This window comes from Hypanus sabinus, chromosome 14 (assembly GCF_030144855.1).
Source record: "Hypanus sabinus isolate sHypSab1 chromosome 14, sHypSab1.hap1, whole genome shotgun sequence".
Classification (NCBI taxonomy): Eukaryota; Metazoa; Chordata; class Chondrichthyes; order Myliobatiformes; family Dasyatidae; genus Hypanus; species Hypanus sabinus.
Genome location: NC_082719.1, coordinates 25,299,901 through 25,444,079, shown reverse-complemented (window position 1 = coordinate 25,444,079; position 144,179 = coordinate 25,299,901). Strand labels below are relative to the sequence as shown.

The 144,179-nt window shown below is 40.2% G+C and overlaps 2 protein-coding genes across 6 annotated transcripts; one reads left to right on the top strand and one right to left on the bottom strand.

Moving 5' to 3' along the window:
* Positions 1 to 28,785: 28,785 nt before the first annotated feature.
* bod1l1 (biorientation of chromosomes in cell division 1-like 1) lies at positions 28,786 to 73,927 on the top strand. Of its 5 annotated transcripts, none has more exons than XM_059988890.1 (15): positions 28,786 to 28,977; positions 38,760 to 38,884; positions 43,782 to 43,969; positions 45,012 to 45,536; positions 47,250 to 47,414; positions 50,301 to 50,455; positions 51,411 to 51,555; positions 52,594 to 52,744; positions 53,760 to 53,853; positions 54,293 to 57,488; positions 58,053 to 58,138; positions 70,184 to 70,298; positions 70,443 to 70,557; positions 72,147 to 72,326; positions 73,358 to 73,927. In XM_059988890.1, the coding sequence occupies exons 1-15, from the start codon at positions 28,861 to 28,863 to the stop codon at positions 73,470 to 73,472; spliced, it is 5,472 nt and encodes a 1,823-aa protein (XP_059844873.1). In that variant the 5' UTR covers positions 28,786 to 28,860; the 3' UTR covers positions 73,473 to 73,927. The 5 variants fall into 5 exon arrangements, with proteins under 5 accessions (XP_059844873.1, XP_059844874.1, XP_059844872.1 ...); XM_059988891.1 differs by having other exon boundaries at positions 54,281 to 57,479; positions 58,065 to 58,138; XM_059988889.1 differs by having other exon boundaries at positions 54,281 to 57,488.
* Positions 73,928 to 88,050: 14,123 nt separating this feature from the next.
* LOC132405086 (V-set and immunoglobulin domain-containing protein 4-like) lies at positions 88,051 to 108,837 on the bottom strand. Its single transcript, XM_059989818.1, has 6 exons — positions 108,765 to 108,837; positions 99,138 to 99,476; positions 98,310 to 98,588; positions 98,068 to 98,226; positions 88,884 to 88,954; positions 88,051 to 88,224 (listed from the first exon to the last, which is right to left on the bottom strand). Exons 1-6 carry the CDS (start codon positions 108,835 to 108,837, stop codon positions 88,051 to 88,053), a joined length of 1,095 nt encoding a protein of 364 aa, XP_059845801.1.
* Between the last annotated feature and the right edge of the window lie 35,342 nt (positions 108,838 to 144,179).

The following is a 144,179-nucleotide window of genomic DNA, read 5'->3' as shown; positions in this document are numbered from 1 at the left end:
GTAATAAAATAACAGATTCAAAAGAATAATAGTATTGAGCAGAGTAAATACAAATATATGAAGAGAAAAATCACCTTTGACTATTCCACAATAATCCTTTTGAGCATGTGGCTACTAGAGTAGATAAGGGGGAACCATTTGGTGGAATTTTTGAGCCTTTGGAAAGTTTTCAATAAGGTCCCACAAGAGGTTTATTAACAGAGTTAGAGCACATGAAATTGGTGGCAATGTATGCACTTGGATTGAGAATTGGCAAATCAGACAGAAAGCAAAGAATGGGAGTGAACAGATACTTGTCAAGTTGCCAGATAGCATACCATAAACATTAATATTTGGCCCCAATTGTTCACAGTCTATGTTAGCAATTTGCATTGGTGGATAAAATGCCATGTTTCCAAACTTGCAGATGATCGATAAGATTGAGAGTATGGATGACTTGTCCAGGAGATAAGGACAAGCTGAAATTATGGGCAAGAACGCAGCAACTAAAAAAAAATTAAATGTGAAGAAACCCATTTTGGTGCACACAACGGAATTGCAGAGTATTTGTTGAATGGCATTAGTGTTTAAAGGGTCCTGGGTGTACTTTTACACAAACCATTAGGGTCCAACCAGAGGAATAACAAACAATTAGGAACAAAATGGTATTGGAAGCACAAGATTGTAAAATTGTAAGCTGGAGCAAACACAAACTCCTAGAGGAACTTAACAGTTCTGGCAATATCAAGAAGGCAATGGAACAGTTGATGTTTAGGATTAAGAACTTGGATCAGGACAGGAGAGATGGCTTGAGTGAGAAAATAAGGGGTGAAGAGCAAGGAAGGAGCTGGCAAACAATAGGTGGATCTTAGTGAGGTTAGGCAGCTGGAGCCAGGTGGGTGGGGGAAGGAGTAAAGATAGCAACAAAGGCTGGGAGATGATTGGTCAGAACAACAAAGAGTTGCAGAATATGGAATCTGAAAGGAAACGAGATGATGCGTGAAACCAGATTAGAGGGGAATACTGGGTAGGTGAAAAGAATGGGGTAAGGATAGGATTGAGAAGGCATAGAGTGTGAGACTTACACAGATGAAAACAGAATGGGGAGGAAGGGAAAGGAAATGGGTAACAAGTACACGTACAAAAGTGTTGGGTAACAAGGAACTGGGAGGGTACTGGAAAGAAGAGTGAATAAGAGGACCTGGGTGGATCAGAAAGGAAAAGAAAGTAACAGAGATGGCATAGGCTACCTAAAGTAGGAGAATTCAGTGGGCATGCCATTGAAATGTCGACCAGCTAGGTGGGATATGAAGTTCCAGGTCCTTTCATCTCCATTTGGCTTCAAGCTTGCAGTGGAGGAGCTCAGGGTTGGCATGGAAACAGGCAGGGGAATTGAACTCAGTTGCAACTGGAAGCTCAATATTGCAACTGGAATTAAGGTAATAAAATGACTTGAATGCTGAATTAAGTAAGAGAGATTGCAATTGTATATTGCCATGCTTCAATCCATCTGGTACAGGTTTGTTCTCCTTACTTAGTAGGTATGCATTTACCATGGAAGATGGGCAGCAGAATTTACTGGTCTAGTTCCCGCTATAGTAAGTTTGCCATTTGGGAGTTTGTGTAGATGGTAACTGTATTTGGTAGAGTTGAGAAGAATGAAGGAGATCTCATTAAAACTAAATTCTTAATGAATTAGATGGATAGGCTGTATCCCCTGGCTGGCAAATATACGAAGGATTAAGGTGCACTATTTTGAATAAAGGTTGGGCCAGTTAGGACTGAGATAAGGAAAAAAATTCTCAAAAAGAATCCTCAAAATTCTCTTCTCTTCAGGGATCAAGAGGCTCAGTTATTGTGTTCATTGTGAACACAATGAAATCAAGGAAAATGGCCTTGACATGATCTTGATGAAAGTTGAATATGTTTGAAAGGGTTGGATGGGCAAGTTCTCTTTCTATTTCCCATGTCATTATAATTGCAAGCTTTTCATTAACATTCTACTTTTGCTTCATTAAAATTTCTATTCCTTTAATCAGCCAAAGAGCTCTAGCTTTAGAGGTCAAAGTTTATAATTAATCAGATGTGATATACACTTAAGTAATATCTTTCTTGAAGGCTTTGGATTATGTGTTTTCTCTTTTACATAGTAATCTTTAGTTCCAATTCTTTAAGGATTGTTCACTGAAATTAGCTCTCCTTGGATAATCTAGAAACTATTTTTATTATTATAGATCATTTCTTTTTCTTTTCCATAATTAGTTAAATATAGTTCTTGGGAAGGAAGAGGAATGAAGAGAATTGTATTTCACTGAGAGTGTGTTTGGTGAACAATGTTCATAAAATCAGGAGGTATGGAATAGAACTGCAGAAACTCTCTGACTTTACTCCATGCATATTGATATTATAAAGCACAAGAGGCCAGATCCCCAGCTCCTGCTCTTATTTATTAAGTTCTTATATTTTTGAATCTGTATCTAACTGGCAAATTAACCAAATGAAATAACTTCTTCCAACCCGGTCTAGTGCTTTCAATGTTCACAAAGTGGTCTTCACTACACTGGGGAATCAAAAACACAGGGTGGATACCCCTGACCTCCCTTTTGCATTGCACATTAATTCTCAATTCCACTCCCATTCTGGCCTGTCTTTCTGTGTTGACTTCTACTGGCAATGAGGCTCAAATATAAAGTGGAAGAACACTTAGCAACCTCTGGTATGAATATTGAATTCTCCCCCCAGAGAGGCTGCTCTCTCATTGCTTCCCATTATCACACTTATGCTCCTTTCCCTTTCTTGCTGACAGTCAATACTCAAAAATTCTAAGCAAATTTATTATCACGATACATATAGAGAGTGGTAGCTGTGTGGAATGAGCTTCCAGTAGAAGTGGTAGAGGCAGGTTCAGTATTGTCATTTAAAGTAAAATTGGATAGGTATATGGACAGGAAAGGAATGAAGGGTTATGGGCTGAGTGCGGGTCAGTGGGACTAGGTGAGAGTAAGCGTTCGGCATGGACTAGAAAGGCTGAGATGGACTGTTTCTGTGCTGTAATTGTTATATGGTTATATGTATGTCTCCATATACAACCCTGAGATTCATGTTCTTTCTGAGACTCATATTTCTTATTTCCTGATTATCTTGACCATCTCAATATGGTCCTGTCATACACCTCACTCTTTCCCCTGCTCTGCTTTGAAAACTGTAGACTTCCACTTTTGATACTGGTATTGATATTTATTTATTATTGCCACATGTACTAAGACACAGAAAACAGCTTTTCTTTCCATGTCATCCAAACATATCATATCATAGGTGGAGGTTGACCTTGGACATTGCATCCTAGCTGTCTATGTGTTTTGCCAGCTCATACACAAGCAAGGGCAGTGTGACATGGAGAGCAAGCCATTGCCCTTGTAGCAGTCTTTGCCACTCCATGCAGCTGTTGAACACAAAGGAGCGGCAGAGACTGATACTGTTTGGCACCAGCGCATTGCAGGACTTGCCAAGTGTTGAACGCAATGCACAACTGTCTTAGGGACTCCTGCTCTGGATTTTTCCTTAGGGTTTACTCCTGAAGCCTCTGCTATGAGTGGATAAAGCTGCAAGGAAACAGGGGTTTGAGATCAGAGATTTCCCTCTCCTAGATGGAATGGCAAACACAGCTGACAAGTCCCATCTGCCCAAAGCAACTGGTTTTAAGACGCTAGTAACCCACCTTTACCCCTTTCCTGTCAGTAGAAACAGTTCCACCAGATTTAGTAACTGAGACACACGTGAAGGCCAGGAGCTGGACTTGACTGTCAGAGGCTATTTAGGACACATGCCATTGGGAGCATCTAATAGGAATTGGGAGCTTATCCTCTTTACCATCCTTGGCTGTAATGACATTAATGAACCATTTCATACAGAATTACATCAGAAACAGAATCAGAGGATAGTTTAACAGTTCCAGAGAAAGTGCAGTGCAGATAGACAAATAAAGTGTAAGGGTCACACTGAGGTGGTTTGAAAAGTCAAGAGTTCATCAAGTTCAGCCTCTCCATTAGCTTAGAAGAAGAACTGATGACCCAAAATGTTGCTTGGTTACTCCAACGTTTCTGCGTTTGTTTCAGATTCCATGTTCTGCAGTTTTTGTTTCCCAATCAATAACTCTGTTTTTCTTTGTTATGCATTGTTACAACTGCTAAACGTACTGATTTTACTACAATTTTATAACTCTGTAATTTCATATTTATACTTATCTGGATTTTGCTCATTTTAGTTATTTAGCTGTACAAACTAGTGTTATCAACTGTTAAGTAGCCACCCATTTAGATATTTGTCTCTCCACATGCATTGTGTTTGGAATCAGTCAGAATCTTGGCTGATCAGTATTTCAACGTGACATTTATCTATCGTTGACGCTAAGCTGTTTATATGAAGGTTGTAACATCATTCACTTCATTCCAATGGCATTTAAATTACATTAACGACAAATGAATTTCACTCCCAAAAACGGTCTTCTGTAATTTGTTTAGCTAAGAATAGATGAAAATCTCAGTAAAACATCATTTCTTTGAAGCTGCAGAAATGTATGTTTAATTGGAAACAATTCCTTCTTTGACAGAAAATTCTGCTGTCCTTATCATATTTAAATTGGACAAATGTCAATTTGATTTAGCACTGTACACAGATGATTTAACTACTACCTAATGCACATTTGTTTAAATTCCCTCTAGTTGACAAAAATCACTCAAATTCAAATTATTAAAGTAGGATATTGCATGTGTTGTGTAGAAAGATAAGCCAGAATAAAGTCCGTGTTATTTTATCGAGCTGGTCCACATTACTTTTAAGAGTTAAAACAGAATTTCTTCCAGCACCTGCAATTATTCAGTGTGACATTGCTTTTGTATCTATTTTATTTAATACCAGCCATACTTCAATGGTTTCCTTGAGTGAAAAAGTACATAAATTAATAAAATTTGCTTTAAAGCAATGGCCTAGAAATTACCTTGTTCCACTAGGCATGTGCTGTTTCATTACAGCACAGTTTGCCAAAGACTATTTTCATAATGGTCTTGCCGCTGCAAAATTTAACCCAAGCAACGGAATCAGTGTTGCACTAAAACAAGGCAGAAGGAATTAATAATCTGCAGTTGGGACCTGATGGTTCTGCAATCCCTATGATTATGGGGATTAGGACGCTGAATACTCTGGATCAGGAAAGTTGTGAGATTGGAACAAGGAAAGTCTTTTTTGGGGAGAGGGGTGGGCTATTGGGGAAGCATCATGAAGACTGAGAGTGGAAAGCTTTGAAATTAATGATTATTCTAGGAGTTAAAAAGAATAGCATATAGTCCATCTTGCTCTGCAACATTCCAGTGAATCATTGGACCATCCAAAGCTGATGTCTCACAAGCAAGAATGTGATTTACCCTGGAAAGGTTCTGGTTAAATTCCCAGAGTGACATGAAACAACCAGAAATGTTCATAATCATATTTCAATCAGCGTAGAATGCTTTTTCAATTGCATATTGCTGAAATAAACACTACATAATTGAATTTCTAGCTCAATAAGTTTAATATATATTCTGTTATTAGTATGAAAAAAATAACCCAGCAATGTGGCAAGGAGGAATTGCAAATGGCTAAAGTTTGCTGACAATCTGCACTGATGCAAAAAACCCATAATGATGCATAACCCATGCAAAAGACTGATGCTGTCTTAACATTGTAAAATGCAAAAGATGTTGTATTTGAGTCAGAAATAATAATTAAATGTTGCAGAATGCTTGAGGACAATATATCTAATGTGGAGTGACACTTTTATGGCAATATTTATGTTCTATCAATCTTTCAAGTCCAAAAACATTAAAACTTTGGTATTATTTTCTAGTAGTAATAAATAAGTGTTAGAGAATTCTGACTGACTTTTACCGTTCTTATTTCTTCCCTTCTCGGAAACCAATTGCTCATTTCTTCCCATTATCATTCTTTAGCAGTATATCAAATTCCTTCTCTGTTCTTGTTTTTTTCCTTACCAAGTCCCCTAATTCCATTGGTTATGCAGACATTTGGATCAAACTTCTTCTACTACGCCCTGGACAATTTATTTTAGTTAAATGAAGAACTCCAACTCGTATGAATGTTTGAACTTATTTGATCGAGTGACCCATCTTGCGAATTGATTGTACAGATTACCAGTGGAGTGCAGCCTCTGCAATGCAGCCTATCATTCCACTGATTAAACACTGGAGGGCAGCCCCCAAACGAGAACAGGCCATCTCCAGGATGGCAGCAGCACGCATCCCCACAGCTTGAGGTCTAGTCATTACAACCGAGGCCCCACAGTTCCCACGCCACCTATCACACCACCAAACAAGGGGAATAGGCCTGCGGCATCTTTCATTATCCATGTCCAACAGGGTCGTGTGGTCACGAGAAATGTCCAAGACAATCACCCACAGTTTCATTGCATGCCACCTTCGCACACTGACTTCAAAGCCTTCGAGTAGCAGGCAGCAACATGGTCCGCACCCAGGCCAGCTCCTCTGAACCAAGTCTGGCTCCTTTGATATGCCAGCTGGCTCCAGTCCTGACAGGCCAGCTGGCTCCACCAACCGCACTCTGGACACCTTGGCCCGCTGCACCGATTAATGAGCAGCTCACTGATGAGGTAGACACACAGCACCCAAAGCTCTTGGAGTCCAGCACATCTTGCAACTGTATAAAAACAAATTTAACAAAGAGAAAAGCACCTTTGGTTGGCCTCAGAGAGGCAGCTGCGTCCGAACACACCACCACCTTACCAGAGATGCGCAATTCTTAACTTTTTTCAGGATTATCCCTCTGAGTTCTCTAACCACCCATCATTTTTAAATTCAAGTATCTGTATAGCTGAATGACTGACTTATGAATATGATGTAGAGAAGTAAAGCTCTCATGAACTGCTATTTGAGCTCTCATGGCCTCAGAAGTGCTTGAAAATCAGTTTTAAAACTTCAAAACATAAAATAATTGAAAATCAGGAGAATCAGAGATGCACATACTTAGTTTCATTTTTACTTTAGCAAGAGGCACATATGATACGATGGCGTAATGATGTATGCCATTTGTGTACTTTTACATTTAACCCACAATGAATTACTTAAACAAAGAGTGCTTAATCAGGTAATATATTTACAATATTACTGAAATATTAAGTGCATAATAAGCTGGAGTTTATATTTTCATGGAGGATCACTAATGAGGCTGACTATGACCGTTAAAGCCACTGAATTTGCCTTGTGCTCCTATGAGAAGCTTTTCTTGTAATACTGAAGATGAGCAATAGATCTCAGCATCTCAAACATTAGCTGCTGCAAATTTTGGGAAAAGGTCTTCAGAGTTTACATGCTCATTTGAGATCTCCTCTTGATCCTCATGCAGTATTTGAACGAAGTGTTTTTGTAGGCAATGTCCATGGCAAAATAGAGCCAAAAGCCTTCAATTCCTCTTAGAGGTTGTTGGGAAAAAAATGCTCACTTGGATCTCTCCAATAGTCCCGTGACTCAGCCTTCACAGACCCTGCTGGGGAGCTGGCACATCATTACACAACGTTCTAGCTCTCTGTATTTGGTGAATCACGAGTCACAATCCCTTGTCAACAGTTTCTGCCGCTGAGAATATCTGCATTGCTTCATTTTGCTCCCAGTACAATGTTAGGAAGAAATTGCCAGGTAATTCTGGTGGGATCATTCCGTGCTAATTGGAATGTTTATTAGAAATGTGTGCTGACATTTTTTCTGCTGCATGATAGAACATTAAAGCTTTGCAATCATTGCTGCAGAATAAAACAAGCTGTCCCATTTTGTGTGTGGGATGATATTGAGCAGTGTGCCTTGATCTCAAAGCAGCACTCAGAGGATATCTGTCAGAAGAGATGTGGACCTTTTCTGTATGTTTATACACAATACAATATATTCTGCATGAATATGTCAAGTCATATTGATGGGTTTACCTCATACATTTAAAGCTGTTGTCATTAATGTTTAGCTGTGTGACTTCCTATAGATGATCAGCAAACATACCACATATTGCAATAAGCATTTAAATTTTTGTGCTTGCATGTTTCCAGTTACTTTTAGTTTTAATTATGGCCTTGTATCCAAATGGGCATAAAATTGCCTGCTTCCTCGACAGTCCCTGGGAAGAATCAAAATGATTTTGCTCCATTCTGCTGTGACCATTTCTGACAAGGGCTGCTCTGTTCAACTGCTGCGTGAGAATCAGGAAGCAGATTTTAAAGCAATGGCAATTTGTTCCAGGCATCACTTTAAAATTGGTTGAGAAGTATTTAAGGTGTCAGCACTCAGCTTGTTATGGGCAACATGGAATAAAAGACTTCTTCAGTTCTCTAATGCATGTTGTCTGGTCATTATTTTGACCTCTGCCAAGTATTTAGCTGGTAAATGCCGTCCTTTCTGAGAATCTGCTTGAGAGCCAATCTCCCACTGATGAACATCGCATTTCTGCCTCCACTTAGAGCAAAGCTCCCATCTGAGCTTCACCTTTGTAATGCTGCTTTAGTTTCTCTGATGCCCAGCAGGAAAAACTGGCAAGCAATACCTGAATGCAAAAGACGGTGTTTGTTTTATCAAGGTCAAATAGCTTTTATCACACCTTCTAAAACTAGGCATATAGGAGTAGGATTTTCTCTGTGCCATAGGGAGTGATATAGTCTATGTGTACTACCTGAAAATGATTACCTTTGTATTCCACATAACACAGAGGAAAATCTTCCATGTAGTGTGTACTGTTCAACATGCCAAAAACTGAGAAAGAAACAATTATATTTAAATTCACGTTGTATTCCTATTCCATCCTGAGGAAGATTCTAATTTGCAGCCATGACTAGAGTAGAATGGCTACTTTCTGTTTCAATTCCCCTGAGCAAAAGCTGAAATGAAATCTTCACATAGCATGAACCACATTGATTAAACAGCCATATGATGGCAACGTTTTTCAGGTGCAAGCCAAAATGGAATTCTATAAAACCTATCCTCATTTTCTTAGTTAATATAGCAACCTTGGTTCCTTAATCAGTCCTTAGCCAGTCCTGATGAAGGGTTTCAGCCCAAAATGTTGACTGTTTAATCTTTTCCATCGATGCTACCTGGCCTGCTGGGTTCCTCCGGCATTTTGTGTGTGTTGCTTTGGGTTTCCAACATCTGCAGATTTTTTTGTGTTAATGAAGTAACTAGATTGGTGGGAAAATGTAGCCTATATATAATAAATGGTTTAAACATATACTCAAATTTTCACATCTTTCCATTTCGCCATTTATATTGAAGGTGTCACAAAACACCGGAACTTCATTGATGGTCCAAAAGATTTCTAGAGTTTTAAGATCTTTGACTTTGGCACATGAATAACACCCACCTCCACCTTTCTACCATTCTCTTACCTCAAGGTTGTCAGTCAATTTATCCAGACTGCAAGTCACAATGCATAAGCAAAAGGTCTGTACAATTATCTTCGATCAGCTCAGAAGTTATGGAAATTTATTAATCTACCCTTTTCCTCTGGCGCTGACTCTGGATAAAATCAGATTGTTTCCATCTTTAGCCCTAAACTGAGTATCCCACAACATAATCCCTCCATTATGAAGATCAATTTATTCAATTGCAGTTTTACACCTCTGCTCAAAACAGATTTTCTGTTAGGTCCTCACCTGAGCATCAAGACCCTCTGGATATGACTGCACTAATCATCTCCTGAGAGTCATCCATTTCCTGTAAATGTCAGCTCCCAATATTCCCCTTTCCATGCTCATTCAGCTGTCTATCTTTGCAGGACTCATTTATCTCCTGGATTCCAAATGCTACCAGTTGTGAATTCGCATCCCCAACCTCATTTTGTTTAAATTTATTCATGGCCTTCTCTTCCATATTTCTGCAACATTTGATTTTAAGAACTAGATGGAACAGATTTCAGTAGAACATGCTGACTCGTGTATTGGGTGATGATTTATTGCTATAATTCCAAAAGATTGCATTGCTGATGGATGCAAGGACTGTGCAGATAAAATTATAGAAATTTATAGCATTGAAGGAAGCTATTCAAAGAAAGCAAATACAAACTGTCAAATCATTCCTAAAAGCTGAAACTTTAACTTCCTGATAACATCTCTGGAAATATCCCCTGTACCTTCTTGGTTCGGTCATATCCTTCATTATTGAGACCTGACTATGCACTAAAATGCAGCTCTGGCTCATTACTGTCTAGTACATCCTCCCTGCTCTTATTCTCTGTAAGTATGGTAGCTGCAAAATGATGGCATGTCTCAGATGGGGGAAATCTTTGATGATGGATGTGGCCTTCTGAGGCAATGTCTCCTGTGGATATTCCCCATGGTGGGGAAGAATGATGAATTGGGCACAGTCCACCACAGAAGCAGTCCCACATACACCCCTGTGGAACACCACTAGCCACCAGCAGCCAACCAGAAAAGGCTCCTTTTGTTCTTTGCCACCTGCCAATCAGCCAATGTTCTGTCCACGCTAGGTTCTTTTCTGTAAAACCATGGGCTTGTAACTTATTAAGCAGCCTCATGTGCAATCCCTTGATAAAGGCCTTCTGAAAATCCAAATATACCACATCTACCAATTCTCCTTTGTCTACCCTGCTTGTAATTTCTTCAAACAATTCCAACAGATTTGTCAGGCAAGATTTTCCCTAAAGACTACTCTGACATCGGCCTATTTTAACATGTGTCTCCAAGTACCCAAAAACTACAAGCTTAAAAATTGGCTCCAACAGCTTCCCAACCATTGAGCTTGGGCTAACTGGCCTATAATTTCCTTTCTTCTGCCTCCCTTCTTGAAGTGATATTTGCAATTTTCCAGTTCTCCTGAACTATGCCAGAATCTATAGATTCTTGAACAATCATTCCTAATGCTTCCACAATCTTTTCAGCCCCCTTTTTCAGAACCCTATGGTGTAGACCACCCTTGTTTGAAATTTATCTACCTTCAGATCTTTTAGTTTCCCAGACACCTTCTGCCTAGTAATCACAACTTCACTAATTTCAGCCCCTTGACACTCCTGAACTTCCAGCATACTGTTGGTAACTTCCACAGTTAAGACCCATGAAAAATACTTATTCAGTTTGCCTAGTATTTGATTGTCCACCATTACTATCTCTCCAGTGTCGTTTTCAGTGGTCCAATATCTATTTTTGCCTCTCTTTTACTCGCTATATGTCTTAAGAAACTTTTGGTATCCACTTTGATATTATTGGCTAGCTTACCTTTGTATTCCATCTTTTCTTTCTTTATGACTTTTTTAGTTGCTTTCCATTGGTTTTAAATACTTTCCAATCTTCTAACTTCTCATTAATTTTTGCTCTATTATATGCCCTCTCTTTGGCTTTCATGTTGGCTTTTGACATCCCTTGCCAGCCATAGTTGTGTCGTCTTGCCTTCAGAATACTTCTTTGGAATGTATCTATCCTGCATCTTCCAAATTGCTCGCAGAAATTCTAGCCATTGCTGCTTTGCCACGGTAGTGTCCCCTTCCAATCAACTTTGGCCAGCTCCTCTTTCATGCTCAGTAATTTCCTTTACTCCACTGTAATACTGACACATCTGATTTTAGCTTCTTCCTCTCAAATCTGCGGGGTTAACTCTATTATACTATGATTACTGTTTCCTAAGGTTTCTTTACCATGAGCTCTCTAATCAGTTCCAGTTCATTGCACTACACCCAATCCAGAATCACTGATCCCCTAGTGGGCTCAACCGTAAGCTGCACTAAAAAACCATCTTGTAGGTATTCTACAATTCCCCCTCTTGGGATCCAGCACCAATCTAATTGTCCCAATCCACCTGCATATTAAAATCCCTTGTGACTTTTGTAACATTATCCTCTTACATACCTTTTCCATTTCCCATTGTATTTGTACACCACATTCTGGCTACTGCTCAGAGGTCTGCATGCAACTCCCATCAGGGTCTTTTTGCTCTTTGCACTTCCTTAGCTCTATCCACAAGGATTCTATACCTGTTGATCCTATGTCACCTCTTTCCCAGAGATAATTTCCTCTCAGCCATGACTCAGTGATGTCCACAACATCATACCTGCCAATACCCAACTGTGCTACAAGTTCATCTTCTTTATTCCATATACTGCATGTTTCAAATACAACACCTGCAGTCCTGTGTTCATCAGCCTTTTTGATTTTGTCCAATTTTTACATTGCAACTTATCCCGCTGACGGTAACATCACCAGTCTGTACTTGTTATCAGTCTGACTGCGCATTGTTTCTGTTTGTGAACCAACTGCCACATCCTTACCCCTATCACTTCAGTTCCCATCCCTCTGCCAAATTAGCTTAAACTCTCCCAAACAGCTCTATCAAACCTACCCATAAGGATATTGGTCTCACTCAGGTCCCTTTTGTACAGGTCATACTTTCCCTAGAAGGGATTCCAATGATCCAAAAATCTGAACCCCTGCCCTCTGCACCAGTTCCTCAGCCATGCATTATGTGTCATAGAGTCATAGAAAAAGCATAGCACAGAAATGGGCCATTTGGCCCATCTAGTATGTGCCAAGACATTTAAACTGTCTACTTTTATTAATCCATTCTTCTCTTAAGTGTGAAACTGAGCTCTCAAGCACTTGCGCTGGCAGATCATTCCACACTCTCACGACCCTCCGAGTAAAGATGTTTCCCCTCATGTTCCCCTTAAACTTTTCACCTTTCACCCATAACCCATCATATTCTGTTGAAGCTTCACCCAACCTCAGTGGAAAAAGCCTGCTTGCATTTACCCTATCTATACCCTCATAATTTTGTATACTCTATTAAATCTTCTCTCAATTTTCTTCATTCCAAGCAATAAAGTCCTAACCTATTCAATATTCCATATAACTCAGGTCTTCCAAACCCAGCAACATCCTTATCAATTTTTTCTGTGCCCTTTCCACCTCATTGAAAGAATATCTTTCCTGTAGGTAGGTCAATAAAACTGCACACAATACTCCAAATTTGGCCTCACCAATGTTGTATACAACTTCAACATGATGTTCCATCTCCTGTATTTAATACTTTGATTTACAAAGCCAATGTGCCAAAGGTTTTTTACGACCCTATCAACCTTTGACGCCACTTTCACTGAATTATGGACCTGTATTCCCAAATCCATTTGTTCTGCTGCACTCCTTAGTGACTTACCATCAACTGAGTAAGACCTACCCTGGTTGGTGCTACCAAAGTAAAACACTTTGCACTTGCCTGCATTGAATTCCTTCTGCCATCTTTCAGCTAATTTTTCCAACTGGTCCAGATCCTGCTGCAAGTTCTGATAGCCTTCCTCATTGTCCACTAAACACCCAATCTTGGTGTCATCTGCAAATTTGCTGATCCAGTTAACCACATTATTATTCAGATCTTTGACATAGATGACAAACAACAATGGACCCAGCACTGATCCCTGAGGCACTCCACTAGATACAGGCCCCCAGTCAGCAAGGAAATCATCTACTACCAATCTCAGGCTTCTTCCACAAAGCCAATATCTGATCCAACTTACAACCACATCTTGAATGCTGAGCAGCTGAATATTCTTGACCAACCTCCCATGCAGGACCTTATCAATTGCCATGTAGACAACATCCACGACTATTCTTATCCACACTGGTGTATGTCACAGACAACAATCCAGAGATTACCCCACTGGCAGTCCTGCTTTTCAGCTTTCCACCTAGGTCCCTAAATTCTTTCATCAGGACCTCTTTGCCTTTCGAACATATGCTATTGGTGCCAATATGTACCAAGAGTCCTGGCTACTCCTTCTCCCCCTTTAGAATGCTTTGGAGCCAATTCAAGACATCCCTGACCCTGGCACCTGGGAGGCAACATACCATCCTGGTGTCTATTGTGTCCATAGAATCTCATCTCTATGGAATCAGCTATCACTACTGCAATCTTCTTCACCTCTCTTCTCTTCTGAGCTACAGCACTAGATTCAATGCCAGAGACCTGGTTATAGCGGCTCCCCCCGATAGGTTGTCCTCCTCAACAGTATCCACAATGGTATACTTATTATTGGGGGGGAATGGCCATAGTGGTACTCTGTAATGACTGCCCATTTTCTTTCCTTCTCCTGACAGCCACTACGTTATCTGCTTTTTGTACCCTAGGGTTGACTACCTCCCTGTATAGCTCCTATTTATCATTTCCTCAGTCTCCTGTATGAGCCGAATGTCGTTCAGCTCCAGTAAAGCTGTACTGGCATCAGAGGAGGTTCGTCAGAATGATTCCAGGAATGAAACGGTTAACATAAGAGGAGCATTCGATGGCTCTCGGCTTGTACTTACTGGAGTTTAGAATAGGAGGGATCTCATTGAAACCTGTTGAATATTGAAAGGCCTAGATAGAGTGTTTGTGGGGAGGATGCTTCCTACAGTGGTTAAGTCTAGGACCAGAGGGCGCAACTTCAGAATAGAGGGGCCATCTACTTAGATCAGAGATAAGGAGGAATTTATTTCGCGAGATGTTAGTGAATCTGTGGAATCCATTGCCACAGACTGCTTTGGAGGCTAAATCATTGTGTACATTTAAAGTAGAGGTTGATAGGTTTTTGATTAGTGAGGTCATCAAAGATTGCAAGGAGAAAGCAGGAGACAGGGTTGAGAGGGCTAATAAATCAGCTATGATTGAATTGCAGAACAAACTTAATGGACTGAATGATTTAATATGTATGCAGGTTTTGCAACTCTTAATGTCAGTATATAGATTCTTGCAAATACCTGAATATTAAACTCAATTGAACATGGTTGTAGAGTGCAGAGTGCTTGTGTTAAATATATACTTACATACCAATTTTAATTCTTCAAACCAATCTTTTGGTTAAAGCAACATACAAGATACTGAAGGAACGCAGCAGGTCAGGCAGCGTCTATGAAGAGAAATGGAGAATCAATGTATTGGGTTGAGACCAATCCTTTGGACTGATTCAGGGATTCATATGAAGGATATCAAACCAAGACATTTTGACAGTCCATTTCCCTTCATAGATGTTGCCTGGCCTGTTGAGTACCCCCAGCATTTTCAGATCCCAGCACCTCCAAAAAGAATAGTCTGATTCCCAGTCAACCATGAAATGGTAAGTTAATATTTTGGCCATTATGGAAAAACTAATGTCTCATCAGAATATGACTTCAATTTTAATATGCTTTTTGTTAATGGTACTTTGTTGGATGTTTGCTTACAGTTGGCTGAGCAACCAAGCAATCGACATGTATATTAACCTACTGATCCGTCCTAATGAAGGGTTTCAGCCCAATAATGTCAACGCTTTACTCCTTTCTATAGATGCTGCCTGACCTGCTGAGTTCCTCCGGCATTTTGTACGTGTAAATGTACTGATCATTGTCCCTCACTTTGATTTTAAAACCTCTGCATTTTTCATGACAGAATTGTTGCTGGTGGCACATATGCTAATAAGTTTCACTCTCTGTAATGCTTCAATGTTGCATAATCCTCTCCACTGCAGCATTCAAATTAAAGCATTCACTTATACCAACAATCTACTTAGCCAACATCATTTTGGCTTCTCATCCTTGGTCAAGTTAATGATGGTTTGCTTATCCTTCGAATACATGTGGAGAATTTTGCAGATACAGCCTTGGTATTACCTCTCCAAATCTTTAAAGATAACTGCTGTTGATAATCCTCATCTACAAAGCATACAGAACAGCAGAGAACACAGTTGTCCATGGACCATAAACCGATTGAACTTTGAACTTCAAACGGTATTTTCCAAGGATGGTCATATGCACACTGCATATGATGATGACTATTATCATGGTTTCCTTAGCTGAGCGATGGCTCCCAAGATATGAAGTAGTCTCGATGTTTTACCATAAGAACCATTCTTGAGTACCCATTTTCTCCCAAAAGCCATTTCAAAATTACTTCTCAAAATGGAATTCTGCACAAAATTCTGCAGGATATAGGAAAAGAAGTACATTTCATAAAAAATAAGTTAAGGATGTTGCAAAACCCAACATTCACTGGACCATATCTTTGCAACTGGGGTTCAAAGCATTACTCTATTGCCACCTACTGAGAAACATTGGAATAAACTTTGAACTTGAACAAACAAAAATACCTAAAGTGCATGCCGTTCACCATATAGTTAACATGTCTGACAATGATTCTTAGTCAAATTTTGTTTGTGACAGAGTTTGAATTTTATAGCTAAATTTACAGCTAAAATAGAAGAATTATTGATATTAAACCACTGTAAAACTGGGTGTTGGACTTCCTAAACAACAGACTTCGGATAGCCAGGATGCACAACCACTCCTTCTCCATCATCCTAAGCACGAGTGTATTCAGGGCTGTGTGCTGAGCCAATTGCTGTACACTTTGGATACACTTGACTACACAGCCAAACACCTGAGTAATCACATTGTCAAGGTCACTGATGAGGTGACAGTGGTGGGACTCATCACCAAAATGCTGAGATGGCCTACAGAGAGGAAATGATAGAGCTCGAGGCCTGAGGCCAGGCAAATGACCTCTTCCTTAATGTCAACTAGACAAAGGAAATGTTTTCAACTTTAGGAGAACTTGTACAACTTATATCCCTCATTACATTGCCAGGACAGCAGTGGAAAGTGCGAGCAGTTTCAAACTCCTGGGTGTGTGTATATTGCGCAACCTCTCATGGTCCCAGAACACATTCTGCACAATCAGGAAAGCTCACCAATGTCTTTACTTTCTGAGGAGGCTGAAGAGATGTGGACTATGCTCACCTACACTCATGTCATTCTACAGATGGGCTGTAGAGTGCATCCTAACATGCTGCATCACTGCGTGGTATGGAAACTACAATGCGGCTAACAGGAAGGTTCTACAACGAGTAGTCAAAACTGCCCAATGCATCACTGGCACCACCCTACCACCATCATGAACATATATGCAGAAAGGTGCCAGGAAAGGGCCAGTAACATCAGGAAGTATCCCACCCACCCTGCTTATCAATTGTTTGTCCCACTCCCATCAGAGGCTATGTAACCTCCACGCCAGGGCTGTAATGCTTAGCATCACTTTATGGACATACAATCAATGTGCACAGTATAACCTATCTTATATATTTATATTTATTGTGTTTTTTCATTATTGTGTCCTTTATTTTGTTGGATTTTTTTTTGTTCTGTATTGGATCCAGAGTAACAATTGTTTCATTTTCCTTTACACTTGTATACTAGAAATTACATTAAACAATCTTGAATCTTGACAATAGATATAGCAGGACCCTCAATTTTACCTTTATATACTTGGCTATGGCATTAACATGTCTTTAGAATTAGGACAAGCACAAAAAACTAACTTTTCCATGGAAAGTTGAATCTTAGAATTAAGAATGATATGAGTCTTCTGGGGACCAATGATGGTCAGCACCTCTTTCATTAAGGATTCTATATATATATAGTAGATATTTCACTGAATGGTGCAGCTTTCTCATCAGTTCATTGGTGGTAGCACTGCTCAGCTTAAAATGACAACTCAAGTTTTGAGTTCTTAAAGTGAATACCTACTTTGTTTAGCTACTCATCTTGTTTTTTTTAACAAATTTGTTCCAATTTAAGTTGCATGCTGCACTGGCAAAATGAATTCCAAAATTCATATCTTGCAACATCATTCCTCTCAGCACTTCGATGTAAGAGAATGGACAATCCTTTGGATACACAGTTTTGACCACTCTCATCCAAAATACTATCATGGGAGGCTGTTCTAGGTAAAATGTAAGACAAGCATGATTGTTCTTGTGACATTTGTCAAATCAGTCAGTTTTCTGATAGTGACTGTAGCCTACTCCACCCCTACCCCCACCACTGTGGAAAGCATACAATTACTTGACTATGGGGTGATCACACATTTCCCCAGAATAGTGTTTAATATCCAGCAATCCCAAGAGTTTGAGGTGTACTAGGTGGTACCCATGATCCTCTACTTCATATCTGACATCGAGTTTAGTTTCCTGCCCTGAAACTCCCATCTCCATGGCAGCCTACTTGCACTTCATCAATAGCTGACAAATATTTAAAACAAGTTTTGAAGGATTTACTCTGCTGACCAATATTTGATTCTAACCAAAGCCTCTTGCCCTTAAATACATCTGTACCTCTAAAGTGAGATCCTGACTTGAATAAGTATTGACCATCAGGTCAACTACATGAGCCAAAAAATGCTGGGAGCTTTTTTTAAACTTATTCAAATGGACTGATCTTTGCAAAATTACACATACAATTATTTAATCGTGAGCTAGCACGGATGAGGCAAACAGCAACTCCAGATGACAATTATTGGGAAAGACTTGGACATGCAAGGTTATTGCATACACTGAGGAAGGGGAAAGAAGCAGGTAACCTTGGCAATGTGTAGGCGTCTATGCAAGAATTTGCTCTGTCTCCCATCATGAATATTTATTTCCATTTTCTAACATTGCTGAAACTTGACCTGGCCTCAGCTTTTCTACTGCTGAAACTCATCCTTGCCTTTGTTAATTGTACTATAGGCGACACTGAAAATAGATTAAAATAAAATTTAAAATAACTAATACAATCATAGTAGCAATTTGAAATTTTATTTAATGAATATAAATTAACTGAAAATATTAACTATTAAGAAAACTAAACATATAAAAGTACACAACTTCTCATACATTTCCATCCAGACTCCATTCAAATCAAAATAAGGGAGCACATAGAAAGTGTACCTGGACCCGCAGCTCTAGATACTTGTGATCAGACCATGAGCTAAATCTGGCAGCGGAGCAGGAGGCGTGCAGATATCTGACCAAAGGAACCAACTAAAGCCCTGAACTTTAATAAACCAACTTCCATAGAAAGGACCTCAACACCTTTTAGAAAATATAACTAAAGAATTTGAACAGTTAAGAGAAGTTTGAGCTTATTAGAAAAAAAAACATGGATTTGTAAAGGGTAGATAATTCATATTTCTTTTCAAGCAACAAAAATAATACACCTGCCCATTCACCTCCTCTCTCACCTCCATTCTAAACCCCAAACAGTCATTCCAGATGAGGCAACACTTCACCTGCAAATCTATTGAAGTCATCTACTGTATCTAGTATTTCCAATTCGGTTTCCTCAACATTGTACAGACCCGAGCTAAATTGGGGGACCACTTAGTCGAGCACCTCCACTCCATCTGCAAAAAGTGGGATTGCCCAATGTCAATGATTTGAATTCCTATCTTCATTCCCATTTTGACATATCAGTCTTCTGTCACGATGAGGCCACTCTCAGGGTGCAGGGGCAACACCTCACATTCCATCTAGCTAGCCTCCAATTTGATGGCATGGATATCGATTTCTCCTTCTAGTAATTTTGTTTGTTTTTACTGACCTCGCTCTATCTTTTACTATTCCCTCTCTGGACTCTTACCTCTTCTCCTCATCTGCTTATCACCTCCTCCTGGTGGTTCCCCTTCTCTTTCTCTCCTCCATTAGATTTCTTCCTTTCCAACCCTTTAACTTTCCCAATCATATGGCTTAATCTATCATCTTCTATATTGTCCTCCTTCTCCTCATTCTACCTTTTTATCCTGGTATCTTCTTCCCTTCCTTTTCAGTCCTGAAGAAGGGTCTCAGCCCAAACGTCGACGGTTTATTCATTTCCATACATGTTGCCTGACCTGCTGAGATCACCCAGAACCTTATCTGTGTTGCTCTGGATTTCCAGCATCTGCAGAATCTCTTCTGTCTATTAATTATAACATTGCTAACTAAATTTATGAGTATGTAACTAAAGAGATAAACAATCATAATTTACTTAAACTTCTGGAATACACTTTACATGAATTAACATAAGCAAGCTGGAAATGACGTCCAAGGAAGTGAAAGAAAATTACTGACCTCGTAATTGAGGTAGTAGAAAACAGATGGGATAATGATAATGGGTGTGTACTTTAACTAGAAATACATGTATTTGGTAAATGAATGGAAAACTGGCAGGCTATCAAACACAGAACTCGAAATGGGAGTAAGCCATTTGGCCTTTGCGCCTTCTTTAAGAGCCAACACCTACCCACAAGCAGGAAGGAAGTAAGAAAGAGTTGCAATAGTCAAGTACTTATTGGCAGATCTGATTGAATCAACATCCCCAATTGGCACCAATCACATTCACTGGTGAGTTTCAAGAAGCCCAGAAAATCAGTGGGTATTACATTGAAGTGTTTTGAAATATTGTTGTAATTGAGCAATTAACAGCCAGCCTCTGTCAAAGAGATTGCCAATGCATTGCCCAATTTGTTTGCATTGTGAAATTCCAAAAATGCTATATTTGAGCTAGTTTCTCAATTTCACTGGTTATTTTCCCCCTCCACCCAGAGCCATTCACTTCTATTGATAATGTAGATCAATATCCTTTTGAGATGCATCAACTGAGAAATTCAAAGCAAGTTTCTTCTTTAAGATGTAAAAATAAAATGAACACAACAGAAACTGTTAATAGTAGAAGAATATTAACAACAAATTCAAATCTTACCTTCCTCTTTCGAAAACCGCAATTGTTTAGGCATTTGGGTAACAGGTAAGGGAAGGTGCAGGTTGAGTGGGGATGTCTTTTATAAAGAAACTGCACCCAATTTAGAAACTGTAATACCACATAGATTACATCCCATAGAGAGAACAGGCTAAGGTTTCCCTCTGCTGGTTGCTTTGCTAATTTTTTTGCTTCATACAAGTTGTAATTACTGTTGATGTTTACAGCAATGTACACAAGGAAACCACAAGAAATTAATCAAATATAGACGATACAAGAAAGAACATAATTAGAAAAAAAGTGCATTGTAGTGCAAAGTGTTGAAGAAAAAATAGTTAGAACCATTACAACACAGAAACAGGCCTTTTGGCCCTTTTTGGCTGTGCCGACCATATTTCTGCCTCGTTCCACTGACCTGCACCTGGGCCATAATCCCTCCAAACCCCTCTCATCCATGTACCTGTCCAAGTTTTTCTTAAATGTCAGAAGTGAGCTTGCATTCAACACTTCATCTGGCAGCTCATTCCACACTCCCACCACTATCTGTGTGAAAAAGCCCACCCCCCAGTGTTCCCTTTAAACTTTCCCCCCTTCACCCTCAACCCATGTCCTCTGGGTTTTTTTTCTCCCCTAGCCTCAGTGGAAAAAGCCTGCTTGCATTCAATCTATCTATACCCATCATAATTTTATATACCTCTATCAAATCACCCCTCATTTTCCTATGCTCCAGGGAATAAAGTTCTAACCTATTCAACATTTCTCTGTAACTCAGTTTCTCAAGTCCCGGCAACATCCTTGTAAACCTTCTCTGCACTCTTTCAACCTTATTAATATCCTTCCTGTAATTAGGTGACCAAAACTGCACACAATACTCCAAATTTGGTCTCACCAATGTCTTGTACAACCTCACCATAACATTCCAACTCTTATACTCAATACTTTGATTTATAAAGGCCAATGTACCAAAAGCTCTCTTTACGACCCTATCTACTTGTGACGCCACTTTTAGGGAATTATGTATCTGTACTCCCAGATCCCTCTGTTCTACTGTACTCCTCAGTGTCCTAACATTTACCTTATATGTTCTACCTTGGTTTGACCTTCCGAAATGCAATACCTCACATAAACTCCATCTGCCATTTTTCAGCCCATTCCTCTAACTGGTCCAAATCTTTCTACAAGCTTTGAAAACCTTCCTCACTGTCCCCTACACCTCCAATCTTTGTATCATCAGCAAATTTGCTGATCCAATTTGCCACATTATCATCCAGATCATTGATATAGATGACAAATAACAATGGACCCAGCACTGATCCCTGTGGCATACCACTAGTCACAGGCCTCCACTCAGAGTAGCAATCCTCCACTACCACTCTCTGGCTTCTTCCATTGAACCAATGTCTAATCCAATTTACTACCTCTCTATGTATACCTAGCGACTGAATCTTCCTAACTAACCTCCCATGCAGGACCTTGTCAAAGGCCTTACTGAAGTCCATGTATACAACATCCACTGCCTTCCCTTCATCCACTTTCCTGGTAACTTCCTCAAAAAACTCTATTTTAATAGATTGGTTAAACATGACCTACCACGTACAAAGCCATGCTGACTTTTTCTAATAAGTCCCTGTCTATCCAAATACTTGTAGATCCTATCTCTTAGTATTCCTTCCAATAATTTACCTACTACCGATGTCAAATTTACCGGCCAATAATTTCCCGGCTTACTTTTTGAGCCTTTTTTTAAACAACGGAACTAAATGAGCTATCCTCCAATCCTCCGGCACCTGACCCATGGATATCAACATTTTAAATATTTCGGCTAGGGCCCCTGCAATTTCAACACTAGTCTCCTTCAAGGTCCGAGGGAATACCCTGTCAGGTCCTGGGGATTTATCTACTCTGATTTGCCTCAAGACAGCAAGCACCTCCTCCTCTTTAATCTGTATAAGTTCCATGACCACCCTACTTGTTTGCCTTGTTTCCATAGACTCCATTCCAGTTTCCTTAGAAAATACAGGTGCAAAATACCTCTCCCATTTCTTTTGGTTCCATACATAGCCGACCACTCTGATCTCCAAGAGGACCAATTTTATCCCTTACTATCCTTTTGCTCTTAACATACCTGTAGAAGCTCTTAGGATTATCCTTCACCCTGACTGCCAAAGCTACCTCATGTCTCCTTTTAGCCCTCCTGATTTCTTTCTTAAGTATTTTCTTACTCTTTTTATACTCCTCAAGCATCTTATTTGCTCCCTGTTGCCTATACACGTTATAAGTTGTTCTTAAACTTAGTGGTGTGGGTCTTCAGTCTTCTGTACATCCTGCCAGATAGCTGCAAGAATGTAGTATGGTCTGGATGATGGGGATCTTTGATGATGGACGTTGCCTTCTTGAAACAAGACCTTAATGTACGTACTACTGATAGTTCAGAGGGACGTGCCACTAACGTATTGTGTCAAGTTCACCACTTTCCATTGCATCTTATATTTCTGTGCAAATTACCATACCTGACCAGATGCCACTAGTTAATCAGTACATCTGTAACAGCCTGTTAAGAGTTTAATATGCCACACCATTGAATCTTCTAAGAAAGTAATCAAGCGATTAACAACCAAACCATATGTATGTTGTTCTTATAGTGCAAGAGTATTAGAATACAAGAGTTAAAACACTTGACAGAAATTGTAGACCTCTGATGAGACTACATTGGAATATGAAGTGCTTTGAGAAGTTAGTTATGGCTAGAATCAACTCCTGCCTCAGCAAGGACCTGGACCCACCGCAATTCACCTATCACCACAATAGATCTATGGCGAAAGAGTGGCAAAACATCTGTTCCCAATTTATGCTTCCAAGTTTCTTCCTGTTCCTAACTTCGACCCACAGACCAAGTAGACAATCCCTCCACGTCTTCTTCCTTTTCTACAGCTGTGACACTATTTCTGATCAGCAGTGCCACATTCCCACCTTTTTTGCCTCCCTCCCTATCCTTTCTGAAACATCTAAAGCCTGGCACTCGAAGTCACAATTCCTGCCCCTGAGCCATCCAAGTCTCTGTAATAGTTACAACATCATAGCTCTAACATACCTATCCAACTTGAGCCTGCAACCCACTCCCTGAACCTTCCACACTTTCACGTGACATTACTCTGCAAACATTAAACAGCTGTATTTAACAAATATCAGGCTGGACTGATTTACTTTGGCAGGACTTATTGGAGCATAGCCCTACCCTGCATTGAAGGATTCACCCAGCTAATCCAACAGGTCCTGCCTGAGGGTATACTTTTGAGAAGCAGTTGACCAGAAAATTCTTGCCACAGGGTCTCTCATGGTATTTTTATATTACGATGTCTAGGTTGAGAAAGTGATGATATTCTACACTGGTCTTACAAGGATGAGCCAATTGCTCAGTAAATGGGGGGGGAGGGGCCCATTTCAACAGACTATCAGCATCTCAACTTTTCTCCCCCTCATGTTTTCATTCAGACAGACTTTATCGAGCCTGAGGGAAATTGGGTTTCGTTATGGCCGCACCAACCAAGAACAGTGAAGAAATATAGCACTATAAAACCATAAATAATTAAATAAAAATAAGTAAATCATGGGAAATAAGTCCAGGACCAGCCTATTGACTCAGGGTGTCTGACACTCCGAGGGAGGAGTTGTAAAGTTTGATGGCCACAGGTAGGAATGACTTCCTATGATGCTCAGTGTTACATCTCAGTGGAATGAGTCTCTGGCTGAATGTACTCCTGTGCCTAACCAGTACATTGTGGGGTGGATGGGAGTCATTGTCCAAGATGACATACAACTTGGACAGCATCCTCTTTTTAGATGCCATTGTCAGAGAGTCCAGTTCCACCTCCACAACATCACTGGCCTTACGAATGAGGTTGTTGATTCTGTTGGTGTTTGTTACCCTCAGCCTGCTGCCCCAGCACACAACAGCAAACATGATAGCACTGGCCACCACAGCCTTGTAGAACATCCTCAGCATCGTCCGGCAGATGTTAAAGGACCTCAGTCTCCTCAGTAAGTAGAGATGGCTCTGACCCTTCTTGTAGACAGCCTCAGTGTTCTTTGACCAGTCCAGTTTATTGTCCATTCGTATCCCCAGGTATTTGTAATCCTCCACCATGTCCACACTGACTTTTTGGATGGAAACAGGGGTCACCGGTGCCTTAGCCCTCCTCAGGTCCACCACCAGCTCCTTAGTCTTTCTCACATTAAGCTGCAGATGATTCTGCTCGCACCATGTGACAAAGTTTCCCACCGTAGCCCTGTACTCAGCCTCATCTCCCTTACTGATGCATCTAACTATGGCAGAGTCATCAGAAAACTTCTGAAGATGGCAAGATTCTGTGTTGTAGTTGAAGTCCGAGGTGTAGATTGTGAAGAGAAAGGGAGACAGGACAGTCCCCTGTGGAGCGCCAGTGCTGCTGACCACTCTGTCTGATACACAGTGTTGCAAGCGCACGTACTGTGGTCTGCCGGTCAGGTAATCAATAATCATCCACCTGCATCACTGTCAGCTTCTCACCCAGCAGAGCAGGGCGGATGGTGTTGAACGCACTGGAGAAGTCAAAAAACATGACCCTCACAGTGCTCGCCGGCTTGTCCAGGTGGGTGTAGACACGGTCCAGCAGGTAGACGATGGCATCCTCAACTTCTAGTCAGGGCTGATAGGCGAACTGGAGGGGGTCTAAGTGTGGCCTAACCATAGGCCGGAGCTGCTCTAGAACAAGTCTCTCCAGCATCTTCATGATGTAGGAGGTCAATGCCACCGGTCTGTAGTCATTGGAGCCACTGGGGCGCGGCATCTTCGGTACAGGAACGAGGCAGGGTATCTTCCACAGCACAGGAACCCTCTGGAGACTCAGGCTCAGGTTGAAGACATGGTGAAGTACTCCACATAGCTGGGGAGCACAGGCTTTGAGCACCCTGGGGCTGACACCATCCGGGCCTGCAGCCTTGCTTGGGTGGAGACTTTTCAGCTGTCTTCTCACCTGTCCAGCTGTGAAGGGAGGGGAGTAGTCACGAGAGCAGGGTGGGGGTCTGTGAGGAGGGATAGGAGGGGAGAGTGGAGTATGTGTTGGTTGGGGGGCCAATAACAGATGAATCACGTGGGGGGATGGGCGAGGCCACAGTGTCAAATCTATTGAAGAACAGATTAAGTTCGTTGGCCCTGTCCATATGGCCTTCAGCTCCTCTGTTGCTAGTTTGTCGGAACCCAGTGATGGTCCTCATCCCACACCAGACCTCTCTCATGTTGTTCTGCTGGAGTTTCAACTCAAGCTTCCTCCTATACCTGTCTTTACCCTCCCAGATCCTGGCTTTCAGGTCCTTATTCCATCTTCCACCTCAGTCTTTTCCCTTGCTCCCCCCATTCATTATTGTTATTTTTGTGCCAATTCCACCTTCTCTCTCTCCCATTAACTTCCTAAATTCCCTCTCTTCTCTCCCCTACTCCTCCCAATTTTGGTTCAATCTTTCCCTCTACTTCTATTCTATCTCTTCTCCCTCTCCATTCCTTCTCCTTTAACATGCCTTCCCTATAACCTGATAGATTTTCACGACCTGACAGTCAATTCCTTTTTTTTGTTTGTATTTATACATTGTTCCCCTGGGGTCTCTATTGGTGATGGGAAGAAGAGGAGGTAAAGTGGTATAGGTTATAAAAAGTAACAGAAAAGATTCTGCAGATGCTGGAAATCTTGAGCAACGTGCACAAAATACTGAAGGAATTCAGCAGGTTAGGCAGCATCTACAGGGGAACTGCATAATCAACCTTCCTTCTTCTAGTAATGTTTAATTGGCAGATCAATGTCAGGTACATTACCACTGCCTACTGAACACCATTCCAGCACATCAAATACTTCTCTACCGGAAAGTCTTCCTCCACCAATCCTTTGTCACTACAACCTCACATAGTACTATGAGCATGAAAATCCCCTAACAATCAGCTAACAAGCTTCTTCCATTTCATTGTAGGGTTTAAAAAAAAATCAATGCTTCATTGACCATCGCTAACAAACTTCCAGCACTCCATTGTAAAAAAAAAGAAAATAAGGGGAAAAAAATAGTAAAAATAAACATTAATAACCCTTCTTTGAAGTCTGAATATTATTCACTCCTACTTGATGTCAATAAATGACCTGGATGAAACTGTAGATGGATGGATTAGTAACTTTGCAGATACAGTAATACCAAGATTGGTGGAGTTGTGTAGAAGACTGGCAAAGAATACACATGATATAGATCAGTTGCAGATATGTGGCAGATGGGAATTTAACCCAGATGAATGCGAGGTGTTGCAATTTGGTAGGGCAAATATAAGGAAACAGTACATTAAGGGCAAGGTCCTTAATGGTGTTACTGAGCAAAGGGATCTTGGGATCCAAGTTCGTTGCTCCTTGAAAGTAGCTACACAGGTTGATAGGGTGGCTCATGGAATGCTTGCTTTCATTAGGCATTGAGTTCAAAAGTCAAGAGGTTAGACCACATCTGCAGTATTGCATACAGTTCCGGTTACCCCATTGTATGAAGGATGTTGAGGCTTCTGAGTGGACACAGAAAACCTTTACCAAGATGCTGCCTGGTTTAGAGGGCATATGCTATATTAGAGGCTGGAAAAACTTGGGCTGTTTTCTCTGGAGTGCCGGAGGCTGAGGGAAATCTGAGAGAAGTTTATAAGATTATAAAAAGCATAGGTAAGAGTGGGCAGAGAGCATCTGTTCCCCAGGGTAGAAATGTCTAATACCAGAGGGCATGCATTGAAGGTGAGAGGGGGTAGGTTCAAAGGAAATGTGAGGGATAGTTTTTTTACTCAGTCATTGATGCCTGGAATGCAGAGCCTGGTGTGGTGGTAGTGGCAAATACATGAGAGGCTTTTAAGAGAAAGACATTTAGATAGGCAGATGAATGTACGGGAGATAGACATGGTGTAGGTTGGAGGAATTAGTTTTTGGGTGTTCTTGATTTAGTTTTGAGTTGATTCAGCACAATGTTGTGGGCCAGAAGGCCTGTGCTGTACTGCTCTATGTAAAGCACCACTAATGGCTTCTAGAGTTAACTCTTTTATCTCTAGATGTTTGCAGATTTTAATTTTATTTTTTCTGCCCTACCTTTAATATATGCTCTACAATTTTCCATATCTGCTATTAAATCAACAAATTTTAGATCAACAATCCTTTGATGGAAAATCATGTAATTTGCACACTAACTTTAATCTATCTATCTGTATTCTGGTTAGTAATTGGTCCTACTGAGACTATCCTCTGTATTTTGAAGAGTTTCTGCATATGATATGCAATTTTCTACCCACTCTGCACTCTCACAGCTTTCTTATATACAGGACACCCTGCATAAGCAGGGCTATGATTCCCCCCTGCAATTGCCTAATACCTTCTCCACAATCACCATAATCATGTTTTCCACCACATCTCAACACCAGTTTTTACCCCTTCATACAGCTACATGACCAAACTTACCTCAGCGGGGGCGGCACTGAATTGAACCACAAAACCTAAACTGGCAACTTTTCATCAAATTCAGTCAACACCAATAAGCTATCTGTTCTTTCGCCACCACAAACCCTTTCAGAAATTTAGTGTTAACAACTTTTCCCTTGACTATTTTTAACTGGCCCATGGATACACCTAGAGGTCACCTCTAATTACTGCCCAAGCCACTGCTGTTCAATATAGGACCTTAGCGTTACTTTCCTTCCTTCCACAGCTTTTAAGCCTAAAGCTTTCTCACGTTGCTGACTTTTCAAAATGCCAACAGCGCCCCATAGTTAAAGGTCTTATGCCCAAAAGATCTCCAAACGCTTTTTCCTCAAAAGTTTAGTTAATCTAATCGGACTGGTATCAGAAACTGGTCCACACTTAAAACTTAGCCATTCCTTAAACTCCTCCTTCTTTCTTTTATTTAAAGCCCATCTACTACCTTCATCACTGGACGATAAGCCAATCAATTATTTTCCGTTCCCCATAAACCTGCCATTCGCCTTCCTCCATACAACTTCTATCACGCTATACGATCGCCCGTTCGCTATTATCGGTCTTCTTCATCACGTTTTGGCATCTCCACCCCAAATTCCTTGCCTGAAACCCTCTATCGATCCGGGATTCAACTCGAAAGCAGCCCGACTTCAACTTCCTCCAACACTTGGCTCAATACTTGGCAGGAAGCCTGGTCACCTGACCGGAAGGCCCGCCCTGGAAGTGACGTCGGCCCTTCCATGAGCCTCGGCGCGGAGTTTGCAGCTGAGTGCGCGTCGTTCTTGGTTGCCGGGTGATCGGCCTCCGACCTCCCGCGCCATGGACGCCCTGGCCCCCGGAGACCCCAAGCTTGTGTCCATGATCGTCAATCACCTCAAGAATCAGGGCCTCTTTGACCAGTTCCGCCGCGACTGCCTGGCCGACGTGGACACTAAGGCAAGTGGAGGCAGCCAAGGCTTCGGGCCCTGGGTGGGTGGGCGGCTGCCAGCTCTCCGATGGGCTGAAAGCGATGGCGACGCTCTCCAGGCTTTGCGCTGGGCGGCTAGAGTGACAGCTGGAGTGGCGCATTGCCGAGAGAGCCTCGGGGGTTTCCTACTGGAGCCCGGTGCTTCCTTTGACCACCTGTGTGGGAGACCAGGGATACGCCGCTTGCTGGATCCGCTTGAGTTAAGGGGTTGGGTAGGTCAGTGTAGTTGAGTCACATTCGCGAATACAACACGGGTCCCTAAGTAAAAGTGTTAGTGCCCCGTCGGTGCGGTTCCTAGCCATGATAAGAATTGGACCAACAGTTTATTTTGCAAGTTGTGAAGCTAACTGAAAGGAAATCATTGTTGGTGCCGGACAAAGGAGTGTTAGAGATACGCAGTGTCTAATAGCACCTGTGAATAATGCTTCATGTCAAATTGAATGTCAAGAAATGTAATCTTACGGTTGCTAGATGTGGGACCTAGTCAAGTTTTATTGTAACTCTTCTATTGTTATGGTAGCTTTGCTCTGAGAGAAGCTGCAGAGCTTAAGGTGCAATGAAAGTTGAACTGCATGCAGTTTTCAATGAGTTATAATTGTTTGATATAAACTTCTAAAGGAAGCTGAATGTATCTCTGTCCAGAAGCAGAGAAATTAGTTAAGCCAAAGAGCCATTGAAATGCACAACAGTTTGTTGGCAGAATTTCAGATGGTGACAAGGAGGCATAAGAGTGAGACCGATTAACTTGTTGAGTGGTGCCACATCAAAAACCTTGCACTCAGTGTCAGTAAGATCAAGGAATTGATTGTAGACTTTTCAAAAAAATTTACTGAGATGCAATGTGGCCCCTCCAGACCTCCAAGCCACATTGCCCAACAATCCCACGATTTAATCCTAGCCTATTCACGGGACAATTTGCAATGACCAATTAACCTATCAGTCAGTATGTCTTTGGACTGTGGGAACAACTTCAGGAAGGGGAAGTCAAGGCACACACCAGTCCTCATCAAGGTATCGGCAGTGGAAAGGGTGAGCAGTTTCAAGCTCCTGGGTGTCAACATTCTCTGAAAATTTATCCTGGGTCCAACATACCGATGCAATTACAAAGAAGGTGCAGCAGTGGCTATATTTCATTAGAAGTTTGAGGAGACATGGCATGACATTAAAGACTCTTGCAAATTTGTTCAGATGCACCATGGAGAGCATTTGAACTGAGCATTCTAGGCTAGCAATACTGTTTGCTATGGAGGGACCACTAAAAAACATCAAAAAAAAGCTGCAGAAAGCTGCAAACTCAGCTCCATCATGGGCACTAGCCTCCCCAGCATTGAGGAAATCTTCAAAAGGCAATGCCTCAGGCATCATCCATCGTTCTGGACGCTCACACAGTGCATGCCCTCTTCTCATTGCTACTCCCAAGGAGGAGCTGCAGGAACCTGAAGACGCACTCAAAGTTTTAGGAGCAGCATCTTCCCCTGCGCCATTAGATTTCTGAGTAGATGATAAACCTATGTATACTACCTCACTGTTTTTTCTTGTTTGCTTTCTTTTTGAACTAATTTAATTTGTATGTGTAATATATATTGTAACTTGTAGTTTACTACTGTGTATTGCAATGTACTGCTGCTGTAAAACAACACAATTCACATCATATGCCAGTGATATTAAACCTGATTCTGATTGTCAAATTGCTGTTCATCTGCTGGTTTTATTTGTTTGTGTGATACACTACACAGAAATAGACCATTTGACCCATCTAGTCTGCTGTGCTAGACTTTTGCCTACTCCCATCTACTTGCACCAAAACCATTGCTATCTATACCTCTCATACACGTACATATCCAAATTTCTCATAAGTATTACAACGCTCATCTACTACTTCCCAGCAGCTTGTTCCACACTCTCACTTCTTCCTTGGAAAAGAGGATCCCCCCTCAGATCATCCTAAACCAATGACCTATAATCTAGTTCTAGTCTAACCCAATCTGTGGGTGGAAAAGCCAGCAAGCATTCACACGATCTATACTTATTTTGTTTACCTGTGGAGGATCAGAAGAATTGGAGGCATGAGAGAGGAGCTGGCTAAAGTTGATTGGAAGGGGACACTAGCAAGGGTGACGGCAGAACAGCAGAGGTTGCTGGGAGTAATTCAGAAGCCCTAAAGATAAAGAAGTATTCTAAGCGGAGGATGAGACAACTGTGGCTGACAAGTGAAGTCAAAGAGAGCATAAAAGCAAAAGAGAGGGCACATACTAGAGCAAAAATTAGTGGGAAGTTGGTGGATTGTGAAGCTTTTAAAACCAATAGGACGCAACTAAAACCATAAGGTGAATAAAGATGAAATATGATGTTAAGCTAGCCATTGATATAAAAGCAAAAATTATCTTCAGATATATAAAGAGTAAAACAGACAAGAGTTGATATCGGACTGCTGGAAAATTACATTGGAGAGGAAGTAATGGGGCAACAAATAATGGTGGATGAAGTTAAGTATTTGCATCAGTCATCACTGTGAAGACATTAGCAGCATGCAAGAATTTTGAGAGCGTCGGGGGACAGAAGTGAGTGCAGTTTCTATTACTAAGGAGGAGGTGCTTGGGAAGCTAAGAAGTGTGAAGGTAGATCACCTGAACTTGACAGACTACAGCCCAGGGCCCTGAAAGAGACTGTGGAGCCATTAGTAATGATCTTTCAAGAATCACTAGATTCTGGAATGGTTCTGGAGGACTGGAAAATTGCAAATGTCACTCTGCTCTTTAAGAAGGGAAGGATGCTATCCCTAATCAAGCCCTGTCTATCCAAATATATATGCTGTCCCTTAGAATACCTTACAATAATTTACCCACTGACCTTTAATTTCTTGCTTTATTTTTAGAGCCCTAAACTGGAACAACATTAGTTATCCTGCAGTCCACTGACACCTCACCAATGGTGAAGTACGATTTAAATTTGGTTAAAAACATTTACAGGGCACCTACTGCACTATTTCCCACAAGATCTAGTGGTACACCTAGTTAACCCTTGAGGATTTACCCATCTTAATTCACCTCACGACAGTATGCAGCTTCTTAAGCAAAATCTGGATATGGATCATGACCTCACTACTCTTTTGCCTCAATTCTATAGTCTCTGCCTATCCCTTGAGAAAATATAGACCCACAAAATTATTTAAGTTCTTCCCCCATCTCTTTCAGCTCCTTGCATTGATGACTGCTGATCTTCAAGAGGACGTGTTTTGTCCCTTGCTATCTTTTTGATCTTAATATGTCTATAAGGGCCCTTGGGATTCTCTTTAACCTTATCTGCCAAAGCAACCTCATATCCTTAGCTTGTAGCGGTGTGCTACACGCAGCGCTAAAATTACGACACGGAGTCAGTAACTGCAGTCGAAGGAAAAAACTTTATTCGAAAACTTCAGCCTCACTTTTAAGCCTCTGTCAACCGGCCCCCCATGGCGCAGAGGCTCCAAAGCTCTGTGCTCGCAAACCCCCGTAGGCTATCTAATTGTGAGTCGGTTCGGATACGCTAGGAAATGGGTCGCCACAAGCTGTCTTTATTTTCTCTTTATTTTTTTCTTACACTCTAACCTGTCTATGTCTTTGATAATCAATGCTCCCTAAACCTGTTAGCCTTGCCTTTTATTTGTAATAGGAACATACAGGTTCTTGTCTTCTCAATATTTTTGAAGGCCTCTGATTTACTAAGCATCATTGTAAGAAAACAACCCACTTAATCCAGATCTGGCAGATCCATTTTGATGCTGTCAAACCTGGCCTTTCTCTGATTTAGAATCTTAACCCTAGGACCTGTCCTATCTTTCTCCAAAATTATTTTGATACTAATGGAATTAATGATCACTAAGTCCAAAGCATTCCATTACACACACTTCTGCCACATGTCTTATCTCATTCCTATAGTGGAGATCCAGTATCGTGCTCTCTTCTTGGGGTCTCTACTATGTAATGAAGGAAACTTTCATGAACACATTTAACAAATACTCTCCCATTCAGTTCTTTTCACAGTATGGGAGTCCCAGACAATGTATAGAAAGTTTTAGAAAATCACTGTCACAACTTTATTTCCTGCAACTCTGTTACCGCTTTACAAATCTGCTTCCCCCTTGGGTGTAATGTCCTCACGGTTAGCATAATGATATTACGATGCCAACGACCTGGGTCAGTTCTGTCGCTCTCCATAAGGACTTGTGTGTTTTCCCTGTGACCTCATGGTTTTCCTCGGGGTGCTCCAGTTTCCTCCCATATTTTAAAACCTACGGGTTAGTAGGTTAATTGGTCACATAGGTGTAATTGGGCAGTGGAGGAAGAACCTATTATCATGTAATATAATCTATAAATCTCTTTTTTAAAAAATCTTAATTCTGCTGATTTAGGAAGGCTATAATATAGTTGCCCCTTTTTATCACAGATGCTAGAAGTCCAAAACAACACACAAAATGTTGGAGGAACTCAGCAGGCCAGGCAGCATCTATGGAAAAGAGTAAACAGTCGACGTTTTGCACTAAGTCCTGATGAAGGGTCTCAGCCTGAAACATCAACTGTTTACTCTTTTCCAATGGTTACTGCCTGCCTGCTGAGTTTCTCCAGCTTTTTGTGTATATTGCCACTTTTATTCCTCAGCTCTGTCCAAATTGCCTCAGCAGGTGAGCCCACCACTATTTGCTGTCTGAGTAAGTCCAGCTCTCCTCTTTTAGAACCTCCCCCTCTATCATGTCTAAACAAATGGAACATTCAGCTGCCAGTCCTGCCCTTCCTGCAACCAAATCTTACTGATGGCTACCACATCATAATTCCATGTGTGGATCCATGGTCTAATTCATCTGCCTTCTTTACCTTGCAATACTCCTTGCATTGAAATAGATGCAACTCAGAAAGTCTCATTGTGCTCAACCTTCTAGTTTCTACCTTTGCTTGTAGACTTAACATCTGCTTCCTGCACGGCCACTTCACTTGCTATCCTGCCACTCTGGTTCCCACTCTCCCACTGTAGTTCGAGTTTAAACGACCCAGAGCAACACTAGCAGACCTTCCCACAAGGATAATTTGTTACGTACAGTTGAGTAGTTTACAGTAAACAAACTCTCAGCTTGTCTGGGTTTTGGGAGGAAATGAAGTATCTGGTGGAAACCTACATTGGCAATAGAAGAACAAGAACACTCCAGACTGCTGGATCAAAATTGGCAACAGAATGTTCCAGGGTTCCTTTGTTCCAGGTTTAAAGGAGGAGAGGTGGAATTACTCATCAGGGAAAATGGCACAGAAGTGTTTGGAAAAAATACTGGAGACTTCGTCCCCTGAGGCAATTTGGATGGAATTGACGAATAATAAAAGAATGACCATGATAATAGATACCTTACTGATCCTAAAGGAAATTAAAATAGGACTATATTATAGACCTATGAACTACTAGATGGCAGTGCTATCTATTCTGCTACCCTAAATATTTCATTCTTCCAGCAGTTGTTTTTTGTTTCCCAAGTTTAGTTCCCAAATCGCAAAGCACAATTTGTGGGACTCAGTTCTTATAAGAGATTATTGGGGATGTGTTATAACCGCTGATGTAGAGAACAGATCAAATACAATGCAATTACAGAATTTATAGTAACAGACCAGGCTGAATGGTTTCATTGTAAATTTAAACTCCATTTGCATTCTCTGACTTCATCTTCTCTTGTAATCACTTTTTTTGTCTCTTATTTGGAAAAATAAACATCTTTTTTTTATGATTTGATTTTAAATAGAAGATGGGAGCAGTAACATCTTTGAACCTTTTCTGCCATGACTGACCGTCCAAATTCAGTGCCTTGTTACTGCTTTCCCTCTATATCACTAGTTAGATATTGTTTTAGAATCAAGTACTTTTCATGGTTTAGCTTCAAATGCTTTCACTTAGAAAGGGGGATCAATGCTGCACACAATGCTCTGTCGTTCCTCCATAATCATGCACAATTGTAGCAAAACAACATATGCTGCGCTTGAATCCTCTTGCTATGAAGGCCAGCCTGCTGCATCTGCATGCTTCAGTGAAGATACTCGGGTCTTGTTCCCAACCTATTGCCATTCATATAATCTGGCTACCTGTTATTTACACTAAAGTTCATGATCTCATGTTTATCCACATTGTAGTATCTATATACTACTAAAACTCATGCTCTCTCTGCCTATTTGAGACCTCCAATTAGCCTAAACGGTGCATTACAGTGGCACTTTTTTGGCTAAATCAACTTAAAATGCGCTAATTTACAGAATGCATGCAAAGTTCAGGATTATATATTCATATAAAATTGCTCACTCACAAAAATCAAATTCACCCGAGAGCTGATCAGCCATCATGGAAATCGGGACATGACACCATGCTGCGTGCACACGGCCTGCCTCAGCAGCGACACCAACCGGAGCAAAAGGGCAGGGCAGGGCAGCTCTATTTCAAGCGGTCACATATCACCATCAGCAGGTGCACGATTGGGACAGATCTAACTGCCACCCATCAATAAGAGATCATTAAATCTTATTGTGATGACGTACTTCTCTTTCAATATTTTTATTAGTTTCTGCATAAAGGAAGACAGTGTACAAGAAGATATGTAAGTCAATAAAAAGTACCAAATACATTGTATTAAAAATACAGTTATAATCACAAAACCTGTATTCATGAAAATTAAATTAAATCATAATATTGAAATATAAAAAATAATTGGTATACAGGAAAAAATCTAAACCCACTACCAAAGTCTGTTAGGAAAAGCAAGAAAAAAGGGGGAAAAAGCCGTTACCATGTAACCAAATATATTATTAGCCACCATCTGTACTTTTACAACAAATCAAAGGTTTTGAAAGCTCAAAAATCATCCCCACAATGTATAAAAGTCTTGACTAGATTCAAAAACAGAACATCAGATCTCTAAATTTAAGGATAACATCCCGTAACCTGTAATGATGTACTTTGAGACACCCATAAAACCCTTCGCTGCAGTCAAAGGACAGCGGTGACTATATCACGTCCATTTAGGAGAGCACCAACCACGTCATCAAGAATAATTAGCTTCCTTTGGTATTACTGCTTCGTATCTTCTATCTAGCATTAGGGTAAAAAAAAATGCGATCAGCCTAATTATGCTGCGTGGAAAGAGAGGGGGGTCGCCAAACGTCATCGGGAAGTGGTAAGGAGAGGGTGAAAACAAGAATCGGATGAGGCCAGGTTCCACATGACTCCAGGATCAAAGTCAGGACAAAAAAGATGAGAGAAGAAGAGACAGAGGAGGAGAGGCATGCACGTCTCCAGAATGACAACAACGGGTACAGGAGGAGGAGAGAGGAAGAGACAAAGGAGCTGAACACGTCTCTAAGATCAGAGATAAAGAACAAACAGCAGAAGAGATGAAGAGCCAGCGCATGAATGGACTACACGTCTCCAGAATGGCAATGAGAGGCCCTAGGGTGGCAGATCAACCAGAAATGTTGCCATCAGAAGTGTCCTTCGTTAAACGAGAAGGAGCTATATTTGCCTTGCTATGCGTCTTTCTTCTTTAATAACCTGATTTTTATACTTCGATTTCCAAAGCAGAGCAATACCAGTAGGATTAAGGAAATCTTAATGTTCATTCTGGTCACATCAGACTGTACTACCTTTCTCTCAAAGGGTGCCCCAACAGGCCACCCCATTGTCTAGTATCTACTCATTCCATCAATAGGAGCTTCGCTGCATCCGTTTTAAGGGTCACCGTCCCACCCAGCTATGTCATCTCCAAGCTTGGAAATATTGTGTTTAATTCTTTCATCAGCTTTCTTTGATAGCAAAGATACCATCACAGATTCCTGTGTACCCCATTGGTTATTGCCTGTACTCGGGGGGTGGGGAGGGGGGGAAATGTTATTCCATCTGCTTATTTCATGCCAGCCAATAGTACTCTGTTTATATTAGTACCTTACCTGTGTAATTTGCTCACGATTCTTTTAGGTAAGACCTTATTGAAAGCTTTCTGGAAATTCAAATGCAGCACATTCACTGGTTCTACCTCACCTGTTCTGTTTGTTACATTCTCAAATTCCATTAGATTCGTCAAGATCGATTTCCCTGGTGATGTATATGTCATAATAGTTTTAGATCATACTGTAGTCCTCATAATCTCCCATTGGGCTGCTGTTGCAGACTAGTTCATTTGTCACCTGTCCCAATGATACCTTTCTTCCTTGATTTCCTATTGGTGCTCCTCTTGCCCACCGCACTCTTTCACATGTATTTTTACAAATCTCTTCAACCATTTTACTCTGGCAATGGTTTACTGTCTATTTTAGCTCTTCACCTCTGAGAATCCTGAAGTCGAGTGCCTTTCTGATTTTATAGATCACAGCAGTTTTGTTTATCTTCCTTACCAGTTTTTATTCCAATTTTTTTGAGATTTTTCCACTCTACGCTTTGGCATTGGAAAGATTCCTGTTTCCTGATGACTTGGGCAATATTCTTGTTTCCTTTCAAGTTGTCACTTTAAACTAGGAGGTGCATGTTCTGGATTTCCTTTGCTCCTTCTTGTTTCATCCCTTTACTAAATGATGAACATTCACACTGTCCTGTTCCACGTGTACTTTATTGAGTGTATGATTATGCAGTGGAGTAAATTAGTCAGAACTCCTCTTCCTGCTTCTGTGTGTTTGTAGAACTCAGGTAATTTAGCTCTCTGTGGGCTTTAACTGACACATTTTCCAGGGTATTGGATATTACTTCTGATTAAATGGTTGCCTCCTTATCAAAGGAGTACTGATGCCTCCTCCTATTCTATGGGCAAGCAAGAAGTATGACAGTTAATGAAAAATTGAAGGACTGTAGTGGTTGGAAATCTGAAATATAAATAGTAAATGCTAGAAACACTCAACAGCTTATATTACATCTGTGGAAACATCAATATTTCAGTTCAAAGACCCTTGTGAAAACCAAGGAGGAGGGAAACGTTTTAACTTGCAGAATGTCTGGTGTAGGAAAGAAAAGTGCGATGCTGGAATAACAATGGGAGAAAGTTGTGGAAGTCATTTGAGTGTTAAATTAAAAAAGGCAGAGAGGGTGAGAGCAAATGAACAAAAACCATGTATAAAGGCAGTTTGAGGAAGAAAACTCACTTCACTCTCTGTTAGGATTGGCCATTTCTGCTGTCAAATCATCATCTGTAATATTGGTTGAGTTTTACCCTGTCCATTAGCACTACTGGATATGTCCCATAATCCTGGCCTCATTGTAACTGAGGTATTTCCCATTGTCCTTTTCCCTTGAGGAATGTAAAATGTGCATAACTTGCCATATTCTATGTGAAATATGTAAATCTTATTAACAAGTAGGGCATGATGATCATAAGATATAGGAGCAGAGTTAGGCCATTTGGACCATGGAGCCGGCTCCGCCATTTCATTATAGCTGAATATTTCCCTCTCAGCTCCAATCTCCTGCCGTCTCCCTATATCCCTTCTTGTCCTGACTAATGGAAGACTTATTATCCAATGGCTTGGCCTCCACAGCTGTCAATGGCAATTAATTTCACATATTCACTACTCTCTGGTTAAAGAAAAATATGATGGTAGTAAATGGTGGCTCTATATATGCCTGTATTGATCTAAATGTAAATTAAACAATGGATATTAAGACACCATCTGTGGTATAAGCTTGATCACTCAACATTTTGTCTTAAAAGCGTGAAAGTTTACACAAGACAAAGCAAAATAGTAAATTGTTTTTATTTTATTTTTAGCCTGCTTACCAGAACTTAAGACAGCGGGTGGATAATTTTGTGTCCAACCATCTTGCAAGTCATACATGGAGCCCTCATCTCAACAAGAATCAACTGAGAAACAGTCTTAGACAGATGGTGCTACAGTAAGTTCTAGTATTTTCTTTTGGCTTTTGAGGAAAACCGGATATGCCATCTTTCAATTGAGATATGCCATTGTAGATGATCTACTAGATCATGCGGGAGTGGTAGATTTCTCAAAGGAATATAGTAATTCACTACTTTTCTGTACAAAGCTCAGTATATACTGTATGGTTGTTTCTTGTGATAACTGGAACTGCAGAAATTGTCTTTCATATTTCCATGTTTATTGTAAACTACTTTATAGTATATAGTAAATGCAATAAGAAAACTTGGGGAAGGTTGCTAAATATGGATACATGTTCAAAGGTGAGAAATTCTGTCCCCTTAGAGACATACAGCCTGGAAACAGACTCTTAATCGTACATGTTGATCGATTTCCATCGCTTGAGAATTATTAAATTCAACTGCTTCACCAACTTGAGATACCAAAGTCCATCTTGATTTTTGTTCCAAACATCTCCAGCTTTTTACTTCTCTCATCTTTAGTAAGGAGCTCTTTAAACTCTAGCTATTAGTCAACTGATTTAATTGATCATCAGTGGCTCTGTCATATTTTGTTTGATTTTGCTGTGAGTCATCCTGGTACGTTTTACTACATCAGAGCTGCTCAAGGATAGATTTGAGAGGGTTAATCTTTTCCTTTCGAGAAGCAAGACCTGACAGAAGTATTTAACCTTCACCAACCCATCTGTTCCATTACTGAATTTGACAGTTTGCACTTCCTCAATTTAATGGAGGTAGGAGTCCATATATAGAAACATAGAAAACCTGCGACACAATACAGGCCCTTTGGCCCACAAAGTTGTGCCGAACGTGTCCCCACCTTAGAAGTGACTAGGCTTACCTATAGCCCTCTTTTACTAAGCTCCATGTATCTATCTAAAAGCCTCTTAAAACACCCTATCATATCCGCCTCCACCACCATTGCCGGCAGCCCATTCCATGCACTCACCGCTCTCTGAGTAAAAAACTTACCCCTAACATCTCCTCTGTACCTACTCCCCAGCACCTTAAACCTGTGTCCTCTTGTGGCAACCATTTAAGCCCTGGGAAAATGCCTCTGACTATTCACACGATCAATGCCTCTCATCATCTTGTACACCTCTATCAGGTCATCTCTCATCCTCCTTCACTCCAAGGAGAAAAGGCCAAGTTCACTCAACCTATTCTCATAAGGCATGCTTCCCAATCCAGGCAACATCCTTGTAAATCGCCTCTGCACCCTTGCAATGGCTTCCACATCCTTCCTGTAGTGAGGTGACCAGAGCTGAGCACAGTACTCTAAGTGGGGTCTGATCAGAGTCCTATATAGCTGCAACATTACCTCTTGGCTCCTAAATTCAATTCCACGATTGATGCAGGCCACACACCATACACCTTCTTAACCACAGAGTCAACCTGTGCAGCTTCTTTGAGCGTCCTATGGACTCAAAACCTATGAAAACCTGTGTCTGTGCTATCCTCCAAGAGGACCACAACGTCGTTGTAGGGTATGAATGCTTGCATACCACAATGACCCGGAGAGCTATGTTGGGTGAAGTCAGGGTGTTATGCTTTGGGCCTCAGTAGGGTCATTCCAAACAAGCCAAAGGGTAGAGGCCAGACTAAGAGTGGTCTGCCGGTCTTCCAGGTTCAGGGTTCAGCTTGGGTCTAACAACCTTAACTGGTAAAAAAAATTGTTACGGAAGCAGCAATGAAGAATCCTTCTAAATGTTTGTGCAGTGGTATTCCTGCGTCTCCACCCAGGACTTGTATGACTGACAGTCGTAAAAACCAAGAGGAAGCTACTGGCATGAAGGAAGCACTGAACGCCGTCAAGACTGAGACCGAAATTGTTTCTTGGAATGTATGAACCATGTACAACACTGGCAAGCTTGCACAAGTAACTGCTAAATGTGTCATTACAACCTATTGTACAATACTGGGCATCAGTGAAAGCAGGTGGATAGGCTCTGGCAGACTAACAGCAGCAACAGGTATAACAGTTGTATACATAAGAAAGGAAGATGGTCAGCATCATGATGGTGTACAGCAACATCTAGGGATCACTAGGCATTAACCTAGTACAACGTTCACACCAAGATGAAGCCGTACCAGAGCTGTGTCCTGGTATAGCCAGTTGTTATCATTTCACATTAGGAACCTTTGTTTTCTGGCCAAGAGGATCTCCAACCTCTCCCTATTCCTTCAGTGTAATCAAAAGGATATGGCCACAATTATGAGCAAATGTTGGAGATGGATTGGGCATGTGATGGGAAGAGAGGTCAATTCCATCAAGACAACACATTATTGGCCTCCTGAAAAGTGGACAAAATGTGGGAAGCTAAAACCAAATGATGCTGTACAATAGATGCCAAAAAACTGGCCACCTGAATCCTCTGCAGTACCACTGATGTCAGTTTCAGCCCAAGTTCTTGAATTTTATTCCTAAATATTTCTTTCTTTGCTCTGTCTCCCCACCCAATAAGAAGCTTCTTAAAGCATGTCATAGTTATCTGTTTATACTCCTGTTAAGTGCTGTAGGTTGTTCATATTATTTAAATGCACTGTATAAATGCTGGTTTATTTTTATGTCAGTCCAAGACTTGTACACCCTCCCTCACTCTACACCTTAACCTTATTTCCAGCATTTGCAATTCCTCTGTTTTTCCCATTCAGCTATCTACACACTCCTCTTGTGCCATACAAGGAGCCTCAATTTACATGAGGGTTCCATTCCTGAGAATTGTCCAAATACTTTTTTTTAGTTCTTCTCTCTTCCCCCCCCCCCACCATAAGTCAGAAACGTAATTTTCTATAGCTACCCATATCATATCTCTTTGCATACACTTCCTATAATTTAATTTCATCCAAAATTCACCCTAACAGTATCAGTAATTAAACTAATGGAATATCTGCTGCATGTAGTTGTTAATGAATAGCAGAAAAAATATTTCTATCTTGAAAAATTTATGGAAAATGTTAAGGGAGGCATTGTACTCACCCTAGGCCAGGGGTCAGCAACGTTTACCACTGAAAGAGCCACTTGGACCCGTTTCCCACAGAAAAGAAAACACTGGGAGCCGCAAAACCCGTTTGACATTTAAAATGAAATAACACTGCATACAACGTTTTGTTTTGCCTTTATGCTATGTATAAACAAACTATAATGTGTTGAATTTATGAAATTGATGAACTCCTGCAGAGAAAACGAAATTACATTTCTGCATGCAACAAAAACATTTTGAACTCCGAAAAAAAGACGTTGGGTTGAAGGTTACTTTGAAGTAAAATACTCAACGTCTATTTGAGTCCTTCTTGTATTTATGAAAAACGCCAAACTTAAATTTGCCGCCAGCAGCAAACCAAAAATAACGTCAGCCAGCTGTCAACCTGAAAAATAAAAGGACTATTTCACTGAACAATGAAAACATATGAATATACGTAAAATAATAGGCAATTAAAATATTTATCATACTTGTTCAGGTTGACTCACACCTGACAATGCAGTCATATTCAGTAGGGATGGATCGATGCTTAGGGGAGTGACCGGGAAGGATAATGTGTTTTTTTCCTCTCTGAACTCACAGAAGCGTTTCCCAAACGATGTTTGCATTGCGATGATTGCAGAATGTAAATACTCCGAATTTATCATGTCGTGACCTTGTTTGAACTCTCTCAAATTGGGGAAGTGAGACAATGTGCCTTTCTGTAAATCTCTGGCAAGCAACGTCAACTTGCGCTCGAATGCCAAAACATCCTCCAACATGTGCAGGGCTGTGCGTCCTTTCCCCTGAAGAGCTGTGTTCAGCGTGTTCAGATGCGCTGTCATGTCTACCATGAAGTGTAGCTTTTCCAGCCACTCTGGCTGTTCCAGCTCAGGGAAGTTGAGCCCTTTGCTGCCCAGGAAAGTTTTCACTTCTTCCAGACACGCGACAAAGCGTTTCAGCACCTCCCCTCTGGACAGCCAGCGATAAAAACACGTTGTAGCGGTTGCTACACGCAGTCAGTAAACTGCAGTCAAAGATAGCTTTATTCGAACTAAACAGCCTTGCTTTTAAGCCTCCCTCAACCCGCCCCCCATGGGCGCAGATGCTGCAAAAGACACGTACTCACAAACCCCCGTAGGCTATCTCCCTTAGCCTGAACGCTGGCTAATTGTGAGCCGGTTCGGATGTGTCAGGAAATGGGTCGCCACAACGTCTTATTTAGATTGTACAAGATCACCATAATCTTCAAATTTAGATTTACATTTCAAAAACTAACAAACTAACATAAAATACATTTTAATTAAATACTGACCATGTAGCGGTGTGCTACACGCAGCGCTAAAATTACGACACGGAGTCGGTAACTGCAGTCCAAGGAAAAAACTTTATTCGAAATCTTCAGCCTCACTTTTAAGCCTCCCTCAACCTGCCCCCCCCCCATGGCGCAGAGGCTCCAAAGCTCTGTGCTCGCAAACCCCCGTAGGCTATCTAATTGTGAGTCGGTTCGGATGTGCCAGGAAAAGGGTCGCCACAACCAATTATTTCCCAAAGCAACAGGGAGCCGCAGCACAGACGTAAAAGAGCCACATGTGGCTCCGGAGCCGCGGGTTGCCGACCCCCGCCCTAGGCCCTAGGACTGTTGATCCCCCAGTTTTAAATCCTGAACACTTTGTCCTCTCTCCCAATCTTCACTAGGTTATGTGCCCACCGAGGAGGGTTTGTTTTAAAATGAATTAAATACTTAAGATGATGTTAGGATAAATTTTGAACTGTTAGTTTTGTTTTTCCCTCCTGTGAGTTTTGATGTTTGTTTAATCATTAATAGACAAATGATGTGATGTAAAAATGTATATAAATGTATGTAAAAATATACTTTAATAAAATGTATATAACAAATTGTGTTGAATATTTATCTTTGACTTAATTGCAGATCGGGTATGCTGGAGGTAGGCGTAGACAGGATAATTTCTCAAGTTGTGGATCCAAAGATCAATCACATATTCCGGCCTCAGGTTGAAAAAGCTGTTCATGAGTTTTTAGCAACTGTGGATCAGAAAGAAGAGCCTGCTTCTATGAACGTTGCTCAAAATTCTGAGAAACAAGAGCCTGCTACTTCAGGTATCATCTTGGGTAGTTTTTGAGGAGATCCATTAAAGATTTTTGTGTATGTACTGTACAATACTTTTAAAGTCAAAAAGAAGTAAGTGTTGATTTCACTTATACCATAAATACTAAAAACAGGAATGGTGACAACATCTTGAATGAACAGGACATAAAAGGATATGCAGTTCATATATACAAATGGAATTATAGATAGGCATATTGGTTGGCATACATTTTATGTGCCAAAGACTGACTTCTGTGCAGTATAACTCTGATTTGTTATCCTCCAGCAGTCTTGTTATGTTGAGATACACTTAGCACCTTTGAGTAGTTGATCAACTTTCATTTGCAACCAGTGCATTTAATGTAAGATATACAAAATGGAGAAAAAATTCTAAAAAGAGCAACTGGTTTTCTAACCAATTCTTTAATAGCACAGAAGCTAACATGGAACATCTTTGGAAGATCATGTTCAAAGCCAATCCAAGTTCACTGATAGCATTTTGCAAAGATGGCATCGTCCATTTGGAGGAATTAAAGTCCTTCAGTAATCCTTTGTATGAGTATTACTATGATCTTGCTGTTGTTAATTCTATATTTAAGTGTGACTAAAAATAAGAGGAAATATCAATACACTATTATTATAAAGGAGGAAGTTTAACAGCACTTTCTAGCAGCAACAACACATTTAAATGTAGAAGTTGGTTAAGTTCAGGTCAAGCCAAGTTTATTGTCATTTAACTATATAAATATATACTGTCAAAATGAGTAATTTCTCCAGAATGACTCCAGCACGTGCGTGCACACACACACACACACACACACACACACACACACACACACAATATTTTAAATAAGTAAGAATTAAATACAATTGAGTGGCACATGGATAAACAAAGTAAAGTTTATAAGTTAAATATTGTAGGGTACAGTGCAAATTATCCAGTGAATGTGATACGGCAGGGAGTTCATTTTTAACAGTTGTTAAAATAATGTACAAGAAACTGTAGTATATTATTTTGATAGTTGCATCCTTACTTGTGTCTTCTATTTGCAGGCCCTTCTAGCTGTCCTAGCACAAGCAAAGCTAACGATGCTCTTTCTATTTTGGATACAATAACCTCCCTTAATCAGGAAGCCAGTGCTTCCAGGATTACAGCTGAGAATTCATTGGGTAAAATATGTGAAAAGATTTCCAAGAAGATCTCCTTGACAGAATTCAAGTCTCAAGCTTTTGATCTTGGAATGGAGAAAGATCATGCTACTGAAGAAACTGAAAAAATTGCATTGGAAACCACAATGGAGTTTGGAAAGCTTTATCCTAAGTCAGAGGGATCAATTAATGTTTTAACAACTTTGAAGGATTTTGACGATAAGCATGAAAAGGCTGGGCCTGTTGTGGAAAATTTGGAAGATGTGAATGAAAAAAACGATAAAATTGATAAGAGAGAAAAAGATGTAACAAAAGCTGAACAACTTGGGTTGTCAAAGAATGAGAGAAGAGGCAAACGGAAAGACTCTGAATCTGTCCGACGTGGATCTGGAACTCTTAAACAGACAGCCAAGGAAAACTTAAAGAAAGGTGCTGAGAATATTATTCAGGTCATTTAAGTTAATTTCATTAAGTGTTACATGTACGTAGAGCTGCAGAAGCTCATTAATAGAATATCAGTGAACTATTTGAACGAACACAGGCTGATAAATTGTAATGATTATTATTTTTCTAAAGTATGTGGAAAATTCTTGGTCTTTGGGTTAGTGCAACATTAACAAACAAGTATTCTGTGTTTATAGTCGTTAATTGGTCATGGGTTACCTTTCTATATCAATACTCTTCTAACACCTGCACTTATATAATATCTTAACTTTTTCCTTGTAGCATTAATGTGGTTTGTAAGTATCAGTGGCGAAGCTGCTAATTAATTTGTGATGTCAGTGGTGATATAATTTTGAAAATGTTAAATACTGGGGTAAAGGTGGGTTGTTATCAGGACCTCTGACAGTTTTTAAATACCTTCAGAAATATGTCTGGTGGTGAAAGTGCTAGGTTAATTGAGGACAATCAACGAGGTTTTCTGGAAAGCAAGTTGTCAAGTATTTAATACTTTTATAAAAGGTGCTTTTTGATTGAAGTTTAAAGCACACAGTATTAAAGGAGGTGTCATAATGGCTTGAATTGGAATAAACATTGGATTCTGCAGATGCTGGAAATCCAGAGTTAACGCACACAAAATGCTGGAGGAACTGAGCAGGGCAAGAAACATCTAAGAGGAAATAGTCGACATTTTGAGCTGTTCATCAACACTGGGAAGAAGCTGACGGAGGGGGAAGCTAGCAGGTGATAGGTGAAGGTAGGTGGGTGGGCAAGGGTGGATGAAGTACAGAGCTGGCAGGTGATGTGGAAAACGTAAAGGGCTGAAGAAGAAGGAATATTATAGGACAGTAGAATGGGCCATGAGAGAAAGGGCACTATAAAGAGTTGATAGGCAGGTGAGGAGAAGAGAAGGGTTTAGAGGATAGTCAGAATGGGGATGGAGAGGTGGGGAGAAAAATCTGTAAATTAAAAATCAACGTGTGTGCCATCAGGTTGGGGGCTACCCACAAGGAATGTAAGGTGTTGCTCTTGTAACCTGAGAGCGGACTTGTGGCAGTAAAAGAGGCCATGGATCGACATATGGGAATAGGGAGTGTAACTAAAATAGTTGTTTACTAGGAAATCCTATCTGTGCGGAGGAAGCAAAGGTGCTTGACAATCTACATTGGGTTTCATCGATGTAGAGGACACTGCACTGGGACCATTGAATGTAGTAGATGACCCAGGTGACTTGCTAACCCACCTGGAAGGAGTGTTTGAGGCTCTGATTGGAGGTGAGGGAAGAGGTGAATGGGAAGTGTACTTGTGTTACTTGCAGGGCTAAGTGCCACGACGGAAATCAGTGGGGAATGGACAAAGGAGTCATAGAGAGAATAGAAATGTTGCCTAAGGAGGAGAAACGGGCTACTCATGGCACATTTTCCATGAGTTGTAAAGGTGCCATAGTTCAGCTGCCATTATAGGAGCTGTCCTTGTGCATAAATTAGACTTTGATAGATGGACTACAGATCACTGTTTGGAACCATGTATGCAGAAGAGTACAGTGGATAGGAGAAGAATTGCAGGCAATATGCGCGCTTCGATCTGACTAGAGTGAAGGTAAATTACTGTTTGTTTCTGATAACAAAGTGAATGAGAGACAGCTAAACTCACGGCATTGATTCCCACTTTAGCATATTCCTATGTTGTATCAACCTGCAGAGTATTTCCTAGAAGATTCTGATTTTGAAGGTCTGAGTGACATTACTGTTAGTTCTGTCCATACGAGTGATCTTTCCTCCTTTGAGGAGGATGATGATGAAGAGGAGGAGGGTGAAGTTCCAGATTCTGACAGCACTGATGAAGTAGAAGAGCAAAGTTCTGAAGGTACTGCATTGATTTTTCAAATTTGTGCCAGTATACAATGTCAGTTTTAGGCAAAGTTTTAATCCTGTTTTAAGTTTCATGAGTACTTGAAGGGGAAAGCCTATTCGATTCAATATGTTCAGGTAAAAGCTTTTGTTTTAGTTCCATTTTGCAGCATGAATATTCTACTGCTCTCATCACTTCACATTTTCTCCCCAAGATTCTTTTAGGGTCACTTAAGTTGCAGGGTTTACTTAATGTCATTCAGCACTAATTGTGTAAAATGAAGTAAAATAAATGCTTGGTATATGCCATGTGTTGGAATTTACAGGTGCAGGTTAAACAACTGTTCTGCTTAGCCCAATGCTGTCCTGAGTATTCCCTCAGCATCATCCTGATGTTGACCTGAACACTTCCACTAGCTGTGCTTGTACTCTTGCTTAAATTTCAAATAAAATGCAGGGGTAAGACTGATGAACAGCATCCTGACGTAGGTGTTTGTGTTTACCAGGTGGTCTAAAGCCATGTGGAGAATCATTGAGATTGCGTCTGCCATTGACCTATTGTGGCAATAGGCAAATTGCAAAGGGTCCAGGTTCTTGCTGAGGCAGGAGTTCAGTAACGTTATGAGCAACCTCTCAAAGCATTTCATCACTGTCGATGTGAGTGCTACCAGGCGATAGTCATTAAGGCAGCCTACAGTATTCTTCTTGGGCACTCGTATAATTGTTGTTTTGAAGTAAATGGGAACTTCCACCTGTAGCAGTGAGAGGTTGAAAATGCCCTTGAATACTCCCACCAGTTGGTTGGCACAGATTTTCAGAGCCTTGCTAAGTACTCCATCGGGACCTTGCGCCTTGTGAGGGTTCACTCTCTTTAAGGACAGCCTAACATTGGCCTCTAAGATGGAGATCACAGGGTCATCAGGTGCAGCAGGGATCTTCACAGCTGTAGTTCTCCCTTTCAAGAATAGAAGTCATTGAGTTCATCTGGTAGTGAAGCACCGCTGTCATTCATGCTATTTGGTTTTGCTTTGCAGACCCTGCCAGAATTGCCCTGCATCCAATGTCACCTCCAACCTCATTTGAAATTGTCTCTTTACCCTTGAGATAGCCCTCCACAAATCATACCTGGTTTTCTGATACAGGCCAGGGCTGCCAGACTTGAATGCCACAGATCTAGCCTTCAGCAGATGACATACCTCCTGGTTCATCCACGGCTTTTGGTTTGGGAATGTACAGCAAGTCTTTGTGGGCACACGCTCATCCACACAGGTTTTAATGAAGTCAGTAACGACTGCAGCTTACTCATCCAGGTTCAAAGATGAATCCTCGAATACAGTCCAGTCCACCAATTCAAAGCAGTTTCTGTAGGCGCTCCTGTGTTTCCCTTGTCCATACCTTCTTGGTCCTCACTGCTTGTGCTACAGTCTTCAGTCTTTGCCTATACTCGGAGTAGAAGTGATCAGACTTCCCAAAGTGAGGGCGTGGAATAGTATGGTTGGCATTCTTGATGGTGGTGTAACAATGGTCCAGTGTGTTGTTTCCTCTGGTATTGCAAGTGGTAATTGCTTAGTGATTTTTTTTTCCGACTGGCCTTGTTAAAATCTTCCAAAACAATGGTGAAGGCGTTAGGGTGCACTGTTCCGTGCATGTTGATCCCATTACTCAGATCATCTAAAGCCTGCTTGACGTTAGCCTGAGGTGGTATGTAAACTGCTACCAAAGTGACCCCAGAGAACTCAAGTGGTAGGTAAAAAGGACTTCACTTAACTGCTAGATATTCCAGGTCTGGTGAGCAGAATTGGGACAACACTGATATATTTGTGCACCAAGAAGAGTTGATCATGAGGCATAGTCCTCCACCTCTGCTTTTGAGAGACTCTATAAATCTATCCTGACGATGTGCAGTAAACCCATCAACCTGAATCGCTGCATCTGGTATGGAAGGGGTTAACCAGGATTCTGTTAAACAAAGGGCACACACGGTCCTAATGTCTCTGTGATTCAGCACCTAGCTCTGAGATCATCAGTTTTATTCACCAGAGACTGCACATTTGACAGCAAGTTAGTTGGTATAGGGAGTTTAAAACCCTTTTCCTTAAGCGCACTTACAACCCCGCTCTATATCCGTGCTTCCTCCGAGGTGTCCTACGTGAGCACTTCCAACCACAATCGGTGTTGTTTCTGTCAGTTCTGAGCAGCGATAGTTCATTTAAATACATTAAGGCATCTTTGTTGACTGTACCGACCATGGAAGCAGTTGTACATTTTAGCTGTATCAGGCTGAGACGGGAATATTTAATCATATCCATTTAGAGTACTGCTGCTAGGCACCCCGGAACTGTGCATGTTTCAACCACTTCCATTAGCTTTCTAATCCATCAAAGTACTAAGATGACTTAATGGGTGGGTAAAGCATGTTCCAATGAGAGTATTTGAACCATGCAACAGGGTGTAGATAGGTGGTCACTTCCAGCAGATCTCTAGCTGAGCCAGGCTGTTCTCAGCTTCTCCGTTAACAAGACTGCCTACTACAACACACGTTACATTGACAGATTCAGATCCTGGTTCCAATGTTGCTACTAAAACTTTGGTTGATGCCATATTTGTTGGCAGATTTGACTATTGCTGCATGTTTTTTCGGCTTACCTTTCATATAAGTGTCAGGTTTTCTAAACTCCTCCTTTGAATTGCATTAAAACTTATCCACGACGATGCACACTGGATTCCAATCCAATAGCTCCATCATTTCTCAAAATCAAAGAAGCTTGTGCTCAATTTGAAAAAGTGTAATAAAATACAGTAGATTGTGTTCCAAATATAGAATTAAAAGTGGAATTAGGAAACCCAAGCCAAAATTTACTCGCAGCATATTAGGGTTTTATTATACATCTTTTCTGTTTAGAAAAAGATACGAATTTGGAAACAACCAAAGAAGAACAAAAGGAAGTCAAAGCGAAACCTGGACGGCATCCATATGTCCACAAACCATTTCTGTATTCAAAGTACTATAATGATTCAGATGATGAAGAAACCGTGGTTCAACGTCGCCAGTCAATTGTAAGTTAGAGCTATTTCATATTATTTTGACCATTCTAGTGTTTTGGGTTTTGAATTTGGGTATGGGGAGTGATGCAGACAGTAACAAGGAATGATTTGTGCATTTGTGATTCTGGTTTAGTAACAAACTGATTATGTAAAATTGTATTTATCAATTAAAGAGTTCAAATCACTATAGTCTTTTAAGTTTTTAATTATTTTTTCCATTTGATCCTGTGTTTATTTTTTGTTTGCCCAGTTAACATTTCTCTCCAGCCAATATCTTTGACACATTCAGGTACCAGTTAAGAACTTTTAACTGTCACTTGTTTTGTGTGATCTGTTCCTGGTTACATAACAATATTTAGGGAAGAATAGTTTTGGCACTGTAAAAAGTTCAAAGTAAGTTTATTATCAAAGTACAAATATGTCATCTATATACAACCCTAAGATTCAATTTCTTGCAGGCATACTCGTATAATAACCATAATAGAGTCAATGAAAGACCTCACGAGCTTGGGTGCAACAAGACTGTGCAGATACAAAAACAAAGAACAATAAATATCATGAAACGAAGAGTCCTTGGAAGTTGTGGGAGCATTTCAATAATGTGACAACTGAAGTACAAAACATATTGAAGTGGCTCATAGTAATAGGGAACGATGGAACTGAATAAATCATACTGATAAATCAACTGAATAAATCTTTTTAGCTTGGATCTAACTTATTGCTTCTGTTCAAGCAGAACAAAAATGCTGTAAATTTCAAATTTACAAATGCATCTATAATGCCTTGTTTTGTGCACTTGTGTAATCTATAAATCGTGCTTATCCATAAAGGCATGACTGTTTTCAAGATAAAAGAACTAGAGCATAGTCATATTATGAACAAACTTTGTGTACATCAACTAACATGCATTTGTATAGGGTTTGCTAGATGTAATAAATTATGATATTCTTACCACTTTTTTGGATAGGCAAAAGAAAAGGCAGAGCGGTTACTGAGGCGACAGTGGAACAGAGAAAGGGTAGAAGACAAGCGCAAACAGTTGGAAATCGAGAAAGACCAGTTATCAGAAGAGATTCAAAGGAATGAAGAAAATCTTCAACCACTGGAAAAAAGTAATTAAGGCCTTTTTATTTCAGAGCTTCAAAGTGATGAAATGACTATATGAATTTGTCATCAAATTTAATTGATATTTTGTTTCCCTAATAAGTCTACTTTTATGTTTTTGTTTTAACCAGTGAGAATTTCTAGCACGTGGTCAAATTTGATGCCTCTCCATATGCAGTTGCTTGTATTTTTAAAAATCTCAAATTAAAATGAACGCTTTGCTCTCAAATTCCTCTTCGTCTTCAAAACAAAATTGTGCGTATTTAAAACTTTCTTGCTATCAGGAGTATCAAATTTTCCAAGTTGTCATCTGCATTAATCATATGAAGTGGGAAAAAGACCTTCTGTCCTTCCCTCTCCCAGTCATTTAAACTAATCCCATTTTAATCTAATCATAAACTATCTTCTCTTCTTCTCCCCACCCCACCTATTTCAATGCATGACCTCAGATATAAATGCTCACTGGCACTGAAAGGAAAAATCTTCACTGATTAATGATCAGTGATATTCTGTCCGGCTTATCTTTGGATTATGGGCAAAAACCAGAATACCAGATGAAATTCACAGTTACAGGGAAAGATTAAACCTAGGTTGCCAGAGCTCTTTGGACAGCAACTTTACTAATAGTTCCACTGTGTTTTCTTTTGGTGGTTTTAGTTGATTATCTTATCTGTAATTTAGGTGTTGAAAGTAATTCAAGGGAATTGTGGCAATTTTCAAAAGTTATTTTGAAAAATAACAATTTCAAAAGTTAGCAAGCGGTCTTGAAAGAGAAAAAGTTCTTGGAGAATGTCAATAATTTGTTCATTCAATACTATCCTGTCTTAAAATCTTTCAGTAGCCTTTCTTTTGCATGCTTCTATGGTGCTATATTTGCATTAATAATTGAAAACAAATTGGTAATATTTTCCAGGCTGGGTTAGAATTTTACCTTGATTGTGATTTTTTTTTCATTGTTAGTATTTATTTAAATACATACATATTATGTTTACTAATGCAACATCCTGGTGAGACCTATTGAACATTTATTTTAATTTTTATTCCAGGTATTAACAGTACTTTAAGTGTTGAAACTAATTCAAGAAAAATGATGCAGCCAACCTCCCTCATTTCAAAAGTTAGCAAAGCAGCTTTGAAAGAACAAAAAATCCTGGAGAAAAAAGTGGCACTGAGAAGGAAAAGGAAAGGAGACTTAAGGTGTGATTTTATTTACCTCTAGCAAAGCCCTGAGGCAATTTTCCTTGTGTAAATGAATGTGGTAACCCTCATCCTTGTTTCTGGATTTAGCATTTTGCCATGTTAAATAACCTCTTTTCTTCTCGATGTATCCAACACTCTGCCTTGGTCACCACTGGACAGTTCTATCTAGGTCCTTTCTGATTTACATGATTCCTGATTCAGTAAAGCCTTTTTTCAAAAAAGTCGTTCAGCAAAAGTGTACCTAAGCCGTTGTACGATGTAATAAGTAAAAAAGTTTCTGTAGTCAAGCTATTGATAAAGTTTTAACATGTGAATCATACCATTGAAGTTGAAGTATTGTATTTATACAGGATAGAAATAATATCAGGTTAAAGTACTAAAGATGGATTCAAGAATTGTCAATAAGCTTTAATTATGCTGTCAGCTTTCTAAATCTATTTTTTGAGAATCATGCCTAATTTAGTGTAAGAAATGTAATATTATGCTTTGCAATAACATAGTTTGTAACTGGGAAAGTAGTTATAATACCGTGGGGCTGGTGTCTGAAAGTGTCACTTGAAGTGCAAAAAAACCTTCTACCTCTGATGACTAAGGAGCTGAAATAATTTTTTTGTATCTAGTATCTTATAATAATTTTAAAGGTGCTCATTGTGTAAACTTGTGTAGTAATCTTGATGCTCATTTCAATTGCCAAGTGACATTAGTTTCTAAAATAATTTATCAAAAGTAAATAGCCATGTTTGTCTCAAAATAGTGTATCCTCTGTGTGTGAACAGATACTTGGCATATTGAATCCTTTTTAAAATGTTAGCGTTCATCATTTGTTTTGAAGTTGATAAGAATACATCAAAGTTCATTCTTGAGCTGGATGCTACAATTACCAAGTAGGTAATCCCAAATTGAGAGATCAGTATTGTAAAATTTGAATCTTGTGTATTGCTTCAATGTAATTTATATCCATCAGAATATTGTAAATTGGAGATTTGGGGTCCATCTTATTTGTGTTTTACAGAACCTTATCAGGGGAAGTTGCTCTGCACCATGAAGACCGGAAAAGAAAGCGTGAACAGCTAGAAGAATTGAAGGAAACTCAGCTTAGAACAGAGGTACGTAGAATTGAAAATGTTTTTTTTTCAGTTTTCTAGACTCTACATATTAATTTACAAAGGTGTATACAAAATAACTTCTCTGTAATGGCCAACGAATAGCAATGTTTTTCATCAAATTTTTCAAACTACTTAGAAAGGTGTTTTGTGTGGGGAAAGATAAATTAATTTTGATAAGACTCAAGAACAAAATATGAAGTTGGTACTGAAAGTAAATTTCATTGTCCAAAATGGTATGTATAATTTTAAGCTGGCCACAGTAAATGTCCAAGTTGCAGCATTATATTGTTATGAAACCTGACTATCTAATGCAGTAATTTAATTTCAGTGCTGATCTATTTTACTTCATAAAAATGGCATACTTTCATGTGATTAAATTAGAATGATTTGGAAGTAACTTGTTAACTTACAAAAGTTCTTTCTGAAGTTGCTTTTCCAGAACAAAGAAAAGGCTTTTGCTTCTACTCTGAAGGATTCCAAAAATGCACAGGCCCCAGATCAGCCACTCAGATCTGTTCAGATACTTTCAGAGTTGAATGGTGAAAACAACAACCATTTAAAAATTGATCATGAGTCTTGTCGAAAGCAACCAAGAAGCAATGATTTGGATATGAGCGGATTGGAACAACCTCGTGTTAATAAGCTTGATGACTTCGGATTAGTAGAAGAAAATCTTAAAGATTCATCGAAGCACAAAGGTGAAATGAAGCAAGTAAAACATGGTGATGGGGAACTGATGGGATCTGAAAGTAGCTCTTGGACTTGTGATATTGACATAAATGATGATCAGAAGATCGGAACTACTTTCGACAGTGTCATAACCAATTACCATCAGGTTATACAATCAAGTGACAGCAAAACTCTGCTTCCTTCAGATTCTGCAGAATTACCAATATTAGAACATGGTCAAGAAATCAAATCTAGAGATCACACAAAAATAAAAGAAGAGAAAGGAAAAGAAAAGAAATATATTGCTGAAGGCTCCTGGACAAAATCCAGAGAGTATACACAGGAAAATACAAAAAGTTACGAGAAAAACAAAGAGAAAAGAAATGAATCTGAATGCCTGCGGTCAAAATTCAAGGAAAGCGTGAACGATGATGTGAAATCTACAGAAAAATGTAAAGAGAAACGGAATGATTTTGAAAACCCTTGCCTCAAATTCAAGGAAAATATAAATGAAGATGGTAAAACCAGAGAAAAGAAAAATGAGTCAGAGCGTGGTCGAACAAAATCTAGGGAAAATACCCTTGAAGATAAAGGCCATGAGAAAAGTAAAGACAAGAAATACATGTCTGAACGCACTCGGTCTTTATCTGAGGAAAGCTTGCAAGACGACATGAAAGGCTCTGAAAAAGGCAAAGAAAAGAGAACCGAATCTGGCAACTCGCGATCAAAGTCCAGAGAGAAAATGCATGATGATACAAGAAGTCATGAGAAACTCAAAGAGAATCAAAATGAATCTGGAATCTCTCGATCTAAGTCAAGGGAAGCTGTACAGGAGGATGTTAAAAATAAAGATAAAAGGAAGAATTTTGAAAATGCAAGGTCGAGATCGAAGGAAGAATTGCAAGAAGATAAAAGGGAAAAGAGAATAGAAAAGAGACGAGAATCTGAAAGCTCAAAATCCAAGGAAAGGGTTGATAGCTCTAGGTCAAAAACAAAGGAAAGCATTGAATTGTCTCGATCAAAGTCTAAGGAAGATAATGAATATAAGCAGAAAGTTGTGGAGAAAAGGCACGATTCTGAAACTGCTCGGTTGAAATTTAAGGAACATTCAGAAATCACTAGATCAAAATCCAGGGAAAAATTGCAGGGAGATGTTCAGTATGACGAGAGGGTAGAAAAGCGACGTGATTCTGAAAACGCTTGGCTTAAATCTAAGGATAGTGTTGATGGCTCTCGATCAAAATCCAAGGACAAAGTGCAGGATACTATTCAAAATGAAAAAGGAATAGAAAAGAAGCATAGTTCTGAAAACACAGGTCCAAAATCCAGGGAATATTCAGAAAGCTCGCACTCAAAAGTCAAAGAAAAGATGCGTGATTCTGCTCAGGGTTCAATGAAAGGAAATGACAAGAGGCATGATTCTAAGATAAAACATTTTGAAAAATCACATTCAAAATCTAAGGAAGATTTGCAGGTAAATAATGCAAAGAAGATGGAACAAAAGTTTGATTTTGGAAATAATCGGTCGAAGTCTGGGGAACGCTCTGAACATTCGCGGTCAAAATCTAAGGAGCATTCAGACAGTTCCCGATCAAAATACAAAGAGAGAGTGCAGGAAAATATTCAAAACAATGAAAAAGGAATGGATAAGAAACACAAATATGAAAACACACTTTCAAAATCCGTGGAACATTCTGAAATATCTCAGTCAAAATCCAGTGAGAAAGGGAAGGAGAGCATCAAGGACTGTGATAAAGGGAAATTTAAGAAGAGTGATTTCCAAAATGTTCAATCGAAATCTAAAGAATTTTCTGAAAGCATGCAAGCAAAGTCCAAAGATAAAGCACAAGGTGGTGAGAAAGGATATGAAACGGGTAATTTTGAAACAAGTCAGTCATGTTCCAAGGATAAAGTGGCAGATCTTCCTTGTGATGAGAAATTAGAAGAAAAAGAGATCAAGTTGCTGGCTGCTTTATCCAAGCCTAAAACAGCTCAAGAAGACGAACAAAGCAGGGACAAGAGTAATAAGCTGAAAAATGTGGCAGAGTATGTGGAGGAGGTGGAAATGACCAAAAGTAATGAAATACAAGAGAGTCATACAGTGGAGTATGATCAGTCAGGATCTAAAGCTGACCTGCATACAGATATTAAAAATGAAGAACTTGTAGAAGGGGAAAAAGTTACTGTACATTTCGAGTTAAAGGAATGGCATTTAGGAGAAAATGAAACAAATAGTACAGAAAAAAAATCTGAAAATACATTCTCAAAGTCAAGTGAAAAATTTGAAAATGATCAGTCTAATAATGAAGGAATTGATATAGAAAATTCCCGGTTGCATTTAGAAGAAAACAGACTGGATACTAAGGAAATTGCACACACTTATCCAGGAAACATGGTGCAAATTGAAAATCTGATAAAATCTGAAGACAAATTAGAGGAGAGAACAGAAATATTTGAAAGTGAAAGCAGCAAAGCTGAGCCTAGGGAGAATTTAAATTTGGGAGAAAAAGAGCTTGAAACTGAACAAAATGAGACTGACAGATGTAAAATATCTCTTTTGGTTAAAGAACAAACTGAAAAGCCAGCTCATGAACAGTTAGCAAAGTCAAATGAGATAAATATTCATCCAGACTTGGAACAACAGGCATCTTTACCTATCCCTTATGTGGCAGCTTCTCCTGATGATCCAACTACTAAAGATACTAGTCTTTTTCATCCAATTGCTGCTAAAGCACAGTTTGTTTATTATGATCCTTCTTCACCAGCTACTCCAACACTTGATGAAAATTTTAGCTACGAGGCACCTTCTAGTGTTTCAGACTCTAGTATACCTTCTGTGGAAGGCCCTGGAAAGCAAGAGGTTCACAGTTCTGAAAATGTTGCTGAGGAATTATGTGCTAAAAATCAGGCTGAAGAAATGGACATCAAATGCGAGCCACCAAAAGTGGAGTTGCAAGGTAGTAAGAATATCCTTGATTGTAAAGTGCTTAGAGTTTTCATAATTTACAAAGTGTGGTTAAGTTATTGTTTTTCAAAATTGTTGTATTTGAATACACAGTGCTTTTCCAAGGATGGAAATCAGAATGATATGAATTTCTGTATTTAAAAACCACTTGATTGTTCTTTCCACTGAGTGTTTTTGAGGACAAAACTTCTTATTAGTTTTAGGTGTCATACTGTTTGTCAGAATATTTGTTCTTTAATGTTAAACTTGCTTGTTACCAGTTTTTTAAAGTACATCCATATGACTTCCAACAAAAACTGGAAATACAGTAACATAACAAGTAACACATTTCAGGGCTGTAATTTCAAGAGGATCAATGGTGTGCTAAACCGCTTCATCCATAGCCCTTGACTGATCTCAGTGTGATTATTAAATCAAGTGAACGCTGCTTACATCAATATTCATAAACTTAAGTAGGATTACATTTAGAATAGTGTTTTTGGACATAGTTTATATATATTTATGATAGTAAGAATGACATCTGATAATGGTTTCTTAAAGGGTTTTCCTTAATAACTGTCTTAACCCATTTATGTAGAGTTGCCAGTTCAGCAAGATATTATGCCAGAAATAAACACAAGTGCCATAGGTGAATTGGAAGATGAAGATCTGGTAAGTAGCAATTTAGAAATGATACATATCTGTGGAATATATAAAACATTTTGGTGTCTATCTCCTTGATGTGGTAACTGGAGTGTTGTCTGCTTATGTAATAGAAACAGATATTCCATAACAGGAGTACACCAGTATACTTCAACTGCCATTATACCACTATTATTATCCAATATTCCTTCTATGTTTTTCTTTTTCAATTACTTAGTCAATTCACAATTTCACTATTGTATAAGTGAATTGCCAGTCAGTGAAATCAGAATCTCAGTTGTTCAACAAAAGGTCAGTGTTTCCAAAACTAATGTAGAAAAAAACTATATTAATCACCACTTCTCTGCTACAGAGGAAAGAGGAAATAATTTTAATTACCTTTTACTCAGAATCTGAACAGGAAAAAGTTCATCCTAATGAAAATTTGTTGCTGCTCAAATTTTGAGTTGCCCCTTAACTGAATTTGGCATAATAGTAGCTTAATTTGAATCCAATGTACTTTGAGAAGGCCAGGTTAACTAACATCCCTGGCCACCCAACCGCCCCTTGGAGGAATGAATTTAGTGAAGAATTTGACATTTTGGACAGCAAGCAATATTTCCACTGAAATTAATGAAATTCATGAATGCTGACTCATAAGCCCAGAGATATCCTTAATAGAGATTTAATGATCTGCTTAGAATCAGCTTTTTCTCATCCAAAGTAATTTGCAGTGGAAATCTGAGTAGCAATTTACTGTGACAATGTATACTGACATGTCTGGCAAGAAAAGAAGCTGCTTCTGATGCTTTAATGAACAGTACTATTGAATAAATTAATATGTCTGAATGGTAATATTTTTTAAGGAATAGATTTGACACTTTGTCCAAGGCCTTTTCTGAATTGGAGAATCCATATTAATATAGGCACTTCAGCCAAAGGCAGAATCCACTGGCAACATGTCTTGCCACTTCTAAGTTGATCCATGTGTGTATGAGCAAATGCCAAAAAATCACTGTGAGGAAGTTCTCAGTTGCAATCGTTGGTAAACATTTTTGGGATCAAATCATCCCATGTATTGCTGTAATAACTAACAGCTTTTATTAATGGATAGCGAATGGCTTAGTATGGTCCACTTATTTGGGTCACTAGATTCTGCTATTAATGATCTAGGCAGTTCTTGCAAACATCAGTGTATCAATACCCTACTGTGACAATAAGAAATGAAGCTTGATCTGTATTTGTGGCCTTCATTACTACAATTAGAAAGTCAATTTGTAACAAACAGTTTTTGAGGTCAGACTTATTTTGTCATTACCCTGCTGAAGTCTGGTTTGCAACATATTTCCATAGGAGGCACTTTTCCTGTTGACATTATGAGTAAAATGCAATTTTAAATTCGCTCTAGGACATGGGTAAATAAAGTTAGACTGATACTGGAGAGTAATAGCTGAGTTGCTGACTATATGTGAATTTCTGGAGGTTCTTCAAAAGCAGTACACACAAAATGCTGGAGGAACTCGGCAAGTCATGTAGCACCTATGGAGAGGAATAAACAGTTAATATTTCAGGCTGAGACCCTTCATTCTGTAAAGAAAGGGGGTTAAAAGGTGGGTGTTTAGGGGAATGAGTACAAGGTGTTAGTTGAGACCAGGTGAGATAGAAGGTGGGTGGGGAGAGAAGATGATGTAAGAAAACTAGCCGTTTAGATGTTCATCATAATACAGGTCAGACAGGTTCAGCCTTCACCACCAATCAAGACAGAAAAGTAACAAAAGCTATACATGATTGTAACAAAGGAATGTCAGCACATGCTCTCCTTTTATACTGCTGCTGCCTTTTGCTGTCCAGTAGCACTTGCATCCACTGTAATTAAGTCCTTTGAGAGGTTGTTCATGCAACATGTCAACTCCTGCCTGAGGAATGACTTAGATCCACGCCAATTTACCTACCATCACAAGATGTCAACCGCAGATGCCATTTCATTGGCTCTTCACTTAACCCTGGAACATCCAGAGAGAGAAGAGAATGTATTATAGCCTTTATAATATCTTCGGTAATTTCCTGCTTACCTTGGAAAATTAATTTCTTCCAAGTAAATTACTTCCTCTTATTGCAGTTGAGCCTTGTCCAAACTTGCTTTGTGGCCCTTGGAGAACAGATAATCAAATAAGCAAAGTACATTGTGTTCATGCTGGTCTGCGGTGTCAGCTGCAATCAGGAGACCAACCAGAATATATGATGATCAAAGCAATTGTTGACAAGTATTGTAGATATTATCTTAGAGCCATGTGGTTGATAGATCGGCTATCGAGGAACACTTGAGTATTTTTTTCTTTTATTTTGCCCTATCAAAGTGAGCAAGGGGCAGGAAACTGACTAGTCATTTTTTTGACTTTGAGACAGCATCCGAAAGTTACCTTTGATCAATAGTCAGTTGAAACTACTGTTGGGCCAGGTCTTCCAGTATTAGTGGAGATGATGAGTAAACCTTTTTCCATTGACCTCCATGTTTTCTAGCCCCAATAGTGACATGGTCCTCTAGGGACTTGGTCTCTCGTCTGTTGTTGGTCAAGTATTCCAGTTCATTATGCTCTTATGAATCTTCCATTTCTCAGTCCACTTGGTTAGCAACACCTATTAACTGGCTGAGGAAGTGTAGGTACCTTCTAATTTGATTTTGTTAAGCTGACCATTCTGGCAATAACTGGCTTCAGGTTATCCATAAAGGGTGACTTAAGTGGGCTATAGTTAGATTCCCCTGCTACCTACTTTGGTAGAAGGAATAAAGTTGTAGACTATTTTCTAAACGGGGAGCAAATTTAAAAATCAGATCAGAGATGCAGTGGGGCTTGAGGGTCCTAGTGCAGGATTCCCTAAAGCTTAAATTGCATGTTGAGACAGGGACGAGGAAAGGAAATTAAATGTTAGCATTCATTTCAAGAGGACTAGCATATGAAAGTAAGGATGTAGTGCTGAGGCTTTTTAAGGGACTAGTCAGATGGAATATTGTGAGCAGTCTTGTCCATGTAAGGAAGTGCTGGCTTTGGAGAGAATCCAGAGGAAGCTCATGAGAATGATCCATGAATGTATGAGGAGAGTTTAATAATTCTGGACATGTACTCACTTGGGTATAGAAGAATGAGGCAGGCTCTCATTAAAACATCAAATGTTGAAAATCCTAGATAGATTGAGCATTGAAAGGATGTTTCCAATAGAAGAGGATTCTAGGACCAGAGGGCACAGCTTCAAATCTAAGGACGTCCCTATAGGACAGAGATTTGCAGGAATTTCTTTAGCCAGAGCACTCTGTAATTCATTGCCATAAACAGCAATGGAGGTCAAGTCATTGGGTATATTTAAAGCAGAGTTTGATAAGTTCTCAATTAGTAAAGTCGTTTAGAGGTTACAGGGAGAAGGCAGGAGAATGGGTTGAGTGGGATAATAAATTAGTCATGGTCGAATGGCAGAGCAGACTTGATGGGTCAAATAGCCTAATTCTGTTCTTTTGTCTTATGGTCAAAAATTAGTTGCAAATCTTGATGATCACTGCAGTTTTATTAGATGTTCATTGTACTACAGGTCATTCAGGGCAAACCTGCAGCTGCAACAAGTCAAAAGTAACTAAGATATTGTAATTGTGAGTATAACATAGGTACGTGAGCACATGCCCCTCTTTTAAAACAGTAAGATGTAGGAGCAAATTAGGCCATTTGGCCCATCAAGTCTTCTGCCAATTTATCATTGCTGATCCGTTATTACTCAGTCCCAATCTCCTGCCTTCTCCCTCTATCCCTTCATCTCCTTTCAGGTCAAGAATCTATCAGTCTCTGTCTTTTATACATAAAGGCTTGGCCTCCACAGCTGCCTGTGGCAAAGAATTCCACAGATTCACCACTCTCTGGCTAAAGAAATTACTTCCCATCTCTGTTCTAAAAGGACGCCTCTCTCTTCTGAGATTTGTCCTCTGGTCTTAGACTCTTCCACCATAGGAAACATCCTCTCCACATCCACTTATATCAGGGCCTTTCACCATTCGATAGGTTTCAATGAGGTCACCCCTCATTCTTCTAAATTCTAGTTAGTTCAGGCCCAGAGCCATCAAGCACTCTTCATATGACAAGCTATTGAATCCTAGAATCATTTTCATGAACCTCCTTTGAACCTTCTTCAGTGTCAGCACATCCTTTCTAAGATAATGGGCCCAAACCTGCTCACCATACTCAAGTGAGGCCTCACCCATGCTTTAAAAGTCTCAACATTACATCCTTGCTTTTATATTCTGGTCCTCTTGAAATGAATGCTAACATTGCATTTGTCTTCCTCACCACAGACTCAAATTGCAAATTAACCTTTGGGGAATCCTGCAACGACTCCCAAGTCTCTTTGCATCTCAGTTTTTTGTACTTTCTCTCCATTTAGAAAATTGTCAACCCTTTCACTTCTATCCAAAGTGCATGACCATACTCTTCCCAAAATTGTATTCCATTTGCCATTTCTTTGCCTGTTCTCCTAATCTAAGTTCTTCTGCAGCCTCTCTACTTCCTCAAAACTACCTGTCCCTCCACTTATCTTCATATCGCCTGCAAACTTTGCAACAAAGTTATCAATTCCATTATTCAAATTATTGACATAGAATGTAGAAAGAATTGGTCCCAACACAGACACTTTGGAACACCACTAGTCACCGGCAGCCATCAGAAAAAGCTCCCTTTGTTCCCACTCTTTGCCTCCTGCCAATCAGCCACTACTTTATCCGTACAAGAATCTTTCCTGTAATACTATGGGCTCATGGCTTGTTAAAGGCTGACTGATGGCGTAATGGCATTGGCGCCAGACTTCGGAGAGAAAGCTCCAGAGTTAAAATCCAGCCAGTTCCCTCCCTTGCACACTTTCCATCCATGCTGGGTTGAGCATCAAGCTAGCAACTCGGCCTCGTAAAAACTCCTCCTCCTCCTCCTCCTCTCTCCCCCCTCCTCCCCCCGTTAAGCAGCCTTGTGTATCACCTTGTCAAATGCCTTCTGAAAATCCAAGTACACAACATCAACCCAATTCTCCTTTGTCGTACTTGTTATTTCTTCAAGTAATTCCAACAGATTTGTCAGGCAAGGTTTTCCCTTGAGGAAACCATACTGACTACAGCTTCCAAGTACCATGATACCTCATCCTTAATAATCGGCTCCAACATCTTCCCAACCACTGAAGTCAGACTAACTAACCTATAATTTCCTTTATTCTGCCTTTCTCTCTCTTCTTGAAGAGTGGAGTGACATTTTCAGTTTTCCAGTCCTCCAGAAGCATTCCAGAATCTAGTGATTCTTGAAAGATTATTACTAATGCCTCCCCAATCTCTTCAGCCACCTATGTCAGAAATCTGGATGTATACCATCTGGTTCAGGTGAATTATCTACTTCCAGACTCTCAGGTTCTCAAGAACCTCTCTCTAGTTATGGTAACTTCACATGTGTTCCAACACCTGGAACTTCCACCATACTGTTAGTGTCATCTACAGTGAAGACTGATGCAAAATACTTATACAACTGCTATTTCGGTGTCCCCCATAAATACCTCTCCAGCATCATTTTCCAGAGGTCTGATATCCACTCTCACCTCTTTTTTACACTTTATATATCTGAAGAAACTTTTGGTATCCTGTTTAATAATATTGGCTAGCTTACTTTTGTATTCCATCTTTACCTTCTTAATGACGTTTTTTAGTTACTTTCTGTTGGTTTTTAAAAACTTACCAATCCTCTTACTTCCCACTAATTTTTGCTCAGTTATATGCCCTCTCTTTGGTTTTGACTTCTCTTATTAGCCCCAATTGTGTCATATTTTTACAATACTTCTTCCTCTTTGGGATGTATATATTCTGTACCTAATGAATGGCTTCCAGAAATTCCAGCCATTGCTGCTCTGCCGTCATCCCTGCCAAACAATTCTGGCCAATTCCTCTCTTCAAGCCTCTGTAATTCCCTTTACTCTGCTGTAATACATTTAACTTTAGCTTCTCCTTCTTAAATTTCAGGGTGAATTTGATCATATTATGATCAGTTCCCCCTAAGGACTCCTTTTACCTTAAGCTATCTAATCAATTCTGGATCATTGCACAACACCCAATCCAGAATAGCTGATCCTCTAATGGGCTCAACCACAAGCTGCTCTAAGAAGCCATCTTATAGGCACTCTAGAAATTCCCCCTCCTATAACCCAGCACCAATCTACTTCCATATTGAAGTCCCCCATGACTATTGTAACATTGCCCTTTTGGCATGAATTTTGTATCTTTCATTGTAATTTGTAGGCCACATCCTTACTACTGTTTGTTGGGGGGGGGGGGGGGGGGTTCTGTATACAACTTGTTTCAAAGGCTTTTTACCCCTGCAGTTCCTTAGCTCTGTCCACGATTCAAAGTGTTCTAACCCTATGTCACCTCTTCCTAATAATTTAATTTGATTTTTTTTACCAACACAGCAACGCCGTCCCCTCTGCCTTCCTGTCTGTCCTTTCGATACATTGTGTATCCTTGGACATTAAGTTCCTAGCTATAAGCTTTCAGCCACGATTCAGTGACGGCTACAACATTATACCTGCCTATCTCCAACTGTATGACAAGTTCTTCCACCTTATTATGTATGCTGCGCACATTCAAATACAACACCTTCAGTCCTGTATTCACCCTTTTCGATTTTGTCTGCCTTTTACATTTCAACTCATCCTGTTGACTGCAGTTTTGCAGTATCAACAGCCTCTCCTCAATATACATTGCCTCTGTTTGTAAACCAGCTACCTCATCTTCAGCACTATTATCTGCCTTTCCTACCATGATACATGCATTGCGATATAGGCAGCTCAGGACACTAGCCACGCCATGCTCAGCCTTTTGAATCCCAAGTTTGTCTGAGGTCTTTACAACAGCTGGCTCCATAACCTCTCCACTAACTCTTCTGGCACTCTGGTTCCCATCCCCCACAACTCTAGTTTCAACCCCATCGTGCAGCATTAACAAACCTTACCCCTAGGATATTACAACCCTCCAGTTCAACTGCAAACCATCCCTTCCCTACAGGTTCTACCTTACCTGGAAGAGAGCCCAGTGATGCAAAACTCTAATGCCCTCCCTCTTATACCAATTCCTTAGCCATGTATTAAACTGTATAATCATCCTACTTCTGGCCTCATTAACATAGTTAGCAATCTGAGATCACAACCCTGGAGGTGCTGCCCTTAACTTAGTACCTAACTCCCTATGCAGAACTTCGTCACTCATCCTACCTTCATGGACCATGATATCTGGTTGTTCACCCTTACACTAAGAATGCTGAGGACTCTGTCCAAAATATCCTGGACCCTGACACCTGGGAGGGAATGTACCATACAGGAATCTCATTCTTGCTCACAGAACCTCCTGTCCATTCCCCTAATTAATGAACCCTCTATCACCACAGCATGCCACATCTCCCCCCACACTTCTCTTCTGAGTCACAGAGGCAGACTTAGTGCCCCAGACTCAATCATTGTGAGTTTCCTCTGTTAGGTCAATTTCTTCCCCCCCCCCCAGCAGTATCCAAAGTGATATACCTATTGTTGAGGGAATGGCCACAGGGGTACTCTGCACTGATTCCTTAATCCCTTTTCCTTTCCCCTTCCTGGCTGTCACCCAGTTTCCTGTGTCCTGTACCTTGAGTGTAACTACCTCTCTATATGTCCTGTCTATCACCCCCTCAGCCTCCCGAATGATGCGGAGTTTATTCAGTTCCAGCTCCAACTCCTTAATGCAATTTGTTAGAAGCTACAGCTCGATGCGCTTCTCGCAGCTGTAGTCAGGGACACTGGAGGTTTCAGTGCCTTCCAGCATCCCGCAAGAGGAGCATTTCACCCTCCTGCCTGACATCTCTACTGTCCTAGCTGAACAGGTATAAGAGAAGGAAAAAACATGTTTTCTTTCCTTTGCTTTCTCTGAGTGAAGTGAAGCCTCGAAGAACTATGTCCACTGAATTGGTGGCTGCCCGTTGAAAGGTCTTCTTTGCTGCTGCCTTTTATCCTTGGGCAGTCAGCCTGATTGAAGTCCCCTACTCTCCAAACTTATGATGTCTGGACTGGCTGTTGGTCAAAGCACTTTTTTTTCCCTACTGCAAAATCAGTCAGACCAGTTCCAGATAGGAAATCTGCAAGCAGTGATTAATTCACACTTTAACCTTAAGGAGAAAGAAGCCACAAAATTATAGTACTAAATATACTAAGTTATCAAAGTCAACACGCAGGTAATTCTGCAAACGTATCTGGACGCTAATTGAACATGGTTTTCATTCTAGGTTTGATACCTTAGCAGGATTATTTCATCCTGTTCTTGAATGTGGCTTTTAGCTGTGTGAAAGTCATAGGCACATCATATATAGCTAGGGTACCTAAGACTTTTGCACAGTACTGTGTCATCATTGTGGAGCGGATCTCAGGATTGTATACTGCATACATACTTTGATAATAAATGTATTTAAAGAGCGATTTATAAATCTGGTGGAAGCAAACAATGTTATGAATGGCAAGGGTGAAGTGCCGCGGGAGGTGTATGAGATAGGTGGCAGAGAAAGAGGGCCAAGGGGTACGGGGTAGTGTGGGTGCAGGCTCACCTTGCCCTGAGACACCAGGCAAGATCATTTGATTCTAAATGTGTTTATTCATCATTACAGAATGTCTCTAGTATTGCCCGGTTCCCCCTTCCCCTTTTCCCAACCATGATTTCCCTCTCCCTGCCTCCTTCCCACTCTTGGTACACAATAGAGACCCATATAGGAATCGGGTTTATCATCATTCACATGTATCATAAATTTTATTGCTGCAGCAGTTCAGTGCAAATCATAAAATTACTACAGAACTGTGCAAAAGTCTCAGGCACCCAAGCTATATACATGTGCCTGAGACTTTTGTACAGATCCGTATATAGCAAAGCTCTGTGGATGTGTTTATAGCTACTTGCTGCTTAGCGGAAATTGCAAGAAACATCCATGTAATAACCATCAGCTCATGTGAATTTTGTTCTGTGTGTTTGTACCATAAAACTAGTGGTGGCAAAGGAAAATACACCATTAATTTGATTTACTTTTTAGACTGCAAGACTTGAGCAGAATTAAGCCATTTGGCCTATCAAGTCTTCTCTGCCATTTGATTATGTCTGATTTAATTTCTCTATCAACCCCATTCTCCTGCCTCCCCCACTCCCCCATGACCTTTGATGCCCTTACTGATCCAGAACCTATTAATCTCAGCTTTAAATATACCCAGTGATTTGGCCCCCACAATTGTCTGTAGCAATAGATTCACCACTTTCTGACTTTGGAAAAATCCTCCTCTCTTCGAAAGGGATTTTGTTATATCTTGAATCTGTATCCTCATCCACTCTAGGCCTTTCAATATTCAATCAGATTCAATGATAACCTCCTTCATTCTTCTAAACTCTAATGAATACAGCCTCCTCATACCCTTTTGGCCCTGGAGTCATTCCCGTAAATCTGGACCTTCTCCATCACCAGCACATCCTTTCTCAGATATGGAGCCCAAAACTGCTCACAATTTGCCAAATGTGGTCTGATCAATGCCTTTCAAGCCTCAGCATTACATCCTTTTCTATTCTTGTCCTCTGTAAATCAATGTTAAAATTGCTTTTGCTTTCTGTACTGCTGACTCAACCTGCAAGTTAACTTTTAAGGAATCCTGCAGAAGGACTCTCAACACACACAAAATGCTGGTGGAACACAGCAGGCCAGGGAGCATCTGTAGGGAGAAGCACTGTCGACGTTTCGGGCCGAGACCCTTCGTCAGGACTAACTGAAAGGAAAGATAGTAAGAAATTTGAAAGTAGTGAGGGGAGGGAAAAATGCGAAATGATAGGAGACGACTGGAGGGGGTGGGGTGAAGCTGAGAGCCAGAAAGGTGATTGGCAAAAGGGATACAAAGCTGGAGAAGGGAAAGGATCATGGGACGGGAGGTCTAGGGAGAAAGAAAGGGGGAGGGGAGCACCAGAGGGAGATGGAGAACAGGCAGAGTGATGGGCAGAAAGAGAGAAAAAAAAGGGGGGAAAGCTAAATATATCAGGGATGGGGTAAGAAGGGGAGGAGGGGCTAACGGAAATTAGAAAAGTCAATGTTCATGCCATCAGGTTGGAGGCTACCCAGCCGGTATATAAGGTGTTGTTCCTCCAACCTGAGTGTGGCTTCATCTTGACGGTAGAGGAGGCCATGGATAGACATATCAGAATGGGAATGGGACATGGAATTAAAATGTGTGGCCATTGGGAGATCCTGCTTTCTCTGGCGGACAGAGCGTAGGTGCTCAGCGTGTTTTCCATGCCCCTCCTCCTGTTTTCACTTTTGATTTATGAATTTGCTCCATTGCTGCTTCTCTGCAAATTCTATCATGTTTTTTCACTGATAAACCTTTCGGTAGCAGTAAAAGTAAAAATATATTGGAGTGCTGGCATTTTTTTTGGTTTCAGTGAATGGGAAGAACTGGACTCGTATTTAGGAGATTAAATAATAAGCCATGCTAGTTTGGAGCCTTTATAACCACCTGGATAATTGTGGGAGGTAAACCTTTAAGGTTGGTGTGATGAGCATGTGAAAGTCTGTGATCACGTGGTTTTCTACACAGTTGAATGAGAGCATCATGTCGGATTCACTGAACTACCTGAAGTTCAGCATTGAGGGTAACTGGTGTAATTATATGCCGTTAAAAGTACTGAGTGTATTGGAGGATCTTGACTGCTGAGCTGTTGAGAGTTGCCAATTAACAGTTACTGATGCAGTGTAAGAAGATTGGTGTTTTCACAGCATATGAGATTGAAATAAGAAAATAAATTATTTGGTCACATAATGAGAAATATTTTGCTTTACAGTCATAGGTTAAATTTTTTGCTTTGTACTGATGCCTGCATTGTTCTTCTGTAGGTTAGAACTGTGTGCTGGACTATATTGGAATGCATTAAGAGTTAACCCCCAAAGCCAAGGTTCCCTCTAATTATTTTTTACAGCTGCAGTGACCAAACATTGCTCTGAGCATAAAATGTTTATATGGCCTAAAATCTCCAGGGCACTTTAATATGAACATCATATCAAAGGAAATACCAACTGCACAGCAACAAAGGCTATGTGTGCGGGAGAATTTTAGTTACTCCACGGCCACACAGCTGAGAGGGAACAGTGCCCAAAACATAGACCAATGTCATGTAACATTCCCTGTCCTTGGAAGAGTATTATGTAACCAGTTTTTAGGTCATCTTGGTATCTTCTGAGGTCAACAAAACTGACTCAATTTAGGTATGCCAAACTAGTTTAGACAAGCACACATAATTTCCACAAAGTTTGTTAACTTTGTTATTATAATTAATGGAATTTTATTTTTATGTTGGGAGGGGAGTCAGCATTTGTTCAATGTTTTGATGTTTCTGGTTGTCTGATGCACATTAAGACTCAGTTAATTCAGCAAGAATAAAGACCTCCTTTCCTAAGCTTTATCCATTTTACTCTGTAGATCTGTTTTGTGAAAATATATACATTAATTAGCATATGTTGTAGGAACTTGCTAGGCTGATTTGATGATTAAGTAAAATAAATTGCTATTGCCACTTTAAATTTTACACTTTAAAGAATGTACAAAATAGTCGTAGTCTGACATTGTTTATTGTTTTTCATTGTCATATTTTATGCATTAGGTATTCCGATACTTTAAGGTGAATATACTATTTACTGCATTTTAATAATATAAGCAAGCATACAAACTAGTTTGAATCTTGTCAACTTCCAATAATTGCTTCTTTGTATACAATATGCATTCTGGTAATTTCTTTTTTATAAAACCTTTTGATACTTCGCACAATCACACTTGAGGTTTTGAAAGCTGAGTAAGCAGATCACAATATAGTATAGACTGACTTTCTAAAGAGGTTCATTAATTCCGTCACTATCCTAGCAGATACTGCAAAATGGTGATTTAGTGGTATTTATATTTTTGCTCCAATGTGTTTTTTTTTTAAAGGAATTGTATACAAAAATATCAATGCAATTTTTCCTTCCAAAATAGACTGGGGAATCTGTCACAGGTGCTAGAGAGCAAAGTTCCACCAAAAACGAAAGAAAGCCCAAGCGCCCATTCACTCCAGTAGAAAATCCTCCTAAAAGGAGACATCTTCATTCAGGTATATTAAAGTATAAGTACAACTTTCCATTTTTGAGGGATGGGAGTGGTGAAGTGAGACCTTTTTATTGGAAACATCTTAAGAATTTAAGCCTTTACCTACCAGTATTAAGAAATTGTCTTGCTGTGTTTTTAATACTATAAGAGGAGAAATCTGCTGTAGTGGATGAACTTGTTGAAGCCATACCAGTTGAAGCACAAGAAGAGGAAAGTCCAACGCAATCCCAAGAAAAGACTACAAAGGTTGAAGATAAAGCAAGGTAGTTTTCTGTTCTAGCTATCTTAATCTAAATATCTGCCTTCAGTTTAAAAAAGTAATTCATTTGTGTTTTACTGACATTTATAATGTACAAAGATTTGGAACTGTTGAAAATTAGTACTATATTGTTAATTGTGCAATTGCAAGAATACAGTCGGCCCTCCTTATCCACAACGGATTGGTTTTGGGACCCCCGCGGATACCAAAAAAACATGGATGCTCAAGTCTCTTATTTAACCTGTCTCAGAACGATGGCCATTAAGACCCGGCGGAGTTCTGAATCCACAGTGTTTCTGTTTATGAAAATAAACACGATCATGATTGGAAAATAAAGTGGAAATAATAAAGCGATCGGAAAGAGGTGAAACGCCATCAGTCAATGGAAAAGCGTTAGGCTACAGTCAGTCAACAATCAGAACAATTTTAAAGGATAAAGTGAGAACGGCCCTGCCCCAATGAAAGCTACATTTATTACTAAGCAACACAGTGGTTTAATTATTGAAATACATATGTTTCTTAAGTGTTTTTATATGCATAGAAAGGTAAAATATATACTATATACTAAGACACATGTTTGACTACTGACACTAAATAATACTGGATGTACCTGTTCCAAGTTACTTAGTAAGAGAACTTCTGTTTTTTTTCCAATCCTGATTCACGATAACCTACGTACATCCTCCCGTATACTTTGAATCATCTATAAATTTCTTATAATGCCTAATACAATGTAAATGCTATGTAAATAGTTGTTATACTGCATTGAATAATGACAAGAAAAAAGTCTGTACGTGCTCAAACAACAAGTGCCGGAAGAGCACTTCTGGGTTTTCTGGATTCACGGTTGATTGAATTCGCACATGCAGAACTTGCAGATAAGGAGGGCCAACTGTACCCTTCTTTTAAAGAGCTTCAGTGATAGGATGCGGCGTGAAAAAGCCAGTTATCATCTAATGCTATCAATTGGAGATAATTCAACACGTATAGAGGGATTTGTTTGCTGAATTATATTTGACGTTTATAGCAGAAAGTTCTTTCTGTCCACACCTTGGGGAAATCCAAATTCACTTGCTTATGTAATATTGGATGCAGTGTATGGTAGAAAACATGAGAAATATAAATTAGTAATTGGATATTAAATAATAATTAAATATTTAAGCAAAGAATGTTTCTCTTCTGTTAGTGTCTATTCCATATAGCTAATAAGTGGTTGCCATAGTTTAGTATCTCTTGCTGAAATATTACAGTTTCAGTTTACATACAAACCCCAAATTATTCTTAATACTGCAGTAAATGTGTGCCCAGACTTTCTTAAGTTGTCACCCATTCATTGTAAAAAAAAACTTTCAACCATTTTGGTACCAGGATATAGTGCCATTTATTTTGGATGGTGCATAAATGGTTATCAATTAAATTCACGAGTACTTTTCTGGAAAATATAAATGCAGAAGTGAATGTAATTTAACACTAACAGAAACTTGTAAAGCTATTATGACTCAAATCTCTTCCGCCTTTGACCTATAGTATTTTAATTACAAAGTGTATACTTGTGCATTTTCAGTACATACAGCTCTGATTTTTTTCTTTAAGAAACCTGACCAGTGATGTAAGTAGCCAGAATAAGCCAACCACTCGTGCAGCTAAGAAAGTGAGCAGTCCTGAGCATTTGTCTGTAACTGAGCAAGAAAAGCGTTCACTGACTTCCACAAAAGAGAAACCAACAACTGATGTAAAGTCGGGAAAATCTCCAGCACCAGTATCAGTTACAAGGTAAGGTCATCCCTTAAATCCCATTCAGTGTAAATTTAACATGAAATTTCCTACTGTATTAGTTGTGAAGTCAAAGAAATAATGCAGACGAGTTGGATATCAAAACAAGGAAATATTTTGTTGAGTCATGGGACAGCATTGAAGTAAACTGGCACACCGAGTCCATACCAACCATCAAGCATCCATTTTTATACCAGTTTTCTACATGTCATCAATTCTTCCTAACTCCACCAACCTGCATGCCTTTGGGGTGTGAGAGTAAAACAAATCACCCATAGGACACCCAAACAGTCACAGGGAGAACATGCAACTCCATACAGGTAGCACTGGGGGTTAGGAATGAATTTGGTTTGTTTGAACTGAGGCTATACCACTCTGCTGCAGTCCCTGTTCAGACCACTGAGATTTCTAACTCAAGATTGATAAAAAGTCATTTTATTTGTATTTGCTATTGATAAGATCACTGCTTTTAATAGTCTCTCATGTGCATAATTTTTGTTAACTATGTCAGTGATTCATCATAGATTTTCATCAGATAAAAATTGCACAGTGTTATTCTAAAGTTTGATACTAAAGCAAATTTTGTATGAAAGTTCTAAACAATTGTCCATTTTCCATTATTAACAGACGTATACCTATGTATCTAATGTGGCTTTTTGGTAGTCTGCTCCAATTACATAAAGAAGTCTAAAGTGATATTTTTAGCCTTTCATCTCCTTGTATGGGTAATTGTTGACACCTCATGGTCATTTTACTGGGCAATATTAATTGTTATGGCAGCCAGAGGAATTATAGATATTGGTGCCTTCAGAACATTTATCTTTAGTGAAATGCAGGAGGGAGGCCCTTAAGTGTTTTGACAAAATTTCTGCTTCAACTCTAATTCAAATGCACAAAATTCAAATAGTCCCCTATTTGGAAGCAAAACCATTTAGAAAATTTAGAACCTTGTTGAACTGAAATGTAAGAGCTGTTATGATGAATAAATTCCAAAATGAACACTCAGATGTGTCTACTATGTCATTTAACAGATCAAGAAATCAACCATCTCCTGTGATTAAACAAGGGCGTAAAAGAGAAGCAAGTCCAGAACGCAAAAGACGACAACATAAGACTGAAGTGCCACCAAAGAGAACCAGGCGATAGCTCTGAATGCTTAATGCTACCACTTGGACTCTACAAATTTGAAGTGTTGTGTACATTGTATATTATAAATGATATTTGTTGTAGTAATCCAAGGGCGAGAAGTCAGTATTGATAGGTTAAAACTGTCTGTTTACTGTACTTTTGTGTTGTATATGAGAAATGGCACAAACGTTGTGCTTTTACCTGTTGTAACTTGCAATTTTAAGTACGAAGTTTTCATTCTATGAATGTGTTTTATTTTTACCAAATCCTATTTAATAAAATTGTTTGCTGAAAGTAAGCAACTGAGGGATGCAGCTATTCACAGTATAATTTTGTACATTGTTAATGTACATTCCTTGATGTTCCATTTGTTATATTCTTGGAGTGAGTGACCAAAATATTTTGTACTTGTACACAACTTATTGAGCATGTTCAATTTGTTTATAATAAAATTGTATTCATATGATGCTTTATCATGTAGAAATACCTGGAGTCACTTGACAGCAAAATTTTCAAGATACGTTCACTGTTATTTCGATGAAGGTTGTAGAGAACAAATTTAGATATGAAAACTTTCATCATCCACTATAGTTCTTGTCTTCATGTTCTGATTGTCGTGCTACAGACATTAAACCTCATTAATTTACAATATTGGAATTTGCTCCTCTGGAGCTAAGATTTGATGTGTATTTTCCAATCTTGATAAGTTTCTTCATTGAAAATTTAGTTTGGCTTTCAAAATTATATTCTAAGGAGAAGGATAGCTCACTGCTTTTGTCCAAAAATAGTATTTTATCATAATTTTATCTATTAAAATAGTTTAAGGCTTGTCCTTTTTAAATAGCCTATAAATTTAACTATAAAGTTGGTCCAATGGTGTTTTATGGAGAAATATAAATATATTTTGATGAGATGTCATTCATAATGTCACAACTTGTTGGATCAGGCCAATGTAAACAAAAACACTTTATACCAAAGCGGTGTTTTTATCTGTATTTTACAATATCTGTAAGAAAGGGACTTTATATTTCTCTTAAATTAATTTGATTCTTAATATTTTATATTAATAGCAATTACCTTTCCATAAGAATGGAGAATCTCAGTGAAAAGAAGAAAAGGGAACATCAATCTGAAGAATTTTTGGGAAGTTTCCAATGTAATGTACAAAACCTACTTTAAGGCTTAAACCCAGGCAAACCTTCAATCAACATTCAGTTTATAAATAATTAAAATGAGTAGCATAAATTTGTATCTCTTTCCCGGCCTGCTCTTCTCCCTTGCCCCTCCCCCCCGATACACGCAAGATATTGTCTTTGCTCAAGGGAAAAAGGATAAAAACAAGGCCAAATTCTGACTATCCTCATCTGCTGCATTTTTTTTTTGCTAATTGACCTAAAAAATTATGAAACATCAGCCAAGCAGTAACGTTTTTCAGGATTGGTAACTTGTGTTTCAAAGTTTGTATTTATTGATTTAATAAAACTGCAAACAATTTTTTATTGGTGAAATAAAGTACAGTTAGTTGATCTGGCTGGAATCTAACAATTTTCACCTGATCTATTTTGGAGTGATTTACAGTGGCCAGTTAACCTACCCACCTACTCATTATTGGGATGAGAGGGGAAACCTCTGGGATTACAATGAGAATGTGAATACTCCACCTAGCCAGTGCTGGAGTTCAGAGACATCTCTACTAGTTTTGCCACTTTGCTGCTCTTGACTATAAAGGGATTTAAACAACAAATCCATCAGGATCTCTCTGCACCCCTCCTGCATTGGTGCCTGTGCCTTAAGCCTGAAACCTTTGAAATATGCATTCAGCCAGCCACTGGTCTGAATATTTCATCAAGTCAAGTCAAGTCAACTTTTATTGTCATTTCGACCGTAACTGCTGGTACAGTGCATAGTAAAACTGAGACATTTTTCAGGACCATGGTGTTACATGACACAGTACAAAAAACTAGACTGAACTACGTAATAAAAACAACACAGAGAAAGCTACACTAGACTACAGACCTACACTGGACTGCATAAAGTGCACAAAAACAGTGCAGGCATTACAATAAATAATAAGCAGGACAGTAGGGCAAGGTGTCAGTCCAAGCTTCGGGTATTGAGGAGTCTGATAGCTTGGGGGAAGAAACTGTTACATAGACTGGTCGTGAGAGCCTGAATGCTTTGGAGACTTTTCCCAGACAGCAGGAGGGAGGGATCAGATACCATAGTGTTTGAAAGTACTTCTGTGAAGCACAAAATGTCAATGATACACAATAAATCAAATATAAAAGGCATATTGATGGATATTGCAGTCTGTGCTTTGAGTTTAGTTTACTTCATTCTAACTTACTACAATTTCCTATATTAGTTATTTGAGCTCACTTTCTGAGAATACTCATTGTATTCTGGAGGCAAAAGGATCTGTTCAGTTAAAGTCATTATTAGCCACTTTTGCTTTTCTCTTACAAAACTGAAGTGCCACCCAGCCACCCATTCTGTGCTGAAGATAGGATGGGGAGGGGGGTCCTGAATTTTTACTGATTAGCAATTATATCTGCAAATTAGAACAAATGCAACCTGAGAGAAATGTTGTGATTTCATTATACTTACTGCTCACACCCTAGCAAAAAAAAGAGGTTGCATCCTTGGAAGGTGCAGTTGAAGAAGTCTTTGTAGCTTATTGATGTACACTGCAGGCATAATCAATGCAAAGAGCATGTGTTGCTCATCAAGCCAAAATTAAATGTTAGAATCCTATAGAAGTCATGGTGATAACAAGGGCGTCAATCAGGATTTTAGCAGCAGAGAAGCTGAGGTGTGGTTGAATTTGGCTTTATTGTTAGAGAATGGAACTAGCTCACCTTCATGATGAGCTGTTAGTTTGTGCAGCATTAGATGTAACTGGGATCTAAAGAACATCCATGGCCCACGTCCTAAGGGCACATCTTGCTGAGTGTTAGAGAGAGAATCAATACTTGATGGAAGGAGTACTTCAATGAACTTCCCAATGTATCCTCTATCATTGACATGTGACCTTGACTCTATTATTAGGCATATTAAACTTAGGCTCACTGCCAAGTGATTTACAAAGCATTTAGAGCAAGTGGTATTCAGATCATGAGATAGAGGAGCAGAATTAGGCCATTTGGCCCATTGAGTCTGCTCTGACATTTCAACATCTCTGATCCATATCCCTCTCAGCCCCAGTCTCCTCGTATCCCTTCATACCTTGACCAATCAAAAATCTATCAACCGCTGCCTTAAATATTTGTAAAGACATCGCTCCATAACTCCTGTGGCAACAAATTGCACAGATTCACCACTCTCTGGCTAAAGAAATTCCTCCTTATCTCTGTTCTAAAAGGACACCCCTCTAATCTGAGGCTTAATCCTCTGGTCCTAGATTCTCCCACCATAGAAAACATCCATTCTATCAAGATCTTTCTCCATTCAATAGGTATCAATTAGGTCACACCTCATTCTTCTGAATTCTGGTGAATACCAGCCCAGAGCTGTCAAATGCTGTTCATATGAGAAGCCATTTAATCCTGGAATTATTTTTGTGAACCTCCTTTGAACCCTCTCTAGTATCAGTACATCCTTTCTAAGATAACGGCCCAAAACTGCTCACAATATTTCAAGTGAGACTTTACCAGTGCTCTAAAAAGACTCAACATTACATCCTTGCTGTCCACTTGAACTGAATGCTAACATCACATTTACCTTCCTCACCACAGACTCAACCTGAAAACTAACCTTCAAGGAATCCTGAACAGGACTCCCAAGTCTATTTTCTCCATTTAGAAATCAGTCCAACCTTTTATTGGAAGAAGAAAGTATCAGTGGAGACTGCGGAGGCATTAGCAATGATCTTTCAAAAGTCGATAGATTCTGGCCTGGTTCCGGAGGACTGGAAGATTGCAAATTTCACTCCGCTATTTAAGAAGGGGGCAAGGAAGCAAAAGGGAAATTATAGACCTGTTAGCTTGACTTCGGTGGTTGGGAAGTTGTTGGAGTCGATTGTCAAGGATGAGGTTATGGAGTACCTGGAGGCGTATGACAAGATAGGCAGAACTCAGCATGGTTTCCTTAAAGGAAAATCCTGCCTGACAAACCTAGTGCAATTTTTTGAGGAAATTACAAGTAGACTAGACAAGGGAGATGCAATGGGTGTTGTGTATTTGGATTTTCAGAAGGCCTTTGACAAGGTGCCACACATGAGGCTGCTAAACAAGATAAGAGCCCATGGAATTATGGGAAAGTTATATACGTGGATTGGTTAATTGGCAGGAAACAGAGAGTGGGAATAAAGGGATGCCATTCTGGTTGGCTGCCGGTTACCAGTGGTGTTCCACAGGGGTCCGTTTTGGGGCCGTTTCTTTTTATGTTGTATATCAACGATGTGGATTATGGAATAGGTGGCTTTGTGGCTAAGTTTGCTGATGATAGAAAGATAGCTGAGGAAGCAGAGAGTCTGCACAGAGACTTGGATAGATTGGGGGAACGGGCAAAGAAGTGGCAAATGAATTACAATGTCGGAAAGTGTACAGTCATGCACTTTGATAGAAGAAATAAACGGACAGACCATTATTTAAATGGAGAGAGAATTGGGAGTCCTCATGCAGGATACCCTTAAGGTTAACCTCCAGATTGAGTCAGTGGTGAGGAAGGCAATGTTGGCATTCATTTCTAGAGGAATAGAGTATAGGAGCAGGGATGTGATGTTGAGGCTCTATAAGGCACTGGTAAGACCTCACTTGGAATACTGTGTGCAGTTTTGAGCTCCTTATTTAAGAAAGGATGTACTGACATTGGAGAGGGTTCAGAGAAGATTCACTAGAATGATTCCGGGAATGAGAGGGTTAACATATGAGGAACGTTTGACTGCTCTTGGACTGTACTCCTTGGAGTTTAGAAGAAAGAGGGGGGACCTCATAGAAACATTTCCAATGTTGAAAGGCATGGACAGAGTGGATGTGACAAAGTTGTTTCCCATGGTGGGGGAGTCTAGTATGAGAGGACATGACTTGAGGATTGAAGGGCGCCCATTCAGAACAGAGATGCGAAAAATTTTTTTAGCCAGAGGGTGGTGAATCTATGGAATTTGTTGCCATGGGCGGCAGTGGAGGCCAAGTCGTTGGGTGTATTTAAGGCAGAGATTGATAGGTATCTGAGTAGTCAGGGTATCAAAGGCTATGGTGAGAAGGTAGGGGAATGGGACTAAAAAGGAGATTGGATCAGCTCATGATGAAATGGCAGAGCAGACTCAATGGGCTGAATGGCTGACTTCTGCTCCTTTGTCTTATGGTCTTATGGTCTTTATTTCTTCTACCAAATTGCATGATCATACACTTTGCAACACTATATTCCATCTGCCACTTCTTTGGCCATTCTCCTAATTTGTCTAAGTCCTTCCATAGCCTCTGTACTTCCTCAAAACTCCTTGCCCCTACACCAATTTTTGTATCATCCACAAGCTTTGCAATAAAGATATCAATTCCATCATCCAAATCACTGGCATATAATGTAAAAAGAAGTGGTCCTAACACAGACCCTGTGGAACACCCTTAGTCACAGGCAACCAACCAGAACATGCTTCTTTTATTCCCATTCTTTGCCTCCTGCCAATCAGCCACTGTTTTATCCATACTAGTATCTTTCTTCTAACCATGGCTCTTAACTTGTTAAGCAGCCTCATGTAGGGCACAATAAAAAAGGCTTCTGAAAATATAAGTACACAACATCAGCCACTTTCCTTTGTCTATCCTTATTGTTATTTCTTCAAAGAATTCTAACAAATTTGTCAGGCAAGATTTTCCTTTGAGGACACCATGACTGATTAAGGCCTATTTTAGCATGTGCCTCCAAGTGACCTGAAAACCACATCACTTAACCATGAATTGCAACAACTTCCCAGCCACTGAGGTTAGACTAAATGGACTATAGTTTCCTTTCTTCTGCTTCTTGCCCTTCTTGAAGAGTGGAGGGACATTTGTAATTTTCCAGTCTTGTGGAACCACTCCAGAATCCAGTGAGTCTTGAAAGGTCATTACTAATGCCTCCACAATCTCTTCAGTCACTTCTGTCAGAATGCTGGATGTGTACCATCTGGTCCAGGTGACTATTTACTTCCAGACCCTCTGTTTCCCAAAAACATTTTCCCTCATAATGGCAATTTCACACAGTTATGACCCCTGACACTCTGGAACTTCTACCATACAGCCAGTGTCTTCCACAGTGAACACTGATGCCAAATATTTATTCAGTTCATCTGCCATGCCATTTCTTGCCCCCAATTACTACCTCTCCAGCATCATTTTCCAGTGATCCTATATCAACTCTTGCCTCTCTTTTACACTTTATGTATCTGAAGTTTTGATATCCTCTTTCAAGATATTGGCTAGCTTACTTTTGTATTCCGTCTTTACCTTCTTAACGACTTTTTTCAGTTACCTTCTGTTCATTTTGAAAACCTTCCCAATCCTCTAACTTCCCACTAATTTTTGCTCTATTATATGCCATCTCTTTTGCTTTTATATTGGCTTTGACTTCTCTTGTTAGCCACGGTTGTGTCATCTTGCCTTTATAATACTTCTTCCTTTTTGAAATGTATATACCCTGTGCCTTCCAAATTGCTTCCAATCAGTTCTGGCCAACTCCTCTCTCATGCCTCTGTAATTCTGTTTACTCCACTGTAATACTGATACATCTGACTTTAGCTTCTCCTTCTCAAATTTCAGAGTGAACTTGATCATATTATGATCATTTTCCATTAAGGGTTCTTTTACTTTAAGCTTTCTAATCAATTCCAGTTCACTGCACAATACTCAGTCCACAATAGCTGGTCCCTAATGGCCTCAACCATGAGCTGTTCTGAAAAGCCATCTCGTAGGCATACTAGAAATTCAGCATCAGCCTAATCTACCTGCATATTAAAATCCCCTATCTCTATTGTAACATTGCCCCTTTGGCATGTATTTTCTATGTCCCATTGTAATTTGTAGAGCTGTTGGGATGCCTGTATATAACTCCCACCAGTGTCTTTTTACCCTTGCAGTTCCTTAGCTCTACCTAAAATACATCAACACCTTCCGATCCTGTGTCACCTCTTTCCAATGATTGGATTTCATTTTTTACAAATGGAGCAATGCCAACCCCTCTGCCTACCTGCCTGTACTTTCAATGAACATTAAACTCCCAACAGCCTGATGGCCTGGTGGAAGAAGCTGTTCCGGAGCCTGTTGGTCCTGGCTTTTATGCTGCGGTACTGTTTCCCAGATGGTAACAGCTGGAACAGTTTGTGGTTGGGGTGACCCAGGTCTCTAATGATCCTTTGGGCCCTTTTTACACACCTATCTCTGTAAATGTTCTGAATAGTGGGAAGTTCACAGCTACAGATGTGCTGGGCTGTCCACACCACTCTCTGCAGAGTCCTGCGACTGAGGGAAGTACAGTTCCCATACCAGACAGTGATGCAGCCAGTCAGGATGCTCTCAATTGAGCCCCTGTAGAAAGTTCTTAAGATTTGTGTACTCGTGCCAAACTTCTTCAACCATCTGAGGTGAAAGTGGTGGTGTGTTTTTTTTCACCACACAGCCAGTATGTACAGACAACATGAAACCCTCAGTAGTGTATATGCCAAGGAATTTAAAGCTGTCCACCCTCTCAACCCCAGATCCAATAGGGGTTAGACTGTCTCCATTCCTCCTGTAGTCCACAACCAGCTCCTTTGTTTTTGCAACATTGAGGGAGAGGTTGTTTTCTTGACACCACTGTGTCAGGGTGATGACTTCTCTGTAGCCTGCCTTGTTACTATTTGAGATTAGGCCAATCAATGTAGTGTCTTCAGCAAATTTAATTAGCAAAGTGGAGCTGTGGGTGGTGGCACAGTCATCGGTATACAGGGAGAAAAGGAGGGGGCTTAGGACACAGCCCTGAGGGACATCTGTGTTGAGGGTCACAGAGGCAGAGGTGAGGGAGCCCACTTTTACCATCTGCTAGTGATCTGACAGGAATTTCAGGATCCAGCTGTACAAGGCAGGGTGAAGGCTGAGATCTCTGAGCTTCTTGTCAAGCCTGGAGGGAATTACGATGTTGAATGTTGAACTATAGTCCAAGAACAGCATTCTCACACAAGCATCCCTCTTCTCCAGATGTGAAATGATGGTGTATCGAGCTGTGGCTATTGCGTCATCTGTCGATCGGTTGTGTTGGTCGATGAATTGTAGGGGTCCAGTGTGGGTGGCAGTATGCTGAGATGTAGTCCTTGACCAGCCTCTCAAAGCATTTGCTTATTATTGAGGTAAGTGTGACAGGACGCCAATTGTTCAGACATGTTTTCTTGGTCTTTTTAGGTACAGGGACAATGGTGGATGTTTTGAAGCAGGAGGACATTCTACACTGGGAGAGGGAGAGATTAAAAATGTCTGTAAACACACCTACCAGTTGTGTTACGCACTTCTTGAGTACCCGCCCTCGGATGTTGTCTGGTCCCGCAGCCTTGCGGCTGCCCACTCGTTGGAAACACCTGCGTACCTCAGCCTCGGAGATGACCAAGGTGCAGGTCACTTTGACGGCTCTCCTCGGGGGCTCAGTGTTGGCGATATCGAACTGAGCGTAAAAGTCATTTAGCTCATCTGGGAGAGAGGCAGCAATGTTGGAAACTCCACTGTGCTTAGCTTTGAAGTCTGCAGTGGGGCAGACCTTGCCATAAGCTGTGTGTGTTGTTGGTGGAGAATTGTTTCTAGATTTTGTCCCTGTATTGTCATTTCTCTGCCTTGATGACTTTGCGCAGATCGTAGCTGCATTTCTTGAGATCCTATTGGTTACTGGCAATGTAGGCTCTGAGTTGGGCGGTTAGTGCTGCTCGCACGGAACCATTGATCCAGGGTTTCTGGTTTGGATAAGCCCTGACTGATTACTGGGGGACAATGTCCTTGAAACACTTCTGGATGAAGCTTGTGACCCCTTCCGTGAACTCAGAGACATCCTCATCATGGAAGACATTCCAGTTGACGTCATCAAAGCAGTCCTGCAGCATGAAGACCGATTGGTCAGACCAACAGTGGATGGTTTTAACAATGGCTGCTTCTTCTTTCAGCTTCTGCCTGTACTTTGGCAGCAGCAAAATGGAGGAGTGATCTGAATTTCTGTATGGGATGCGAAGGAGCGCTTTATAAGTGTTGCGGAAGGGAGAGAAGCAATGGCCGAGTATGCTGTCTCCCCGTGTGCTCACCTGAATGTGTTGGCAAAACTTCAGAGAGACTTTCATCAGTGATACTCTATTAAAGTTTCCAGCAATGATAAAGGCACCTTCCGGGCATACAGTCTCCAGGGTGCTGATGGTCTCATACAGTTCTGCGACAGAATATACACAGCTGTGATAATACAACCGTGAACTCCTTAGGCAGCCAGAAAGATCGACATAGCAGCACAAGGTACTCCAGATCCAGAGAACAAAAGGATTCCAAGGGTCACCAAACATTATTGACCATGAAGCATACCCCACATCCTTTACTCTTCCCAGAGTAAATACTGCGCACTATATTCCGTGGATGCACTTATAACACCTTCGGTCCTGTACTCACCCTTTCTGATCTTGTCTGCCTTTTACATTGCAACTAATCCTGTTGACTGCAGTTTTGCCCCATCATCAGCCTCTCCCTGCTAGGAGTCTCACTACACACTGCCTCTGTTTGTAAACCAACTACCTCATCCTCAGCACTCACTCCAGTTCCCATCCCCCTACTGAATTAGTTTAAACCCACCCGAACAACTGCTGCAAACCTGCCCACAAGGATGCTGGACCCTCTCAGGTTCAGGTGTAACCCATCCCATTTATACAGGTCATACCTTCCCCAGAAGAGATCCCAATGAGTCATGAATGTGAACTCCTGCCCCTGCACCATTTCCTCAGCCACACGTTCACCTGCCAAATTATCCTATTCTTACCCTCACTGGCACAGGGCACAGGCAGCGATCCAGAGATCACAACCCTGGAGGTTCTGCTTTTCAGCTTTCCACATAGCTCCATAAAATCTCTCCTCAGGACCTCCTCACCTTGTCTACCTATCTCATTGGTGCCAATCTACACCGACTTCTGGCTGCTCACCCTCATGGTCGAAAATGCCTGGGATCCGATCTGAGACATCACTGATCCTGTCAACTGGGAGACAATGCACCACCTAGATGTCTATTGTGCCCACAGAACCTTGTCTCTGCTCCTCTCAGTATGGAATCTCCTATTAACGCTGCAGTCCTCTTCACTCCTCTGCTCTTCCGAGCCACAGAATCGCCCTCAGTGCCAAAGACTATAGCTTCCCCCACATTAGGTCACCCCCATCAACAATGTCTAAAGTTGTATACTTATTAGTGAGTGGAATGGCCACACTGACCACACATTTCCCTTCCTTCTCCTGACAGTCATCCGCTTACCTGTCTCCTGCAACCCTGTAGCTCCTATCTATCAGCTCCTCTTTGTCCTGTAGGAGTCTAAGGTCATCGAGCTGCATCTCCAGTTCTCTCAGTGCACCTCTTGCAGATGGCTTTATCCTGGAGATTTTTCCACGCACACTGCCCCTGGAGCCATTCTCACTAAACTACTATGCCCTAACAGATCAGGAATGAAGAAACAAGAGCAAAAAGGGAGAAACTTACCAATACTTTACCTCGTCCAGACTTGATCTTGCCTAAGCCTGATGAGCCAAAGCCAGCCTGGACTCCGGCACACTCAAAAGAACGGCTGCTCCTCTTGCACCGTGTTATTTTTATTCACCCTTCCTGATAGATCCCTCTCTCTTGATTGGTCGCCACCCAACTGAGAGAAAATGCTGCGAAGCTCTGCCTCATAAATCTTCATCGTGGGCCTAATTGAAAAGGTAGCTCATTTTTTATGCACTCCCTCTCAGTAGATTGGTCACCGCCCACTTATGTCAATCGAAGAGTATTTTGGAAAAAATATCCTCTTCTAGCTGCCTATCACCTCTCTCATGATTCTGCCCTCTTCTATTACTCATAGTGCTTTCCCCCTTAGATTCCTCCTTCACCTCTCCTATCACCTCCCCCACGCCTTGATCTTTCCTCTGATTGGTTTTCCACCCTCCCCCCACCTTCTTTATGGGGCCCCCGCCCCCTCCTTCTTCAGTCCTGATGAAGGGTCTCAGCCCGAAACGTTGACTGCTCATTTCAACGGATGCTGCCCGACTTGCTGGGTTCACCCAGCTTTTGTACATGTTGATTTGACCACAGCATCTGCAGTGTACGTTCACTTTTGGAAGAAGGAAACTGAAACCTGGTGGTCTTCACAGGGATAAGAATGATATGAATCATGCAGATAGTGGAATGGCCACAGGTGTACCCCGCACTGACTGCTCACTAGCCAAGAGGATGCGGCCTTTCATGGTATCTCAGTTACGTATGTGCCCCGATGGCACTGCACCAGCAATATCGTGCAAAGTATGATCTCCACCTAAGGAAGGACATACTTCTGATATAGGGAGCACAATGAAAACCTATGAGGTTGATTCCTGATGTGGATGAATTGTTCTATGATGAGATACCTCTCTCAAAACTTCAGAAGAACAAGACCGCATTAAATCAAAAAAAATACAGGTCTCGACAAGGAAGATGCGGGGATGTTATTTTCTCTTCCTTCGATCTCTCAAAATCTGAGGTGAGCGATATAGGTTTGAGATAGCAAAAGTATTCTTTTTACCCAAATAGTGAATCTTTGATGATTTCTGCCAACAGAAACAGTGTAGTTTCAATTGCTGACATCATGACAGAGATCACTAAAAGGAGTGTCTGAAAGGATTCCAGTACAATGGAATTAGTCCATGGAAGGAAAATGATCAGATGTGGTTTTATTGAATGGTAGAGCAGACATCAGATTCCAGTTCTACTATTTCTCGTTTTACTTTAAAGTTTTACGTCTTCCATATTAACTCTCTAGAAAGCACATATTTTGCATTAAATTATTTGGCATATAGTTTTAAATGATTGTTTTTTATTCTATATTTCTGATATTTAACAACTGGAATTGTTTATACTTAAGTAATTAAGTGTTAAGAACTTTTTTATGACTAAAATATTTCCACATGTTTTTAGATTGTTTACAGATCATCATGGGTGAAGCTCTCCCCACCACTGAGCACATCTACATGAAGCATTGTCACAGGAAAGCAGCATCCATCATCGGAGACCTCCACCACCCAGGTCTTTTCAGTCTTTTTATTATTGATATTAATATCAGCAAAATAAAATTGATACATAGATAATGGGATTACAAACATACACATTTCAACTGAACATGAAGGAATACATAAGCAATGATTACAGTATAAATGAGTATTCCCAAATCATGGACGATACAATATACAAATAAACTAGGCAAACCTAGGTATATCATAATATATTAAAAAAACAGAAAAAAGAAAAAAGCAAAAAAAATGATTAAAAAAAAACTAATCTAATAATCTAGTAACTAATAAGGAAAAACAAACAAAAAAGAAAAAAAAGAAAAAGAAAAAATGGAAAAAGAAAAAAAAAGGGGGCTGTTTCGTCAACTCCAATCCTCTCAACATATATAAAATCAAAACTGGAAAAACAAATAGGCTTGGAACAGGGTCATATTACATCATAAGAAAATATTGAATAAATGGTCTCCATATCTTTTCAAATTTAATAGAAGTATCAAATACACCACTTCTAATTTTTTCTAAATTTAGACATAACATAGCTTGAGAAAACCAATGAAATACAATAGGAGGATTAATTTCTTTCCAGTTCAACAAAATAGATCTTCTAGCCATTAGTGTATGAAATGCAATCATTTGACAAGCGGAAGAGGATAAATGGAGTGAGTCCATCATTGGTAAACCAAAAATTGCAGTAATAGGATTAGGTTGTAAATCAATGTTCAAATATCTTTCCAATATTTTTTCAAAAGCGGACACGAACAGAACATATGAGTTAAAGACAATATCTCAGAATGACATCTATTACAAATAGGATTTATATAGGAATAAAAATAAGCCAATTTATCCTTGGACATATGAGCCCTATGCACAACTTTAAACTGTATTAATGAATGTTTAGCACATATAGATGATGTATTAACTAATTGAAGAATTTTATCCCAATTCTCAATAGGGGTAGTAAGGTTAAGTTCTCTTTCCCAATCATTTTTAGTCTTATAAAAGGGCTCTGAATGTATCTTCATAATTATATTGTAAGGTTTTGATATTAGCCCTTTCTGAAAAGGGTTTAGTTCAAACAACTTCTCTAAAATACCTGAAGACACAAAATTTGAAAAAGTAGGAAGTACAGTATTTAAGAAATTCCTAATCTGTAAATATCTTAAAAAATGAAATCTAGGCAAATTATATTTATTAGATAATTGCTCAAAAGACATAAAACAATTATCCAAAAATAAATCGGAAAATCGTAGTAATCCTTTAGTCTTCCAAGCTGAATAAGCTTGGTCTATAATTGAAGGATAAAAAAAAGCAATTGGATACAATAGGAATATTTAAAACAAACTGAGTCAACCCAAAAAATTTCCAAAATTGAAACCATATATGTAAAGTATGTTTAACTATCGGGTTGTCAATTCGTTTCGGCAATTTAGAAAGAGCAAAGGGAAGAGAAGTCCCTAAAATAGAACCCAACACAAATCCTTGTACAGATTTAATTTCCAGGTTCACCCAATGAGGGCTAAAAGATATATCCCAATCCTTTAACCAACATATCAAATATCGGATATTAACTGCCCAATAATAAAATCTAAAATTAGGCAATGCCAATCCACCTTCCTTCCTTGCCTTCTGTAAATATGTTTTACCTAACCTAGGATTTTTATTCTGCCATATATATGAGAAAATTTTTGAATCAACATTAGCAAAAAAAGATTTCGGAATAAAAATTGGTACCACTTGAAATATATATAAAAACTTGGGTAAAATAACCATCTTAATAGCATTAATCCAACCTATCAGAGATAAAGATAGTGGTGACCACTTAGTAAACAAACATTTAATCTGATCAATTAAGGGTAAAAAATTAACCTTAAATAAGTCTTTATAGTTTTTTGTGATTTTAATCCCTAAGTAAATAAAAGAGTCATTGACTAATTTAAAAGGTAAATTTCCATAAATTGGAACCTGTCTGTTTAAGGGAAACAATTCACTCTTATTAAGACAATTCACCACGCATGTCATGTTCTCCTCTTGCTGCCTCTATCAGCAAACAGGTACAGGAGCCTCAGAATTCTCACCAACAGGTTCAGGAACAGTTACTACCCCTCAACCAACAGGGTCTTGAACCAAAGTTCTCAATCTTTAGTGCTTATTTATTTATTACTTTTATTATTATTACTTGTTTTTTCTTTCTTTTTGTGTTTGCACAGTTAGTTGTTCTTTTCACACTGGTCGACGTGGTCTTGATTCTTTTGTGATTATTGAATTTATTAAGTATGTCCCCAAGAAAATGAATCTCAAGTTGTATAAAGTGACATGCATGTACAGTACTTTGATAATAAATTTACTTTGAAATTTGAACTTTGAACTAATTCCTGCTCTTTATTACTCCTGTTTACTTATACTTAATATGGTACATGGAAATTTATATAGGGTTGTTGGTTCACTGAGGGAGATTCTGTAAACTGCACGGGTGTGTTTCTTGGATTGTCTAGTGGTCTAGGTAGCCGTCTAGTGTGATCAATGGTTGCATAGGTCACATCAAGGTTTTGGTTCCAATAATTTCCAAGTTCCAAGTCCTAAAATGAGAAGTTATGTTAGTATTATTTATAATATTCATAACTTATAAATCAATGAAAATAATAAATAGATCTAGAAAATATCATCTGATATTGAAACATTGAACAGATTCCTCGAGAGTTAATTAGTGAACTCAGTTCTGCAGTGGGATTTGAGGAGTGCATATTAAATACAAAAGTGCTGAAAATGGGACAGCTGGCCTGACTTGGGTTTAAAGCCATGCGTACGTTTCAATGCAGACATCACACAACCTGCTCAATTCCTCACTGCCTTTCCGGTCGTAATAATGAATTTACCCCGCCCAGTTCATTTGTCTGCTTAAACTACTGGCCATTCAATTCCTGCCAGAGATTGAAATCAGGGCATCAAAGTTTTGGGCTTGCAGTGATACTCTCCTACATGGCAAAATGTAATCATAGAGACATGGTACCTTGGAGCATACAGAATCTGGCAGAACCTGAAACCAAGGGATATCTGTTAATGGGGAAGAATTACATCTGGGGAAAACTATTGGATGGCTATACAGTACATCAAGCTAGGCACTGACTTTGAGGAAGGAGCTAGGAAGAGAAAAATAAGGAAATAAATAATAGTAGATAACAAAGAGCAACACTTACAATATATTTTTAATAGGATAAAGGTATGGATGAGTGCTTACCTCTTCCTTGGTTTGTATAGCAGCATCTTTTTGAAATCTCTGTAGATGAATTGAAGGTGGCTTTTGTCTTCCTATAATAAAAAACTACATTTCACATTATGTATTTACTCTGATCACTTCAAACATTGAGAAAAAATGTGGGGAAAAAGCAGAGGCATTGTGTATTTCTCTCATTATGGCACTTTTGGTAAGAGGAATTCATCCTTACGGAATAGACTAAGTCCATACACAGAACTTACCTTCTTATTCCAGCATCTTCCCCCTTCATTTCCAATCCTGATGAAGGATCTCAGCCCAAAACATCAGCTGTTTATTCCTCTCCACACATGCTGCCTGACCTGCTGAGTTCCTCCAGCTTTTTGCGTGTGTTGTTCTAACTTGCCAAGGACAATAATTGCATTTTGCAGGGTCACCGTGGGAGACCATTTATGGGATTTGCTTTGGAAACTGGCAAAACATTTTCTTCTACTGATATTTGTACAAACAGGTAACATCAATTTCTAGTTAATCAAAACAACAACCCTTCCTCTGGTGCCTCAAATACATCTGAGTTCCTTTGCCTATAGACCACACACCCACAAGAGAATTGCATTTGAGAGAAAGTCTTCCTGTAAGAAACCATCTTCAATTGTATTAATGAATGTTTGGCACATATCGATGATGTATTAACTAATTGAAGAATTCTATCCCAATTCTCACTGGAAATAATAAGGTTAAGCTCTCTAATAAGGATAAATAAGCTCATTTTTACTCTTATATTAATCCTATCTGTGATAGATGTCAATCTGAAATCGCGTCTTTAACTCATATGTTTTGGTCTTGTTCATTTTTGAAAAAATTTTGGAAAGATATTTTTGATATTATTTCTGTGGTTTTGAATATTGATTTACAACCTCATCCTATTACCGCAATTTTTGGTTTACCAATGTTAGACTCACTGCATTTATCTTCTTCTGCCCGTCGAACGATTGCATTTCTAACTCTGATGGCTAGAAGATCTATATTGTTGAATTGGAAGGAAATTAACCCTCCCACTGTATTTAATTGGTTCTCTCAAACTATGTTATGTTTAAATTTAGAAGAAATTAGAAGTGGTGTTTTTGATACTTCTATTAAATTTGAAAAGTTATGGAGACCATTTATTCAACATTTTCATATGATGTAATATGACCCTGTTCCAAGTTCATTTGATTTCCCAGCTTTTAGCTTATGTATGTTGAGAGGACCGGAAGTGACGGCATTGATGATTATTTATTCTTGTGAGATATTATAAACAGCCCTTTTTTTTTCTTTCTTTTTCCAATGTTTCTTTTTTTTCTTCTTTATTAGTTATTAGATTAGTAGATTAGCTAATTTTGCATTATATTTTTTTCTTTCTTTTTTCTGTTTTTTTTATATCATATATTACGAAATATTTAGACTTACCATGTTCATACATTTACTGTATGGTTTATGTCTTGGTAAACTCATTTATACTGTAACTATTGTTTATGTCTTTTTTCATCTGTAATGGAATTTGTATGTCTGTAATTTCTTTATTAATATATCATTTGTATTCTGTCCATATTATTAATAATAATAAAAAGATTTAGAAAGAAAGAAACCATCTTCACATATATGTTGGATTTAGTGTGTGTGGGGGGAGGGTCCATATGATGGAATATCAAACCATAGAGGGCTTTTTTCTGGGATAATATTACATCTGTAATGCAAGGTACACTGTAAAATACTGTAATGCTGGTGGAATTGAATTTAGGAGCCAAGAGCTACAGCTCACTGTATAATTACGGCTATATAGGACCCTGGTCAGACCCCACTTGGAGTACTGTGCTCAGTTCTGGTCGCCTCACTACAGGAAGGATGTGGAAGCCATAGAAAGGGTGCAGAGGAGATTTACAAGGATGTTGCCTGGATTGGGGAGCATGCCTTATGTGAATAGGTCGAGTGAACTCAGCCTTTTCTCCTTAGAGCGAAGGAGGATGAGCGGTGAACTAATAGAGGTGTATAAGATGATGAGAGGCATTGATCGTGTGAATAGTCAGAGGCTTTTTCCCAGGGCTGAAATGGTTGCCACAAGAGGACATAGGTTTAAGGTGCTGGGGAGTAGGCACAGAGGAGATGTCAGGGGTAGGTTTTTACACAGAGAGTGGTGAGTGCGTGGGATGGGCTGCTGGCAACTGTGGTAGAGGCAGATATGCTAGGGTCTTTTAAGAGACTTTTAGATAGATACATGGCGCTTAGAAAAATAGAGGGCTATGGGGAAGTCTAGTAAATTCTCAGGTGGGGACATGTTCAGCACAACTTTGTGGGCCGAAGGGCCTGTATTGCGCTGTAGGTTTTCTTATATTTTCTATGCTTTTCTATGACATAAATCTAAATAATAGTTCTTATTTTGACTAGTATCTAAAACTTCTGAGTACTGCATGAGAACCTTTAACACATCTGTGAAGTGTTTTGTTGAGAGTAGTACATTCCATTGCTAAAAATTTTGCAATGCTGCTAGCAAATGGTTTAAATTATATTTAAAGGAAAATATTGTTAAATCCAAAGGGAAGCAAATTGAGGGAGGTACTGTCGGGCATCATCGCCATTCATTAGACTGTACTGGATCTCAGAGGACAGCAGCCCTTTTCTCTGTTGCACTCTCTACACAAGTACTTATAAAGGTAGAAAGAAGGTCCTGCACACTGAGTTTAGGGAGTTAGGGAAGAGGCTGAGGAGCAGGACCTCCAAGGCAGTAATCTCCGGATTACTCCTGGTGCCACGTACCAGGCAGGGCAGGGATAGGCTGATAGTACAGATGAAGGAGTGGCTGAGGAACTGGTGCAGGCGGCAGGGTTTCATTTTCCAGGATAATTACAACCTCTGCTGGCTCAGTGGTGACTTGTGCAAGAAGCCACCCCGTCTAACCTGAAGGGGAACCAAGATCCTGGCTGGAAGGGCCACTTGTGCTGCTCGGGAAGTTTAAACTAGTTTGGCAGAGGGGCGGGTCAGAAAGAGGAGGGGTGGAGAGGAAGGAGCATAGTGAATACAATGGGATGAACAGTTTGAAGTGTGCATATTTTAATGCTCAGAGAATTATGGGAAAAGATGATGAACTTAGAGCACAGATAAATACACGGAACTATGATATTGTGGCCATTACAGAGGGGGACAGAAATGGGTGCTTAACGTACCAATATTTTGACCAGTTAGAAAAGATAGAGAGGGAGATAAAAGAGGGGTGGGGGGGGGGGAACAATATCACCACTGCACTCGAAGGGCACATAATGGAAAGGTCGTCCACTGAGTCTATATGGGTAGAACTCAAAATCGGAAGGGTGAAATCACTCTAATGGGATTGTACTCCAGACCTCCCAGTAGCCACCAGGAAACTGAGGAACAGATATGCAGACAGATTAAATTAAGGTGTGAAAACAGTGGGGTTGTTGTCATGAGGAACTGCAACTTCTTTAATATAAACTGGAACCTTCTTGGTGCATGAGGTTTAAAAGGGGCAGAATTAGATGCATCCAGAAGGGTTTCCTAAATCAATATGTAGATAGTCCAACGAGAGGAGGAGCTGCACTGGAGTGGTGCTGGGTATTGAGCCTGACCAGGTGACTGATCTTTTCAATGGGTGAACAGTAAAGGAACAGTGACCACAGTTCCTTATCCTTTGCTATAGCTATTTTAAAACATAAGTATGGACCTAGTGGGTGAGTATTAATTTGGAGCAGGGTAAGTTATGAAAGCATTGGATAGGAACTAGGGAGATTTAATTGGGAACAGCTAATTTTGTGCAAGTGCATATCTGACATGTAGAGGGTGTTTAAAGACCAACTGCACTGAGCACAAGACAGGTGAATTACAGTCAGTAGGTAGGACAAGGGTGGCAAGGTAAAGGAACCTTGGCTGTCGACTTGAGTTTTTTGACGAGGTGATGAGGGTGATTGGTGCAGGTAGAGCTGTGGCTGTTGTCTTCATGGATTTTAATAAGATTTTCGACAAGGTCCCTCATGGGAGGCTGATCCGGAAGATTAAGATGCATGGGATCCATGGTGAATTGGCCATTTGGACTCAGAACCTATTTTCTCATAGAGTACAGAAGTTAGTGGTCGAAAGGACTTGTTTTAGTTAGATTAGTGGTGTTCTGTAGGGATCTGTACTGAGACCTCTGTTACTTGTAGTGTATATAAATAATCTGGATGAAAATGTAAATGGTGTGTTGGCAAGTTTGCAGATACTTTAAAGATTGGTGGTGCTGTGGGTAGCATAGAAGGCTGGCAAAGAATACAATGGGATATAGATCAGTTGCAGATATGGGCGGAGAAATGGCAGATCGGGTTTAGCCTAATCAGACTTGAAGAGTTGCACCTTGGTAGGTCAAATTAAAGAGACAGGTGAGACCCTAAATAGTGCTGATGAGCTGAAGGTTCTTGGGATCCAAGTTCATTGCTCCCTGTAAGTGATGACACAGGTTGACAGGGGGGTTAAGAAGGCAAATGGCATGCTTGCCTTTATTAGTCGAGGCACTGAGTTCGAAAGTCAGGAAGTTACCTCTTCCCACCCTGTCTCCCGTAAAACTGCAATTCTCTTTTTCTCAGTTCTTTCGCTGCCACATTTGTTCTCGGGGTGTAGCTTTTTTTCCCAGGCCACCAGAGACGTCCCCCTTTTTCAAAAACCGGTGTTTCTCTTCTACCACCATTAATACTGCTCTCAGTCTCATCTCCTCCATTTCCTGAACGTCCGCGTTCAGGCTGTCTTCCTGCTGCCCTAACAGTGACAGAGTTCCTCTTGTCCTTACCTACCACCCCATAAGCCTCTGCAACCAACACATCACCCTCCACAACTTCCTCCATTTCCAAAGGGATCCTATTTTCATCCTCACCTTCCCCCTTCCGTAGGGATCACTCCCTCTGTGATTCCCTTGTCCATTCATCTCTCACCACTGATCTCCCTCGCGGCACTCAACCCTGCAAGCAGCCAAAGTACTACACCTGTCCATTCACCTCCTCCTCCCTCACCTCCATTCAGGGCACCAAACTGTCCTTCCAGGTGAGGCAACACTTCACCCGTGAACCTGCTGGGGTCGTCTATTGTGTCCGGTGCTCCTGATGCGGCCTCCTCCACATTGGTGAGGCCTGTTGTAAATTCGGGGACTGCTTCATCAAGGACCTCTGCTCCACCTGCCAGAAGTGGAACTTCCAGGAGGCCAAACATTTAAATTCTGATTCCCATTCCCGTTCTGACATGTCGATCCATCATCTGCTCTTGTGCCAAGATGAGGGTGGAGGAGCAACACCTTATATTCTGTCTAGGGAGCCTCCAATCTGATGCCATGAATATCAATTTCTCCTTCCAGTTAAAAAAATTCCCTCCTCCCCCTCTTCTATTCCCCACACTGGCCTCTTGCCAGTTCTAGCTGGCCTATCACACCCCTATGAGTGCCCTCCACCTTCCCTTTCTCCAATGACCACTCTCCTCTCCTATTAGCTTCCTCCCTTTCCCACCCACCTACCTTCACCTATCACTTTCTGGCTATCCTTCTTCCCCTCCTGGGAGGGTGCTACCTGAGGTGGTAGTAGAAGCAGATACACTGGGGACTTTTAAGTGATGGTCAGTGTTGGAACTGGTTGTTTTCATGCTTTTAATAAGGTATTAGTTGAATTAATACAAGTCTAAAATTAACTTGTATATTTCACAATATGTGGTGTTTGTCTCCACCTACAGGTGGTAAAGCACTATAGCAGTTGCATAACAGTTTGTCACCCGCAATAGAAAATCTGCAGATGCTGGAAATTCGATCAACACACATAAAATGCTAGAGGAATTCAGCAGGCCAGGCAACATCTAGGAGAAGAGTACAGTTGACATTTCTTGTAGAAACCCTTCGGCAGGACATTTAAAATTGGCTTAGACTTAACAACTGACACGCGTGCCAGGACTGTGTAGCTTTTAACTGCCCTTTGCTCATCTCAGGAATTTACCTTAGATCAGTACAAAAGTGTCAGTCTCTGTAAAGGTCACCATATTGTCTTTGTCTTCCTCTTAGTACTTCACTTTATGCTGTGTACCTCTTCCTTTGTTTAAACTTCAAATAAACGATCGTGAAGCCACACCTTCACTAATTCTTGGACTCCTGAAAGAAGCTGACGATCGAAAGATCCCTGGTTCCCACAACAGGCACATGAACGCGAGGGATGGACACTGTGTAGGAGGGGGTGGATGGTGAGAAGCTGGGAGGAGATAGGGGTAAGTGGGAAGGTAGGTGGGTGGAGGGGGAGGACGGTGAGAAGCTGGGAGGTGATAATTGGAAGAGGTAAAGGGCTGATGGAAGGATCTGATACAAGAGGAAGGAGGATGGGCTCCAAGGGAGGTGATAGGCAGGTGATGAGCAGAGAAAGATTGAGAGGGGAACCACCTCATATTCCATCTGGGTGCCTCCAACCTGATGGCATGTACATCAGTTTCTCGAACATCTGGTAATTCCTGCCCGCTCCCCATTCTCTTCTTCTCCATTCCCCACTCTAGTTCCCCTCATGCCTAAGTATGGAACAGGCAGAACTTGAACATTAAATTTAGTTACATAACTGTGCAATACACCATAATGAAAAGTTATTGACTTGAAATGTTTCTCTGTCTACAAATCTGGCTGACCTATGAGCATTCTGGCTTTTTTTCTGTGTAGACCATTGCATGGCCTGAATAATTTTACTTACTTCAATTGTGAGAAGTAATATTCCTACTCTAATTATTAGAATAGCAACTCAACTAATGAAATCATAATTAAAATATGTAAATACCAACGTCTCCATGATCTCGTCCTCAGTTTTTTTATAAATATTCCTGACATGAAAGGTAGCACTTTAGAAAGAAATAAGACTCTTTGTTGAATTGATATGTCAGTGATCAGTGTTGTTGAATAAGTCTCACAAGAAGTCTACATTGTTTACAAGTATACATCGGTGGAAACTGGGAATGACTTATTTAACTGTTTTCTGCAGCAAAGCTTCCAAGGAAGAAGAATGGGAAGAATATGTCATAAATTCATAAAAACGTGGATGTGAAGAGTCATTGTAAAGAAGGAAAATGACACCTTCTGGATTCTCAAACACCTTACAGCAAAATTCACCTCTGTAAAAAAGACAGGAACCACCAGAATTAGTTGGTAGGTCAGGTAGTTGCTGCAGAGAATGGAAGATTTGTCTGGAAATCTGAGGTTTTGTGACCAATCTGAAAACGTAAGCCTGATCTCTTGAGTATTTTCTTCAGATTTTAAGCACTTTTTTTCTCCTGTTCCCTTTCCTGTGTAAGGCAAATATCAATAAATGCTCATTAATATTAATAAACCAGTTACAGAATCCAGAGAGAATACTGAGTAAACTTGCTCTAAGGCAAACTAAATTGGATATTTTAATTTTATCTTTTGATGGTCATTGATAAACATAAGGTAATATTATACACAATATATTATTAACTTAAAAATTAAATGGGGACTCCTCCTTTTCATTTATTGGGGGGAGAGGGAGGAGAGGGGGAGAGAGAGGAGGGGGAGAGAGGGGGAGGGAGAGGAGGGGAGAGAGAGGAAGGGGAGAGAGGGGGAGGGAGAGGAGGGGAGAGAGAGGGGGAGAGAGAGGAGGGGAGAGAGAGGGGGAGAGAGAGGAGGGGTTAGAGAGGGGGAGAGAGGGGGAGAGAGAGGAGGGGAGAGAGAGGAGGGGAGAGAGGGGGAGAGAGAGGAGGGGGAGAGAGGGGGAGAGGAGGGGAGAGAGAGGGGGAGAGAGAGGAGGGGAGAGAGAGGGGGAGAGAGAGGGGGAGAGAGGGGGAGAGAGAGGAGGGGAGAGAGAGGGGGAGAGAGGGGGAGAGAGAGGAGGGGAGAGAGAGGGGGAGAGAGGGGAGAGAGGGGGAGAGAGGGGAGAGAGAGGAGGAGAGAGGGGGAGGGAGAGGAGGGGAGAGAGAGGAGGGGAGAGAGAGGGGGGAGAGAGGGGAGAGAGAGAGGGGGGAGAGAGGGGAGAGAGAGGGGGAGAGAGAGGGGGAGAGAGAGAGAGGGGGGAGAGAGGGGGGGAGAGAGAGGAGGGGAGAGAGGGGGGAGAGAGAGGAGGAGAGAGGGGGAGGGAGAGGAGGGGAGAGAGAGGAGGGGAGAGAGAGGGGGAGAGAGAGGGGGGAGAGAGAGGGGGAGAGAGAGGAGGGGAGAGAGAGGGGGAGAGAGAGGAGGGGAGAGGGGGAGAGAGAGGAGGGGAGAGAGAGGGGGAGAGAGAGGAGGGGAGAGAGAGGAGGGGAGAGAGAGGGGAGAGAGAGGGGGAGAGAGAGGAGGGGAGAGGGGGGAGAGAGAGGGGGAGGGGGAGAGAGAGGAGGGGAGAGAGAGGGGGAGAGAGGGGGGAGAGAGAGGGGGGAGGGGGAGAGAGAGAGTCACACACACACTGTGGTATGTTGAATTACCGGGTGAACGAGTATTCTTTGGGGTACTACAAGTCTGTGTCTTTATTGATGCTTTGCTCCACGTGTGGGGGACACTGATGTATTTTGCTGGTGGGGGGTCATTGCTTTTCTGCTGCTTGTGCATGGAGGGGGGAGTTGGGGGAGCATTGGGGTTCTAACATTTAATTGTCATTCGTTTTTTTGGAGCACTCCTCTGTTCTTGTAGATGTTTGCAAAGGAAAAGAACTTCAGGATGTATATTGTATACATTTCTTTGACATTAAATGTATCTATTGAAACCTGTTGAAAGTTGATGGCATGAATATCGATTTTTCCTTGCAGTAAAAAATAATTTCCCCCCTCTCTGGTCTTGTATTCCACTCTGGTCTCTTACCTCTTCTCTCCTGCCTCTCACCTCCTCCTCCTTCCCTTTCTCCTATGGTCCACTCTCCTCTCCTGTCAGATTCCTTCCTCTCCCGCCCTTTACCTTTCCCACCCAGCTGGTTTCACCTATCACCTTCCAACTAGTCTCCTTCCCCTTGCCCCCACCTTTTTATTCTGGCGTCTCCCCCCCTTCCCTTCCTTTCCAGTCCTGCTGAAGGGTCTCAACCCAAAACGTCAACTGGTTATTCATTTCCATAGATGCTGCCTGACCTGCTGAGTTCCTCCAGCACTTGCTGCTTTGGGTCTCCAGCATCGGCAGAATTTCTCTGTGCGTGCTTATTACATATAAATGCTTAACAACTGAATCAACAATTTGTAAAACAAAATGCAGTAAATAAGTTACCTTTCATCTTTTTCTTAATCATCCATATAGCTGTCAATATTACACCAACAATGACTAACACCATTGCTGAGCTAATAGTGATCACCATCCATGGGAATCCGGAACCACTGCTGTTGTTTGAAATGTTCATTGTAGTTTCCAATGAAGATATGGTAGGAGCTGCGGAAATAAACCCAGACAGTTAACTCTGTGTGGAATTTTTCTGGAAAATAGATTAGCATGCAGTAATAAAGGGCAGTTACCGGATGGTGGGATCTGCACCATGCTACTCTTCTCTGTACTGAACTTGTTGCTGACTTTACAGAAGAATAGGCCATTATCCTCTTTCCTGCTGGGATTGAGCTCCAATGTTGGTTGGTAATGTTTTATTTTCTTGGCTTTTTCTGTTTTTCTGCTCTTTCTGTGCCACATAAATGTGATAGGCAAAGAACCACTTGCAACTTCACATTTCAGTATGACTGTTGATTGCTTGGTAACGTTTTGACCTGAGAGAAACCTAATCGTAGGCTTTGAGACACCGTCTGAAAAGAGAGAGAGGTTACTTTCAAAACGTTAAGAATATAAAACACTGGCCCAAGAGTTGTGGGTTGTAAATAGTTTTATAAATGTTGTTGATCTTGCCTAAAAATAAAAAAAAATGCTTCTTTTGTTCCTGGAAGTATATGAGGTCACCAAAATCCTATTATAAATTGTGTTACCTGGTTCATGCGTATATGTGACTGTTTTCCAATTTCACTAAATGGTAAATTTCCCTAGTTGTATGCCACCTCCATTTACAATATTGGTGGTGCAAAACTTAATCAAAAAATGGCACAAATACTCCTGCATAAAATATCTATAGAAATGCTGCATCTTCAATGTTACGACATAAAAGATATCACTATGCATGCAGAAGTCTCCCATTAAGCATATAAAACTGTAAAGCTTTTTAATAGGAAATAATTCCCCTTCAGTCATTCGAAATTTTAAAATATCATTTCATTCACACATCAGTGTCAGCTAAATAAAGTGAAGTGGAAATTTAAAAAAAACTTTTAAAAATAATTTCCTTTGAATCTTTGTAACATTACCTTTGGTAACATTAAGAAAGATCTCTTCATAGCTGATATTTTGGGTCTTGGTATTTGCTTCACACCTGTAAATTCCAAGATCTTCCACTGTCAGGTTGGTGATTCTAAGTGAGAGATTCCCAGATGAAGAATTTTCTGGCATTTGAATCCTATTTTGGTAAGTATCATCTTTAATGTTGATTTTGGATTTGCCAATACTTCCCGCTATTAATGACGAATTATCCTTTAGCCACCTGAAGCTGGTGTAATGACCTTTAAGGGAACTAAAAGAACAAGGCAGCACCACACTTCTCCCAACTGAACCATTCACCTTACTCTGTAGTGCTTGCTGGACAGAAACTGCAAGGATCAGGCAGAGATGTGAGTTAGATCTCTGAATAGTGCATTTCCACACAAAACATTAAAAACTATGTATTTAAATAATATTCGGTATTTTAAAAATTCCAGTGCATGAACTTAAAATCTAATTATTTATATTCAATTGACACTAAATATAAACAAACTATTCAGTTAAAATACTTTCCATAATTGCACTTTCATCAACAATATGGATAGCTTTATTAATATGCAATATATCCCAGTGCATTCTAATCCCATTGTTTCAGTGTTACCCATCACTTCAATGAGAAAGTTAAGCTACTGAGATTAAAAAATGACTAATTCATTGTCATTACAATTACACTGAAATTAAGACACATAGTTATAGTACTGTTTTCAATACAACTGTAAGTTACTGACACCTCTGTTCAATTGAGTCTATTTTGCACAATGAATAATGTAGAAAATATATCTACTACTGCACAATGGCCACATTCCCTTGTTGAGGAATGCTTCATAGGGTCATAGAAAGACAAAGCAGGGTCTGAGACTCTTCAACCCATTGAGACACACTAACAATCAACAACTCTTTTACACTAATTCAACATTAATCCTACTTACTGAGTTCTCCTCACATTCTCATTTGCTGCTCCCAGATAAAACCACTTGTCTACACTCTACAAGCAATTTGCAGTGGATAATTAACCAACCAACTCAAGTGACTTTGGGACATGGGAGGAAACTTGGGCACCTGGATAAACCCAGTTGTGTTCATAGGGAAAATATGTGAACTTCATGCAGACAGCAAACAAATTTAGGATAGAAGTTGGTTCTCTAGCACCATGGGGGATTGGCTCTGCTAGATGCACCATGGTGCCTTTCATGAGAATATTAAAGGTGTTTCTGCATTCTTTATCATTGTCTAATCTCACAATTATTATGTTTGGAGATTTACTAAATCTATGAGGTAATAAATGTAAATAAAACTTCTGACTTCAAAATAAAACTTCCAAAATGTCCAGGAAAAATGGCAGTTTACTGCCTTTATAGGGAAGCAAGTTTTAAATATTACAGGGGAAGTAAAATAAATGCAGAATACTTGTATTTAAATCACACATTTTTCACAGCCTCAGGTTGTTCCAGCTTGCTCCACAGCAAACAAAGTGCTTTGGAAATGCAGTCACACCCTTACAATGTAGAACAAGGTGCCACAATCATCAACAAGGGAAATGTTGGCTAGAAGACCAGGAGACCGCCCCCGCCCTTAAACAAGTGCCTCATGAGCATTTCTACTTATCCATGTGGGTTTTGGTGACTTATATCATTCAACAAATATTTTTCCTGCCTTGTCACAATTTCTTGTTCGACAGAAGCACCACCCTAGTGAAACTGGAAAGCTTTTCTCAGGTTTAGCCAATCCAGAGATGTATTGTTTTCACTAATCATGAGCTTGACAAAGATAACAGTGGATTCCTATTGACAACAATTTGCTTCGCCTTTTATACAGGCAACAATGCCAGTTTTTGAAGTTGTAAACCTACTTAGTTGGTAATAGAATTACAATTTGGTAGTCTATAGGTGATTAAGTGGTTCTGTGAATAAACTGTGGTTTAATCTCAGAGGATGAAACATGTTATCCAATCTCTGACAAGTAGCAAGAGGCCTTCAAAAGTAATTTTAAGTATTCTGAAGCTACACCACTACAACCAATATCCACGTCAGTAAATGGCAACATCGTTCAAAGAGGACATTGGGAAGATAAGAATGAGAGATGCTCTGATGAATAATGGCACATTGAGAGATTGATACACTCCTAATACAGTATTGGCGTTAAGGCAAATAGCAGGAGGTTCTTGGAGAGAACAATGTTTTTTTTTGTATTTTGTACACTCAGTGGTCCCGAGAGTGCTTCCAGTAAGTTTAGAAGAGACAAAGATTCTCTAACTCACAAAATAACTGCCAAGATAAGTAACTCCTACCTCAGCAACAAACTTTAGTCTTAGAGTCTATGAAAACAATCCTGAAATATGGCAGGAGTCCATTTTTAATAGTAATGATTAAGCTACCCACTTCAAATATCATTGTCGTGCACCCCGTCCTCAATATCAACTCATTTATAAATACCAGCTGCTAACATCTGTTACTCCAATCTAAATAACTGAGATTAATGCAATTCTTTATTTCTGCATTACTTACCAGAAACAATATAAAGCCAAGTAGTGAACAAGGATTTTGATACCATCACTGTCATTGTGCTTCTTACTACGCCAAAGTAACAAGCTTAGAAATGCTTCACTTGCTGAACATCCACATTAACACACTCCAATGCCACTTCCGATGAAGTCATTTCTTAGAAAAGTAAGTGCCAGGCTTATCAACTATGTTGTCTCCCTCTCAGTTAGCTCTGGTTCCTTGAGTCAAGATGATTTCTCTTCCATTGGTTACTGTCATGACCCAAAGAGATAATAGTAGCTGGGTGGGATATGCTCGGGTAAAATTGACCATCTCAGCAGCAGATGGCCCAAAGATTCTACTACAAAACATATCCAAGCATCTAGAATAGTCCCTGATAACTCTTCTGAGAAATTTCAGAGGAAGTGTTTTTTTAACTGACTTGAATTTATAAAAAAATGTCTCTCCTGAGTACTGATCTCAGAACTCCTGAGCTGAACATTGTGGGCTGAAGAGTTTGTAATGTGCCGTAAATCTCTATGCATGTTCTATGTTCTTAACTCTCCAGCCTACCCAGCAAACTAACTGATCCAGAACTCCTTCATTTTAGTAACTCTTAGACTTGGAACAAGTGAGGTGGGTGAAGATTGGCATTCAAAGGTCTTTTTATTTGGTTCTACACGTATCTAGTATCAGATGTTGCAGAGTGACTGGTAGCATGAATGACTCAAACTGTTAGGCTAAGAACAAAACCGGAGGTAAGGGAAGAACAAAGAGAGGCCGACAAGAATCAAGAATCAGGAAACAATGCTGAGAAGGCGATTGCTGTCTGGAGATGAATGTATGTACAGAGCACCATAGCATGAACCAACCTTTAAGCTTAAAATTGACTTCACTTCTCCCACAACCACAGTAAAAATAAGTACCGTTACCGTTTTGAGTTACCACTGGAGGTTCCACAGTAAAGGCTTTCTTCAAAACTTGGATTTATTATCATTATTCAATTTTGCTAATGAAGACCTGCACAATTCTTTGAATTGGTGATGGTCTCTGGAACGTTCATGAACTCCACCTGTCAACGAGATTGAGATGGTACCCATAGTTCAGGCTGCAATGAGATCATAGCATCACACCAGGCAGTACAAATTATGTAAGATTTGCTGTAGGAGTAACTGGCAGCACTGAACCCAAGAAGCTGTTTGTGGCAGGCCCAACATCAAAGACTCATTAAACACAAAATGCTGGAGGAACTCAGAAGGTCAGGCAGCATCTACGGAAAGAAATAAAGAGCTGGCATTTCAGGCCGAGGCTGATTGGAAAGATGTTGCCTGACCGGCCAAGTTCCTCAAGAATTTTTTGTGTGTTATATGCTGTATTTCCAGTATCTGCAGAATCTCTTGCATTTGCCACCTGTCAAATAATTCTTTCTCCCTGCTGTGCATTTAGTGACAATTTTTTGCAACAAGATTCCTGTCGAAAGCGGGCTCCTTTATGTGGAACATAGAAAACCAAGTCCCAGATATAGCGAGTACTAATGACGAAGTTTATGGTTTTCTTCAGCTGAAGTTCTGCATGTACAGTGTTCTGTTCTCATCGTTTCAGAGAGATACAGATCAGCTACTTCTGACATTCTTCCTGCTCACACTGTAGAACCAGTCATTAGTACAACCACATAAAATGTGACTTTCATGAAAAAAACAACTGGACAAGAATATACATGCACTGGAACTATTTAGATTTTATTCTTACTTTTAAAAAATATAGCAATCTTTTTTTTCCTGTGACCTTTATTGTCACAAGTTCATTCTGGATGAAGCAGGATTCAGTCAGTCAAGAGGTGCATGGGCACAGTCTGCTTCCCAGGGTAGGAGTAGCCTAAAATTAGAGGGCATAGAGGGGAAAGTTTACATTAGAGGGCATAGAGGGGAAAGTTTAAATTAGAGGGCATAGAGGGGAAAGTTTAAATTAGAGGGCATAGAGGGGAAAGTTTACATTAGAGGGCATAGAGGGGAAAGTTTAAATTAGAGGGCATAGAGGGGAAAGTTTACACACACAGGATGGTGGAACAAACTGCCAGAAGAAATGGCAGAAGTGAGTACAGTTACAAAGTTTGTCATTTGGGCAAATATGATTAGGAAGGATGAGAGGTGACCTGACAGAGGTTGTATAAGATGTTGAGAGGCATTGATTGTGTGGATAGTCAATGGCTTTGTCCCAGGTCTAAAATGGCTAGCACAAGAGGGCATTGTTTTAAGGTGCTTGGAAGCAGGTACAGAGGAGATGTCAGGGGTAAGTTTTTTACACAGAGAGTGGTGAGTGCGTATAATGGGCAGACGGTGACGGTGGAGGAGGCGGAAACAACAGGGTCTTTTAAGAAATTCCTGGATGGGTACATGGAGCTTAGAAAAATAGAGGGCTATAGGTAAGCCTAGGTAGTTCTAGGGCAAGGACATGTTCAGCACAGCTTTGTGGCCCGAAGGGCCTGTATTGTGCTGTCGGTTTTCTATGTTTCTAAGGAAGATTTAAAGTGATATTGACCAGACAAAGGCAAATGGGATTAGCTCAGGTAGGCAACCTGGTTTGCATAGAAAAGTTGGACCAAAGGACTGTCTCCGTGCAGTGTAACCCTATGACTTTATGGTTAAAAGGTGATTTAACTGAACTTTTAGACTGAAATTTAGGCCCAACGAGCAGATTGACAGAAGCCATTTCTGCTGGTTTGTGAATCTGGGAACAAGGGACAAGCCTTTCGGGAATAAAGTGATGAGATTTCTATATGTGGAGGTTGCTTGAAATTTTGCAACTGTAACTGATATTTTAATTGAACATAGGTAAAGGTACATGCTTGAAGTTTACTCACAGATACAATGTCTCTGATTAGCAGGATCAATTGAAAGAGCTAAGTAGTTTTTCCTTGCTAATTTGTTCTGAGTCTTCGTAGATGCACAGTTATGGCTCCAACAGAGGCCACAATTTCCACATTTTTGAAAAATCTGTATATACAGCCAAAAGGCTACGGAAGAGGTCTTACGTGAAAAGTTTCATCAGTACTTTCAAAGGAGAAAAGCATTGTAGTTGGAGGTTTCAGTTAGGACAGTGAAGTTCAAAAACATGTTAAGATTAAATAAAAAGGGAGGTAATATACGAGGGCTGATTGATAAGTTTGTGCCCTAAGGTAGAAGGAGGTGAAGTTATATAGATCTCGTTACATGCACGTGCAGCTCAACACTGAGTGAAAATGCAGAAAGTTTGAAGTTAATAACTCATCTCCTTCTACCTTAGGCCACGAACTTCTCAATCACCCCAGCTGTGGACCACTTTTGGAGGTCCAAGATGCCGACTTGTACAAAGAAGGGATCCGTATGCTCCATGACCGCTGGACTAAGTGTGTAAATGTAGGAGGGGACTAAGTTGAAAAATAAATGTGCTAGGTTTTCTAAAATTGACTCCTTTCTACCTTAGGCCATGAACTTATCATCACCCCTCCTATGTGTAGAAGCCATGTATCTGTTCTCGATCTGCATCGCATCCAGTGTTGCGTGTTTATTATGTGTATGAAGGTAACTAGTCATCTGAGCAACGGAGTGGTAAAAGCAAAGGGAATACGTTACATAGTCATGCTTTGTTCCAGGCCGTTTGGAGCCGTGGACCAACGAATGCCATATCTTTTGTTGACCATTTAGTTATGCTTAATTATGCTTAAGTTTCATCGGTACAAGATTGTTTGTTTTGCTAGTTGCCAATAATGGATCAAATACAGTTCTCTGACTTTTCGGGAGATGATTATTGGATTGATTGGAGGGCATGTTATACAAGGATAACAACCCGGGCAGTGGCCAGCTGCGGCATTGACTTGTGAGAGTTTGCGGCTACAATATGTGTTAGCAGGGTAGGTGGCAAGATGAGTAAAGCCCCAGGACCAAAGGAGACATACAGTATATATGCAGGAAAGGAATGAGGTTGCCAGGGCCCCAGCAGAGAAATTTAAATCACTGGCCACAGGTGAAGTGCCAGATGTCTGTCTGAATGACAGCGAGCAAGGTAGTTCTTTCAGGAAGGCCAGCATGAATAAACCAAGTAATTATAAACCAAGTAATTGTAAGCCAATTAATCTTACATCTGTGATAGGGAAATTATTTAAACATTCTGAAGGACAGGATTAATCTACATTTGGAATGTCAAGGATAAATAAGGAGTAGTCAGCATGCATTTGTCGGTGGGACATGCTGACTGATAAAGTGTGTTTTTGAAGAAGTAACTCAATATATTGATGAAAGCAGTGCCACTGATGTGCCTAATGCACAGAAAAGCTGGTCCAGAAGGTTGGAGTCTATGCAATCCAATCCGAATTCAAAGCAGGTTTGGCAATCGGAGGTAGAGGATGATGATGTAGAGTTGCTACTGTGTTTGGAAGCCTGCAACCAGGGTGAAACACAGGGATCAATGCGGGGACTCTTTACTGTTACTTACATACTGTGCACAACCAAGTTTGCAGATGACACAAAAGCTGATGTTGCCGTTGATGGGGAAGGTGTTATTAGACAATAGAATGATATTGATCAGCTGGGAAATTGAGTAGGGTGAGGGTGGTGCAGATGAAATCCAACCCTGATAAGTGTGAGGTGATGTATTTTGCGGAGTCTCATCAAGGTCGGATGTACACCATGAATGGTAGGGCCCTAGACAGTATTGTGGGGCAAAGCGATGTTTGGTGCACAAGTTCAAAAACCCTTAAAGGTGGCATACAGGATTGTTCACATGGCATTGAGGATGCATGGTGTTCATTAGCCAGGACAGAGATTACAACTGTAGGGAAAGCAAGCTATTTTACAAGGAATGGCATAGAAAAAATTGCACTCCTCAAGTGCTGAGCAGCAGATTGTAAACAGTCAACCCTGTTTGCACGCACTAGTGAATAGGGTTACTGATGAGGAAGAATATGTCTGGCCCAGTGAATAATTCTGGTGAGAGCAAGACTGGAGCATATCTACCCCTATTTTCCCTTCTTACAGTAGTCAGTGAAGTGAATACTGAAGGAGGAACTCAGCCCAGTGAACATTAATCCTGTCTGCCTCACGAGCTGAAACTCTTGGCAGACAACCAAGCTGCATATTGTATCAGATAGGAAGGGCTGGCAGATGGATGTCTGGAGTCTTTCAGTATTATCAGAATACTTAGTTTAATTGTAATTGGAATTGTTTATTACTATGACCTGAACTGAGATGCTTGTCTTCTATACTGCTTGTTCAGATCAGATCGTTACTCAGTGCATTGAGATCGAACAAGGTGAAACAATTACAGATCAGAATAACATGTAGCAACTGCAGAGGAAGTGCAGTGCAGGTATAACGATAAGAAGCAAGCTCATAACATGGTAGATTGTGAGGTCAATAGTCCTTCTGATGGTGTTTGGGAACTATTTAATACTCCAGGATAGAAGCTGTCCTTGAACCTGATGGTCTGAGCTTTCAGGTTTTTATATCTTCTGCCCGATGAAAGGCAGGACAAGAGGGAAAGTCCAGGGTAGGCGGGGCTTTTGGTTAGGCTGCATGCTTTGCTGAGACAGTGAGAAGTTTGGACAGAGTCCATAGAAGAGAGGCTGGTTTCTGTGATGTGTTAAGCTGTGTCCACAGCTCCCTTCAGTTTCTTGCAGTCATATGTAGAGCAGTTGCCACATTAAGCCACTACACATCCAGACCAGGTGCTTTTTATAGAGTATCAATACAAATTGTTAAGTGTTGATGGGGACATGTCAAAGCTCTTTTGCTTCCTGGGGAAATAGAGGCATGGGTGAGCTTCCTTGGCTATGACATTGATGTGGTTGGACCAGGTTTAATGAATGTGGTGTAAAATAAGAGATCAGAATGAGAATTCATGGATCCTATTTAAGATGGCCAATTGAATATCAAAGGACAGGAGAAATTTGAAAGAACAGAGACTAGGCAATAGGGCCATCTCTGGGTGTTTAGTCACATAATACTTTGTCCCCTAAGCCCTACTCCTCAACTCTACATATATACACACTGAATCTCAGTATTACTCACTCACTATAGCTTTCTCTAGTGTGTTTTACATAGGTACATCGTTCATACATTTTTCCGGCCAGAACTCACTATCACCAACTTTGGCAAACGGAGCGAGTCTCAGATGCTGCTGTGTGTGAAATACTCAGAAAGCAACATGCATGCAGAGAGAAACAGAGTTAATGCTTTAGCAGTGAGAACACGATCTGTGAGAGAATGGGAACCATTAAACAAGCGAGTCTTGTAAGTGAGTTTCATATCGTACAAATATCAAATCAAGTGACATAGGAGACAGCAGGGTTTCGCTTCCAGATGAGTTTCATGCCTTCTATGCTCACTTTGACTATCAAAACATGAAGGAACCATTGCAAACTCCACATCCTCTGATGATCCTGTGATTGTACTCTTTGAAGCTGATGTGCAAGCAGCTTTTTCAGGAAGTTGAACACATGAAACGCATCCAGCCCAGATGGGATCCCTTGCTAAGTATTAAAGACCTGTGCTAATCAACTGGCTGGTGTGTTCACTGTGATCTCTAACCTCTCGCTTTGACAGTGTGTGGTATTCACCTGCTTCAAGCGGGGTTCAGTTATACATCAGTTTGAAGTCAGAGGCCCAGAAAGAGTGTGGTGAACTGCCTCAATGACTATCATTCAGTAACACTTACTTCCACGGTGATTAACTGATTTGAGAGATTGGTGATGAAAGATAACAACTCCTGGCTGAGAAGTGACTTATATCCACTCCAATTGATCTACCGGAGCAACAGGTCCATGGTGGATGCCATCGCATAGGCTCTTCACTCAACCCTGGAACATCTGAAGAGTAAAGGTGCATACATCAGGATGCTCTTTATCAACTACAACTCAGCATTCAATACCATCAACCCCTCAAAATTGATCAATGAGTTCCAAGACCTTAGCCTCAAGACCTCCTTGTGAGATTGGCAGATGACATTTTTTGTTTACATTCATGGGGTTGTGGGAACAACTGGCTCTACACTTTTCATTATTGTCATCATTGCCATCATCATCATCGCCATCGTCGTCATCATTGCCATCATCATCATTGTTGCTATCATCATCATTATCTTCATCTTCATCATCATCATCACCATCATCAACATTATTGTCATCACCATCATCATCATCAACAACAACATCATCATGACGTGCTATGCTGCCCATGATTGATCTTGGCAAATTTTACTACAGAAGTGGTTTGCAATTGCCTATCTCTGGGCAGTGTCTCTACAAGACAGGTGACCCTAGGCCAGGCATGAGCAAACTACGGCCCGCGGGCCATATGCGGCCCGTTAAGCTTTTTAATCCAGCCCGCAGAACTTGATGAAATTATATTAATAAACCTTGTTAACGTTTTTTCCCTGCAATTCTGGCATTTTCCCAATAGATGACGCACTCTATGTACATTGACCTTTGTTGAGGTGCAGCGTATTACTCCACATTTGCGCTTTACTCTTTTTTTGGCTTGACCTATTTGTGTGAACAGGCGTTCAGCGTCATGAACATCAACAAAGCCAGCCACAGATCCAAGTTAACTGACCAACACCTCGGATCCATCCTGAGAATCGCCACAACAAAACTAAATCCAGACATTGATGCGCTGGCTAAAAAGGGAGACCAACAACACTGTTCCCACTGAAATTAAAAATAAGTTTCTTCATTGTGTTATGTAAAAAATGCATTTGAAAATATTTTTTTCAATAAGCCTTACATGTTACATGTCATTTCTGTTAAGTAATGGACATGAGTAGTGCGCAGGTGCACGTACGGTCTCAAAATAAAAAATGTGCTCCAGATCAAATAATGCGCTCCACATACTGGCGCGCTGTCACTGTTCTGTCTTTGTGCTGGTTGTTGTTGAGTTTTGGCACAGGGGACAATTGAATAAGAAGGAGCAGGACAAGTAGACCTGCATCTCCTACCGTTTTTGAAATAAAGACAGTCAGGAGGAGAGTGATGATGATAATATCTTGAAGGATAACAGAATTTTCAGTGCTTTAAAATAATAACTGTTACTATTTAAAAAAGCTGTATTTTATTTATTTAATTTTCAGTGTTTTAAAAGTCATTTCAATAAATAGCTAAATACCATGGGACTTCAAAGACAGATATTTTGTTGTAATGCATTTGTCCATTTTCAATTGAAATTAAAGCACATGTTTTCTACATATCCCATGATATTTTATTTTCTCTTATGAGGTGTATTACCAAAACACTCCGTCCATCTGCTCCTGGTCAGGCCCCCCTGTCAAATTTTAGAACCCTTTGTGGCCCACAAGTCAAAAAGTTTGCCCACCCCTGCCCTAGGCAGTATCAGGGATTGTCTGCCTGGCATCAGTGGCTGAGTAAACAGGACTTGTGCTTTTTTATCCATCTCTAATTGCTCAAGAACTGAGGAATCACAAGACATGCCATTGCTGAAATGTTATACAAGCTGGGGCTTTTCTTGAGGATCATTTAAAAGGCATAACATTCCTGAAAGTGTGCATATTTTACTGTGCAGTTTAATTGAGGAAATTAAGATTTCTTACCTACGTGACAAGATGCTTGGGTGCTTCTGGGTCAAAATACAAGCTTTGTTAACCTTAATTTTCTAACCTCTCTGAAGCATTACTTTGTCATGGAGAAGGAGGCTCAGGATTTACTGCTGCTTCTCGCTCTGTGCTGTCTGTTTGCTGTTGTGGGTGGTGCTGGTGTAAATGAGCCACTGGAGGAGTCCCACTCTACCACTGCCACTCCAGAAGAAGAGAAACTAGCATCCAGATTGTTGTTTTCCTTTGGATTTATTTCTTCTGCTTTAACATACTACACACTTGCCTATAGGTTTATATAATCACCTGCTTGTATGGAAACGTTTAGTACCTTGTGGTACGTATGGCTCTGGGCTTCAGTCATTTCTTTCCGGCAAAGCTGAAGTGTAATACAGACAATACCTTTTCCTAGGCTGTTTTCTAACCATTTTCGCCCAGCTTACAGTAATAAGGGAGAAAGTGAGGACATTTCTTCATTTTTGTTGCAGCACTTGCTGACACAAGCTGAAATCATCTGACCCCTACTGTGATGAACATCTAATAAAATAGTTTGCCCATAAGATTTACTCTTTCTTGATTTCAAACGAACTTCTGCACAGCATTGCCCTGAGATCTGACATCTTGGTATCACAAATAGGATTGTTCAGAGGATTAAGGCAAGTCAGAAAGTTCTAATGCGCACATTCTACAAACAGTAAGACATTCTCCTTTTCCAAATCATCAGAGAAGCACACAGATATTACCTCAATATGCCACTAAAGTATAAGAGTTCAGTTAAAAAATGGGACTATCTACTCTTCTCTTTTTTAAGCAGCACTGGTAAGCTAATTTGATGATTTGGCTGTGCCTGGTCCATATGAATTTCAATTGTCCACGCTATTGAATTGGGCTAAAGGCACTCAGTAAGCAAACACTTGTGGTGTACCTCTAGTGGGTGGAAATTCAAAGCCATGCCTCAATTAGAGAAGAAACCTCCCACAGAAAAAGAGGAACTGAACCTTCAGTTGGTATGTGTGAACAGATGATTGAGGGTTTGATTTCTTATCTAAACAAAGTACTCCAGCTGGACAAGATGACAGAAGAAATCAGGATGAAATGTACCATCAGTGCTCGTTCTAATGGTATCTGGCTGCTAGGTGATGTTAAAAGGGCAAAGGGTGGGATCCAGAGAATGATTGAGGGAATGAAGAAAACTGGGTGGACGTTAACAGTCTTACCACAGTTAAGAAAGAGAGAAGGTGTTCAGTTATAAAGTCAGCATGATAAAGACTGTGAAGAGCTGAAAGAACAGATATTGTTAACTGAACAAACGAAACAGGAAAAGATGTGCAATAGAGTCATGACTTATGACAAATTCTGACAAATCACCAAGTCAGTATGAACACAACAGGAAAAAGCTAAAGGACAATTATGTGAATTAACTGAACAAGTGAGAAACCAAAAGGAGAAGTGCCCAATATAGGCGAATAATCCAAAGCAGCGCCTCCAGCTGAATTCAGTGGAAGTCCAGAACAGACAGGAAACCAAGACTACAGTGACCTCTAGTGATTCAAGTAATGATTCAAAACTGAAGATTGTTTATTGTTATTTCCAGTACACAAGTGTAGAAGGGAAGAAGATAATTATTGCTCCGGATCTGATGCAGCACAAAAAAATGCAATAAAAAAGACAATAATAAAACACATTAAATATAAATACCTAAAAGAGCTTATATACATAGACTGATAGTATATACATAAAGTGATGTTAGGCACAGGAGTGCCTGTACATAAGGTGACTGGAAATGATAAAGTAGTGGTGGGGGGGGAGGGGTGGGGTAGTTGGTCGAGGTGTTGATCAGCCTTACTGCTTGGGGAAAGTAACTGTTCTTCAATCTGATGGTCCGGGTGTGGATGCTATTTATCCTCCTCGCTGATGGGAATGAGACAAACAGTCCATGAGCTGGTTGGGTGGGATCCTACATGAGACTGCTGCCCTTTATTCAGTAGCCTTCTGCATATATGTTCTTGAAGGCAGGTAGCCTGTTCCAGAAGATGCCTTAGGCAGTTTTTGTTGTGTCTGGGCAAATGCATATTAATTAAATAAAGCATGCACGCTGGAGATGGCTTTAACTGGTGTATTCATATTGCAAAAAGAGCCAGAGAGACAATGCACATGTGCAAACAACAGATCAATATGTAGAGCTAAGGGGAGTCATTGATCTAAAAGCAATAGATCCATATATTACGCTTCCTCCCCCTTTAGATTAATGCAACATAAAACTGTATATGTACAAAGCATTCATTTTCCCTTTCATGCACCCATATTCCAAGAAGAGATGTTTTCACATTAACAGTCCATAACTTCACCGTTCTAAAGGTTCAGTGTTTTGTGTGGTGCTCTGGACAGTGCCTCTGGACCTGTGGAGTGGCATCAGGTGTCTTGTCTAAAACAATGTTCTTGGTTGCCGGTGTCAGTGACATCATCACTGAGAGGTAAGTCTGGTGACTGTAATGTGTCCACTGAATCTGGGGTGTTATTTGGTTGAGCATCCAATATCTGGTCCACGTGTGTACTTCGGTGGTCCAGTTCTTGTCACCATCCTACCGGGTGTTCACTTGTTTTCTCAGTAATCATGCGCTAGGACTTCCTGCCCAACCTTGAAGCTTCTTGCTGCTTCGCTTGGCAACTGACTGAACTGTTTATTCTGCACTTTACTCCGTAGATTTGGTTTCAGGAGGTCTATGCAAGATCTCAGATTCCTGTTCATAAACAGCATTGCATGTGTTTGATCTGTCATTGCATGAACAGAGGAAAAAAGGAAGTCATCCACCTTGTGCTGTAGGGAAATGACCTCCTTGTCCATCACTTTAATGGACTAATTGAAGGTTTGGATAAACATTTCAGCTAACCCATTCATTGTTGGGTGGTGAGGAGCTTATTGGAAATATCTGATACCATTTTTCTTCATGAACGGCCTGAATTCTATTGACATGTATTGTGGTCCATTGCCATCCACAATCAGAAACATGCAGCCTCAAAGCCAACCCTCCTCCCTTCCAAACACGAGCAGCAACAAGAGCATTAACTCTCCCCCCTCACCATCCCCTACTTCCTCTAGCAAAAGCATCGACCCCCCCCCCCACCCACCATGCAAGCAATAGCAAAGCCCCCAAGGAGACTGTGATCAAAAAGATACTCTGCATCCCAACACTTCGACATCTCAGACAGGCTGTCTCTCTCATTAGCGAGGGAGAGAGAATACGGCCCTGCAACAAATGAGACAGGAGACCAACAGCTCATTCTTTTTTTGCTGTTACAATCTGATGTGTCGCTTGGCCAAGTCCTGCAACTTGAGGGCTGATATGCTCTCATTCACCATCAAAAGAGAGAGAGAGCGAGGGAGGGATCACTCAAATGCAGGGGCCTTCTTCTGACAGCAGCACACACTGCCTGCTGCCCCAATGTTTCAATCTCCGCAAAGCTTCAGTTGGTAACACCGGTTAGGAAGTGGATCAGCCAAGGGGCTCAAGGCACGAATCTACCAGGACACCCCTGGAGATATTGAAACACCAGGCCACACGATGAGTCTGAGAATGGGAACCCACCACCAGTGGAGAACCGTAGTTTGAGCTGCAGCTGTCGACAGGACACGAGTGACGTGAGAAGAAAAGAAGAAGCAGCTGTTTCATGGACGAACTGGAGGTAGTAGCCAGGGTCTGCAAAATGCTCTGGCACCATCAAAGACTTTTCAAAGTGCAGTTCCATTGGGATCAAGTCCAGGTTCATCAGCAGTGTTGGCAGATGTGCTGCACTGCAAAGCATCCTTCATCATGTGCAAGGAAAATATTACCAGCAACGTAACATCTGTGCTACAGCAAACAGCAATATTGATGCTGTAGTAAACATGATCAATCTAACAAAATGCTCTCGAACGGGTGAGTGAATATTGATGCTATTGCATGGATTCACTGATGTAAATCAACCAACACGGAATCAGTTTGTTACAATGTGCTTTAACTTTTATTTGCCAGAACTTGCCTCGATGCCTTTTTGTCCTGTCTTACATTTAAAAGAACAAGCTAAGCACAAGAGGTTCTACAGATGCTGGAAAACCAAAGTAATACACACAAAATGCTGGAGGATCTCTGCAGACCTGGAAAGGCATCGAGAGTAGGCGTTTTGGGCTGAGACACTACAGCAGGACTGGCTACTGTTTTGGTGCAGTTGAGGGAGAAACATCGAATCTTTCTTACTGGTGATACCAGACATTTCCAGTTGAATTTTCAATGCCTTTGCACAATACAAAGATGTTTCTGTTACAGTGAACTTCAAACACCAGTGTATACTTAATCGCCTCCTTGCTTCAATGTGTAATTGAAGTGAGAGTTGAATTCAGAGGCAACTTGTAACAGGGCAAGTTCAGAATCAGAATCAGGTTTATTATCATTGGTATGTGTTATGAAATTTGTCATTTTAGCAGCAGCAGTTCAATGCAAAACATAATGATATAGAAAGAAAAAATGAATAAATATATCAGTCAATTATACTAAGTGTGTGTGTGTATATATATATACACACATATATATGCACACACACGCGCACACACACACACACACACACACACACACACACACACACACATACACACACATATATTGTTTAGATTAAAATAGTGCAAAAACAGAAATAATATATAATTTTTAAAAAGTGAGTCAGTATTCAATGTCCATTTAGAAATCGGATGGCAGAGAGGAGAAGCTGTTCCTGAATCACTGAGTGTTTGCCTTCAGGCTTCTGTTCCTCTACCAACAATGGTTGTATCATCAGCAAATTTATAGATGATATTTGAGCTATGCCTGGCCACTCAGTCATGGGTATGGAGAGAGTAGAGCAGTGGGCTAAGATGTGCCAATATTGATCGTCAGCGAGGAGGAGATATTATCACCAATCCGCACAGATTGTGGTCTTCCAGTTAGGAAGTCGAGGATCCAATTGCAGAGGGAGGTACAGAGGTGCAAGGTCGGTAGCTTATTGATCAGGGCTGTGGGAATGTTAAATGTTAAGCTATAGTCAATAAGTGTGGTGCGTGGCCAAGGTGTTGGACTAACGATATGAAGGTCGTGAGTTCAAGCCCCAGCCAAGGGTGTTGTGTAGCAAGGCACTTAACCACATATTGCTCCAGTCCACCCAGCTGAAAATGGGTACCGGCAAAATGCTGGGGGTTAACCTCGCGATAGACTGGCGTCCTATCCGGGGGGGGGGGGAGTTGTGTACTCTCAATCACTTCATGCCATGCTGTGGGTCCAGTTCCTTGCTGTGGCAGGAGTTCAATCTAGTCATGACCAACCTCTCAAAGCATTTCAGCACTGTCGATGTGAGGGCTACTGGGCAATAATCTCCGAGACAAAGATCACAGGGTCACAGCAATCTTCACCACTGTAATTATATTCTTCCTTTCAAAGCGGGCATAGAAGCTCATCTATGAGCTCATCTGGTGGTGGAGCATCGCTGTCATTCATGCTGTTCAGTTTTGCTTTGTAGCAAGCAATGTCTTGCAAACCCTGCCAAAATTGACGTACATCCAATGTCACTTCCAACCTCACTCAGAATTGTCTTTTTGCTCTTGAAATAACCCTCTGCAAGTCATACCTGAATAATACCAAATAATCAGACATAAGAATCAGCCAGCAGTTTTGGACTGAAATTTGCATTTCTCCCTAATTGGTGGAACGATTCGTCATTGGTTAAACATAGTTTACAACTTAAATTGAACTATTCCTGGTGACATTTGGTATACAGCCAGATTAACTATAATTCTTGTGTTTAAAATCTCCAATGGACAGAAATCTTTTCAATTGTTGCAATACCCAACTCTGTCCCAGTTTGTACAGATATTGTAAGTCACTGGCTCCATCAGATTCAAAAACAAAACAAAGATAAAAAGAACAAGTAGAAGGCATAGAAAAGCTATATTGATTGACTATCTGGAAAATGTCACCCAGGGAATCGTTGTTCGAAGGTGCCATCTTGACTGGAAGTAGTAAAAGTATCTTCTTTTACTAAAAGTATCTGACTCCCTGTTATTCTCTCTTCATCCCTCACATCAGGCAGAAAATATTAAAGTTTGCAAAGTTCCACTAACAGCCTGAAGGGCAGCTTTGATTTCTTTGTTATAAGATTAGGAACGCTCTTCTTGCGTGATAAAGATCCTTTTGTTTGGACTACCAAAGTGGAGTCTGCTCTCACAGAGCTCAAACAGCAGTTCATGACTGCTCCCATTTTGGTTCCACCTAATCCTGACCTTCCCTTTATCATGGAAGCAGACACCTCATAGATCGGAGTGGGTGCATTGTTGTCTCAACAGACACCTTTGGACAATAAAATGCACCCAAGTGTGTTCGTCTCCAGGCAGCTATCTCTGCCAGAGGTGAACAGCGACACTGGAAACAACGAGTTGCTCTCGGTCAAGTTGTCTTTGGAGGAATGGAGTCACAGGCTTGAGGGGGCCAAAAACCTTTTTATTGTACGGACAGACCACAAGAACATAGCTTATATTTAGGAGGCCAAATGACTGAATTCCAGGTAGGCCAGAAGGTTTCCTTTCTTTAGCCGTTTCAATTTTGCCCTGACCTATTGACTGGGTAAAAGAATCAGAAACCAGATGCTTTGTCTCATCAGTTTGACAAATACAAAAGGAAGGAGAGACCCATCACCATTTTTCCCCAAGCTAAGGTGATAGGACCAATTTGCTGGGGAAGCGATGTACTTGTTCTCAAGGCCAAGGAGCAGAGGGGAGATTCCCAAGATCAGTCCTCTGGGTCATCTGTTCATCTCAAGTTCCATCAGGTCTCAGGTACTTCAATGGGGACAGGCCTCAAGAATGACTGCTCAGCCATGACCACCAGGACCCTCGAGTTCATTAAGATAAGATATTGGTGGCCTGGAGTAGCAAGAGTGGTCCGGCAATACCCGCAGGCATGTGAGGTGTTCGCCTGCAACAAGGAGCACTACATCCAGCCTCCAGGGCTCCTTCACCCTCTGCCGGTTCCGGACAGATCATGGGCACACATCTCCATGGTCTTCTACCTTCCAAGGAGTAGACTGCCATCAGGGTAATTGTTGATCGTTTTTTGAAGGCCTGCAAATTCATTACCTTGGACAAACTACCATCTGCGGTGGAGACGGCCGAAATTGACCTGCACCGTGTCTTCAGGATCCACCGATTTCCAGTGGACATTGTGTCAGGCCATGGTCCTCTATGTGCAGCATATTTTTAGAGGGCATTCTGTATGCTGACTGCGGCAACAATGAGGCTTTCCATCTCTTTTCACACGGAGCCCAATGGCCAGATGGAGCAGGTGAACCAGGATATGGCTCACTAAGATGCCTGGCCTCAGAAAGACCAGCTGAGTGGTGCAATCATTTGATGTGGGCAGAGTTCACCCACAACACTTTCCAGCATTGGATATACCTTCATTTTATTGAAGAAACAACAGCATGGATGCTGGGAAATATAATAAATATCAGATCCACACATCTCCCATTGGATTCAGCAAAGTTCTTTCATGACTCCTTTACACTTGCCATACAGCTGGAGGACCCACATTCATAAAAGCTTGTCAACTTTCATGTCTAGGGTACATTTAGTATTTCCATTTTATATTTTATTTGCATTGTTATGTTTGGAACAAACTAAAAGCTGTTTCATGTGTCTTCAATTAATATTATACTATAGTTGATGAGGTTTATCCAAATTTCTCTGACAAACAAGCTAATTGATAGGATAAGCTCTCAGAATAATCCTAGTGTAGGCGATTGGCTCCCACATTGTGTGAACTGCCCTTGTGGAGACATTGCTGTGGTGACAATGTTCACAAATGAAAGCCACAGTAATAAGGTTCAGTGTAACCAAGGTGGCAATTGAAACATAAAGTCTGGCTGTAAGGGTCACTAGCGAACTCAAGTGAAGGAATCACAAAAACTTCGGCAACTCAAACAAAATTGAAGATTTATTACAGATATTAACCAGCAAAGCTAACAAGACATCAGGCAAACTATACAGAGTCCTGAAGAACTGAAATCGCTGACAATACACTGAAGAACACGGTCTTTGTTTCATCAGACAAGGAACCACAACAAATGAACAAAGAGGGGTTGGTATGCCCCCTGAAATACACTCTGGAGCATGTAGGAATGCAAGACATTGAAAATACCATGCTCATTATATTATCCCAAATTGAATAAAAGTGATAAATACAAAGAGAGCTTAACAATCCCCATGGGACACCTGTAACACAAATTAAAAACCAGAGCAAGTCCAAAGACAATTAGATATAAAAGGTAAACAATTCAAGAAATACTGCATACCCATGAGACAACGCAGAAAATATAACCCACATAGTAACAGAAAAAAAATCTCTTGAAAATGACTCCTGGTTGTGACATGGGGTCATCACAAACTTTCTGTCCCCCAGCAATCCAGGATTGTAACTCAACTGTTTGTTATGGTGACTTGAAGAACATGATGGTGAATGACACATTTGAATTTTTTTAACAAAACAATGATCAGTGGTTAGCAAATTGTTGAAATAAGATCATAATATGGAAAGGGCTATTGACAAATTGAGCAAAATTGTAGAAGATAAATTTAGTAAATGTAACTTTGAAGATACTCCAGTTGGCCTAAAGAAAAAGGGGTATTATTAAAATTGTAGAAACTGGAAACATCCATCACAAAACATTGAGAGGTTGATTCATACTGAAATGTAGTAAACACACAAAATAATCAAAAATACCAATGGGATGTTTGCCTATAAGTTTAATGCATACAGTGTTAGGGAGATGGCTTACATCATTCTTGGGGGCTGGATATCAAATAACCACAAGACACAGTACTGAAAGGAGAGGGAGTATGGTGTCAATAAAATACCTTTTTCCTGAATATCAGTAAAACCAGTGATCTGGTCATTGACTTCATGATGTGGGATGGACTATGTGCCCTGTAATGCTGAAGTGGAGATGATGGAGAGCTTTGAGTTCCTGGCTGTTAATATCACCAATTGCCAGGAAAGTGCAAACATACATTTGCTTCTTCTGAATGCTGAGGAATTTTTTAATGTCCCCAATAAGCCTCAACTATCATTACAGATGCACCATGGGAAGCATCCTCTCTGTTCTTTTGCTCTGCTTTGTCCATGATCTCAATAAATTACAGAGTTTATAGCCCAGTTTATCATGGAAACTAGCCACCACACTGTCCATACTTCTCAATAACTTGGGAAATCAGCCAATGTCAAACGTCAAAGGTTCATTTTATCATCAAAGTAAGTGTGCAGAATACAACTCAGAAATAAGTCTTTCCCCCAGATAGCCATAGAATACATACAATCAAACAAGTAGTTGAAATAAAGACATCAATTGCCCCTGCACGAAATGAAAAAAGAAACAAAAATTCACAAACCCCAAGCACCCCACTTCTCCCTTGCACAAAAGCTAACAGATCACCAAACCTCAGTCCTCTAATCTGCAACCAGAAAGAATGGGAGAAAACACGAGGAAAAAACATAGCACTAAGAGAGGCCAATATGAACTATAGTCCAATCGGTAAATCTCAGAATTTTGATAAATCTCAGAGAACATTGGGACCCAGCGGTCCCCTCTGGCGGCAGCGACTCATACCAGCAGCTTCTCCAAGAACCACTCACTCTCCTCCGCATTCGCCTTGATGTTTTGATTTTTCTAGATGCTTTAATTGACGAGAAATGTAGCCGATCACAACCCCGCGTCCCGTCTCTGAGCTTCTCCTCGTGGTAGTTCGTGCTCACATTTCTCTACTGGAGTTTTCTCAGGGACGGCAGAACACTATTCACTTGATCAAACTACAGACTGTAAGTCACTGGCTCCAACAGATTCAAAAACAAAACTAAGATAAAAAGACTAAGTAGAAGACTTAGAAAAACTGCAATGATTGACAATCTGGAAAATGTCGCCTGGGGAATCATTGTTTGCTGGAGCCATCTTGACCGGAAGTAGTAAAAGTTTCTTTCAACTCTTTGTTATTCTCTCTTCACCCCTCACAGCAGGCTGAAAATATAAAAGTTAGTAAAGTTCCGCTAACAACCCGAAGGGCAGCTTTGACTTCTATGTTATAAGATTTGGAACACACTTCTTGCATAATAAAGATGATCCCTTGATCTTCCAATCTATTTCGCTTTCCACCTCACCTGTCTACTGTACTCATCTTCTCAGTAACTTTAGCATTACATTATGCATTCTGTTATTTTATTTTACATTTTATTCTGTGTCAATGTTTGGAATTGCCTGTTTCAATTGTGTGCAAAGTTTTTCACAATCAGAAATAAATCATGTCAAGTCCTAGATGGGACGGAGAAACATTTTTAAGGGGAAAAAAGTTTTAAAAAATTCTAACCTGGGCACTTTAGTTTACATGCTGTTTGGATGCTTCTGGGGATAGGATAACCACTTTGCTAAGCAAAACCTTGTAGCACCTCGGACTTATTGTCCAGCTGTGGAGATGGACCTTCGAGTGTTGCTGCTACTTCTCGTCCTGCACTGTCTGCTTGCTGCTACAGAAGCCGATGATGCCACTGAGCCACTCTGCTGCCCAGAGCGAAGAGCAACTGGACGCAATACAGACGGGGAGAGGCCGTCCTGGACACAGACTGATCAATAGCTGGGGAATGTTGCAGAGTGTGTGGGACCTGAGACATAAGATGTGTTCACTAGTCTGCTTTAGGTCTTCCTCACTGATATTGCAGTTTTTCAGCAAGGTAGATGGGTGCGGTGGGTGGAAATGGGATCATCTGCCCTCTCCTTGCCCACCTGACACCAGGCAGCTACTTTGTACATGGTCTTTATACCGGTTGCAAATAAAGACATGATGATCATATAAGGTTTGCTTGTTGAATGGGGGTTATTTCTTTAAATGTGTTCCTTCATGGTAAACATTCCAAGTATTAAAAGCATTTGCATGTTTTGTCTTGTGCCGCTCCTAATGATGCTCATATCTTCATTGTGATACAGTAAATGTAAGATGTTTTTGTACAAAGAATGTACAAAGTTCACACAACTGCATAATAGTTCTTGGTTCTTTTGATCTTCTTATTGATCAAGGCAGCCCAATTTCATCAGTGCTTTATTCCTTCTCTAACTTCATGTTCCCATGGTTCCTAGAAATCATTCACTGAATTAAATAGATAACGACCAATGCTCCACTTGGAACAAAAATCCTCCCTGAATCTAACCTGTTGAGCTTGGTCAAACTTCTCACTCTGAGCACTTGACTCTCTAAACACTTGAATATAGACTGAGAATGTTCAGTCCTTGTATGGCAAACCAACTATTTGTGGAACCAATCCAGTGAAACTTTGCTGCAACCAACTTTGCTTGGTTAGCTTTGCCTACCTCCAACATTAAATTTGTCCATCAAGCATTGGAAAATGACCTGTCATAAAACTAGACTTTTTTCCTGGATTGCTCCCTATGTCCATGTAAAATAAATTTGGCACCTATGCCTATGATCATGAGAACTTTGGAGAGTTGTTGAGCGATTTATTTCAAGCGCAGATTGTGAATCATCGGCCTATTTGGCTGATATCTCAACATGGTTAGGCAGTATTGCTTCTTCACTGCACACTGGTGTATGAACTAGTCACTGACAAGAGGAAGAGTGAATACCTTGATATGTTTCTACCTTTCTGGGAAAGTAGGAACATCAGTTCCAAAAGCCCTTCAAATTCAACCACAGAGGTGCATGCTTACAGCCTCTGATCAGTAATGTGTAATTTAACTATAAATTCTTGAATTATTGAGACTTTTGTGACAGAGCTATTTCACTAGCAAAACCTTCGTGTGAAACAAAAATATATCTATCTCTCTCTCCTACTCTCCCTCTCCTCTTCTATATCTCCAACTCTTTGCACAAGCGCTAGTCGTGACCCAGTCTAAGAGAATGTTCCTCCCTTGCACAAGAAAACTGGCCCTTTTTACATCCTTCAAGACCCCTTTTCATTTCTTGCAAGTTTCTGCATGGATGCAAACAGTTAAAAATAGAGACAGCAGGTGTGTAAGGAGGAAAACATTCTTCACTGGTATCTAATCTTAATGATGTGCATTCAAAATAGAGACAAAATATTGGGCAATAAGGGAAAAAAAGGTCATTATCGCATTCCAAGTTGACTCCATTTTGTCTTTCAAAGTTCCATTTTATTTTAGTATATCCCAAAGTGGTATCAAATTTAACTCTTTCCTTACACCTTGAAAAATAATCAGCTTTTCATGTCTATAGCTTACAGGCCCTCCCTGAATTTTCGAAACATTTGAGGATTTGTCCACCATATTTGGGTTAAATCATCCCAGATGACACTTCAAATACAGAATTTCAATCCTTAGTAATCTGAGTAACAATTTCAATAGGCAAAGATCCTTTCAAAAGATGCAATATGGTTGAACTGGGACCTCAATGACTTCATATAATCATGAACACCCCCAGATGAAGAAGCGTGTGACATTTCAAGGGAGTTCGGTGTGCACAGCTTTGAGGTAACACAATTCAGCTTCTATTACTCCAAGGGGCTGAGTTACAAGCAAGGCCCACAACATGGAATCTTCTCTCCTTCCTACCGATGTTGGTCTCAGAGATGGATAAGATGTCAGCAACACATTTATTGCAGAATATATAATGATAATTCATAAAACTTACTTGAAAGAAAATTTGTGGAATATATATAAGTCCTGTTTGATTGTGGTAATGGCACTATTAATGCCATAAGAAGCTGCCTGCAACAAAGACACAAGTGATTCTGCAGATGCTGATATTCTGGAGCAACACACACAAAATGCTGAAGCAGTTCAGCAGATCAGGCAGCATCTTTGGAGGGAAATAAACAGTTGATGGTTCACCCAGAGACCCACGGTAAGGACTAGAAAGAAATGGGCAGAAGACAGAATACAAGGTGGAATGAGGGAGAGCAATACAAGATAGCAGTAGATTGATGAGAATAGGTGAGGGGGTGGCGAGGATGGAGTGGGACAATGAAGTAAGAGGTTAGGAGGTGATAGGTGGAAGAGGTAAAGGGGTGAAGAAGAAGAACTATGATGGAAAAGGAGAGTGGAATACAGAGAAGGAGGCGGGGAACCAGAGGAGGTGATGGGCAGTTATGAGAGCAATGAGAAGAGAAGGGATGAGAGTTGTCAACAACCTCCATTTGCTTCATCTTTCAGCATTTTGAGGCAATAACAATTCTTGTTTCACAATGGAGAAAATAACACCATCATCTATTTCTGAAGGAGCGAAAATCACAATACAGGTGGCTCCTGTTTCTCGAACATTTGCTTTACGACAGATTGCTGTTATGAAAGACCTACATCAGTACCCGTTTTCACTAACCAAAGAGGATTTTCACTTTTACGAAAAAAAGACTCCCGTTTTATACGTGTGTTACCCCGAGAAAGACTATAATGACCGTGAAGCCTTGTGCAGGCAGTTGTGTGCATATGCATGTACGTGTGTAGGCGTGTACGTGCGTAGGCGTGTATGTGCGCATGCATGTACATGCTGATCTTTTTCTTCAAATCGATTTTGGCTCACTGTCTTTCTTCCCAATTCTGATAAGTGAAACTGCACCGTACATACAATATTTCTACTTTATATAGGCTGTATATTTATCAATTCACTCCTGCTTTTACTATATGTTTGTGTTATTTGGTATGATTTGGTAGGTTATTTTTTGGTCTGGGAACGCTCAAAAATTTTTCCCATATAAATTAATGGTAATTGTTTCTTCGCTTTACGACATTTTGGTTTCATATGGAACACTCTACCTTCGGATAGCAGGGGAAACCTGTATCATGGAAGATCACTACTGGAAATGAGTAAAGTAAGGAGTCTGTCTAGCAGTTTGTTGAAATACACCACATTATTAATGTGTAACTGCATTTAGCTGTGTTCCTATAAATGTCTGTGTTAATGAATATGAAGCCATTTTCACCTGAAAAATCTAAACTCCTGAAATGTCCTCAAGGCAAATGGCACTGAATTCCATGGACAGAATGCCACAGTTACTATCTCAGTGTATCTCTGTCTGATTGCATTATTTCCAAATTTATTGTAAAAACTGGAAAATATGATGTATAAGCAAACCTTTGTATAAATTTCAGCTATTACTGTAAACTTAACATATTGGTTCCTTTTCAGATTGGTGTTTTGTTTTCAAATAATTTGCATTGGGTTAGTAAGAGATTGTAAAATCAGATTAGGAAGTAAAGATATTGCAAGGAGATTGGGATGTGATCCTGTTTAAGATGATGCGGCAACATCTCTCGCCAGTTGCAAAGTGGGGTTGTTTTCAGTGCTTGACATTCTCAGTTTCTTTCTTCAAAGATCATCACGTTGTCATGTTGGACAGGTCTGCGAGTCACTGAGATCCCAAGAGAAATGCCATTTGGAATTTACCTCCTGGTAGGATTACCATAATGGTAAGGTCAAGAGGAAGGATCCAGAAAAAGAGTGATCCAACCAAGACCTGACAATCTCCATTGTGACACAAGGTGAACCCTCGCGAGGTGGCAGGGCCCGGTGGAGTACTTGGTAAGGCTCTGTAAACATGTGCCAACCAATTGGCGGGAGAATTCAAGGACATTTTCAACCTCTCACTTCTATGGTCAGAACTTCACACCTGCTTCAAAATGGCAACTATTATACCAATGCCTAAGAAGGGTAGTGTGAACTGCCTTAATGACTATCGCCCAGTAGCTCTCACATCTATGGTAGTGAAACGTTTTGAGAGGTTGGTCTAGGCTACAGTGAACTCCTGCCTCAGCAAAGACCTGAACCCACTGCAATTTGCCTATTGCCACAATAGCTCTACAGTAGATGAAATCTCAATGGCTCTTCACACAGCCTTAGATCAGCTGGACAATAGAAACAACTATGTCAGGATACTGTTCATTGACTATAGCTCAGCTTTTAACACCATCGTTCCTACAGTCCTGATCGATAAGCTACAGAACTTAAGCCTCTGCAACTGGATTCTTGGCTTCCTAACCAGAGGATGAATCTGTGCAGATTGGTGATACTATCTCCTCCTCACTGATGATCAACACTGGTGCAGCTCAGTCATGTGTGCTTAGCCCACTGCTCTACTCTCTCAACACCCTGACTGTGTGGATAGGTTTAGCTCAAATACCTGTAAATTTGATGATGATGCAACCATTGTTGGTAGAATCTCAGATGACAATGAGAGGGTGTACAGGAGTGAGATAAACCAGCTAGTCGAATGGTGTTGCAGCGACTACCTTGTGCTCAATGTCAGTAAGTCAAAAGAGCTGTTTGTGGACTTCAGCAAGGGTAAGACGAGGGAACATATACCAATCTCTCATCAAAGAATCAGAAGTGGAGAGAGAGAGAGCAGTTTCAAGTCCCTGGGTATCAAGATCTCTGAGGACCTAACCTGGTCCCAACATATCGATGCAGACATAAAGAAGGCAAGACAGTGTCATTAGGAGTTTGAAGAGATTTGTCACCTAAAACACTCAAAAACTTTTATAAATATACTGTAGAGAGCATTCTGACAGGCTACATCACTGTAGTATGGTGACAGATGGTGGGGTGGGGGGGGGCAGTACAGCATAGGACCGAAAGAAATTGCAAAATAAAATTAAAATTAGTCAGCTTCATCTTGGGTAATGGCCTTCATAGTATGCAAGACATCTTCAAGGAGCAGTGCCTCAGAAAGGCGGCATCCAATATTAAGGACCCCCATCACCTAGGACATGTCCTCTTCTCATTGTTACTTTCAGGGAGGAGGTACAGAAGCCTGAAGGCACACACTCAGCGATTCAGTAACAGCTTCTTCCCCTCTGCCGTCGATTCCTAAATGGACATTGAAGACTATCTCACCTTTTTTAAATATATTATTTCCATTTTGCACTATGTTTAGTATACATATCTATACTTACTGTAATTGATTTACTTATTTTTTTCCATATTATCATGTATTACAATTGTACTATTGCTGCTAAGTGAACAAATTTCATGACACATGCCGGTGATAATAACCTGATTCTGATTCTTCTAAACTCCAGCTAGTACCGACGCAGAACCATCAAATGCTCCTCAAACATTGGCCCATTCATTCCCAGGATCATTCTTGTGAGTCTCCTCTGAACCCTTTCCAATGCCAGCACATCTTTTCTTAGATAAAGGGCCCAAAACTGCTCACAATACTCCATGTGCAGTCTGACCAATGCCTTATAAGTTTTCAGCACAACATCCTTGTTTTTATATTCTAGTCCTCACAAAATGAATACCAATATTGCACTTGGCAATTGCTTGAACTGTTTATTCTGCAGTTCCCTCCATAGACCTGATCTCTGCAAGATCGCAGATTCCTGCTCATTATCAGCAATGCACGTGATTGATTTGTCATTGTATGAACAGAGTTCTGATACACAAAAACAAAATTGTTCACCTTGTGTTGTAGAGAGATGTCCTCCTCATTCATTGCTTTAACAGATTTGGATAAGCCTTTCAGCTAACCCTTTGGTTGCTGGGTGTTGAGGAGCAGACTTGAAATGTCCGATGACATTTTTTTCATGAATACTCTGAACTCTTCTGACATGTATTGTGGTCCATCATCACTCACAATTTGTTCAAATAAGCCATTTCTGGAGGAGATAGTCCTCAGAGTGGAAGCAGTATTTTCCAAGGTGGTTGTCTTTATTGGTATGTCCTCCAGCCACTTCAAATGACCATTCACAGCAATCAGAAACATAGCGTCCATAAATGGCCCAGCAAAGTCAATATGTACATGGTGATGAAAGGCACTCCCTTAGGTGTAATGGTGCTGTGGGGTGCATTTTGAACTACTTGGCATCCCAAACAGCTTTTGGTCAAATCTTCAAGCTGTCTTTCTATTTCTGGCCACCAAAAGTAGCTGATGAAAAATTGAGAGCTTTGATTGCGTACTAGTTAACTTGGATTTTTCTCAACTGTTTTTGTTGAAAAAAGTGCTAGTCCTCCACTTTTCAACACATAATGCCTTAACTGTTGTGTTTGGCCTCCATACATCACATTCACTTTCAGCTGGCCTTTGGGAGATACTTTTTCATGTTTGTAGACCTCCAGCATCACTAAGGACTTTTCTAATGGTAACTTAGAAAACAGTCTGTTGTAGTCAGCCTCTGAAATTAAAGACACTGCTGACCCTGTATCCAGTTCCATTTTCAGTTTTACAGCAGACACATCTATTGCGATCCATATGATTTTGCGATCTGCTTCAGTAATGCTATGCAGTTCTTGGCATGACAGCTTGCCTTTGTCAGACTCTGTGCTGTCTGATTCTGTTTCACATTCAGTCACTTTATGCATTTGCTTAGTTTTGTGTTTGAAACTTTTCAGTCTGTGCATTTTTTTCCTCTATGGTTGTGGTTCTTGTCTGACTTGCACACTCTCTCAATGTAACCTTGTCTCTGGCGCTTTCAGCAAACTTTTTCTTTGAGCCAACAGTCATTTGGATTGTGGGAAGATTTCCCACATTGATAATGTTTTTAGCTTTTTGCACCATTCTGGGACATATTGTGTTTTTCACATTCTAAACTCTTTTTCTTTAGTTCTGCTCCATCCTTTGCTGCTTTCTCTAATGATATTTCAATGGTCAATGCCCGTTCTAAGGTTAGGTTTCCTTCTGACAGTAGCAACTTTGAGTGCTTTGAATATGCATGCCACAGAAAAAGCCTGTTCCTTAGTGCATTAGAAAATCCATCTCTAAAGTCACAGTATCGGGGAAGATTGTATTCAGAAATGTTTTCATCCTTTGACTGGTTCCTTTTGTTAAGTCTAACTTTTTCCGCTATTACCAGCAGTTTTGGGCTCAAGCGATTTTGTAAAATTGTAACAATTTTGTTGAACATCTTGCTTGTTGGCTTTTCAGTAGTTACTAAATTGCATAAAAGCCTGTATATTTTAGCTAAGAAACATGGACACTTCCTTTTTCTTATCCATGTCATTCTTGTTACAAAACTGTTCAACCCTCTTGATATATCATTCCTAGAACACAGTGGTGCTATCAAATTCATCAACTTTCCTTACTAAGGGTATTATCATGTTATTTTCACTTTAACTTTGCTAGTCGTGCGTCTTCACTGTGTACTTTGCTTAAACTCCCTTTGTTAGGCTCCGTGACTGCTTCTCTGCACTGTTTTACTCTTTCCTCTCGCTGTCTCTCTCTTCACTTGTCCTGTAACTGTCTGCACCATTGCTGATATTCGCTGACTTTCAGGTTTGTAGTCATCGCCAATTTGTTGTGTCTGGACAACTACATAACAAGTAAGATAAAAGCAGACATGCAGAATGGTTTTTACTGGTGCATTCACTTCCAGAGAGTGAGAAAGAGATCAGTATGTAGTGCCAGGGAAGTCATTGCTTTAAAAGAAATAGATCCATAAATTTCACTAGTATCTTTCCTATAATACCAGGAGTTCTTAACTTGTTAAACAGCCTCAAGTGTGGTACCTTGTCAAAGGACTTCTGAAAATCCAAGTATACAGCAAAATCCCATTCTCCTTTGTCTATCCTGCTTGTTATTTCTTCAAAGAATTCCAACAGTTTGTTAAACAAGATTTTCCCTTGAGGAAACCATACCGATATGCCCTATTTTATCATGCACCTCCAAGCAGCCCAAAACCACATCAAATCCAGCATCTACTGAGGTCAGATTAACTGGCCTATAATTTTGCTCCTTCTGCCTCTCTCCCTTCTTGCAGAGTGGAGAGACATTTGCAATTTTTCAGTCTTCTGGTACCATTCCAGAACCTAGTGATTTTTGAAAGATCATTACTAATGCCTCCATAATCTCTTCAGTCACGTCTTTCAGAAAACTAGGGTGTGACAATCTGGTCCATGTGAGTTATCTACTTTCACACCTTTCAGTTTCCCAAGAACCTTCTCCCTAGTAATGGCAGTTGCACACACTCCAGCCCCTGATACTCTGGAACATCCACCACACTGCCAATGGTGTGCACAATGAAGAATGATACAAAATGCTTAATCAATTTGTCTGCCATTTCCCTGAACACCCCCTCCCCCATTGTGACCTCTCGAAAATCATTTTCCAGCAGCCCTATATTCAGTCTTGCCTCTCTTCTACACTTTATGTAAATGAAGAAACTTTTGGTATCCTCTTTAATTTTATTAGCTAGTTTACTTTTGTATTCCATCTTTTCCTTCTTAATTACTTTTCAGTTACCTTCTGCTAGTATTTGAAAGCTTCCCAATCCTCTAACTTCCCATTAATTTTTGTTCCATTATATGTCTTCACTTTGGCTTTTACCATGGTTGTGTCAACTTGCCTTTAGAATACTCCTTCCTCTTTAGGATGTAAATATATCCTGTGCTTTCTGAATTGCTTCCAGAAATTCCAGCCATTGCTGCTTTGCCATCATCCCTGCCAAAGTTCTTTTACAATCAATTCTGGCCAACTCCTCTCTTATGCCTTTGTAATTCCATTTACTCTAATGAAAAACTGATATATCTGACTTTAGCTTCTCCTTCTCAAATTCCAGGGTGAGTTTGAACTTATTATGATCACTTATCCCTAAGGGTTCTTTTACCTTAAACTCACTAATTAGTTCTGGTTCATTGCAAAACACCCAATCCAGAATAGTTGATCCCCTATTGGGTTAAACCACGAACAGCTCTAAAAAGCCATTGTGTGAGCATTCTAGAAAATCTCCGTCTTGGGATTCAGCGCCAACCTGATTTTTCCAATCTAACCTGCATGTTGAGAACCCCCATGACTATTGTAACATTGTCCTTTTGGTACGCATTTTCTATCTCCCATTGTAATTTGTAGACCACATCTTCACTACAGTTTGGGGATGCTGTATACAACTCCTATCAGGGTCTTTTTACCCATGCAATTCCTTAGCTCTACCCACAACAACTCAATGCCTTCTGACTCTATGTCACCTCTTTCTAATGAATTGATTTCATTTTTTACCAACAGAGCCATGCCACCCCCTCTGACTACCTGCCTGATCTTTCAATACAATGTGTATTCTTGGACGTTAGTCTTCCAGCTCTAATCTTCTTTCAGCCATGATTTAGTCATGTCTACAACAGCATACACGCCAATCTGTAACTGTGCAGCATGTTCATCTACCTTATTCTGTATACTGCATGCATTCAAATATAACACTCTCAATTCTGTATTCACCCTTTGCAATTTTACATTGCAACTCATCCTGTTGACTGCTGTTTTGCCATTTCATCAGCCTGTCCTTGCTAGGAGTCTCTCTACACATTGCCTATGTTTGTAAACCAACCACCTCATCCTCAACACGATCACTCTGGTTCCCATCCCCCTGCCAAATTAGTTTAAACCCACCTGAAGAACTCTAGCAAACCTGCCACAAAGACATTGGTTCCCCCTCAGGTTCAGGTGCAACCTATCCCTTTTGTACAGGTTGTACCTTCCCCAGAGAGAATGATCCCTAACTCTGAACCCCAGCCCCCTGCATCAGTTCCTCAGCCACACATTCCCCTTCAGCTCATCCTATTTTTACCTTCACTGGTGCATGGCACAGGCAGCAATCCAGAGTTAACCACCTAGGAGGTCCTGTCTTTCAGCTTTCTACCTAGCTACCTAAAATCTCTCTTCAGGTCCTCCTCACCTTGTTATTGGTGCCAATAAACACCAAGATTTCTGGTTGCTCGTTGTCCCCCTTGAGATACGACGGTCTCAATCCAAGTCACCAGGGAGGCAACATACCATCCGGATCTCCTATCAACACTGCACCAGACTCAGTGCCAGAAACCCATTTATAGTGGCTCTCCTCTGGTAGACCATCCCCCTTAATAGTATCTAAAGTTACTGAGGGGAACGGCCACAGGTGTACTCTGAACTGGCTGTGCTTTTCCCTTCCTTCTCCTGACAGTCACCCTATTACCTGTCTCCTGCAACCTAGGGGTGACTACCTCCCTGTAGCTCCTATCTATCACCTCTTCATTCTCCTGTATGAGTCAAAGGCCATCAAGCTGCAGCTCCAGTTCCTCAATTCCTTCTCTCAGGAGCTGCAGCTCAGTGCACCTGGTGCATATGTGTTTATCTGGAAGACTGGAGGTCTCCCAGACTTCCCACATCTCATACATAGTACAACACACTGCCCCTGGAGCCGTTCTCACTAAGCTACTATGCCCTAACAGATAAGGAATGAAGAAACAAGAACAAAGGAGAGAAACTTTCCAGATACTTTACCTCACCCAAGCCTGATGAGCTAAAGCTGGTCTGAAGTCAACAGAACTGCTGCTCTGCATGCACCTTGTTATTTTTACTCACCCTTCCTAATGAATCCCTCTCATTGATTAGTCACAGCCCCTCTCAGAGAAACTGCCGCAAAGCTTTGCCTTTTAAATCTTGATTGCAGTCCTGATTGAAAAAGTAGTTCTATTTACGTACTCTCTCTCGTTGATTAATCATAGCCCAATTCGGCTGGTTTGTTTGGAGCAGTTATAATTCTAAGGAAAATATATGCTTTTCCCACCAATGCACTCGCTTTTCATTGGCTATTTCATTTGCTTGAAAGTACTGTTCAGTTTGCTCAGTAGTCAATATCCGGTTATCACTTGTGCAATCGAATGAGTTTATCTTTCCAATGTTGCCAAACATTTCTGATTTCTATTTATGATTATTATCACTTAGTACTCACTTTTTTGTCTGTTTGGATTTGTCTGCTTTCTGCCTATTTTTAAATTTGACTGTATTTCTCTTCCCCTTTTGATGAAACAAATGTGCTGAACTTTTTTTTTAATCCTCAAATGGCTTGCTGCGCTCTTTAAAAATTTGAAAGTCTGGCTGCAATTCAATAAATAGGGTTTGTTTAAAACTTCCTCATCAACATAGTTGTGTTTTCTAACTCAAAAGCATAAAACTATTTTAAAGAAAACATAGAGTCAGAAATGCGTGTCTTAGTTTCATTTTTACATTAAGCAAGACGTGTACTTATGACCTGGTGACATAATGACGTATGCAATTCACATTCTTTTCCATATAACTAGTAATGAATTATCTAAACAAAGAGTACTGAATCAAACAATACATTTACAATATTACTGAAATATTAAACACACAAGAAGCGTGATTAGACCGTGGGAACCATATTAGCTACAATAATGAACAACAAAAATGCACAGGCCAGGACTTGAAATAACAGGATTTCTTCAGTGCAGATTTCTCTTGATATGTCAAATGCATAAATGACACATTGCTTTTCTACAACTATAATGCACTTGGAGCAACGTCAAAGAGAACAAGGAGTTAGCAAGAGGTGAGATCATTATATCTTAATTATTATCAATTATGAGGCACTGAGAATAAAATGCTTATAATAAGTAATTCTTTTCTTAAATTAAGCTTGTACTTCCCCCTTTCTTCTGAGTGTACTTTTCACATTTCCCTTTATCTTTATTGCAATCCCCCTTTAGAAACTCCCACTGCCCCTGGGGAGGAGGCCATTTTGCCTCTTTGGGAACTGCTACTCCATTTGAATTAACTGCAGTTTCATGTGTCTTTAAATAAATGCATTCTTTATTTTATTTCATTTTATTTTATTTTATTTTATTTCATTTTTCCCAGTTTCTCTGAAGATTAAGCCAGTGGATAGGACAAGTTATGAGAAGAGTCCATCAGGATAATCCTTGGGCAGTGCATTGGTTCCCGTTTTGTGTGGAATAATTGCTGATGGCAGTGCACTCTGCCTTGTGGAAGGGCTGTGGTGCCGATGATGTTCAGTTTGAAGCCATGCAGTCACTATTTCTAGAGTAGCCTAAGCGGCAATCACAGCACACAGGTGGGGATCAACAGAATTTCACCCTCTGTCCCATGCAGTTCAGAATGGTGCCTCAATCATCCATCATATTAGTGTGGCAAACACATTACAAAGGCTAGGATCAACATCATTTTACCCACTGTTGCCAGAACAATCCAGAATGTTGCCCCAACCATTGAGTATGTTAATAATTCAAAAACACAGCAACTCAAAACACTTTTTTTTCAAATTTCTGAGGGCCAAGTACATGCCCTTGTTCGCATCAATAGTGCTGTTGGAGAGGAGTTCCTAGTGTAAATATCACCAATAAATTTACCTGGTTCAGCCACAAAGGCACTATGGCCAAGAAAGCACACAAGTGTTTCTACTTGCTCAGCAGGCTATAGTTAGACCACATCTGGAACATTACACTTCTGAAGGCTACTTTTTTGAGATTGACTTCACTGGTAACACTGGCCAAATAGGACATCTGTTATTTTTTCATATATCTATTCACACTGATGTGACCATGCATAGCCTGCATTTAATACCCATCTCTGATTCCCCAAGAACTGAGAAATCCATTAAAGAGAGACACAGCGTTGTTGAAAAGGAAAGCAAACTGGGCCTCTCTTAGGATCCATTTAAAAGTTGTAACATTCCTGAGCATAACTCATGTAGATTAGAATGTCCTGTTAAATTTGGGGGTGGGGGTGTAATTAAGGGAAATGGTATAAAAGTCTCACATAAGCCCTGTAGGTTACAGGTTGTTTGTGTCTTCTAAAAAATAAGAACATAATCTTTTAATATTGTTTAAATCACTGTTCTGCAGTGGAGAAGAGGCTCCTGCGTTGCTGTTACTTTTTGGTCTGTACTGCAGACTGACTCCTGTGGGAGTTGCTGATGTGATTCAGCTGCTGGGGGAGAGCCTTCTGTTGCTGTTGATGCAGGTGTTCTTGTGGTGATATGATAATATCAAGGTTTTCATGTTTTGCACACCTGCGTGTGAAAACACAACAGATGATTTAGGCATTATTTATATTGGTCTTTTAGTTTATTTATTGTTAAGGACAGTCTATCAACCTCAGAGTCAATTTCCTGTATTATCTATATCCTGTGGTTCTACAAACTCAAATTCATTCAGTACTATAGGTACTCCACATTGGAAGAATATCATAGATTTAGTAAATGGCCTACTCCTGCTTCTGGTCTCTGCAGACAGAAGAGACATCCTCCCTGCAACCAACCCACTGAACCTATTAAAAGCTTCAATGACATCTTCCCACATTCTTAAATCTTTAACATAGGCTGAGTACAAAGATCAAAGGTCCATTTATTAACAATCTTGTACCCATATACATACAACTCTAAAAGTTGTGTTCTCCAGATAGCCACGAAACAAGGAAAGAACATGAAAGTTGTTCAGAGAAAAACATCAAACTCACCCCCCACAAAAAAGAATGACATCCCGATCATCAACCCCCCCAAACACCCCCCCCCCCACTCATAATGGAACAGGAACACTGACCCCCAAAAAGCACCCCCTCCCCCACATAAAAAACTAACAGAAGACACAGAATATCAACTCCCAAACATCCTTCCCTCTCACAACAAACCAGAAACAAAGGGGCAATAAAAAAGCACAAAATATAAACACCTCAAGTCTAAAAAGGTTGTCAGTGCATAAACACAATAATGTAATCCACAACATCATCCTACAATATCACTTTTGATGAAGGAGAGGGACACTAAACGAGGCAGAGGCCTACCTGCCTGCCACAGCGAGCCACACAGCTCATAGACTCCTTCTCCAGCAATGATCTAAAGGCAGACAGAGGGCGCTGAAACTCTCACTCCCCTCCTGCAATCGCCTCGAAGGCTCAATATTCCTTGACGCTTTCATCTGCGATTAATGAACACTTTAAACAACAAAATGGAATCGAACATTGGCTTGCTCCCTGCCTCAAAGTTTCGTCACCTCGAGGTTGTCCAAGTACACGCTCGCTTCCTGGAATCTTCTCAGAGATGGCAAAGTGCTGGATTAGACAAATGATCTCCAAACTGTAAATCACAGGCTCTAACAGTCCCTGAAACACATATAAGGTGAAAAACAGATAGAAAAGAAGAAAAAAAGATATATTAACCTATTAGCAATACACACAAAATACTGGAGGAACTCAGCAGATCAGGCAGCCTCTGTGGAAATGAATAAATGAGTCGACATTTCAAGCTAAGTCCTTTCTTCAGGGCTCCTATTGTTGTCAAGTTATTGTCTGACAAACCTACCATTCTTGGAACCACTTCACTGAGTCTTCACTTCACTTGTGGTCGAACAAATGTATTTAGCTGTCTCTCCAAATGTCCTTTCCCCTGTATAATTATCATATGTTGGCTCTTGTATGTACACTAGACAATTGTTCAAGGTTGTATCTAATTTGGCTTGTAAATTGGGAACAAGAATATTCACTTCTGAACATCAGCCAAGTAAATCCACTTTGGTGCAACAGATTGTAACTTCACATTTTCCGACATAATATTGTATATGTACTGTTATTATTGGCTTCTCACTTGTGCACATCCTCTTGACACCTCCACCTTTCCTCCGACCATCAATCCCGCCTAGCTTTCTACTAATATTAGGGGAGATAAAGGACTTGGTCAAGTCTCTAACAGTCCCAGGGAGGAGCTTTGGGGCTTGATGTTCGTGTTGCATTCTGTTATTTTTTCTGTGGGGAGAAGTTGTTTGGGGGTCAATGTTCTTGTTCTGTTTTGTGCAGGGAGAGTTGGGAGTGATGATTGGGATGCTGTTCTTTGTGCAGGGTGGAAGAGTTGGGTTTCACATCTCTCTTTGAACAACTTTCATGTTCTTTCTTTGCTTCATGGCTATCTTGAGAAGACAAATCTCAGGATTATGTAAGGATACATACTTTGGTAATAAATGAACCTTTGGACCAAATCAAATTAATCACTGCCCCCACCCTTTTGCTACCCACAACCTCTAAGATTTCTGACAATTTTACATTGTCTGGTTCTTTCCCCAGCCATGACAGAATATTGCAATATTGTTGTTGGAAAATCACTTGTCCATGTACCCTTAGCCTTTACATTCTTGACTGTCAACCCCAGTGAGTTTTGGGTCAAAGGTCTGGAAAAGGAACACTTGGCCATTTGGCTAAATGATTTACAGACCGATAATTGTTTCCTTTTATTTCCCTACCCCACAAGCCACTGCTTTTTAGCCTGAGATTTCTCACCATTTTGGATCATTTGAGCCATTTATTCCACGTCTGTATTTTGCACATCAACAGGCATTGTGTTCATGTCCTTATGTATTGTCAAATAAAAGTCCAAATACACATTCTCAGGTTTTCCCCAGTCGTTTGGTCCCTTTCTCCAAGGACTTTATGGATCATTCCAACACGATTATTCCATATCTGCTGAATGCTGTTCCCCAAGTATTTTCCTGCATCCTCCATTATAGTCTTCCCACTACCTGGTAGCTTTCTCTTTGCTCTTCCTCGCAGTCAGAGGAGTTGCATTGAAATCTTACTTGTACACAAGCACTCAAATGCATAGTTTTGATCCTCAATAGAATCTTAAATGTTTTCATAATCAGTGCCAGAAAACTCAGCTTTGCTTATCAGTAATTGAGGAAAATAGTCTGTTTCCAACAGCCTGTCTGCAAAATGTACCAGATGTGGGTTTCAACACATTTGCCTATCTGGAAAACCCATGCTGTGATCTGGATGACAACTTGTATGATATCTGCAGGCACTAATTCAGTAGGTGATGAACTTTGATGTACAGGTAAGTGTTGAGATATTGTGATTAGTTGCTACTTAAACTTGAATAGTATATTGGTAAATGTTATGGTCATGGTGAATTTGCAATGGGGTCAAATTTGCGATATGGAATTAATCTTAATATTGACTAGTCTTTTATAACTGTGGGATAGTAGGTTAACTAAATGGTGAAAAATGGTACTTCCTTCCCTGTCCAGAGTTGTTCATAGAAGTCATATTGGAGAAAGTATTAAAAAGTGTTCAGTTTAAGATGAGTTCCAGAAGAAGATGCTACCAGTGAACAACATAACGGGGAGTGACATCCTCCAGACGATTCATGAAGCTACTTCTTTTACTTTTTTACTTATTCTTTTTCTTTCAGTTGTGGTTCTGCTACTGTTGGAGTCTGTGATCAACATCTTGCTGGTGTGTTTTTCAGGCTGATTGAGCAATCTGGTGCTTTACTTTCTCCAAGGATGTTTCAAGCAAAGCATGTGGCCTTGAGGCCAAGAAGCCTTGCGACAGGGTGTGAGCCCAGGATCAATTCCATTTCTCAACTACCTCGCTGATTAAAGCACTCAGGAAAATTGAAACCATCAAGACGACTGCAGAAGGCGAGTGGGTGTTCTGCACTGTCTACCAGCTTCTCGCTCGCTGCTGCCAGAGGAAGGTATCTGCGTGTGACGTTCTCTCTCTCTTTCTCACTCACTGTTCCCGAAGGAAGGCCCCCATGTTCGAATGGTCCCTCTTTTCTTTGATGCTCGCAGTGGATGGTGCCAGAGTCCTGGGTCTTGTGCAAGGTTTAATTGACACACTTTGTGGTTTGGACTCCATAGTTCACATTATGATGAGTTCCTGGTTTCTGGTCGTTCCATTTTTTTGGTGCTAATTTGGGTGATTTTTAATCTGTATGGCCTGCAAATAACAAACACTGAGTTGAACTGAATATGCCTGGACTCTTTCAATTTTGTGTTTTATATTCTGTGTTTTCTCACTCATTTTTTGTTTGCTGTTTGCATGTTTTTTTCTGCTTATGGGGGCTTTGATGTGATTCTTTGAATGGGTTTTCTTTGTTTTGTGACTATGTGTAGGGAAGATGAATCTCAGGATTGTGTACTGCACACGTACTGTACTTTGATAATAAATGTACTGTACTTTGAATCTTTATTGAAAAAGGGTACAAGCAATGGTATATCTGATACTTGGCATTACTAATTTTACCAGATCTCTAACTCAACAACTCACAGAATTGGGTTTTTGTCTTTTCACTAGAACATAACTTGTGCACTTGTAGGAATTAGATTCATTATGATAGTTCTCAACTTCTGTTTCAAAGGTACATTTTGGTATTTTAGACTTTCATTTCTTTGCCTATTTCTATCTGAAATTAATCAGAATCAGGTTTATTATCACTGGCATTTGATGTGAAATTTGTTAACTTAGCAGCAGCAGTTCAATGCAATACATAATCTAGAAGAGAAAAAAATTAAAAAATAAGAATAATAATAATCAATAAACAAGTAAATCAATTATGTATATTGAAGTTTTTTTTAAATGTGCAAGAACAGAAATACTGTATATTAAAAAAGTAACACCAATATTAATGATTCCCAAACCCTTCATATAAACAAGATACAAGAAAAAGGAAAAAAAAACCCAAATTGAAAAATCAAAAACAAAGTAAACTAAACTAAACACCCTTATTTATATCCAGGGTTTGGGAGGTCTATAATATTGGTGTTACCTTTAGTTTTTACTCATGTGTTAATTGCCAACAATGTAATCTCACTCCCTTTGTACTGTTATGACCATTACGTATCTGTTTTTAAAAAAATCAATAAAAAGATTGATAAAAAAGTGAGGTTTTGTCCAAAGATTCAATGTTCATTTAGGAATCGGATGGCAGAGGGGAAGAAGCTGTTCCTGAATGGCTGAGTGTGTGCCTTCAGGCTTCTGTATCTCCTTCCTGATGGTAACAGTGAGAAAAAGGCATGCCCTGGGTACTGGAGGTCCTTAATACTGGACGTTGCCTTTCTGAGACACAGCTGCCTAAAGATGTTCTGTTGACGTAGTAGGTTGGTATCCAAGATGGAGCTGACTAGATTTACCACCTTCTGTAACTTCTTTCAGTCCTGTACAGTGGCCCCTCCATACCAGACAGTGATGCAGCCTGTCAGAATGCTCTCCATGGTTCAATTTTAGATATGCCAAATCTCTTCAAACTCCTAATAAAGTATAGCCGCTGTTTTGCCTTCTTTATAACTACATCGATATGTTGGGACCAGGTTAGGTCCTCAAAGATCTTGACACCCAGGAACTTGAAGCTGCTCACTCTCTCCACTTCTGATCCCAACCAAATCAAAACTTGGTTCAAACAGATTTAAATATTTTTGCTATCATTTGAGTTTTCTAATACTTCCAAATTTCTTTGATGATCAAGCTAGTTATTAGGTCGATGGAGAAGTTGGGCAGGTCATTGGATTTCACCTGCTGTGGTCTAATTGTTGCTGACAATGCACTCAGCCTTGTGAAAGGATTGCAGAGTCAATGATCACAGATGGGAGTCGATCTCAGAATTCAGAAGGGTAATTTCAGGACACAGGCTGGGATCAGCTGTCCCCACTGTCCCACAACAATCCTGGGCGGTCCCTCAGCTGTTTATTACAATGATCTAATTGAGTCATGCATTCAAATTTTCTAGTGGCATAAGGATTAGTGGATAGCAAGTGGTGTAAGTGAGATCATAAAATACAAAGTTACTTTACTAACTAAAATTGTGGAAGAAAATTTTAATGAATGCATCTATGAAGACTATCAAGTTTACCCAGAGGAAAGGAATGACTTATTTAAATTGTGGAAACTAGATGAGGCCTTCTCATTGTGTCCAGATGTTTTTCATATTAAAATAGAGACAAACAGTAATCAAACATCCCAACAAAACGTTTGCCTTTAATTCTCGTGTATAAAGACAGACACCACATTGGGCTGAATCTCACGCAACAAGAGACAACACATGAAGGAGGAAGAGAGGACGGGAGAACAGCCCTTCGCTGAATGTGAAGTGCAGTTGTTACGTATTCAGGCAACAATAAATATATGAGTTCGGCAAGGGTTTCTTATAACAAACAACACGTTTATTAAACACCGAAAACAAACCCCCCAAAAGTAAACAAACACTACCGTAACCGGAAACAGCTGCTGAGCGGCTGTTCAAACAGTTCATAAAGTGATATTCCAAAACAGTTCTTTAAAGTGATATTCCAAAACAGTTCTTAAAGTGATATTCCAAAACAGTTCTTAAAGTGATATTGCCAAAAGTTCGATATGCTCACAGTCCATTTAAAAGGAGAGACTTAACAGGACGATTTAAGTTCTCTTTCACGTCGCTTGCTTCGATCCCCGACGTCGAAATTCCCACGAAGAATTTACGAAACAGAACGGCTTAAAGGCACTGACCTTTCCTTCTCCACTACCTTCAATCCTTTCTAGGTAAACCTAGGGATTAACACGAAGATAGTCAACGAAATCCTTCCAAATAAGGATCAAACGAAGGTCGCCCCCGTTTCACCGTAGAAAGCGATTCTCCTCGATCTTTAACTTCCAACCTTGAATCTTCACTCTCCTTTAATTCTCAAACTAACAGAATCATAAAGAACCTGTTGGCATTAACCTTTTAAACTTTAGGCATTAAATAAAAACTTCATCCTTCAACTAAACTGCGTCATCACTTCAAACACGCAGTGGCATGAAGTCAACTTGGCAAATCCAGCCACGAACTGCCCCTCCTCACAGGGTGGGGTCTACCTTTTATAACCTGTAAAAAACCCATCACATGATCTCTACTGGCGGGAAAATGATGTCATTCCACCATCACAAGACCATCACCTCAAGTCCAGTACAGCTTCAACCCCAGTCACATGACAAGGGCACCACTGTCATGTGTCACGAGTACGTAACACCTCCCTCCAAAAAAAACATTTTTGGTCTGACAAGAACAAAAATTTTTAACAATTGCTTACAAGAAAAACAAAGGTATAAATTTTATAACATATACAATCCACAACACCATCATATAACAGCTTATAACTCACAATACAGTAGGAGTGTTACAATTGAAAAAAAAACCACTCCATAAAAAAAATTACAGTGTACATTCAACATCGAGATAGACAATCAGCAACCACATTATCTTTACCTTTAATATGAGTTATCACAATATTGTACTCTTGTAACATCAAACTCCTTCATCTGTTGTCTCTGATCTAACTGTAAATGTGCTAATTTTTCATCAATATTTTCCAGAATGGTTGAATTTGGTAACCTAACAGAAACAATGTTGGATTTAGAATGAAAGTCAGATGAATCATCTATCATGTTCCTAGTTAAATCAAACTCATTCTCACTAACCACAACAGTCACTGTATCAGATTGTTTCTCAAAATATGGTTTCAACATATTTATATGGCAAAGTTGTGTTGACCTTCTACGATCTGGAGTTTTTACCACGTAATCCACATCATTAATTTTAGACACAATTTCATAAGGACCATGAAATCTAGCTTGTAAAGGATTTGTCTGCACTGGGAAAAGTACCAACACCTTATCTCCAGGCTTAAACATCCTCATCCTAGACAAAGATAAATGTTTATAGTCAGACTTACTCCCAGAATCTTGTTCAAACAACGAAGATAAGAAAGTCTCTGACACATCCTCAAAACTCGAATCCTGAGTTGAACAGTCCTGAATAACAACCTCATTCTGCGCATCAATCTTTTTAGCCATAGCTCTAGTCACAACACAGGAAGAATCTGTGTTAGAATTCAACTCTGGTTCCTCTGACTCCATTGTCAAATGCACTTCAGGAAAAACTTGTCCACCTGCCAAGTCATTACCTAACAATAAAGAAATACCATTCACAGGTAAGCTATGCTGTAATCCTATTTTAACAAATCCTGTAACTAACCCTGACTTTAAATTTACTTTATGTAAATGTACAGGCATAAAATCACTTCCAACACCTCTTATGTAATTTACCTCACCAGTATCAGACTCTTCATTAAACTTCAACACACTGTCTAACATCAGTGACTGAGAAGCACCAGTATCCCTAAGGATTTTTATTGGCACCAAAGTAGATCCTTCCTTCAAGGATACAAACCCTTCAGTTATAAAATGATCATATCCCTTTCTAACTTGGTCAGACTCTAACAAAGCCTCATTTGTTTTTATCAAACCCTGTAACTTTACATGTGCTTCAGTATGTTGCACACAAGCATCTGGAACTGCTTCCTTCTCTTTCTTTTTCAATTTGAAACAGTTAGCTATTACATGGCCAGGCTTCTTACAATAGTTACAAGTAAGACCAAACTGTCTTTCCTTCACAGGCTTTCCTTTCTCATCAACCTCCGATTTAATTTCAAATTTACCTGGAGTCTCCGTGTTATTTTTCCTCTTAAAAATTCTGCCCTGAGGAAATTTGTTCTTATGGATCAAAACATACTCATCAGCTAATCTAGCACAGTCCTGCAATTTATCAGTATCCTTCTCATTTAAGTAGATCCTTACTTCAACAGGAATGCTTCTTTTAAATTCCTCCATTAAAATCAGCTCTCTCAATGTATCATAGTCCCCATTTACATTTTTAGAAGAAACCCATCTCTCAAAACACATAGCTTTATCATAGGCAAATTCCACATAAGTTTTTTCCACAGACTTTTTCAAACTTCTGAATCTTTCCCTATATGCTTCTGGGACTAACTCATATGCGTTTAAAATATGACTCTTTACAATATCATAATCAAGAGCTTGTGCAGCTGTTAAAGCTGTGTAAACTTGTTGTGCTTTGCCTTTAATTACACTTTGTAACAACACTGACCATTTATCTTTCGGCCACTCTGACATCAGAGCAATAGTTTCAAAATGTTGAAAATACCTTTCCACTTCTGTTTCACTAAATGGAGGGACCAATTTAATTTCTTGACTAGCAACAAACGTTTTTTTAGAACCAGAAGACTGATTTCCAGTCCTTAATTCCTCCATTACATATGCAAATTCTCTCTGCTTTTGTTCCGCCTCCAATTTACACCTCTCCAATTTCATTTGTTCGATTTGCAACTGCATCTCCAGATTACTTATTTGAAACGACTCTAAAATCGATTCATCAAAAACACCCGAATCCACATAGTGTGACGCGATTTTCCTCTGTATTACAGCCTTAGAAGTCATCTGCAAAATACCTTTAAGTCGCAATCTACTAGCTAGCTCAAACACCTCAGTTTTTTTCGCCGTCGCCAACACCTCTGCAGCTGGCGAAGCCAGAAACTCATCAATATTCATTGCTGCCGAATACCACAACAAGCCAAACAAAAGAACCGAGTAATCCCCCGTTTCCAAAACACCGATTTAAAAGTTAGCAAGCATGTAAACTCAAAAAATTCAATCCCGGACGAGCCCCCATATTTAATGTTACGTATTCAGGCAACAATAAATATATGAGTTCGGCAAGGGTTTCTTATAACAAACAACACGTTTATTAAACACCGAAAACAAACCCCCCAAAAGTAAACAAACACTACCGTAACCGGAAACAGCTGCTGAGCGGCTGTTCAAACAGTTCGTAAAGTGATATTCCAAAACAGTTCTTTAAAGTGATATTCCAAAACAGTTCTTAAAGTGATATTCCAAAACAGTTCTTAAAGTGATATTCCAAAACAGTTCTTAAAGTGATATTGCCAAAAGTTCGATATGCTCACAGTCCATTTAAAAGGAGAGACTTAACAGGACGATTTAAGTTCTCTTTCACGTCGCTTGCTTCGATCCCCGACGTCGAAATTCCCACGAAGAATTTACGAAACAGAACGGCTTAAAGGCACTGACCTTTCCTTCTCCACTACCTTCAATCCTTTCTAGGTAAACCTAGGGATTAACACGAAGATAGTCAACGAAATCCTTCCAAATAAGGATCAAACGAAGGTCGCCCCCGTTTCACCGTAGAAAGCGATTCTCCTCGATCTTTAACTTCCAACCTTGAATCTTCACTCTCCTTTAATTCTCAAACTAACAGAATCATAAAGAACCTGTTGGCATTAACCTTTTAAACTTTAGGCATTAAATAAAAACTTCATCCTTCAACTAAACTGCGTCATCACTTCAAACACGCAGTGGCATGAAGTCAACTTGGCAAATCCAGCCACGAACTGCCCCTCCTCACAGGGTGGGGTCTACCTTTTATAACCTGTAAAAAACCCATCACATGATCTCTACTGGCGGGAAAATGATGTCATTCCACCATCACAAGACCATCACCTCAAGTCCAGTACAGCTTCAACCCCAGTCACATGACAAGGGCACCACTGTCATGTGTCACGAGTACGTAACACAGTGAAGG

Bases quoted from the DNA above. Each gene is read 5' to 3' on its own strand.
- bod1l1 (XM_059988889.1), top strand. From the start codon at position 28,861: ATGGACGCCCTGGCCCCCGGAGACCCCAAGCTTGTGTCCATGATCGTC. The intron at 43,970-45,011 runs GTATCATCTTGG...TTCTATTTGCAG, and splicing joins ACAAGAGCCTGCTACTTCAG to GCCCTTCTAGCTGTCCTAGC. The intron at 45,537-47,249 runs GTGCTGAGAATA...ATCAACCTGCAG, and splicing joins CAAGGAAAACTTAAAGAAAG to AGTATTTCCTAGAAGATTCT.
- LOC132405086 (XM_059989818.1), bottom strand. From the start codon at position 108,837: ATGGGCAGCATAGCACGTCATGATGATGTTGTTGTTGATGATGATGAT. The intron at 99,477-108,764 runs GTGATGATGATG...TGATCCTTGCAG, and splicing joins TGACAATAATGTTGATGATG to TTTCTGTCCAGCAAGCACTA. The intron at 98,589-99,137 runs GTAATGTTACAA...CTCTCTTTTCAG, and splicing joins CTTTCTTAATGTTACCAAAG to ACGGTGTCTCAAAGCCTACG.